Below are 144,179 nucleotides of genomic sequence, written 5' to 3' on the forward strand. Positions count from 1 at the left end.
CAGTTATTCATCCCTTACTTAAGAAGCCAGGCTCAGATATTTCAGATATGTCAAACTTTAGACCTGTCTCTAAACTTCCTTTTCTGAGTAAGATCTTGGAAAAGGTTGTTCACACTCAGCTGATGGATTATCTAAACAACTCTCAAATGTTTGAAGTTTTTCAGTCTGACTTTAGGCCGTGTCATAGCGCAGAGACAGCTCTCATAAAGGTTATGAACGATATCCTGGTAGCGACAGACTGTGGTGAACACGTAGTGCTTATACTACTAGATATGACTGCTGCATTTGACACAGTGGATCACGACCTGCTGATCTCTGGATTACAGCTCTGTGTGGGCATTTCTGGCTCGGCTCTCCTGTGGATAAAATCATATCTGTCAAACAGGAGCTTCTGTGTTAAGTTGGGCTCGTCCTCTGTGGCCCCTCTGTCGTGGGGTGTACCACAGGGATCTGTTCTTGGGCCATTACTGTTTTCATCTCCTGCCACTGGGTGCGATCTTTCGTAAACACAACGTCTCATTTCATCTATATGCTGATGACTGCAGCTTTATTTTCCTTTCAGTCGTTCTGATAGCTCCCCACAGACTCCTGCTTGATTGCCTCAGTGATGTTAAGTCATGGATGGCTCAAAACTTCTTAAATGTTAATGAACGTAAAACAGAAGCAATTCTGTTCGGCCCGAATCGTTCCTCTGATATTCCTGATGTTGACCTTGCTGCTCTGACCCTCACCTGAAGAGCTCGATTACCAATCTTGGGTTAAAAATCGACTCTGCACTTACTCTTGATGGCCACGTGAATGCGGTGAAATCATCATTTTATCACCTCAGGCGTCTGTCGAAGGTCAAACCTTTTCTTTCAAGGCGTGACTTGGAGACTGTTATCCACGCTTTTATAACCTCACGCCTGGATTATTGCAGCTCCCTTTTAATAGGGTTGGACCGGGACTCTGACACGCCTGCAACTAGTCCAGAAATGCTGCAGTTTTTATCTGGTAGAAGGACATTTGAGCACATTACTCCGGTCCTGGCCTCCCTGCACTGGCTTCCAATTGAATTTAGGATTCATTTTAAAGTGCTTTTATTGGTTTTTAAATCTTTAAATGGTCTGGCACCTGCGTATCTGTCTGATTTGCTGAAGCGCTGTGTTCCCACTCGTCAGCTGAGCAGCTGTTGCTCTCAGTCCCCAAACCACGGCTGAAACTGAGGAGACCGAGCGTTCTCGATCGTGGCTCCTTTGGAATAATCTTCTCTTCACATTAGGCGATCGCCATCAGTGCTGGTTTTTAAATCCAGATTTAAATCCAGCATTTTTATTCGCTGGCATTTGACTCACTGGTTAACTGACTTGTATTTAGTTATATTTTATTGTTATTACTATGTTTATTATCGTATTTATTATTCCTATTGTATCTCTTATTTTTCCGTTGTTCAGCCTTGTGTGTTTTTAAAGTGCTATATAAAAAAACGATGATGATGATGAGGACTCCCCACACCTGCTACATGGAGAAACATTTGGTGTTCACAGACACACACCATCTTCCTTGGCTGCTCTAAGCATTGTTGTGGGTTTGTGTGCTGCTCAGAAACATTCAGTGTTTATTATTTACTCTCACTTATGCTTATCTAGGTTGTTGCTGTGGTTTCCCAACAGCATTGTTCTCTTTTTGCCTGTTTTCTTCTTCTTTTCCAACAGGTGATCCAGCAGCTTTTTTCACTGTCCCTCTTCCCCTCTGTCTTTCTTTCCTTCTCCTTTTCTTGAACTTCTCTTGTTAGATTAGATTAGATTAGATTAGATTAGATTAGATTAGATTTTAAGTCAGTTGGTCATGGACTTTGGGAGAAGCAACCTGGCACTGAACAGACTCCTCTGGTTATTTATGACCATGTGCAGAGGATGTCCAACAGTTTCTTTAATGTCCTCTTCTCTGCCACTGTTACAGTCAAGCCAACCACAGAGCCAGCCTTCCTGATTAGTTTTTCCAGCCTTCCTGATTAGTCCTTCTTCACTGTGCTGCTCCCCCAGCACACCACAGCACAGAGCAGTACTCCTGCATCCACCGACTTGTGTCTTTCCCTTTCCTATTCCCCGGTGATGTCCGTTCTGATGGCTTGTTAAACGTAAACTTATTTATTTTAAACTTAAAATAAATAAATAGATAAATAAATAAATAAATAAATTCAAAATATAAATAAATAAATAATAAAGATCAATGAAGTGGACCAGTATGGCAAAGCCGTAATGATGTGAAAATAAATCTGTTGGGCATTTTTCTTGGCCTTCAGACAATAATTCTGATTGCTACAGTGCTGAATGGGGGAGGCAAAAAATAAATAAATAAATGAAAAGAAACCGAAGAAGTAAAGGAACAAGGACAGGCCCCTGCACAGCATGTACCCCTGGCATATATCCAGAAATCCTACCAGAGGCTGGACAAAGCTGGACTGAAAGGCAGCACAGAGGCACTGATCACAGGAACAAGCTCCGAGCACAGAGCCATAGAGGCTGGGGTCTATCACACCAGGCAAGGCCCCAGGTGCAGGCTGTAAGATGCTAGCAGGCAGGGCATACATGGAACGCCATAACCAAGTGGTCGGCATAGTGTACAGGAACATCTGTGCCGAGTGTGGCCTGGAAGTCCTGAGGTCAAACTGGGAGACGCCCCAGGGTGGTGGAGAATGACCGAGCTAAGATCCTGTGGTGATGGATAACCGACCGGTGATAGCAACATCAGGAAGAAGACAAAAACTACGACGGGCTGTGGGCGGAGCTACAGAAGATGGGGAGGGTGAAGGCAACACTGGTCCATGTGGTGATGTAGTTACATGGTTACATGTAAAATCTTTATTAAATGATGCTGATGATATGTTTAATGATGCAAACCTACAGTTTACATATAATATTGGTTTTTCAGCACATTACATTTGTATGGTAGGAATCATAAAGCACTGTTTTTAATATGTTTGTGAAACATACGTTCTGGGAAACTACTGTAATTAAAATATTTTCTGTAAAAACAAATTCCTGTTTATTCACAGGTGCAGGATGTTTATGCTATTTTATATTTGCCATGTTAATTCACAGTCTATGTTTTTGCAAATAAGGTTACAGTTATTAATATTTCAACTCTTTAAAATAACAGGAGCAGACATGTTCAACCATCTCTGATTGATGCTGATGCTAAATGAACTGGTTCTTCTGGGACACTCAAAGCACTTTATGAAAGATGCCCCACACATTCACACTCATTCACACAAGTATTTGTTGTGCTTTCTTTGTAATATTCACACATATTGACGCTCCAATTAATGCATCATGGAGCAGCTTTGGACTCAGTATAATTAAAACTGTAGCAGGTTGATGGACGACCTGTTGCTCCCTCAGGCAGCCACAGCTGCTCTGTGCTGCTCCACCTGAGCGTCTGTAATGTGGTCTGTCGTTGTTACTGACAGTGAAACATCTTCAGCTCTGCTACCTGCACCTCCGGCTGCTGTTCTTTCTTTATTAGTGATATCCTAACCATATATCATAGCAGGTCTTACTAGCATCTTGTAAACGTTCCCTTTCACTCTTGCAGCTATCCTTCTCCGGTCTGGTGCACTGTCTTTGAACAGTTTCCCCAGACTCTTAAACTGAGTCTGCCCCTGCTCCGTTCACTGCTTCACCTGTCGTCCTGCCACTAACACACCAGTTCTAGCTTCTGCTAACGTCATTCATTCATAATAATTGTGCTTCTTACCAAAGAAAGTAGAATGAAACTTTGGCCGTGTCTTCCACCTGCTCCCACAGATCTCACTGACCTCGTCAACTCGTCCATCACCAGTGCAAACAACAAAGGGCTCTGACCCCTGATGTAACCCCACCTCCACCTTCAACCCATCTGTCACACCTCACCACTGTTTCTCTGTCCTCAGCACGTCCTGCTTCACCCCCACATACGTCTCCTGACTTCCTCATCCAGTACCACACTGACTCTCTGGGCACTGCATCACATGCTTTCTCTGGCTCTGCACAGACACAGCCACTCCTTCTCACCTCTACATTTCTCCAGCTTGTCCAGGGGAACACCAAGGCAGACAAATGTAAGCCATACTGCTTCTCGCTGATTCTCACCACTCTGCTTAACCTAACTTTGAGAACTCTTTTGCGTAGCATCGTGGTACAGCTCATCCTGGTACTTGTGTTGCACGAGTTCCCTGGGTGGAGATGACCAGTGTTCTGCCTCTCTGGGCCTTCCCAGTCTCCCAGTCTGTTCGACTCCAGTCCTGTGCCAGTGCCGGTGCTTGTTTGGCTTCTTTGTTTGGATTATGTTAGATTGTCTTTATCTGACATATCTCACATTCTTGCCAGCTCACCCATACACTGATGTAGACCACTGATATGGATTCACATAAACATGATTGCTATTGTTGAGTTAAATAAACCTTCTGTAACTCCAGTTGGTGGCTTCTTTGTAGCAGCCTGAGAGCCGACTGTGACCAACAGGAGCTCGTCCTGTGTTTCTATGCTTTGGTCCTTGTGTCTGTGATTTGTCTTTCCAAACTGGTGCTTTGGATCAATTTGATGTGAAACTGGGATGAACTGCACAGAGCTAGTGTCTGTGCTGGAGACCTGTGAAGGGGAGAGGACCCAAATGCAGGCACCAGAGACTGATCTCCACTTTATTGATGGCTGAACTCAGTGCAAAGGAAAAAGCAAAAGGGAAACAAAGACTAACCTGACCAAACCTAAACTGGGAAAACAACTCAAACCTGAAAGCACGATGAGATGAAAACCCAACACATAAAACATAAAACCCGTACATGGACACTTGGACCAGAAATAACTAAACATGAAACACCTGAACTTGACGTTTTACAAACAGATGAGCTGACGACGAACAAAGGAAACACACACTGTATATACACAGAGGGTAACGAGGGGAAACTGCAAAACTAAATATACTGAAATATACTGAAGACGAGGACTATCAAAATAAAACAGGAAGTATGACAAATAAGTAGACGCAGACAAGATACATGAGCTTAACACTGTGACAGGGGAAGGAAAACAAAGATTCCCTAACACAGGAGTGGACACTGAGTGAGGGAGAATACAACCAGCATGAGCTGAAGGAAAACCAAAGCACAAGCTAAACATGACGATAACTAAGAACCTAAAAGCACCTCACAGAAGAACAAAATGATCAAAAGAGAAATGAAAATACCACAAAACCAAACATGCAAAGGCAATAACTTGACTGAACTATTACCTCAAACACAGAACAGCCAACACCCACTGACTCTGGACCAGAACGTTTCTTAACTCAGTAGTTTCTGAAAATCCTCTCACAGTCACTTTGTCTTCTGTCAGTCTGAGTAATAATCAATCAGCAGTGTTGGGAAGGTTACTTTTCAAATGTATTCCATTACAGATTACAGATTACATGCCCCAAAATGTATTCTGTAACGTATTCCGTTACGTTACTCAATGAGAGTAACGTATTCTGAATACTTTGGATTACTTAATATATTATCATGCTGTTTACAACTACATGAATGTACTATTGCTGTGATTTATTACTGTTACTGAAGGTCCGCGGCTCCGAACCGTAGTAAAGGGACCTTTGGCTAATACGGTGGGTTCTGTGTCGGCTCGTAGCTGAAAACTAGCTTTACTTTGTTGTCTGGGTCAACTTTGCTAGCAGAGACAGAGAGAGGCGTTGAAAGGCTGCTCCAACAGAACTTATTGTTTCAGAGGAAAACACGAACACGGTGTACAGTCGAGTCTTAATAGCTTACTTACAGCTGGGCTCGTCAGGCTCTCTTCTTGGCTGCAGTGGTTATTATTATATTTACATGCTTCCAGCTCCCGTTTCTGCTCGATGACAGCTCGTACTTTTCCTTTTTCTCCCTCCCTCGCTCACAGACACATAACGGGTATGGCAGTCCATTCTCCCTGCAGCACGGACTACACTGCCTATGATGCTACATGCTTTAGGGAGATCCCATATGGAAAAGAAATAGAAAAAACTTATAAAAGACTTGCATAAGATTTGACTTACTTCATACTCGTATCTGTTTTCACTCTTGTTTGCTTTTCATACAAGTTTCATGCAAGACAGATACAAACTTTATAGATTTATATATATCTTTTCCATATGGGATGCCTGTGACACTCTGCCTATTGCCTTCATATTAAATCCTTTTTGTGAATAATTTTTTACCAATATTTCTTCACTTCATTATGCGGCTGCAAGTAGAGGTGACACGGGCCGTGAGACTGAGACACAGACAGAGAGCCTCGCGTGTTTTGTTTGGGTTTCCACCAGCAGGAATTACCAAAAACAGAGAGGGCATAGCCGAACACATGAAACAGGAAAAGACCGCCGTGTAATTTCAACAAAGTAACTGTATTCTAAATACCACCTTTTTAAACGGTAACTGTAACAGAATACAGTTACTCATATTTTGTATTTTAAATACGTAACGGCGGTACATGTACTCCGTTACTCCCCAACACTGTCAATCAGTTATTAAATAATTAATTTCCATAAAGATCGGGGGAGTATGGAAAAATAACAAACACATGAGGACTTCATAAGGTCAAAAATCACAGCAGAAACATCTCACATTATGTTTCTTAACGTGACGATGGGGAAGAGGACGCTTGGACTGTAGTGAGAGAGCAGCGGTCCCACACTGACTCACAGAAGCGTATGAACCACACTTATCTGACACGTTAACACATTCTAAACACAGCTGTGGCCCTTCAGATATGATATTACACATATACACAATACACTGTTTGTCATCTTTCAATGCCATTTGCTGCTGATGCTAGCCCTGGAGGCTTGCAAACCCAACCAGTGGTGCAGGTTGGGTATGAAAAGGACCGACAATCGAAGGCAGGTGTATTTGTCTTTCTTTTACACCTGGTGTGTGAAAAGCCCACGCTGAATGCCAGCACTGATAAACTACTGTGTTCTGCAGCTCAGGTGATACAGAAGGGCAGAGAGTGAAGAGTAAACAAGAGACACTTCTTTGGTTTTAATAAAGACGACTGTTGCAACCAGCTCAAAGAATTCAGACTGTGCAGCTCGCTGAGCATGTAGGTCAGTTTACAGAGACCACATGTCCCACATGAAACCTCCACAAAAACCTCGTTTGGTTCCCAGTTTACAGCTCGAGTTCTGGAAACATTGGAGTGCATTCAGGACTATGGAGATTTTTGTCTGTTGTAAACGTTTCAAGAATATCTTAGGTTTAGCGACAGTTTGTGTTTGATTAATAAAGTATTTCAAGATGTTGTATTTCTACATTTAATGGTTTATTTTTCAGATAAGATCAATATCAGGGGTGTGGTCTCTGGCCTGCTGCAGGGGAGCGGTGGTGCTGAGGGGACAGGTGATTATGATGGGACGAATCACTCTCTCCCCTTTCCTCTGCACTCTTTACAAAGCAGGCGATTTTTTTAGAGGGTAGGAAAATTGTGTTCACGTGGTTTGTGTCTTTCTTATCCATGCGAGTGGGTGGAAGCTAAGCTTTATTGTAATAGCTTAAAACACAATCTGCAGCATCATCCATGAAATTTTTTTATATCTGCAGGTGTTTATGCACAAGACCAGTTTCAAGGGTTTTAGTTTTATCATCAGACAACACCAGATTTCTCAGAAATAAAACTGAAGCAATGATATCAAAATGTAGGGAGTCTTCAGATTATACAAAGTTGTCATGTTTGTCCAGGTTGGATCAACCAGGCCATATCTTTCCCCGTCCACCAAGCCCAGCCCCTCTCACGCCATTGATGCTTCAGCTGCTTCAACTGGAAATGATGGTGTAAGATATCCTGTAAAGAGGAAACAAAGAGCATCTGGAAAAAGTGGAGGCTGGTGGCCGACTGGGGATGCAAACAGGGACAGTAGAGTTGTCGCTGATGTCATGTGGTTGTGCGCATAATTAATCCAGGGCAGGTGAGATCTCCAAGTTGACCGGTTGGATGATGCAACACAGCAAAGAGCGGCATCAGTGCAGGTGGTTAGCATGCTCAGTTCCTCCATTAACTAACTTCAATCAGGTGGAGAAAGATCAGAAAGAAGGACAGGCGAGGAAGAGGAGAGGTTTGTTGCTGACTCAGCTTACATCAAGTGCTCATGGCTTCAAATCAGATACTGGTTCTGCACATGTTGTCAAATGTGCTACAAAACAAACTAAGGTAAACAAACGGTGTCATTTAAAGGTTAAAATAATCTGCAGTTTAGTTCAGGATAAACTGGTTAGCTCGGAGTAATGATGGATTCAAATGAAGATCATGGTGTGATTACAGTAGAGCAGGGATGAATGTGAAATTAGGCTGATGATGAACTCCACCTTCATGCTGCTAAAGTCAGGACAGCTGTTGACAGTTTTCAAAGGCATCAGTCTTGTGTTGACAGAAGCTAGATGTGACACATTCTTCTAACCCGCTGACAGAGAATTCAGGTTCAGGCGACTCCGGAGGCTCAGCAGGTCGAGCAACATCAGCTGTGAGGAGGACATGGTTCAGAAGATTTAATCAGAACTATTAACTCGGTGAATGATCGCACCCTGCTGTCCCGGGCGTCCTGAATAGAGTGGACGCATCAAACTCGGTCCGTTAGCAGGTTTGTTAGCGGGATGGTTCTGTAGGCGCGACTCTACTGAAGATTCACCCGGTTTACGTCCAATAAGAAAGTGCATCCTTAATCCAAACTGTACCCTGCAGAGTTACAGAAAGATCAGTGCTTATTCTTGTGTCTGTCACTCATGACAAACCCAATCATGTCCACGACTTTAAATCAATGTTTTTAGCTTGGATAAAGAAATGTCACAGAGAGAACTGATGTTTCATAAGCCACTGATAACAGCAGCACAGGGATATCGTGAGTGCAACACGAACTCCTGGTCCTTAAATCATTTCTTGAGTCTTGGAAGGTTTGACGGCTAACAGCGGTTCTCTGATAATGAAATATATTTAAATAAGTATTTATGTAAGGACATCAAAAACACACGGTGTGTTATTTCTGCGGGGTGCCGTGTATCTGTCACTGTGGAAACCCATGCTCATATTTGCTTAGAAATGTTGCAATTACAAATCTCCCAAGTCATCAAACAGACGGGAACGAGCGAGCAGAGGATCACACACAAGTACATTTTAGACGCTTTTGAGTGTGGGTGTAAACGGTGGCTTCTGGGTACACACTGAGTGGACCCCCACACCCACCCAGTACAAAGCAAACATGCATACATACAGGATTTGCTCCCTTCCTCAAGTCTTAATTTTTGGGTAGGTTTTCAGATGCTGACAGATATGTAACAGGTACATGTTTCAGATCATACATGTGTTAATAGTTAACATGTGTTTGTTAACAATCAGAAAACTCAACAAACTGTTTAATTTGGTATCTATCGCACTCCTGGCCCTGACTCAGTCTCACTCTAGATCTTGTTCTGACGTATGGCTCAGAGCATTTAACAGTGTGTCCCTCGTTTCTCTGTTTCTTAATAACAATGAAATGTACAGTAATTAACTACATATCAGTGGGGATTATATTAACACATCAACACACTCCAGTTTCTTTGTGTAACTGGGGAGTCTTCTTCACTCTCAGGTTAATTATGTAACACAGTATAATTTACATTATACATTAAAAGTAGAATGGGAGGCAGAGCCTTCAGTTTTCAGTCTTCTGTGGAACCAGCTTCCAGTTTGGATTCAGGAGACAGACACTATCTCTACTTTCAAGATTAGGCTTCAAACTTTCCTTTGTGCTAAAGCATATAGTTAGGGCTGGACCAGGTGACCCTGAATCCTCCCTTAGTTATGCTGCAATAGATGTAGGCTGCCGGGGATTCCCATGATGCATTGAGTTTTTCCTTTCCAGTCACCTTTCTCACTCACTATGTATTAACAGACCTCTCTGCATTGAATCATATTTGTTATTAACCTCTGTCTCTCTTCCACAGCATGTCTTTGTCCTGTCTTCCTTCTCTCACTCCAACCAATCACAGCAGATGGCCCCGCCCCTCCCTGAGCCTGGTTCTGCCGGAGGTTTCTTCCTGTTAAAAGGGAGTTTTTCCTTCCCACTGTCGCCAAACTGCTTGCTCATAGGGGGTCATATGATTGTTGGGTTTTTCTCTGTATCTACTGTGCAATATAAAGCACCTTGAGGCGACTGCTGTTGTGATTTGGTGCTGTATAAATAAAATGGAACTGAATTGAATGATGTTGTCCTACATAATTCACCGTGAGAGAATTATGTTCTTGCACTTTCAATACCTCCCTTAGTGATGCTGCAATAGGCGTAGGCTGCCGGGGATTCCCATGATGTTTCTTCTTTGTCACCTTTGTCTCTCACTATGTCTTCATACACCACTCTTCATTTAGTCATTTAGTTATTATTAATCTCTGTCTCTCTTCCACGGCGTGTCTTTGTCTCGTCTTCCTCCACTCACCCTACTTGTTCATGGCAGATTGCCGCCCCTCCCTGAGCCAGAGGCTTCTTCCTCTTATAAGGGACCTTTTCCTTTCCACTGTCGCCAAAGCGCTTGGTCATAGGCAGTCATCTTGGGTTTCTCTGTATTATTTCCCTCGAGGCATCTCTTGTTGTGACTTGGTGTTATATAAATAAAATTGAATTTTTCATGTTCAATCTTGTCTCTTAGTGTGTGAGACACCAATGATGTGCCCGGGCAGTCAGTGTCTCTTTTCAGATGCTGAATCAGGAGATTACCAGAACAGCCCCTGAGCCACACACAGTGTTGGGGAGTAACGGAATACATGTACCGCCGTTACGTATTTATTTATTTACAGCCCAGCTGTAAGTAAGCTATTAAGACTCGACTGTACACCGTGTTCGTGTTTTCCTCTGAAACAATAAGTTCTGTTGGAGCAGCCTTTCAACGCCTCTCTCTGTCTCTGCTAGCAAAGTTGACCCAGACAACAAAGTAAAGCTAGTTTTCAGCTACGAGCCCGACACAGAACCCACCGTATTAGCCAGAGGTCCCTTTACTACGGTTCGGAGCCGCGGACCTTCAGTAACAGTAATAAATCACAGCAATAGTACATTCATGTAGTTGTAAACAGCATGATAATATATTAAGTAATCCAAAGTATTCAGAATACATTACTCTCATTGAGTAACGTAACGGAATACGTTACAGAATACATTTTGGGGCATGTAATCTGTAATCTGTAGTGGAATACATTTTAAAAGTAACCTTCCCAACACTGGCCACACACACACACACACACACACACACACACACATCAGGAAAGACGCAATACTCAACCGGATACCTGCACAGCTGTGTAATAAGCATTGAACTGTCAACAATTTCTAAAGGTGCTGCTGACATGAAATGTTTTATTAGGTTTCACTGATAACCCAGATCATGCTAAGAAGTCAAACCTTCAGTGTCCATAGATGAGTCATGTGTAATAATGAGAATTATTAAACTCTTGAAAAAGAGAGGTGCAAAAAGGCAGGGAAAGCCATGACAACAGCCGAAATGCATCAGATATTAGAAAACAATCCTTCCACTTAGTACCAAGAGCCACGTCCGAGAGCCGAGGACGATGTGTGGAGAGCTACAGAAGGAACTGGAGTCAGTACAGTTGTTTCAAAGAAAACAATAAGTTATGCACCCAGTCACCATGGAGTGTGTGTCAGTATCACCTTTAAAACAATAGTTAGAAAACTGGTGGCAAAAATGTTTCATAGCAGTTCAAATGAGAGATCTGCAGCAGCAACAGTAACATGCAGCTCGATGCTTCAGTGTTATGACTCACAATAATATGTCAGATCAAACCATGCAATTAGGGTCATGATTTGTTTGACAAAGATAGAATTTGTGTCGTTTTGCGTTGGTACAGCACCACAGAGGATTTTAAATCCGTCAGTGTGTGATTGAATTCCAGACTTTCAGCTTTAATTTAAGCGGTTTTACAAATATTTTACATTAACTGCTTTAGAAATGTAACGAAACGTACGTGTAATGGCCAGAACTCACCAAATGACAGCTAAGCGTCACAGTGGGATTGCTCCTTTCGTGCTTTCGTCATCTGTCCTTCGCAACCTAACTACGCCACTAGTCCCGCCTTTATCGCTATGTAACGCAAGTGGTATTTTTGAGAACCCCTGTTATTTGTAAATAGTTATAAAGTAACACAAGCATTAATATAACAATCAGCCTTATTTCATGATCTGATACGTACTTGTATAATGAAGCCGTATATAACCTTAAAAACTACTTGGTTCAGTAGCACGTCAATCAAAACTGTGCAATCAAGTTCGGTTGAGAGTGTCGAGCTTTTCCACGTCAGTGTGTTTACTAAGAGCAGAGTGACAGCTGGAAGGTGTAGACTTTACTGACCTGTCGAGCATTTTTAAGCGAATGAAGAGGCGGTGTTTGGGAATATTTCGCTATCGCACTGTGGGATGTCCGACCTTTTTGCTTTGTTTCATTGCGGAGACTGAACTGAACTCTGGTCTTTTTCATTCACTCTTGGCCGGCTAGCCTACTAGCTTACCGAGCAAGGCTAGCATTAGCTATAGAAGGACTTCATCTGCGATACAACCGCCATAGACAGGTAATATATTCATTTCAAATGGACAACAGAAGCGTTTCATGTTTTACTCAGCGGAAGTTTATCCTAAGCAAATCAGGGATGTACATAGTGGCTTGGATGATGAAAACACAGCTACCAGTAGCTAAATAACATGCTAGCTAGTTAAGCTAAGTAGGTAGCCTGCAGGTAATTGGTCCCGTAAATTGCTCATTTACATTTGAGTTCGTCAGCACGTCGATTAAACTTAAGTCTGACGCCATGTTTTTCTTTTGCTCAAATGATAAATGCCTTTCAATGAGAGAGAGCCTGTTGAGTTTGTCTTTAAGGAGATACTGCCTAATCTAATTAGCCACATAGCATATTAGATTATCAGAAGCTTGCATGGCTGAGTTTATTTAGTTTTTGTTTCTTTTTACACTGATTGATAAAATTGTCTGCATTCTGACACAGAGGTTGAATCACCGGAAGTTGCTTGTAATCCAGACACAGGCTAAAAATACCACTTTCCCCCAAAACAAGCACAAACCATAAACACTGTTACTTTTTACTCAGCTTGTTTATGGGGTTGGTATTATGTGATTTTTCTTTCTAAGGAAATATTACGATTTCACAGGGTTTGTACAAGTTAACCATAAAAATGTTTTCCTGCACATAAAAAATCCTGGCACCCCATCAAAGATGTTTTGGTTTCCACCAAATAAAAACCAGAACTGTGACAAAGATATTTATTTGTCAGGTTTCATTAGCTGAACCTAAAATACATCTAATTTTTGTTGCTTGTGTCAGCTGTTGTTGGAGATGAGACATGAATATATGAGGCCAATTGATTATGATGACTATAATTACATTAATTTAATTAATTAAATTTAACAATAGTAAAATGTGCTTCATTGGTGAGTTGCTGCTGCTGCTGCGTATTTTGACTGTTGTCGATGCCCGACATTATCATCCATAAGCACGACCCTAGTGACATCACCAGCCACTGAGATGAACATTACAAGGAGCAGGTAGGACAAGGTGTCACTAAATAAAGGCCCCTGCACACAGAGGACACTACTAAAAAAAAACCAAAGATTTCTCAGCTGGAAAAGGGTGGAGTGGCCACTCCGGGTCGGGGATGAGTTCCTGCCTCAAGTGGAGGAGTTTAAGTATCTCGGGGTCTTGTTCGCGAGTGATGGGAGAAGGGAGCCAGAGATCGACAGACGGATTGGTGCTGTGGCTGCAGTGATGTGGACGCTGTACCGGTCCGTCGTGGTGAAGAGAGAGCTGAGCGTAAAAGTGAAGCTCTCAATTTACTGGTCAGTCTACGTCCCTACCCTCACCTATGGTCACGAGCTGTGGGTAGTGACCGAAAGAATCCCCAATCCCCGGGCCACTGACCGGTACCGTCGTTTGGTACCAGGTCCCGAGAGTTGAGGCTCAGGTGTGAAATTTATGGTCTTCAGGGTTTTTATCGTTAACTCGGTTTCCTGGGTCTTTTCCCGTGTTGTAGTTGTGCGTCTTATTTTGAAAGTAATATTTACATGTTACCATAGCGACCAGAGAGCATTAAGGGGCAGAGAGGAGGATGTTACTCTCAATGTTGTTGGCGCATTTCAGAAGGACTAATAAAGTTACACAATTACAAAGTGAATTCGCGTTTATTATTATATTTACAAAATGCCACAGTTTTTGTCTTGGTCGGATCATTTTATTTTTTTGTATTTATCAGCCACACCTTGAAGGCCGGCCAGTGTGGTTTATTGGTCAGCTGACGCTAGTACTTATGACTCTATTATCTCAATGTCCATTCTGTGGATGTTCACTGTAGTTTAGGTAAGTGGAGGATGTTTGTGCTTGTGGAAGTCACCTTGTAACCTTGTATCTGTCCATTACCAGCATTTCACTTCTATAAATCCACTCTCCCAAGTTTGTGTGGTTGTTCCATGTCACCTGATGCCGCTTCCTCTACTGCATTTTTAACATCCTTATGTTTATCACCACACTGTGTTTGTGCTAAAAGAGAAATAATTTCCTTCCTTGTAATAAAAAACAATTCTTAAGTGTGATGTCACTAACTTGGACAGTTTGGGAACTGTGGTGGTTTGTCTCGAAACAACCATTTCGACTTTTTTCTGGAAATACAAACTAGATGTTCAACTTTAGTCTCTAAATTTCGACTCTAATACGCCATCTTTTTTTTAAAATAGGGACCTAATGATTCTGTCCTCTTCTGTATGTAACACTGTAGATGTAGTTGTCTCACCCAGATGTAAGAACTAGAGACCTCTGACTTTCTGCTGTGGGGGAAATTACAGACCCGTTAACAACTGTGGCTCATGAAATGAATGTCTGGTAATTCTTCCAGACTGTCAGCTCCTGAGCATTGGGCTCATTCTCTTACCAATATCTACTTAATATTATTATCCTTTTTTTTCCATCAGCTATACGCCTGTCACTGTATCCAGCTATTACACTTATATCTGGGTGTTATTTTAAATAGGCTGCTTTCTGTATATTCAAAAAATGAAGGGTATGAAAAATTGCCATGAGAGTCATGGCAAAAGGAACAAGGTTAATCCAACTATTCAGACCTGTACTGCTTGTCAAATATAAATCACATGTCATTTTGATTCTGTTTGGTTATCCATATTGGCTTTAGGCATTGGAAAGCCAGACACGGAAGTTTGCTGTTTGCTTCTTATATTCGATGCACATTTAGGGGTCATAGTTCTTAGACTTAAACTTGAAGCTTGAAGACTTTACTTTCATATAGTTTTTGTAGAAATTTGGTATTTGACATTGAATTTTTTTAAGTCTCACACATAAAATGACACAGTATACCTACTCAAATCTCTATTGGAACCTATCTGTTCTGAATAGTATGATCAATAATGTATGTTTCTTTTTTTTAATATCTATGGTTTGACTTGAAAAGCATACTGGTGGTGCATCTGCTAAAAATCGTGGACTAGTTTAAATCCTGGTGACCAAGGGCCGTTTTCTGAAAAATCTATTGACAACAATAAGTTGGGGAAAGATGTCACTGAGGATTTATAAAAAATAACATGGGTGCATCTACTAGGAGGCCGAGGGGTAGCACTGGCGACCAGAGATGGGCAGTAACGCGTCACTGTAATCCGATTACTTTTTTCAAGTAATGAGTAAAGTAAGGGATTACTATTGCAAAATTAGATTACCGTTACTTTCCTGTAGGAACGCTGCGTTACTAAAACCGTGATTTTTTTTTTGCGAGAATGTCTCATGACAGTGACGTAAGCGAGTGCGACGTTCGTGACAACAGCTGTGTGCAGATCAACAATGGATCATATATCGAGTGCAGAGAGAGTATGAGCGTGCAGCGTTTAAAGCGTGGAAGTACTGACCTTACTTTGAGTTTGATTCCATAAAAAGTGACAAAAACATTAGTGTCCGTTGTGCGTGGGAAGAAAACTTCTTTTTACAGCGAAAAAAACCCCTAAACTTCTGAGCAAGCACCGAGTAGCTACGACGTAATGGGAAACTCACAGAGAAACCCGCGGATTCTTCCACTGACCGCTGCACACCTGCACCAGGGTAAACCTCCGCCTACCCTACTCCTGCTTTACAGGTGAAAATAGAGCAAAAGGACCGCTGAGTCTTTGACTTTATTTATTTTCTGCTGTGTTTTACTTGCATCTATTTGAAAGACTGAGTGTAAACACAAAAAAATATTTTATTTTATGTGCTGGAATGTGCAGAAAATAGGTTTAAATGTTAAACTAATTTCTTCCAGTCAGAGAATGTTGCAGATAATTAAATTTTTGCTTGATGCATAAAGTTAAAAGATTAAAACTAATAAAACAAGTTTTTAAAAAGAGACTTTTCCATTTGATTACATTTTGTATGATGGATTATGTAGAAAAAGTAGAATTGGGCTGAAAGATCTATCACTTTATCACCTATTCAGGTTGTAAATTGTGTTGTTAAAAAGTAACTAAGTAATTAATTACTTTTGAAAATAAGTAATCAGTAAAGTAATGGGATTACTTTTTTGGGGAAGTAATCAGTAATTAGTTACGGATTACTTATTTCAAGTAACTTGACCAACACTGCTGGCGACCACCAATATTTTTACTGGATGCCGCCGTCAATACTACCAGATTGACGGCAGCAAAACTGGTATGGCAAAGGGGAGCCAGGGCAACAGGTCAGGGGGTAGATAACATCACCCCCACCCGAGATTGGGTACCAAGCCCCAAGTGTGATGGAAGACGGCTCATTGAGTGTGAGAGAAACTGACCTGAGAGATGGGATCATAGCGAAGCTTGAAACTTGGATCCTCCCTAGCCAGTTACCACGACTACGTAAAGCATCCTCTGAAGATCTACTAGATGATGTGAATGAGCACATGGCTCAAAACATGAGCGGGGCACAGAAAGGGATGGGTAATAATACCAGAGTAGGTAAACACCAACTGCAAGACTAGACTGACCAACCTGTGCCCTGTCTGGATTGATTACAAGAAGGCCTGTGACTCGATCCACACATGGATCCTGGAATACCTAGAACTAAACAAGATGAACAGGACCCTAAGAGCCTTCATCAGGAACTCAATGGGGATGTGGCGGACAACACTAGAGGCCAACTTCAAGCCCATAGCACAAGTCACTATCAAGTGTGGGATCTACCAAGGAGATGCTCTGTCCCCACTGCTGTTCTGCATAGGCCTGAACTGACTACAGATACCGACTACGGGATGGAGCAGTTGTCAATCACCTCCTGTACGTGGATGACATCAAGCTGTATGCCAAGAGTGAACGAGACATCGATTCACTGATCCACACCACCAGGATATACAGTGATGACAAAGGAATGACGTTCGGACTGGAGAAGTGTAGTCGGATGGTAACAAAGAGAGGGAAGGTAGTCAGAACTGAGGGGATTGAACTACCAGAAGGCAACATTGCAGACATAGAGGACAGTTACAAGTACCTGGGGATCCCGCAGGCGAATGGGAACCATGAAGAGGCCGCTAGGAAAGCTGCAACCACCAAGTACCTGCAGAGGGTCAGGCAAGTCCTGAGGAGTCAGCTGAACGGTAAGAACAAGATCCGGGCCATCAACACCTACGCCCTGCCCGTGATCAGGTACCCTGCTGGGACAATAAGCTGGCTAAAGGAGGAGATAGAAGCCACTGACATAAAGACAAGAAAGCTCCTGACCATGCATGGAGGGTTTCACCCCAAGTCCAGCACCCTGAGGCTGTACGCTAAGCTAAAGGAAGGGGGCCGGGGACTGGTGAGTGTCAGCACCACAGTCCAAGAATACATTGGGAAGATGGCCCCAACTGACCAAGTGCTCAGTGAATACCTCAGGCAGCAGAAACCTGAGGAAGAGTGTAGTGCCTGTAAATTACTGCAGCGCCACACTGCTCCCCCTGGTGGATACATTAGACATTACCACTGGTTTTCCTAGCCGTTTAGCGGCGTTACCACTCATGGTTGCATCATCCACGTCACAGGCAGGGGCTATCATTACGGTCACCCATCTGCAGGCAGTCAGTCAGAATTCCTTCATGGTCCTGTCAGGGAGAAGGCAGCAGTACACGTCTTTCAGTGGCTGTACCTGTCCATGGGCCATCCTTTAGCTCCAGTCCCCTCAGCCCTCAGCAGAAAACAGATTCAGCAGGTATCCAATCATTATCACCCAGCGTACTTTTTACACTGGATGCCCTTCCTCTACCTACAATTGAACAAGTAACCTTTCACTTGCTAACGTAAATCAGTGTAGCATGGAGCCACAGATGAAGAGCTGCATCATAAATGCCTTCAGCTTATTTAGCCTGGCTCTAGAAGTGACCGTATGCTATTATGTGTTTTCTGTCAGGAAGCAGCATGGTGGATAAGAACATCTACATCGTCCAGGGTGAAATTAGCACTGTTGTTGGAGCCATAAAGAGGAACTCCAGATGGAATACCCACACTCCACTAGTAAGTTCAACACAGTTAGTTAGATTTACTAACAATATGTGACCAGCGTGCACGTGATGAGCTCCAGCTTGGCTGTATGTCTGTCTACAGTCAGTCTGCTTGGTTCTTGTTCAGAGCCAAACAGTAAACCCATGATACTGATAATACTGTGTGAGTGTTTCCTTACCAATCAGATTCTGTTCTTTACCCAGGACGAAGAACAGGACCCATTACTCAACAGCTTTGGCAATCTCAAGGACATACTGAACACCATAAAAGGTACGTGGCCTTATTTAGGCTGTGTGCTGAAAGATTTAATTTTTGAGTCACAGCTTCACTGGAGAACCTTCAGTCTGTAAAAAGTGTTATGAAACACGAGTCTGCTGCTGTTCATCAAGATTTGCTTTGTTGGTTATCTTAGTTTTCAGGACTTCCACGTACTTACAAGTTTATCAAATGACCTGAAGTAGAAATTAAAGGACAGGTCCACTGTTCTTCTGTAAACCACCGTAGCATAGATCTGTTAGAACGTGCTATATATGGGTTTAGCTCAGAGCAGAGCAAGTGATCTGCTAATTAGAAAGTTGGTGGTTTGATCCCAGGCTGGTGCTAAAGTGTCCTTGAGCAGGATACCGTACACTCAGAGTATAAATGTTAGAAAGCACTGGAGCGTAGTGTTGAGGGAGGCATGTTGTATAAAGTGGAAAGAACGATTTACGTAATGACTCGCTGTGTTTTGGTTCCTGCAAATGTGATGATGACAGTTTTGACCTTGACCACAGTATTTTTTAATTTTTCAATAAATGCCAAATGTACCATGTATACATGTGTATAAATAGAGCTCCTGTGGACTTGCAGAGCAGCTGACGGTCTGCGTGACTCATGTTTTCATGCTTCATGTGTGAACATGTCAGAGATCACAATAGGTCACCTATTGTATTGACTGGCTCTAAATGGGGTCTTTTTATCTAACATTACTCTGAGCCAACAGGAGAAATGAGCAGGAGCGAACCAGTTTGTGTTTTACTGTTTCGTTCTAGTTGCTCGAGGAGTCTGAAGTGTTAACAGTGATCAGTGACGTCTGATTGCTGCACAGATCAGGTCAAGCAGACGTTTGTTGATAGCACATCTGTAAGAGTTACAGTGGTGCTGTTACAGATGTGCAGGGGAGGGTTGGGTGGCTTTATGAAATGATGGTTTCCAGTTTAACTAGCTGAAGCTGCTGGCCACCAAAGGTGCAGAGGGTGTAGCGCACATACCCCAGGGCACACCCACACTTGTGTTTTCAGTAGATTCAGGTTGTGCCATTGGATGTTGTAGTAACATTGTTACTGCGTGGGACCAGTTATTCTCGAGTCCTCGTGTCTGTAAGCACAATGGTGGTGCTGAAGCCCCGCCTCTCCGTCAGCTGGCCTGCTCTTTCTGAGAGGTCCAAGCTGGCTCCGTCCCGCATGTTGTCATGCCTTTGGAGTGAGACTGCTGGCAGCTCCCATGGCCCTGCAGCTCCGGGCAGTGGGAAAGATGAAACACACACAGCACTAAGCCCCCACCGCTGCTGCTGCCTGCCTCCAGGGAATGCCTCTGCCACTGAGATGGACAGGCACTGCTGGCTGAGGAGGAATCCACAACACAGGCTCACCCTCCTCCTTTCTTTTTCTCTTCCATAAGCTTTTCCCTTCAGCCGTCAAATCACCAACCTCACTGCCTGCATTATAGTTCTGTGTTTGACCAGACTGCAGCTTGAATGTAATGCTGGATTATTCTTTTTTCTTTTTCAGACATTTGCATTAAGTAATGACTTGATGTGGAGAATGTTTGAAGGCCTTGTTCCGTCCTTAAGTCCAAATCTCCTGTGCAGCCAGCCTGTCAAATGTTTCATTCATACGTGGGTTAGAGGAATAACCGCAGCAGAGCCAAAGTGCTTGAGAGACTGATCAATTTGTTTTGTTTTTCGCAGCAGCACAACAGCCTAATAAACCTGTGCAGCTTTCACACAGAACCTCAGCGCTGTGCTGGTGGATAAATCTTGTGGGTGGGCTGTGTTTTGCTGCGTGGTAGTAGCCCGGCTGTCTGCCTAATGAAAGCCCGGTAATGCCGCTCGCTCTCGTGTGCGTCTCCGTTCCTCTAACGACAAGAATCAACCAGCAGAGGAAACAGGAATGAGTCCCCACAAGATGTCTTTTCGTTTTCTCTGCAGCTTAGTGTCGTGGTAGCATTGGTTGCTCTGCTGTAACCAGCGTGATTGACAGGACCATGTGCCGTGGTGCAGCTGGAAGTATATCATCTGCAATTTTAGTTGGGTAAATATAGCAGGGAGTCTTGTCAAGCAAAGAGATGAATTGTTCTGGGAAAGGAAGTGTTGTGTCTGTTTTGTGAAAGCGGGAAAAGCTTTCCCCCAACTTCTGGAAAGTATACGGTCCGTTCTCGACTTCAGAACAATGAGAGCACAGTCAAATAGTTGGGCCAGCGATGGACCATGTGTTGTAACGCCCTTATTCAGGCAGGCAGTCCCAGGAAACGGGAGCTATTCCACCGATTTACATGGGACGGTTTGTATCGAGCGCCATACTTAATGCTCCGGCGCTAATCTCATTAGACGGGTGTAACTGAGTGCTTTTCACAGCTTTGTGACCACAAACTGAATCGGTATTTACTTGCTAAAAATTGTAGCAGAAGAGGCAGAGCACTGAAAGCACTGACCCTTCATGTCAGTATGAAACCAGGTGCTAGCCCCGTGAGCCGTCTGCTTCTGCTGGTCATTGTTTGTCTGTTGTCTCAGTGGCTGCTGCTGGCTCATAGAGGTGGGAATCACCATACATCCCTCGATACGATATTATCACAATACTTAACGCACGATACGATATTATTGCAATTTTTAAAAATATTTTGCGATATTCAGATTCTGTACATAAAGGTAAACTTTATCAATATTCATTTTCTCTAATATCAAAGTCTCACACTCAGTCTTTCTCTCATTTCAGTTTGATTGTTGACAAACTGAACGGTTTGTATTACAGTCTAGTCCAACTTAACTGAATCAACCATCTGGTACAATTATAGCTATTCTGAACTATGCAGTTTATGAAAACTATGCAGCCCCTTCAGCAACTGAAGAATTTGAAAGTAAATGAAAACAAAATATAATTTTACATTAAATAAAAAAGTTTTAAACTTAATTAAAATAAAACATGTCTTAAATTAAAATAAGTAAACTGTCATGTTTATTAAACACATTTGGACAGTGAAGGAATGTCAGGATTCTTGCTCAGAAAAAGGATCAACATGCTCTGAAGTCAGAGCACAAAAACCTTTTTGTAACAAAGTATCGATTTCTGCTGTCCCTGTATCCATACATTATTAGCAAACAAAATATCACCATGCTACAAAGTATCCATTTCCCCCCCCCCCCCCCCCCCCCCCCCCCCCCCAGTGGCTTTGGTCGTAGTTGTTAGCACGTTTCACTCGTCACACATAAAAGTCGCCCAAACAGAAGATGGTGATGCATTTATTTCTTCTGCTGCCCCCCCCCCCACTGCTCTGACAACACTGAAACATGCAGACCTAAGTGAGGGGTGTGCATAAATTCTTTTGATCGTTGTGGAAACGTTATCAGGTGCTCGTTGGCGAACGGTTGTAATGACGTGAACAACGATGTTCTTCCTAATCCGGGCGCTGCGCTGGAATTACAAACAAGCCGGCGACGCTGACATATTGTCCTCCCAACCAGATTCCCTGTGACCATGAGCTTTGGTGTCCTAACATGGAGGCGTCGTTCTGACCTGCAGATTGAGTCTTCATCTCTCACTTGACATTGGCGGAGGGTCTCTCCCACACAGGGCCGTTATCACACGCAGAAATCCGTCTCAGTCTCTTGTTGAATAATTCTGTGGATTTCTTTTATTGGCTGACGATCCCTCTGAGACTCCAGGAGAGCGGAGAACAGCCCTTCCTGAAACAGATTGTATTTCCTCTCCTGCTCACCTTCTTTTTTGTTATGCAGAAGTCACTGAGCCTCAGCTACTCAAATCTTCAATTCTTTCTTTTTACTCCCTGCACTCCCACCTCCCCCATCCCTGTGCTGCAGCCAAACAGTCTGCTCCTAAATCCCTTCATTTTTATTCATACAAATACAGGTTTAGAGCCCCTTGCACCCTCCAGATACAGAGCCAGAGTGGCCCTTTGACTGACAGCTTTCCCCTTTACATCCAGACAATAACGAAATCCACAAGCGCACCTCTAATTGACTCGAATCACTAGCACGGCGCGAGGAGTGGATGTCTTGGGGGCATGGCGGTGGACTTGCAGAAGGAACACGGCGGAGGATCACTTGATTGCTCTCTAGATGGGCTTCGTGATAATTATCCGGCTTATGAGGCGTTGCAATCGCAGAATTATTATCATTAAAAATGAGATTTTTAATCATTTCGTTTGAGTTCTCATATTTCTGTTTGATTTCAGTGCTATTTGAGGGCCACAACAACAACAGCCCTCACTAATTCATCCCATTTCACCTTCATGTCAGTCATCAGGAGAGCATGCACACATGCTGTCCCTCGTCGTCTCATTTCAAGGTCGCGTGCATGCAGTTGTAGGCATCGGCATGCCTCTGGGGATTGCAGCCCGAGCACTTATGAACTGGTTGTGGCCTTTTACCCCCACCTTCAGCAGTCTCACCCCTCCCTCCCTCTTCTGCCACCTGATCTTCACACATATATCACTCCCAATTGAAGTGGCAGAAGACAACTGGCAAATGCCGATGAAGAGGCGCCATAATTCATGCTGCTTAGCTGCTTATGCAAATATGTTTACTTATGAAGGCATTCTGAGCACAGAGAATGTGCCTCGTGGCGATGCTTCACATGTCTGCTGCCAGGCCCGGCGTCTGAGACCCTTAAGCATCAGATTATGTTCTCATTCCTTCTGTCAGAGTCGTTTTATGACACAGTAAGAAGACGGTGATCGAGTCAAGCCTTCTATTAATCTGTAATCTGATTTTTCAGGATAAATAGTGTAGATTAACTCCTGAGTGGAGCCATTATTGTATACTGCTCTCCTCTAACACTGGGACGGATGCATCAGGAGGAGCTTCAGATGTACTCTTTAATTAGACGATGCTGTAAAATAACACATAAAATAACACAAACATGCTGTTTTCATTCAACTCTTGTTGCGTTAAATAAATACGACGAGTTGCAGTATGAATAAGATGTAAGTGGAACAGCACTGAAGCTTTTAGATTGAACTCTTTAAGCAGTGCTGCTCACAGTTTCTTCTCAAGAACCAAACAAACCAAAGGCTTCGGAAACAGAATAGAAATGCTAGCTGCCTCGGTGTAGCACGGGCCTGGATGTCTGATGGGAGACAGCATGGACTATACAGGTGTGCCAAGCATTTGGCCTACTGGTTTTAAGAGTCCCATCAAAACAGCTAAAAGAAGTAGCCGCGGGTCGTCAGACAGGCTGCCACCTAGTGCTGGTTCGCCGCTGTAAATCTGGCCAGTTAACCGGGGAATGACAGGCAGGGCTTAGGCCCAGTTTGAAGTGGGGATGCAACTGTTGTTCTGTTTCAGACGCTCTCAACAATGTGCTGAGTGGATCGAGAGTCCCACCAGAGGGCTATTAATCATCCTGTCGGTGGGGGTGGGGGGTCTGGAGTTAGTCACAGAGGCAGCAGAGAGCTACATGGGACAAAGGGTCGAAGGATCTGGATGTTCTGACAGAGCTGAGAAGAAAGCAAACTCTTCCTCATGAACCCCGAGCTGAAGGAAGAGGAGGAGGAGGAGGAAGAGTCCAGCCTTGGCTTGAACATCACCGTTTCTGAAGTTTTAGTTCACTCGTAATAATCCTGAAGTGATTTCAGAGCTTAGTTTCAAGTCGTTGACCTTTCGTGGACATAATGTATTTCTGATGAATCTCTGACCAAAGGTCACAGAAGCACGATTTAAACTGTTATGATTCCTAAATGTAGTCGCTGCCACACATCCTGTGTTGGAGTCTTTCCTTTGGATGCAGTTAGCTTAAGGACAGTCTGCAGCAATGGAGGAATTTCCTTTTGTTGGCACTTATCAGCTTCACCTCCAAATAATATGATTGCTTGTTTTTTGGCTTATTATTATTATTATTATTATTATTATTGTTGTTATTATTGTTATTGTTGTTATTATCAATCTTTAGGGATAAAGGGCTCATCGTTTTTCTGTAGTTTTAGTTTTTTTAGACATAAATGATGGAGCTGATGTACAAACCCAGCATTATAAGATGTATTTGTGTTGTCAGCTTTGACTGGATGCTTAGGATTGTGTTTTAATGTGCTGTTAGCATGTTGTTACTGGGTGGTGGTTTGACTTCACCACAGGAACATCAGCCGGTTTCATGGCCTGTGCTAGCTGCCTCTTCATCACTTCCTGTCAAATCCAATGAATTTTGCCTTTAGTTTCTAATCCTAACTGTAAGTGAAGAAGGTCACAGCTGGACTGAAAGGCCAAAAAAGAACAAACCAACACGTCTTCATCTGGCCTGGTCAAGAACAGTTTGTTGGGTTATGAAAAAGCTCCGACTGAGATGCCTTCATGACTGTAAAGACAGAGGGTTTACCTCCAGTGGTAACACATGGTTACAAAACATATCATGTCATGTGTTTAAGGATGAAATCAAACACGAATGATGGCATGAAGAAAGGATGCTGATGATGCACAGCAAGCCTCAAACATGTTAGTAACATGCACAGTGACTCCTCCGCTTCATAGTTCAGTGGAACGCTTTCTTATGGCCTTAATTCCTGCTAATTTTGGCTCGACGACTCAAACGAACGTAACTTGAAACAAAATGGTGAACATTCGGTGTCTTTTGTGCCATGACGGGAACTCGTTTTTTTAACCCTTCAGCCGTAAAAAGGAGTAACGCAGGAGCTTCCAGCCCATACAGGAGGTGCATCTACCAAAGCTCTCGGACAACTAATGGGCACTGTTGTCAGTCGGTACCAGACATGCTGGCTGTTTATTCTGATGGTTACTTAGTCCGGTAAGCTCTTTGTCTGAGTGTCTACCAGTTGGAGCATAGTTGTTGAAACACTACACATCTGATTTTTACATGTTTTGTTAACCACGAGAACGGGAGGCTCATTCTGGGCTCTCCCTGAGGAACAGGGTGAGGAGGTGGGTCGGGGCTCCTCCACATCGAGGGGAGGCAGCTGAGGCTGGGCATGTCCTGCTGGAGACCCCGATGTTATTAGAGTTATTAGATTTTCAAATGTTATTATCTCATATTTTATGACTACGTGAGCATCTTTTATAGAACATGTTTTCATTCGTAAGTGTTCCTCTGCTGTGTTACGGTGATGATGTTTCACAGCAGATTCGTTACTGCAGAATGTGATGAATGGTTTCAATGATTTGTTTTTTACATTAGACTCAAATTTAACTCAGAAACACTCAGATGTTAAGAGTTAGAGTTGGTTACTCAGATGTTAGTCGACTGAAAAACAAATTGCAGGAGCGTCCCTATTAAAGAAGGAAGTCATCCAGAATTAGAGACTTTGGAGCTTTCAGACACAAACAGGTGCATTTTGTCACTTTTGCTGGTCAGCTGTTGATCAGACGCTCCCGGATGAGAAACATGCAGAATGAGAAAAGTGAAAGCGGATCATTGAGTGAAACAGATGAACCAGAACTGGTTTGTAAAAATGCTGCAGCTTCACTGGTGTGGAACTGGTTTAGCTTTCGTCCCTCAGATACACAACAAAGCACTATTTTTGGTAGCGCATGCTAGCGGGCCGTCGTTATTACCGTGTTGTTTGGAAAATACGGCACACTTAAAATCAATCCTTTGATTTTTCTGAGAGTCGACAGAGCCCCTTATAATCCCGTGTGCCTTATGTATGAACTCTGGTTGTGTTTACTGACCTCGAAACGATTTTATGTGCACGGCGCTCGAAAATCTGTCAAATGTTTCAGTACGACGTTGCTAAGCTACGAAGCCGCACCGCTTGATGGATTGTTGGAGCATTACGGCTATCGTAGGCGGAGCCTCGCGGAGTGATACATACTGTGCTTCAACATAATATTACCGTATTGTGTGTGTATAACCTCTTTTTAAGTGTTGTGGATATTATACATGGTTATGCTGAGGATATGTCGGCCAGTTTCCACTGGAAATGCCTTTTGGTTAAACTGTCAGCGAGGAATTTGCATTTGCACTGTTAAATTTTATATAACTTTAATGCAGATAAAAAACAGCTGCTTGTTTAAGTGAAAATACATTGATGGTTTTTTATTGACACTAATAAAGTTGTGGAGTTGTAAAGTATTTTGTCTCGTGTCAATTATATCGTCAGTTATATCGTTATCACAAATTTTCAAATGTATATCGTGATAAATATTTTTGGTCATATCGCCCTGCTCTACTCCCGGACAGTGTTGTCCACACCCAGGACGCTGGGACGGTTTCTCTTAACTTATCCTTGGGCCATAGACTGGATGCAGTGTGTGGACAAAATGAATGTGTGTGACTGAATGAAGCTTGTAGTAACATGTGCTTAGAGTGGAAAAGTGCTCTGTATGTTGTACATGGCTGTGGAGTGTGAATCACACAGAAGGAAAGTGGTGAAGAGGCTGTTGTTGGGGTTCTCCCTAGAAAGGTAGCAAAGCTGGTCAAATCACAGTACACAGTTCACTACCTGTGTATGCAGCACCCCCACCCTGCCTGTGGAGGTGAGGGTGTGTGTAGGTGGTAGAGAGTTAGAAAATAAGGGCTTACGTTATATTAGTATTTCAGGGAGGAAGCGTCTTGCTGTCTTGCTTGTGTGATGCTTGCATCCTTAAGCCTTCGGTGTCTCAGTGTGAATCCCACACTGGTTTGATGGACTGGGTTAATAAACCTCTCAGCAGCCATCCACACACACACACACACACACACACACACACACACACACACACACACACACACACACACACAGCTGCCTGTTATTTCATGCCCCCATAAGGGAGCTGTGACCACAGACGTTGTAATACACATATCCAATTAGCTAAGGATTGCATCACATGTCTCTGGATTCTCATGGAGTGTCCACGCTCGCCTGTCCTACACACAGCACATCAGTTTTTACGTGTTCCTGTCCTCAGTTAAACATTACATCATTTATAGTACTCTGACCTCTGCAGCCTGATTTCTCTTTGCAGTTTAAACAGTGTGAATGTCTTTATTTACTCCACATAGAAGTTTTTCTGTTCAAAGTTACAACTTTAAACGTGTTTTTTAAAGATTGCTAATGGTAAAATGTTAATGAACTAGTACATACACAGGACCTTTTTCCTCGATTTGAGAACCCACCTCATGTTCTCCTGCGACTCTTATTCACACTTGATGCTACAGGCGTCGGTTTCTCCTCGGAGGACGTCAGTCCACTCAGTTTTTTTCTTTTAGTCTTTTGTTTGAAACATACACGAGTTTTAGTCGTGTGTTGTTCCTGTGACAGTTTAACGCCCTGTGAGTTTTCTGTGGCTGCAGTTCATTTAATGTTGCTATGCAGGGCTGTACGACCCATGTCTCATCTCATAACAAAAAACATTTTTCTGTAAATTCAGTGAATAGTTTGTACAATCACCACATTAAAAGTACTCTTTCTTTTTTCATGTAAGGTCAGTAATCCAAAATGAAATGAATATGGATCTTTCATGGCCTTAACACACCAGCAGTTATCAGTTTCCGGTGTGCTGGTCATTGAAACAGTCTACAAACCTGCACAGTGTCCAGTCTGTGTGCAACATCATACAGCGTTGTGTTGTTTGTCCACGTGTCTGTTGTTGCAGCCGAGGATGCTACGTTGCAGATTTCAGCACTTGCAGTATAAATGAAGTGAATCAACTTGTGTGACGTGTTTTTGGCTGAGCGTTGTGTAGCTGGAGTGTTGAGCAGTGCACAAAAGCATAAATCTACAGTGAGGTCAATAAGTATTTGATCACCCTGTGATTTTGCACGTTCTCTTAGAGATCATGGAGGGGTCTACAGTTTTCAGCATAGCTGCATTTCCACTGTGAGAGACAGAAATGTCTTATACTGGACAGAAACAATTTTTTGGACTGGCACAAATCATCTGTGTTCTTCTTCTTTGATGCAGCACACCTGATTGTTCTGTAAATAGATTTAAATGGTTATATAAAAAATGCCTGAGGCATTGGCTGCATTTTTAGGTAAATAGTACCAAATAACTTTGTTTGCAAAACTTGTGCATAATTTTTAGAAATGTACAATTTCTATTTGCATTTCAAGTTATAAAAATAATTCCTTAAACATGTTTGTGGATTCTGCAGTAAAAAATAACCTTTTTCTACTCAGATTTTACATTTTTTGCCTAAATTTAGATCAACTGTGCTAATATCCATAATGTCAAAATGGAAAAAACTCCAATTTCAAATATTTGAGGTTGTGCTGAAAATAGTGAAAGCAAACAAGGCAAGATGAACAGTTTTTAAAGGTGAAATATAGAAGTAAAAGTGGTCAAAAACGGCCAATTACACCCTGGACCCCAGAGGGTTAAACAGTCGAGCTACACTCTGCTCGTGGTTCTAAGTTAGTAGCACCTGTCTGAGGTCGTTAGCTGTCATAAAGACCCCTGTGCACCCCACAATCAGCCAAAGTCTAAGTAGCAACATGGGCAAAACCAAAGAGCTGTCAAAAGACACGACACATAATTGTAGAGCTGCAAAGTGTGTGTTACTGTGTTTGTGTAACCACAGTAACCCTGTGTCACAGTATCTGACTCTACTCCCTTTAAGTTTGGAGAACGCGTGAGAAGAACAAAGAAAATAACATCAGTATATAGAAAATATAAAACTGTTCTCTGAACATGAAGTGCTGTCCAGGGAGTGAGCTGCTCCCAGGCTGCTGCTCGCTTGTTCCTCATGTTCTGTGTGGAAGAGAATAAGGCCACGTTACGGTACTTTTATTTTGAAAACGTGGTAGCAGCCAGTTAGCCAGTTGTGGCTGTTCTCTAACGTTCTCTCAGTTTAGGACTGCAGCAGCACTCGTCCGTCTGCAGCTGTTGTGAGCTGGCTGATCCACACTGACTCTGCGTTGGGTGGAGAGCTGCTTGCTATATTCACTCTTGCAGCTCCTTGTCCTGCTGCAAATGCAAATCAGCAGCACTGATCAGACCATTGAAGATCAAAGATTCAGGACTTTCTCCTCTGACTCGTGTGAACATTGCCCATCGCTGTATAGATCACAGCTGGACAGATGTTTCTGAAAAGATTTTTTTAAATAACTACTGATCGATTAGAAATGTTTGCTCTTTTTTTGTAACTTCTGAAAAACCTCGTTGATCACGTAAAGGCCGAATCGTGTCCGTCCCAGACCCCTGTACTGGTGTTTACAGAGAGCTTCATCGTTTCCACCCACAGACACAGTGGCCACACCATTTTCTTTAAAGGTGACAAAGGGGATAGCCAATTGTTTTTCTGTTTATCAGAGGTGACATGACCAGTGGCGCAAGGGGGCGAGGAGGCCCTGTGTTGCCATAACTAAATATACATCCCTGACAGCTCCATAATAGGTTCCAGGAAGTTCAGTCAAAAATAAAAACAAAGCAACATTTCTAGCTGATTGGCTTTGAAAGGCCGTTTTTCCTTGCTGAATGGGAAAAATGTGGACTTCAGCATTCCATGGCCGTGATGCCAGTCGGATTGGATAGGCGCAGCCTTGCGTGTGCAGAGCGAGCGCGATGTGAGGGAGACACATTGCACTGCAGAAACCAACTTTATGGGAAAGAATTTGTCTACATGTTTGAAAAAAACAGCAGATACTGGGAATGTTTTCGTACATCTGTCATCTTATCATGCGTTATTTAGAAATGTGCACGTGTTTCTGTGCTTTAAGCGTGCGGTGTGGTTTCCGGGTGTTCTTCTGTTGGGAGGTTTTTGGTTCTGTGGTGTCTTATGGTTCATATCTGTGCAGGCTGAAATCCAGAAATACTTGCAACCATCTAACCCACGATTTAAAAATGATCCGTGTAATTCCTCGAGGAACAAAGTCAAAGCGATGGAGCAGCTTTTTATTCCTCAACGCTGATTTTTGAAGCAGTTTATTTGCAGTCACGTGCACATCGATCATTGTCAGTGCAGATGCTGATAAATGCATAAAGATAATGTGCTCTCTGGAACGCCTCTCATTTGCTCAGCTGCCTGGAATTACGCCACAGTATCTTAGAGGAGGCACTACTTGAGCTTGGTTTAGGATTACTGCGCTCTTGGCACACAGCCTCAGTGTTACTCTTCATCACTCCTTTAGAAAAATGTTTTATCCCCCCCCACCCCGCTTTTACCTCTCAAGTTTGGTTAAATTATGTGCTGAAAGATGTTTTATGACAAACAGCAAGCCCTGGGGAAGTGCACTTTGTACATGGGTGGAAGTGGGCTGCAATGTGAACAGCAGTGAAGTGGCTCGTTTTTCTCCTCTCTAACCACTCAGTCTGTCCTCACGTTGGCACTCACAGCAGGCAAGGAAACGTGGATTTCATGGAAGCAGCAAAAGTCTGCTTTCATTTGAAACGATCAGCACACTTTCTTACTGAAAGTGAACTAACTGTAAAAATGATTGGCTGACATCTCTGCAGTATAACAGTAGACCGCTACTTCTCTGTGATGCCCCCGCACACCTGCGCTCTCTCAGGTGTGTTTCTGCTGTGCAGCTCACGGAGGCCCAAAGGGGCATGGACTGTGACGGGCAGTTCAGTGCCCCACTGTGGATCAACCTGACGGGGTTTAATGTCTCCCCACCATCCACAGTGTTGTTCATGTGTTGCCATGGACAGCTTACACGTTTCATCACTTTTTCAAACTGACGACTTATGGGCGACCTTTGCCCTCGGTATAGAGCACGGTCATGTAGACCTGAAATAGATGGCAGCACTGAGGAATAGATGAGTGGGTCATAAGCTTTAAGCTGAATGTCCAACGTGTTCATGAAGCCGGTGCACCAGTACAAACAGTCCCTGTACAATCCCACCATGGTTTTCTGTTAAAATAGCACAGTTCACACAGTTATACATACACTGGTTTAGTGTTTCCAGCTTTGATTGTATACCTGCCTCTATGACTGATAACTGTGGTGAACAGTAGTTGTAGCTGGCATCTGTTTATTGGCCTCAGTCCTGCTCATTGTGTCACTGCATGTTACCACTGTGCTGCTGGTGTCTTTTGGAGCATTGGCACCTGTTGTTAGCTACCAAAGAACAAGCCTACCACAGCTTATCTCTACAGTCTTTCATGCTGTAGTGTCAGTTTTTGGAGACTTTGCAACCCTTATGCAACCTTTACATCCCAGATTTTAATCAGATGTTGGTAACAGATCATCTAAATCAAGGGTCGGCAACCCTAGGCACGCGTGCCACAGTTGGCACGGGAAGGGTTAACTGATGGCACGACCATAGCTGGACTGGCCATTGCTGGTGATTTTTCGTTTTTATGGGCCGATGATTTTTTTTTTTTTAATAGTGTGTGGCAGCGTGTAGCACTTTGTAACAGCATGTAACAGCATGTAGCACTTTGTAACAGCGTCTAACAGCGTGTAGCACTTTGTAACAGCATGTAACAGCATGTAGCACTTTGTAACAGCATGTAACAGCATGTAGCACTTTGTAACAGCGTCTAACAGCGTGTAGCACTTTGTAACAGCGTGTAGCACTTTGTAACAGCGTGTAGCACTTTGTAACAGCGTGTAGCACTTTGTAACAGCGTGTAGCACTTTGTAACAGCGTGTAGCACTTTGTAACAGCGTGTAGCACTTTGTAACAGCGTGTAACAGCGTGTAGCATTTTGTAACAGCGCGTAGCACTTTGTAACAGCATCTAACAGCGCGTAGCACTTTGTAACAGCATGTAACAGCATGTAGCACTTTGTAACAGCGTCTAACAGCGTGTAGCACTTTGTAACAGCATGTAACAGCATGTAGCACTTTGTAACAGCATGTAACAGCATGTAGCACTTTGTAACAGCGTCTAACAGCGTGTAGCACTTTGTAACAGCGTGTAGCACTTTGTAACAGCGTGTAGCACTTTGTAACAGCGTGTAGCACTTTGTAACAGCGTGTAGCACTTTGTAACAGCGTGTAGCACTTTGTAACAGCGTGTAACAGCGTGTAGCATTTTGTAACAGCGCGTAGCACTTTGTAACAGCATCTAACAGCGCGTAGCACTTTGTGACAGCGTGTAGCACTTTGTAACAGCGTCTAACAGCGTGTAGCACTTTGTAACAGCGTGTAGCACTTTGTAACAGCGTCTAACAGCGTGTAGCACTTTGTAACAGCGCATAGCACTTTGTAACAGCGTGTAACAGCGTGTAGCACTTTGTAACAGCGCGTAGCACTTTGTAACAGCGTCTAACAGCGTGTAGCACTTTGTAACAGCGCGTAGCACTTTGTAACAGCGTCTAACAGCGTGTAGCACTTTGTAACAGCGCGTAGCACTTTGTAACAGCGTCTAACAGCGCGTAGCACTTTGTGACAGCGCGTAGCACTTTGTAACAGCGCGTAGCATTTTGTAACAGCGCGTAGCACTTTGTAACAGCGTCTAACAGCGTGTAGCACTTTGTAACAGTGTGTAACAGCGCGTAGCATTTTGTAACAGCGCGTAGCACTTTGTAACGGCGCGTAGCATTTTGTAACAGCGTGTAACAGCGTGTAGCATTTTGTAACAGCGCGTAGCACTTTGTAACAGCGCGTAGCACTTTGTAACAGCGTGTAGCACTTTGTAACAGCGTGTAACAGCGTGTAGCATTTTGTAACAGCGCGTAGCACTTTGTAACAGCATCTAACAGCGCGTAGCACTTTGTGACAGCGTGTAGCACTTTGTAACAGCGTCTAACAGCGTGTAGCACTTTGTAACAGCGTGTAGCACTTTGTAACAGCGTCTAACAGCGTGTAGCACTTTGTAACAGCGCATAGCACTTTGTAACAGCGTGTAACAGCGTGTAGCACTTTGTAACAGCGCGTAGCACTTTGTAACAGCGTCTAACAGCGTGTAGCACTTTGTAACAGCGCGTAGCACTTTGTAACAGCGTCTAACAGCGTGTAGCACTTTGTAACAGCGCGTAGCACTTTGTAACAGCGTGTAACAGCGCGTAGCACTTTGTGACAGCGCGTAGCACTTTGTAACAGCGCGTAGCACTTTGTAACAGCGTCTAACAGCGTGTAGCACTTTGTAACAGCGCGTAGCACTTTGTAACAGCGTGTAACAGCGTGTAGCACTTTGTAACAGCGTGTAGCACTTTGTAACAGCGTCTAACAGCGTGTAGCACTTTGTAACAGCGCATAGCACTTTGTAACAGCGTGTAACAGCGTGTAGCACTTTGTAACAGCGCGTAGCACTTTGTAACAGCGTCTAACAGCGCGTAGCACTTTGTGACAGCGCGTAGCACTTTGTAACAGCGCGTAGCATTTTGTAACAGCGCGTAGCACTTTGTAACAGCGTCTAACAGCGTGTAGCACTTTGTAACAGCGTGTAGCACTTTGTAACAGCGTGTAGCACTTTGTAACAGCGTGTAGCACTTTGTAACAGCGTGTAGCACTTTGTAACAGTGTGTAACAGCGCGTAGCATTTTGTAACAGCGCGTAGCACTTTGTAACGGCGCGTAGCATTTTGTAACAGCGTGTAGCACTTTGTAACGGCGTGTAACAGTGTGTAGCACTTTGTAACAGTGTGTAATGGCGCGTAGCATTTTGTAACAGCGCGTAGCACTTTGTAACAGCGTGTAACGGCGCGTAGCATTTTGTAACAGCGCGTAGCACTTTGTAACAGCGTCTAACAGCGCGTAGCACTTTGTGACAGCGCGTAGCATTTTGTAACAGCGCGTAGCACTTTGTAACAGCGTGTAGCACTTTGTAACAGCGCGTAGCACTTTGTAACAGCGTGTAACAGCGTGTAACAGCGCGTAGCATTTTGTAACAGCGCGTAGCATTTTGTAACAGCGTGTAGCACTTTGTAACAGCGTGTAGCACTTTGTAACAGTGTGTAATGGCGTGTAACACTGTAATCCCAGGTGTGAAGCGCAGGCGTGAGGAGCTGAATGTAGGAGAGCTTTTTAAGTGTGTGGCTGCTGTATACCCTCACTATCCCCAACGATAATGAGATGGCAGAGATCAGCATGCAGAACTAAGTCAGTGGTGTACTTTTGCTGTGTTTGGAAAGACACACTGGCTGCCAGGGAAACCACACTGCTCCGTTGCCTGCTCAAAGCACTCTCCCCTTTAGCCCAGGGTAAACTGAAACAGCCAAGATTAGTATTCATCCCTCTTAATGCTGTAGCTTATAATATAGTCATTAGGTGACTTGAGACTAAGCCATCCCACCTAACTGCTGTGATTTATTAAACACACAGAGGATTTGCTGTCAATGCAGTGTGGACATAAAGCGAGCGTCACGTCTAAGTACAGTGGTATCAGCTTATTAATGCTGATGAGCTGTGCTGTAAGTGGTTACATTCAAACTGAGGGATGAAATGGGATGACTCTCAACTGAATCCTGCTTTCCTGCATTTAGTCAAGTATCTGAGTTGCATCGCAACCAGCTAGCATGTAGGCTGCTGGTGTTTGACTGTGTGTCAGTTTACCAGCCTGTATTTGTGCTCAGTGTGTAGTTATACTTGCACATCAAGTAAAAGTTATTTTCTTAGTGTAGGACGTGGTAGCTATTTGCATACTGGTGTTCCTTTTTCTTACTTCTTTAACTGGGTGTTGTTTCTAAAGTCAGCACAGCAATCTTCTCAGGCTGCTTTGTGTTGTAAGAGAGAGTCAGACGTTCTTCTCTGGTACTTTTGGAAAAACTGGGCTCAGGAATGGGCAGCATGACTGGTGAGGCAAACGGAGCTGAGTACACACTTTCTGAATAGGCTTTGTGACATGTTCAAGCCGGGACACCCATCTAATTCTGTCAATATATCGATAACTATATTAACCAAATGTCATGTAACGTGTGTGACATGTGTGAGATGGATAATTATTCTTTGGCAGGGAAACGAGACAAACCCATCTCAGGTGTGATGTTTGGATTGTGGATGCATTTCCAGTTTGGAGACTGGTTTTGATTTAGAAGGTTTTCATGAGGAAATCTGAATATGACATGTTAGTATAGACAAGGCAGCAGCAAGGTGGAAACTAAAGGTATTATTATGGGATATTGGATGTTATAACCCCCCAGAGTAATAAGTGTTTTTGGTGTGTTTCATTGGAGCCAAAAACAAGCTAAGAAACAAAGCTAGGCCCTCCTGGCAATAAGAAGGTAATGTGTCTGCTTCACATCATAATGACCTTATGGGCTACTGTTTTAGTGTAGCAGGATTATACCAGATTATAATATTTAAATTAATCCTAATTTAGGCTGTTTCTGTTTAATACTACATGAAAATGTTATTAAAGCAAACTTCAAGAAGTGTGACCATTACCAGGAAACACCTGTGGTACTTTCTGTGTAATTAGCAGGAATAAGGACTGTTTTTATTACTACTGAAAGTATCATTAGCTACCAAACACAAGCACCTTTCTTCACCTTAGTGTTCAAGACATGTGGCCACAGATCTGACGATCAGATCACCAAATCCACCCGTGAAGCTTTCAGTTTACCGCTCAGTTTACGTTCCTACCATCACCTAAGGCCCGGTGCTCTGGGTGGTGAGGTCGGGGCAGCAGACATGAGTTTCCTTTGAAGAGTAGCTGGGCTCACTCCATCTCCTACAGAGAGCCCAGCTTCTCTTGGAGAGTAGAGCTGCTGCTCCTCCACAAACTCCTCCTTTAGGCACAGGTGTCACAGTCGTTGTTGCCCTGCCTTTGTCTTAAGTCTTTAGACGTATGATTCACTTTAATCCTACTAAGTCTTTAAGTCTTTGTAGTGTTTTGTTTTTAATTGGTTCAGGTCAAACTGAATAGATTTAATTGAGTTTAGACATAAACACAGGTGTCTTAATTTTAGAATAGACAGCAGATCTAAAGATGTTTCTCCTAAATCAGTGCTGGGGAAGTCCAGGCCTCGAGGGCTGCTGTCCTGCAGCTTTCAGACGATGATCCAACACAGCTGATTCAAACGGCTAAATGACCTCCTCAACGTGTCGTGAAGTTCTCCAGAGGCTAATGACCTCATCATGTGATTCAGGTGTGTTGACCCAGGGTGAGATGTGAAGCCTGCAGGACAGCGGCCCTCGAGGCCTGGACTTCCCTGCCCCTCGAGGCCTGGACTTCCCTGCCCCTCGAGGCCTGGACTTCCCTGCCCCTCGAGGCCTGGACTTCCCTGCCCCTGTCTTTAATGGTACTTGGTGATTGTGAAGAACTGCCTGTAAGGAGATCTTTACAATTCAATGGTAGTTTTTCAGGCGCTGCATCAGTTGTTAATAGCGGCTGTGCGTTGTCTCCAGTAGAGTGCGCCTGCAGTGTGATCTGTGGGGGAGTGGCGTAGTGTGTGAACACTTAGCTTGCACAGTGTGTGGTTTCTGGAATCTCTCCCATTCTTTGGGAATGCCATTAATGGGGAGGTGAAGGAGAGCAGCAGGTGAAACAAATAAGGATGATAGCCACACACACACACACACACACACACACACACACACTCTCTTTCTGGCTCCTGCAGACTGGATGTTGGCACTGTCACCACATATGAAAATGATCACGATGGTGTTTGACACGAGGTTATTTTGCTATTAAATACACAACAGTCTGATTCCACATCATTTGGATGTGTGTGTCTAAAGTCACATGTAGACTTGAGTATTTCCAGTGCAGCATCTTATTACTCATCAGCTGTTTGTTTTCTTGTCCTCATGCCTGCTGATATGTGGTGGACACGTCGACGTTCCCTGCATTTGCATTTTTCCTCACATCCATCATCCTTTGACTCTTCTTCGTTTCCGTGTCGTGGATCACTGACACAGTCTGAGCCTGAAACCATGTATTAGTTTATCCTGCTGACTGACAGTCCACAGCCTTACTCTATTTCCAACCTCACACACTCCCGGCTCTATGCGCTCTCGCTCCTGCTGCCCACCTAAAGTTTGCCCCCCCCTCTCCCACCTCCCTGTCCTGCATCATAACCAAGACGCACGCTGACATTGGCAAGGATACATGGTTAAAAGATGGGATGGAAATTGCGCGTCTTGCTCTCCACTGTTTGTTTTTCTGGAAATAGAGGTGATAATATGAGCCCATCTTATCTGAAGGGCACCTCACTGTGATACTACAAGCAAACACTTATGCATCCAAATGAAATGGAGCCGTTTGAATCAGGCGGCTGCATTTATGCTTTAAGAGCTGAGAGGATATGTCAGCAGTGACATTTTACACGATGTTCAGTGTGGAGCAGAATCTCTCCCACTTAACATCCCCATTAATACAGAACTGTTCGTATGTGCTCAGGTTTTAATTTGCTGTGATAAAACATCCGTTATCTGTAATCACAGTGACCGTGACCAGTGCTCATCCATCACAGAGGGGACAGCAGACTGTGAAACACATTAAGTGGACGCTGGGGCCCAGCCAGCTCCCTGCTGGAATAATGTAGTCATTGTGCAAAGTATGCACCATTGAAAATACATTTTACGTACAGGATAACAGGTGCAGAGCAGCACAGTGGCTGGCAGGCTGTGGCCTAGGCACGGTTTGGTAATAAAGTCATGCTGGCTGAATAATGCACCTGCTTCCTTTTTTATTAGCTCTGTTTTTCAGGCTGGAAACAGAAATCTGTTGGCAGCAGTAATGACTGGACATCATCTACATTTTTAGGCAAACCACAGTTTAACGGAGGCTTAACGATACGTGCATCTCATATCTGAGGCCTTCTCACCTGATGATAATAATGATGGGATTGGGTCAGTGAATGATGCACTTACTTATGTGTAGATCTAAAACATATTCATTCATTTTTAATTAATATCAAAGACAAGTCTGTGGTGGATGCTTTCACTGAAAACTCATTGTTACATTTGTTTGAAAAGCTGATCCAGCTTTGAGTTCTGCTCAGGCTTCAATGAACTCAAATGTTCATTTACTGAATACATTTATATTTGGATTAGGGCTGGGTGGTAACGTTATATATCACGATATATTCTTTTCTTCTGTATAACGTATTTTCCACACTATAAGGACTTAAAATCCTTTAATGTTCTCAAAAATCGAGAGTGTGCCTTATGTATGAATTCTGGTTGTGCTTACTGACCTCGAACCGATTTGGGCAGAAATCTGTTAAAAATGTTTTAGTACAGCTTTGGTAAGCAGCACTACTTGATGGATCGTCAGAGCATTACGGCTGCCGTAGTGAGGAGCTTCACGGAGGAATCTGGGTCCTAAACTCCGTCTGCTTCAGGTCCCAAAGTCAAACGAACATTGAGAGTTAAAAACGGTCTAAATTCTTTCATCTTTATTAAAATCATCAGTGTTGCTGCTTTACCAGGTGTAACAATTAAGTTTAACATCCATGAAAACAGAAGTTATTAAATTTAACGGAGTTAGAAGTTAACAGGAAGTTAGCTCGCTAGCTTCCACCTAAACATTTCATACCATGTTCTGACTGAGAGATTTTTGAAACTAATTCAAACGTACAGCTCTGATATTACTTCCAACATAAATGAAGACAGAAACTAAACAGCAGTGGCGTTTGCAGGGTTACTGAAGTTGGACTAGCTGGTATATAATGTTGTGCTACGTGTTTGCTAGCGACACAGCGATGTTAGCATAGCATTAGCACAGTGAAGCTGGAGGATGAACGCCAACTTTTTTTCACTCGATAAAAGTTAACGTGAGGGATTCTGGTGGTCAGGGACAAATGCAATCGCATAGCAGGATGCTATACACGGGGCAAACTTCAGTCAGGAGAACAACTGAGATAATTCATCCACAATACGAGGTTAGTTATTAATATACTGCAACAACATGGGAACAGAGCAGCTGCAGAGAATTCAACATTAATGAATCAATGTTACGGAAGTGGAGGAAGCGCAGTTTTTGGCTTTCCCCATATTTCAAAAGTGCTTCATCTCTTTGCTATGACTGTCGCCATAATTTGCAGATGATAATGGTTTTAGCCGCGGCGATGCTTTCGACCAAAACAGGTGCAGCTTGATGACATCATCAACATGCGCTATCGCAACAGAGCGGTATAATCAAAATCTCTATCGTTGGCCAAATTTATATCGTTTCTATCGTATATCGTTTCTATCGCCCACCCCTAATTTGAATTTACATTGCTTAACAAATATTTTGACCACGCCCAAATATAATGGTTAAGCCACCAGAATGCTAACGCTCTGTAAATGTAACGTTAAATTTTACAGTTAAATTTACTGTTTTAACAGAAAAGCATAACAAATATTAGAGCATGTTATTTGTTTTGTTAAAATGTGATGCAGTTTTTAGTGATTTCATGTTTACACTAAATACTAATATTGAGGAAGATTATTAGTAATTTAGCAGATTTGGAGCATTCCAGTGCAATAGCAGTATAATATATTATCTGTGCCACTGCAACAGGATTGGTGTACTGTTTATTATTCATCAGAGTTATTCTGCTTTTGCTTCTTAATGTTGTGATGTAGTAAAATGATGGAGCACTGTTTATTATTCTCCTGTTTTCACCTGAAGTTTTCACTCGTCTCACAGCTTTGAGAAAACAACACAAAGTTATATGAGGACAGTGTTTTAGTCACTATAGCAACTGAGGAAATAGTGGAAAATAAAACCTAACTCTGTGCTCTGCCTTTGCTCTTTGTACATAACAGGGCTGCCACAAACGATTATTTTGATAGTCGACTAGTCACCGATTATTTTTGCGATTAGTCGACTAATCAGATCATCATCCACTGGACGTAAAACTACAGCTTATTGCACCAGCAGCATCTGCTCTTATATAACTATCATTAGCTTACAGCTTTAAGTGTTTCAGGTATGTGCTAACTACAAATAAAGACAAGATGATAGTTTATTAAATTTTAATGACATTTGCAGATTGTTTCGGTGAAGTTTAATAAACTCCTTGCTATCTAAAATATAACAGGACACCGGAGTAAATTCTCGAGCATCTCACACTTCTGATAATCAGCTGTCTGCTTGATGTTTATTCAGCTGTGTAAAAACTATAACTTTAATCTCAGCCAAACCGATTTACTCAGGAACAAATAAAATACTAAAAAAAGCCAAACAATAACATTTTTAAGTTATCTAAGTGACTTATATATCATGTTTAACCTGAGTAGTGAAAGACGGCGGTGGGTTTGAAAACGATTAGCGGGAGTCCGGTGTTCTCACGGCTCTAGTTAGCCTTGCTGTCGCTACCCGAGCCGTACCGGAAACCCGATCGGTACCCCGCATGCGCAAATGTTGCGTCACTTCCTGTCTTTGCCAGCATTGCGACATTCAGTATATTTGAATGACACGGTTAGCGCCCAGTTAGCTCCTAGCATTTCTCAGCAGCGCTGCCTCCTTTTCGACTACCGGGACATTTAAACAATGAATAATCCGTTTACAAACAAATTCATGCTTTTCTCCTCAACAGAGAGCGTTCCCCGATTGAACAACAGCGCCGTAAAATAAGAAGAATGGCGCCTAATTACAGAGTTAATAATACAGACTTTGTATTATGTGACGTGAAGATTCATCAGCCAGATTAAGTGTTTACTGACAACTGACAGTGATAGCGGACATCATCATCACTATTCCAACAATCCTCTCCACAGACGAGTATAAACACACTCGACTATCAAATTTAACACGTTTGTAATGACTCTAATTCAGTTTACAATAGGGTTCATTCCCTTGGTCAGCAGGTGGCGGTATCCTCGAACACTGGGGAGTAAACTGCCATTAAACAAACAGAAGAAGCTGGCATCCTTGTACATGCAGTGCTGCCATCTTCTGTTTCAGTCCGTTATTACACTCTTAAATCCTACTACTTATTCCTGCGTCTTTTGTGGTCTTACAAAGCTTCAAACGACGCGTCGACTATTAAAGCAGTCGACGACGATTTTGATAGTCGACGTAATCGTGACTAGTCGACCAATCGTGGCAGCCCTAGTACATGATCCATCCAAATGTCTCAACCCGTGTTTTTTATCATTGTGATGACATCTGTCCTCTGCTTGCTACCTTCTCCAACCAACCTGTCCACAGCGAGCTCTCAAACTTGGGCTGAAAAATGTGGAAACGTAGTATTTTGTTCTTGTGCGGTTGGTGTCACTCATGGTGAAAGGATTGCTCAAATAAAATGTGTACTTTTAAATTTCAGAGCCACATTTTTGTCTGCCTCCCTTTCCTGTGTCTCTCCCTGATGCAGACAACACTACCACCTTAACATGGAGCTACTTCACTTTTAGTAAAATGTTGCATTTACAAACTCACCAGAAGTCATTTTCAAACAATTACGTGCACATCATCACCAACAGCTGTTCAGCCCATTGCAGGCTCCTTAGAGGGGACTGTTCAGGTCTTTACGCTGCACAGAGGCTCTGGACACATAAGGATGTTGTATTAAGTCTGAACTATACGTTTTAAAATACACACCTTATCCTCTCTGCCCCACAGAGTGGACTCTGTTCATGTGGACGTTTTCAGTTGCAGAAACGTCTCAGTGACCCACACAGCAGCTTTTTACTCACCTCCCCCTCCTCTCAGTGGCTTTATCACTATAGCAACCACGCCCCACAGCTGTGTGGTGATGTCACACTTCCTCTGTCATCGTGGCTGATCCTGTAGGTGTGTATGTAGGAGTATTCCTACACTAGCTTTAAAACAGATTAGCACAGCTGTGTTATAGTCCATACATCCAACAAACAGCATTCAAACATTTGTTGACCGGCCAGGTGTTATGACCTTTACAAAATAATAGGTCATACATACTCAAATTAATAGGGTTAGGGATATATTTGCTTAGCATGAGGCGCCTCAGCACTGCAGTCACAGACTTACTCGTGTCACTGGTGGGTTATCAGTGTGTGGGTCCGGGTAGAGGGTCACCGCTGCTGTTGTAGCACAGATGCTTTGATGCTTTGACCTGGCAGAGCTCCCACAGACACATGTGATCACAGATCACTATCGGTCAGTTTAGTGATGTTTATAACACAGGCTCTTATACACGTCCTTTCCATATATCACATTCTTAACATCTCTGTTCAGTAGAGCAGGGCGACATGACCAAAAATATTGATCACCATATACATTTGAAAATTTGTGATAACGATATAACTGAGGATATAATTGACACGAGACAAAATACTTTACAACTCCACAACTTTATTAGTGTCAATAAAAACCCATCAATGTATTTTCACTTAAACAAGCAGCTGTTTTTTATCTGCATTAAAGTTATATAAAAATTTAACAGTGCAAATGCAAATTCCTCGCTGACAGTTTAACCAAAAGGCATTTCCAGTGGAAACTGGCCGACATATCCTCAGCATAACCATGTATAATATCCACAACACTTAAAAAGAGGTTATACACACACAATACAGTAACATTATGTTGAAGCACAGTACGTATCACTCCGCGAGGCTCCGCCTACGATAGCCGTAACGCTCCGACAATCCATCAAGCGGTGCGGCTTCGTAGCTTAGCAAAGTCGTACTGAAACATTTGACAGATTTTCGTGTACGACATAAAATCGTCTCGAGGTCAGTAAACACAACCAGAGTTCATACATAAGGCACACGGGATTATAAGGGGCTCTGTCGACTTTCAGAAAAATCAAAGGATTGATTTGAAGTGTGCCGTATTTTCCAAACAACACGGTAATAACTAGCATGCGCTACCAAAAATAGTGCTTTGTTGTGTATCTGACGGACGAAAGCTAAACCAGTTCCACACCAGTGAAGCTGCAGCATTTTTACAAACCAGTTCAGGTTCATCGTTTCATTCAACGATTCGCTTTCACCGCCATGCTTTTTCCGACGTGTGAGTATGTAAACAAAGGCACTGCGCATGCGTGTTCTACCCATATTCTATCGTCATATTTCATTTTTCTATCGTTGCCCAACGTTATACCGGTGTTACCGTGAACGGTATGATATGGCCCAGCCCTACTGTTCAGTTTTAATAAATATAAATGACAAACCTCACAGCAGGCCTGTCAAACCTATGGCCCAATTATACAGTTATATCTGCCCCGCGAGATAATTTCACATGTCAATTATTAATGTCCCGTCAGTGTGGGAGCCGCGTGTTCAGCCCTGAATCAGTGCAGGCAGGGGTGGGACTGTATTTCAATGGGCACACCATGTGACCAATCACATGTAACGACAGACTGGGATCATACCATTATGTGAAAGAGTCAAAGGGGCAGACGTTCCAAAGACTGTAGTGGTACAGGCCAGGTACACTGGGACACGTGAAGAGAGCAGCTTCTGACTGATAACAGGATGAGAGCAGAGTTTCTTAGGAAAATGACAAAGATTCAATGTGCAGTTATTGAACGTCCCATAAATAAACTATGTGCAGTGTGTGCATGTTACCACACAAAGTCATGAAGAAATAAACGACTACATGACAGAAAAGTTTCTACTTTACAAAGTTCTGTTTGTTTACAGTATAAAACCCCAAAAACCTTTTCTGCTGTTTTCATGATCATTGAAGCTGTCACAGCAGCTTTTTCTTTATCATGTAGAAGAACATTAAACATGTGTCACAGCGATGTGGTGACCTCTGACCTCGCACTGACTTGGCAAAGGAAAACGAGGAGCATGAAGTCGGCAGTGACAGGATACTGCTGATACCTGAACGGGACAGTAAGTGCTGACTGTGCACTGATGGTCGTGAGCAAAGGGAGGAAAACGCCACACTGTTGTGTTTGTGGCCTCATTTATATCTGTTCTCATAAATAGCAACACATGTCTGAAATCAGCAGACGTCTGTTCTGGTTTATTCCCCACACAGTCCAGTCAGCCCTGTAACTCCCTCTTAAAGGAACATGGAAGTTAGTGGGTCTCCATCATTAGCAGAACTCCGTGTTGTGCTCAGATCCTGCATGTTGGGATTGTAGAGCTCCACCACTGTGTTTGGAAAGCCTCACAAAGACAGCACAATAAACAGTTTGCTCTCTGCTTTTGTCCTTTTTGTCTGAACAGTGTCTTCAGCTCAGATTCATCTGCTGTAGTTGCTCCCTGTGCTCTAAGCTTTTCTGCTCCAGTGCCAATAGATGCGCATGTGTTAAAGACGGCCTGTGTTGTTCAGAGAGTTTGCCTCATCCTGATGTGCTCTCTGGGGGCAGAGCTTCACCCCCGGCTCTCTTCCCTTCCTTTGCGAGGCCCATTTGTGAAGGTAATGCACACATGGCTGGATCCTCTCCTACAGCTCTGAGCAGAGACGAGCTCCAGCAAGTCAAGGTAGATGGGATCAGGCTCATGGTGAATCATAATGGCTTCATTTCACAAACTGGTTTTCTTTGCTCTCCAGTCAAGCTCAGCTCCAGTTGGACTGTATGCAGCAAACACAGCTCATCGAAGGCAGCACGCGCCTCTGACTGAAAACTCATTTATTTATTGTAGTTTGGTCAGTCGAAGCTTGGCTGCAGCATAATTATTTATTTTCCTTCTCAAAGGCCACAGAGAGGCTGTGAGGCCCCGTGTTTACTGATGGCCCATCGCCTCTGATGAAGTCGTCTAACTACATGTGTGTGAATATAAAGTAATAAGCCACTGCCACCCTCCTGTAGAAAGCTGATGGACACCTATCATAGTCTCGTACTAAAAGTGAGCACCGAGGCTTTGTGATGGTGACGTTTGTGAAAGAACGGCTCTCAGGACCAGGGATGGGTTTCCATAACTGCTTCATCCAGGCCTTGCAGTGCAAGCCACCAGACACAGTGGTGTGAAACAAGCCTCCACTGGACTGTGAAGCAGTGGAGACATGTGTGAAGTGATGCTTCTGACGAGCAGCACCTGACTGCACTGTGCTGCATGTGTGCATTCACTGTCACTGCTGCAGCGCACGGAGGCAGCTCCCAGCGTCGTGTCTTTTAGGCTGTCACCTCGGAGCACACAGTGGGTCGTGGTCCTTTGTAAATATGCTCTTAAATCATTATATTGATTCATGTTATTTACTGTTCATCACTTTGATCATTATCTGTTAAGTGTGTGATATAAAAAGCTGGAGTGTTGGCGCTCACAGACTGAAGTCTGATTGTTCTTTGGTCGGGTTTTGCAGATTGACTCTAAAATCACTGGTGGAGGTAAAAATGAAGAAGAATAGATCAATAATGGGGAGGGTGGAGCCTCTTTACCCAAATGCTAACCTATGCTACTGTTAGCACACTTCTCTCCCTGCCTTATCAAAGATCTTCCTCCCCCCTCGTCTCCCCCTCACCGTTAGGTAAAACACAGGTCGAGCCTCCGTCATGTTACTTCCTCATCGATTTCTCGGCGCAGCTGTTTGCACAAACCATCATTTGCAGTCTGGGGAAATGTTTGCTCCAGATCACGACAGTCATAAAGCCTCTGCAGACGACCGTGTGCCTGATTATGTGTGCCTGCATTGTTTTTCAGAGCTGTCAGATGTTGAACCCAATATTTTCCTGAGGCCTTTCCTGGAAGTCGTGCGCTCCGAGGACACCACTGGACCAATCACAGGCCTCGCTCTTACCTCTGTCAACAAGTTCCTGTCTCACGGCCTCATCGGTAAGAAAATGATGTTACCTGTATGTGAAAATGAGCTGGTTTCCAGACAGTAGTGGCTTCACGTGAAGACTAAACATGCTGATGAATGGACTCGATTCTTAAACAAACCCAATGAAAAAGCACCATTTCCCAGTTTAATCACATCTCCTTCAACTGGTAAGACTGGTGTGGGAGTGGTTCTAGCTCTAACATTAATAACAGGAGGGTTCCTGGTAATTAATTAGATAAATAGCAGAAAAACAGTTAAGCGTGAGCCTCGGGGGAGCAGCCTCCTTTTTTCTAGGTTAGATCCAGGACGAATGTGGCGCCTGTGTCTGTGACTCAGCAGATGGAGTACGAATACTCGGCTGAGGTGACTTTCTTTATGAGGAAACCAGCTTCAGGTGAAGTCCAGGAGCGCAGTCGGCCCAGGAACATGTTCCTGTTCTTCACAGCTGATGCAGAATGACCTGAAGGTCGCTGCCATCGTTGGCCTCATCAGGCAAATGTGGCCCAGCGTCTGCCAAGTGTGACGATGCATCACCAGGTGTTGGTGTGAGCAGCGTGACGGTCACACAGCTGTAGGCAGCCTGTCAGAGAGCTGCTGGGAAACTTGGTGCTCGCTCCTTTACATCGAAGCTTTCGTGTGAAGGATGTGAATCAAACTGAGGAGCAGCTTCAGTCGCTGCAGAGTTGCAGGGCAGTCAATAGTTACGATGCATAGATGCTGAGACGCCAACTGAACCAATCCCAGCCGTCTGTGTTTGACTGACTACAGTAATGCTCCACTCACTGTTAGTGCACGTGAAGCTGGTGATCCAGGCCAGCTACGGAAAGACCTGAAACTTGCTGCATGTCATTAAGTTTCTGAGCAAGTAGCAGATGGACAGAACAAACATGACCGTTCCAGTCACATACTGCCACCTGCTGGCCACACAGACGCCACAGCGTAAGCTTTGGTGGATTTCTGTTTCCTCACTGAGCGTCGTGTTGGCCTGTGAGTCTGTGAAGCTGCCTGCAGTCACACACCTGTCAGAGTGCAGAGAGAACAGCGTAGGTGTCACACAAACATGATGCAGAAAGGTCAGCACACTGTCAGGCTACAGTTTAATAGTCTGCAGACATCTAGGTGGAAATGACTGTAAGACATTTTAATTTTAGAGAGCAGTGTCTCCTCTCTGTGGTCTGAGGTCTTCCTGCAGAGTGAGAGCAAACTAAGCTGTTGACAGATATCCAGAAACGGGGTGTATTCGCTCTCATCTTATTGCTCATCTTCCCCCTTCTCTGTTTTCTCAGAGTCTCCTGTAGTCAGCAGTGCCACGCTGTGCTGCTAGCAGCCGCGTGGTCACTGGACCTCACAGGGCTCAGAGCGAGGCTCAGCCGAGGCTCAGGCTGCAGGGACTGCAGAAGAGGCGAGCTTAGAGTGCAGCTGAAGCCTGCCTGAGGCTGGAGAAACTCTTATGTTCTTAATAAACTGCCTGCTGTAATGAAACGACGTGTCACACTCGTGTGCTGGACAGTCAGAGCATTAAAGAAATCCAGTCAAATACAGTCAACTGTGGACACGTGCTCAGTGTTTGCTGATTGTGAGTCAGCTCTGTGAACCACAGCTCATGGTTAGCAGAGCAGCTATTAGGAAGATGAACAGAGAACAACAGAACGAGTATAAATGCAGTAAAGTGTGTTCCTGTGTGTGGTTTGTCATGCAGCTCCAGCTCTTGTTGTGCGTCCTGCCTCTGTGCCCACTCTGTTACGCCACGTTTCAGGATGTGTGTGTTTGTGGAGTTTGATGGACTCGACTTCATGTGGCAGCTGTTTCAGACACACACACACACCCTCTCCTCAGTGTTATTTTAACCCCCCACCACAGCCCACCTTTGCACTTGCCTGCTCTGTGCCAGAGGAAGGATTAGTGTTTTCTATCACTTCTGTCTCTGCTCGATCCCCGCGTGGCTCCAGTTTCTCTGTGTGGGTCTTGATGTTTCCAACACGACCTCCACGCTTGTTGTCGCCCTCGACTCTGGAGGGATGTGGGCATGACTGCATCTCCCTGGACTTCTCTGAAACCAGTTCTCAGCCTTAAACAAACGACGACTCTTGTTCTGCTCACCATCTGTCAAAGAGCAAATTCCCAAGAAGTGTCTTTAACTTTAATTACATATCATGTAGTAAACACGTGTTCAGAGGGAGAGGTCCTGTCAGAGTGTTAATGTTGACAGGCTGCTTTGTTGGGGGGATAGTCCTAATCCCCCCCCCCCCCCCCCCGCTTATTAGTTAATGAATTGCTGCTGGTGAGGATGGTGGGAAAGAAAAACACGATGGCTCAGCCACTCTGGTTTCAAAAACAATGGGCTGTTCGACAGGAGTCGGTGAGCTGTTTGTCCAGCTTACGTCCAATAAAGGGCCACATCTGGTCACGAGATCCATGAAGCACGATGGATGCTGTTTGAACATGTCTTCATAGTTGCTCACTGCCACCACGTGTTGGATATCATGGCTCACAGTGTTTATGTCACCACTGAACATCTGGCAGTCTCTGATTGGAGGAAAATGCTCTGACTGTAGAACTACATTAGCTTGTCCAGTTACCTGTGAGACTGTGAAGTTGCTCTAAATCCTAAATGGTTCATGAAGCAGAAACTCTGCACTTACTTCCTGTCACAATTTATTTATACACTGCTCATATGTGTAGGGTTCCTAATGTAATGTCCTTTTTGAGTCTTAGGAAGCCTCAGAGTTGAGGCCACATCAGTTCAACCACCTGCTTGGTCGAGTCCTGTAAAAATCTGAAAGCTTTTAAAACGATGTCACTGTTTCAGATTTAAACATTGTTTTTAATTAGGAAATCTGGTGAATGCAGCAGCTACATGCCAGAGGCAGCAGTCACTGACCTCACTGCAAACACGTTATGGATTGATTGAATCTTTATTTTGAACATGTTGAAAAAGTACAACAACATAGAATTAAAAGAGACAAACAAAGCAAAACAAAAGGAAAACGATCAAAAACAACTACAAATAACTTTCATGTTCAAAAAGGAAGAAGCATGAGCTGATTTAATCCCACCCCTTTTCCACTATCTAGTAATCAATAGACTACAGAAATACCTCCTTGCAATTACGTTATGTCATGTGTATTTTTTTTTATTATTCATTTTTTATATATATACATATATGTTTCTATCTATCCATACATATGTATATACACATACGCACATATACACATTTTCAATAACCCCATTAACACCTCAAAGGATACACAACCTACAGATATATATATACCCACACCAACATACCCGTGCACCCGCACACACATGAAAATATTAGACAAGAACACCCGATCAGATCTCCACCTCTTCCCTGTACCCTGTAAAACCATCTTAAACTGCTGTTTAAACTGCGCCATGCTCGGCTTCATATCTTTACTTAGTCTGTTGCACAGCTTCACTCCACACACAGAGATGCAAAAACCTTTTAATGTTGTACGGATACGAGGATGTTTTAAATTTAATTCCCCCCTCAGATTGTGTCCCCGTTCCCTTTTAGAAAACATGTTTAGAATATTGTCAGGAAGCAGGTTATTAATTGCTTTATATATAATTTGTGCAGTGAGAAAATGAACCAGATCTGTGAATGTCAGAGTTTTTGATTTGATGGATGTGATGGTGGACAGCGCTATGAGCTCCACAGCAGCAGCATCATTCCTGTTCTGTCAGCACGTACCAGCGTCTCGAGCCTGCGGTGCAGCGTGCACATGTGTGCCGGGGATTACTGCATTATTTTAAACATATATGCGACACTTTACGGTGCTCTGTGCTACATAGTTTATATGCTTGTGTATGCCACATGTTCTGCAGCAGCAAAAACAATAGTTGATTATTAATAAAGGAAATATCAAGACTGGCCTTCATAAGTTTTGAGACGACTGAATCAATCTTCCTTTATTCAGCTGTGCGAAAGCTCACGATGAAGAGGAGCCGATGAAGTCCAGTCGAGCTGGACCTCATCGATGAGCGTCTGAGAGTCAGCTTCTCTTCGGCGCCTCTTCAGTGACGACGGTCTGACTCTTCTGTTTGTTGTCTGTTGCAGATGCTAGCCACGAGGCAGCAGCGGAGGCCATTGAGAACATGGCGGACGCCGTCACGCACGCTAGATTTGTAGGAACAGACCCGGCCAGTGATGAAGTTGTCCTTATGAAAATCCTACAGGTATGCCCCGTTTGTCACTGTCACTGCCAGCCACAGTATGCATGTTAGTACAGCTGCACTGCTGCTTCAGGTGCTGAGGACGTTGCTGCTGACACCAGTGGGAGCCCACCTGACCAACGAGTCTGTCTGTGAGATCATGCAGTCCTGCTTCAGGATCTGCTTTGAGATGCGTCTAAGTGGTGAGTTTATTTGAAGCTCATTCAAGGAAGCATTGCATCCTGATCTGAAACAGTTCAGGTTTTACTGGCACGTTCCAGCAGCTCCTTCACAGCACAGCTCCTGTGACGCAGGGTTCATCATTTAATGCCTGTGAAAGGCCTCAGACAGGCTGAGAGTGAAGGATAATAAATTATTCTGACCCTGAGGACATTAGGTACAGTGTTTGTGTGAGATTAGCCTCACACTGATAACAGAAGACATTTTCACTAGGGGTGCAACGATACTCGTATCGATATTGAACCGTTCGATACAGTGCTTTCGGTTCGGTACGCATATGTATGAATAATACAAAATTTTTAATTTATTTTATCAACTTTCCTTCTGACGGTGCTGTCTGTGTTGAGCGCTCAGTGGATCTGCGCTCGACAGTGCAGCCTAGGCGGAGTAGTCGAACACAGATGAGCGCAGCGCAAGCTAGCTAGACAGAAGTTAAGCTCGTTGCAACATGGCAAATTGAACCTCCCCCACCCTCATTCAGATCTGGCGTTTGGAACTATTTTGGTCTTCATGTGACGTATGACCCTGAAGGTAAGCGCGTCATGGACTAAAGTAAAACAGTATGTTGGATGTGCCAGCAATGCTCAATTACATGGGTGGGAACTAGTGCGTTAGCGCAGTTAGCTCGTTAACGTGTTGGCCGTCCAGCCCCACGCACGGGGCGATCCGCGGTAGCTCGTTAACGGAGATTTGCCGTGTTGTGGCGTTAACGTCATTTCAGATTAACGCTGACAGCACTAGTGGGAACACAACGAATATGACTGCACATTTACTCCGACATCATCCTCGTGCAAAGACAAGTGGAAGCAGACAAAAACAACAAGCACGCATGCTACAAACTTTACCCGAGTCATTTAGACAGCCGTTAGCACATGATTCTCCTTATGGGGACCTGATATGTTTAATATGCTGCTGAGAATATAGCCCAGAAGAAGCGTATAGTAGAGCTTTTATTTTGGAAAGAGACATTTCTCTGTAATAAACTCTCTTTTCCAAAGATGAGTGATTCCTCCACCAGATAGATTTATTTTATTACTTTGTTGTTTCAGCAACATTAAATTTAAAAACTGTACTTTTGAGTTAAAATATATATTTATAATTTTAATAAATGACAAATTAAAAAGGCATGAACATTTTTTCTTGTATCGAAAAAATATCGAACCGAACCGTGAATTTTGTGCATCGTTGCACCCCTAATTTTCACATCTTATTGGACGACCTGTTCTTTGGCTGTACCGCCGTCGTCTGTGAGGTTCAACTAGTCCAGTCCTGTTAGTTACATAAAAATATCAAATGATGTCTTAAACTGTCTCCACTCAGAGGCGTCTCCTCTCACACAGTTTTTGTTCTCATGTCTCTGTCTGTGTGCAGAGCTCCTCAGGAAGACGGCTGAACATACGCTGGTCGACATGGTGCAGCTGTTATTCTCCAGGTAAATGAATGACAGGGTGACTGTCTTTAATATAAACGAGGAAGGTTGTAAGACAAACACTCTCGTTAAAATAAATGTCCACAGTAAGTTTGCAGAGATACAGGTTTCCACTCCATGATATTCAGAAGAGAATGAAAGGTGGAGGCGGAGCTTTGTGAGCTGGGCCCTTTAGCTTTGGGCTCACTGACCGGCTGTGTGTCCACATTAAATACATGATCACACGTCCAGTAAGATCTGTGAGAGAAAACCACAAGCTGTTGTTACCTCAGTCTGTAAGGTCCTATATATGAAGTTTGCCAAGTTTATTCTGATATTTAAAATGTTATTGCACAGCAGCCATAGTCATTGTCTAATCTGGGTTCTCAAATCATGGCCTTTTCTCAGTCTCCACTTTGGCTTCAATAGAAAACTACATGAATATGAAAATTATCCTCCTAATTTTATGAATCCTCAACAACAAAGACGGACACGGTTCATCTTTAGTCTCGTCTGCTACGACCAGTTGTGGTGAGAGGAGGAAGACGTGGAGGAGAGCCAGAGATTAATAACAGATATGATTCAGTGCAGAGAGGTCTGTTAACACAGTGAGTGAAGAAGAAACACCCAGTGCATCATGGGAATCCCCGGCAGCCTACACCTATTGCAGCATAACTAAGGGAGGATGCAGGGTCACCTGGTCCAGCCCTAACTATATGCTTTAGCAAAAAGGAAAGTTTGAATCTTAAAGTAGAGATAGCGTCCAGACTGACAGTAAAACAACAAGCTCGGTGTTCCAGCGTTCGGAAGAAGCAGCTGCTAGCACAACTAGAGATCGATGAGGGGGACCAGGATGTGACGTCAGAGGGAGATATCATCAACCCCACCCAGGATCGGGTACCAAGCCCCACATACAACCCAAAGCCTGATGAGTGCGAGAGGGGGGGGGGCATTGCAAAGCTGGAGACTCGAACCCTCCATGGCCAATCACCAAGACTGTGTGAGGTACCCTGGAGGTCTGCATAATGAACAATCCTTACTGTGACCATCATCAAGACTGAGCAGCTGATCTACAGAGACGAACACCAGGAGCATCCTCGTTGGAGGAGGGGACTCGAGGCCAAGATCGAGGCAAGTTAGCAAAATGTCAGAGGTGCAGAAAGGTCGATAAAGAAGGCGGTGCCTAAGAAGTACAGGTGCGGTCCACACCTGAGGCTGTGGAACCTGCCAGCCAAAGACTCGCAGCCTTGGCCAGTTACAGAGGTGTACCAGAGAGATGGAAGACACAACCCATAACAACAATGCTCCATAGCTAGTGGATCCACGAGCAGACCATACCTGCAGGATCAGGAACCACAGTGGCAAAATAAGCATCTCAGGTATGAAGAGGCCCTGACAGGATTGAAGGAGCTGACTGTGCTGCATATGAACCAGCTGCTAGTGTGACACTAACTGGAGCTGGACTGTCCTGATCCCCGAGCATCTCCAGTAGGGACCTGCACAATCCAACTGCTCGCCAATGACCTGCCATTCATAACGCACAGTTCAGCAGCGTGATCCATTATTGAAGGATGGGATTCATGGCTCCGGTGTTTGGACAGCTTCTGACATTCGGCTTTAAACTGTGGTCAGATTAACTGCAGGTGTGCAGAGAGGGTCAAAGCACAGTGAAAGTGTGTCTTAGTAATGATAACAACCTAAACTATGCTTAATAGTCTGTCGCCATCATTAGGATGAGATTAGAGATGTTTTTATTTATCTTCAAGTAGGGAGATTCTTACAGACACAAAGAAGTCCAACACAGCAGACACGTAACACTCACTGGGAGGTGTAAGGCTGAGGTATGTTGAACAGATGTTATCTAGCCTTGGGCTAATCCAGTGGTTCCCAAACTTTTTTTGCTGGGCCCCCTTGTTTTACAAGAAAAATGTTCGCGCCCCCGCCTTCTCGCGCACAAACACATCCTCCAACCACACACGCCCATTTTTCGCTCCATTGTGGTTTATTTCACACCTCAAACATTTAGTAAACAATTAAGCAAATATAAGTAATCTGCAATAAATTACAGGTAATAAAATAAACTACTAACTCTTTTACGCTGCGTCTGCACCTACACGGGTGTTTTTGAACACGCAGCTGTTTCGTCCACGTAAACGTTTTGAATCACTGAAAACTGAGATTTAAAACTCCTTTATTGCGTTTACGTGTGGACGAGGAATACAGAGTTGGTCACTCAACGTCAAAGGTATGTGCCTTTATCACGCCACGCTGTGTGCACATTATTGTTTACATGAGATGAACTGCAGAATGATCGAGACAAAATACTGTTAATCTGACTGTCTGCAGGTTTTACACACAGTTACTGTCCCTCTGTTTACACAGGCAGAGGCGTCACGCTGTCATTATTTTACATGTAGTTGTTTTTTCCTGTGTAATAATATTCAACATTGCATCAATACATTTTTCAAAAAATGCCTCTCTGTGCAAAATGGGTTTAAAAACATAAACTGTGGGATCCTGTTTGATTTAAACAGCCCAGCGCTGCTCCCCACAGGGAAACCAACCCTGCAGGGAGACCTACCTCAGCACCTGTGCAGGTGAAGCCAAAGGGAAGATGTGCTTCACCATATTTTCTAGTCTTTGGCTCAGAATGAAGCTGGTTTGGAAACATATTCAGCGATGCTTCATCTCCTGCTTTGCGTTTCTGTGGGCGCCCGTGCTAGCAGTGTCCAAGCGTTTCGTTCGCGCGCCCCCCCCCCCCCCCCCCCCCCATTGCAATGGCTCTGCGCCCCCCCCTAGGGGGCGGGCCCCACACTTTGGGAAGGTCTAATCAAACCCCCTCTCACTCACAGCACCATCGTCCACACATGTGTTTAGGAGTGCCAGTCACATGTGGAGACAAAGGGATGAGCTGTATGATCTGCATATAGATAAAGCTGCTCTCTGATTCAGCAGCAATGATCCATAAATATTAAGCACACACACATCACGCACTGAGAGTTAGCATCGCCACATAGAAGCAATCAGCAGCAGCATGTCTGCTGATGTGAGTGACTGCAGCTGGATAACAAACAGCTTCAATGAAAGCTGTGATTTGTTTCACCTCCTGATGCTGTGCGTGCTTAACTAAGACTAATGACATGGGCTTTGTCACAAAGCTCATCCTCCTCTCAGTGAAGTGCAGAATTAGTTTCTGGTTGCTGCTGTTTGCTGCCAGTTCCTCTGAGCAGTCCAGTTGTTGTTTGCTGCCAGGATTCTTGTTATCAAGTCCTTACAAGACCTGACTGTGTTAAATCTCACTAACAGACATCTCAGCACACGGTGCAATGAACCAGTCTGGACTTTCACTCCATTGTTCTCATCCTGCACTCTCGCACACACAGACACACACACGGCTCGCAGCTCATTTCCTGCGTGTTCAGCCCCCCGCTTGTCCACAGACCCCAGATAATAGAGATGTGAGTCTGGGATGCCCTCCACCCTCACCACCTCCACCCTCACCCCCTCCACCAGAGAGTAATGAGCAGCAGCTCGGTCTTAGATTGGCTGCTGAACGTATTAAGCATGTTAATCTGTTGGAGCCACAGATCGTCCAATAATCGTGCTTACAGAACAACACTCTATTAACGCTGAGCTAATGTCAGGCTGCTGGCTCACACACTGTGTGTGTGTGTGTGTGTGTGTGTGTGTGCGCTTGGATGTTGATGAGATCAGAGCTCATCATTATGAAGCTTTAGCTTCACAGAAACCTGGTGACACTAACACTCTGTTACGTTTGCTGCTTCACTAATGTGCCGACACTCTTACAGGGATATTTCCTCTTAAGCATCTGATGACAGGCTCTGTGTTTAGTGCTAAATGTTTTTTCTTTTGGGGTTTTTATTATTTATTATTGTACTTTTGTAGAGTTTTAATCAAAAAGTCGTTGTTAGTGTTTTGTGAGAGTTAAGCTTTTTTGGTTCAGGGCTAAAGGATGCACTAAATAACCTTAAAGCAGTGTCCTTGCAGGAGCCAGTTTCCACCTCTGGGCCAGTATACAACAGTTATTTAAAGCCTCTGCCTAAATAAACAGGGAGGCGTGAACTTCCTGTGTTCGCACGTGTACATCACGCACACACATACACGCTAATAAAGGCACAGAATTACTGCTGTGACGTCAACAAATCAGTGGACACTTTTCAAAGACTACCAGTCAAATTTGATTTAAACTTTAATTAGTTTTTCTTTGGCTCTGTCACGCAGACACATTACATTTGCTGTAATAAGCTGTTAATTAGTCGTCGATGATTTCGATAGTCGACTAATCGTGGCAGCCCTATTCGACAGCCAACATCCAGACTGACGGCGAAACGACTAGTAGGTCAGCATTCCAACATTCGGAAGAAGCAACTGCTATCACAACTAGAGATTAACAATGTACGATGTAAATGCTATGACGAAGAGGAGCCAGGACATCAGGGGGGAGATATCATCATCCTCACCCTCCAAGATGGGTCCAAGATCAAGGCGTCTTAGGATGGCATGGCCTCGGCTTACTGCCTGAACAGGTAGAGAAGGAAGTCATGAGAATAAACCAGCTGTTCTCCACTCAGCCATCCAAGCTGTGCTCTCAGTGGCAGAGTACATGATGCACATGGCTCAGTACATGAATACGTCAGGACAAGAAGGTCTACAAATGCCTCGTAGATCCTGGGATTCCTAGAACAGCACAAGATCAACAGGACGCTGATGGCGAGCAACACTAGAGGCCTACTTCAAGCACACGACGCTATCAAGCGTGGGATGCGTCTGTGCTGTGCGAGCCTGAACCCTCTCAGTGAAACAGCAAAGATACTGGAGACGTGTAATTGGATCAGAGCTCAGGCTATCATGTCTGTGTCCTCGATCAGCCAGGTCACGATCATCGAAAGAGCTCGGAAGGAACAGTGACGTCTTTGAGTTTCTTGACGAGGTTTCATCTGAGAAGCTTCTTCAGTTCTAAGAGGAACTGGCGGAGAGATTGAAGCTGTCCTTTAAGAGACTCATTAACCCTCCATCTGCCTGATCACATGAGCCACGGTGTGAACAGCTGTGGGTCAGTATCAGCCAAGGGTTTGGATGAACCCATTGGGAGACCTAGCCCCACCCTATCATGTGATTTATCAAATGACCCGAGACGTGAGTGGACATCAAGGCGTCTGGGATGGGACCTTAAACCTGGATGAGCTCCGTAGATTACAATAGAAATTGAAAATAAACCCATTAAATGAGGATGTGTGTCCAGTCGTTTGACTGTCGGTGTGTTTGCTTCCATTTCTAATCACTCACATCATCTAAGAAGCGTGGGCGAGGTTGGTGATTCATGTCAGACTGTAGATGGGATGTTGTAACATGTTCATGTCTCTTCACAGACTCCCCCAGTTCAAAGAGGAGGCCAAGAGTTATGTTGGTGCTAACATGAAGAAGGTAACATGGCTGTGAACGTGCTGCTTGCTGTCATCGTGCTTTCTCTTTGTTAATCTGAGTCTGTGTCCTCCCCTGTGCTTGGATCCACTTTATTATTTGTAACTTTTCCTTTAAAGTTTCCTGTACTTGTATGTGTCCCTGTTTCCCCCCCACAGACCCTACCTGTCATACTGGACTCTGAGGGTGTTACTTGTGCAGAGCAGCATAGAAACACGAGTGGGCTAGACAGGGTACTTAGCAGGGTTAGCATGGCTTCTTGGTGGGAGTGCATGAGCGCATGAGTGTTAAACATCGGTGGTTTCAAGGATGTAGTTGAATCAAACATCAGCATCTCAACATTTCTGCAGGATCCACCAGTGAGCAGCACAGTGGTGTGGGCTGTGATTACATGTTGGAGTTGCACTAAGTGACAACAAGAAGAGTCAACAGCAGAACTAGTTACACTCTGGCTTCATCTATCAGATGCTGCTCTTTTATTGCACTGTTAGAGATGACGTTTGTGAGTCTTTTGTGCTGTATATGCAAAATTATTGTCAAAGTTAAAGCCGTGACTGTGGTGCTCTGCACGCCTGCTGCTGACTGTCCTGCAACTTCTAACGGCAGTTTTTATAAAGCTCATTCTTACGTTGCACCGGCTTTATGGGCAAAATCACTTTACAGCTTTAAATGTGTAAAATCTTTTACATATTTAGTGTAATTAGATCTATCACATGACTGAATATGCAGACACTTTGAGCTTAAATTAATCCCTGCACAGCAGATCCATCAGTCAGATGCAGGTTAAAGTAAACGCTTCATGCAGTCAGCTGTGCTTCGGCTGAGCTCTTATGAAAGCCTGTTGTGGTTCAGTCTGGACTTCCTGTGAACGTCCCTGCCTCTGAAGCACTGACTGGTACACCATGTTTGTCCTTTGAGCTGCTGGTTGCGTGTCACATATGTGCGTTCGATGCAGATTGGGGTGTTCCCAGAGTTCCAGCACTCGTTGCTTCTTGCATGGTCTGCCTGTCCACTGACACGTCTGTGCTGGCTGCTCCTGGTTACAGCCTGCAGTGACTGTGCACTCTGATCCGGAGCACTGTTTGCACTCCTCCCGTCGTGCATAGATGTGTATGCTCAGTTGTGTTATGTGTTGGTCCCACTTATGTGCTGATATCCATCACTAATCACGGGCTTGCCTGCTCCCCTTCTCTTCTGAGGCTTACAATATCTTGTGGAAAAACAAACGTGTGCAGGTAAGGAAGATTACTCTCAGTATTTAGGCTCGGCCAGTGTATAGATTCTCTCCCAATAACCTTTGACTTTCCCTCGCTACCTTAACCTCTTTTCCTTTACCTGTGACCTTGGCAAGATGGAGGCATGACATGACACAAAAACAGGAAGCAGGCCTGCTGGTGTGACACACAGCAGTCTATGACTGTGTAATACTCACATTACATCTGGATTATCATACTTTAAATGATTGAATTCATTTGGGCTGCACAGCTGTTGGATTTCATGTGCCAATATGTCCCAGCTGGTAGCAGATAGCTTTATGTGTGTTTTTATTTAAAACAGACTTCCAACTATCCCCAGTGTTAAATAAATAAATAAATAGTTAGAGGATTAAAACCTTAGGGCATATTCTTCCAGCAGAAGTCTCTTCCTGTTCTGTTTTGACTCATAGTGGGCGGGGCTATGCGATAGGACAGGGATCGTTTCATATTCTGCTCAGTGCAATCATTTTTCATTGCTTTAGATCAGGGGTGTCAAACTCAAATACACAGTGGGCCAAAATTCAAAACTAACGTTAATATTTATTGAAATATATTTATTCCTCCAGATATAAGAATGAATCTTTTCTTATGGTAAAACAAAAAAGGTAAAATGGTCTGTATTTGTATAGCGCTTTACTCGTCCCTAAGGACCCCAAAGCACTTTACACTATACACAATCATCCACCCATTCACACACTGGTGATGGCAGCTACATTGTAGCCACAGCCACCCTGGGGCACACTGACAGAGGCGAGGCTGCCGGACACTGGCGCCACCGGGCCCTCTGACCACCACCAGTAGGCAACGGGTGAAGTGTCTTGCCCAAGGACACAACGACCGAGACTGTCCAAGCCGGGGCTCGGACCAGCAACCTTCCAATTACAAGACGAACTCCCAACTCTTGAGCCACGATCGCCCCCTGGACACGTTTTGCTGAAAAACTGAATATGGAACAAGCAAAGCTTAATACTAAACAATATATATATCAGCTGTATAAACCAGTAGGCCAGCTCTGATAGTAATTTAGTATGGCTTCGTGGGCCAAATGTAATTAGGCTGCGGGCCAAATTTGGCCCGCGGGCCAGAGTTTGACACCTATGCTTTAGATGATGGTTTGTAACAGAGCGCCACAGGAGCATTAGCCAGACACGTCAAGGAGCTCGTTTCTAAACTGTAGCATGAAAAGAGCAGAAAACCGTGCTGTGCAAATTATGTGGCACGTAGACGCCAACACAGCAAAGCTGTACGAGCTCAGCAAGAGTAACGTGAGAGGGTATGGAGACAGTTTACCAACGAGACGTCGTCAAGTGCTCAAACCTGAGACGTTAGAATGACCTTCTCCCCGCAGCACGCCATGTAAGAAAGAGTCACTGATACAGTAACGTCCATTACAGCTGGTGTAAACGTCTACCAGCATAAATCTGGTTTGTAAGCACTCCACTCCAGTACACAGCGCCGGCTGAAGCCACACGAGTCCCGGTGCCTCTGGTTATTACGAGTGTGTAAATGATCTGGATATACAGAGAAGTGAAACATTGTCATTGCTCAGCGATGATGCACCAGCTGACTCAGTCACTGTGTTTCCTCCAGCTGAAGATGCGTGCCGGTGGCATGAGCGAGTCATCTAAATGGAAGAAACAGAAACGTTCCCCGCGGCCGCCTCGCCACATGGTCCGTAGCTCCTCCGGTCAGATGGAAGCGAGCCAGCCCAGCACGCTCAACAACAACCTCTCGGGTAGGACGCACGCTGTTGTAATGATGGACTCGCAGCCGCCTGTAAGCAGAGCTCGGCTTTCAGGTGGAGCGCTGTGTGATTGGATCCTGTGTTCTCAGGTGGCGTCCCGTTCATGGAGGAGGGCTTGTCCAATCCCAGCCTGCCCGTGTCAGACAGCTCTGCCTCATCTATCTGTAGCCCGACGGCCACCGACAGCGGCCTGGACACCTGCTCAAAAACCACTTCCAGGGAAGACCTTTCTGACCTGGATCAGTGCAGCTCTGCATCAACCGCTGGTGCAGCCGTTGCACTCGCAGGGACTGAGTCCGGCTCTACAGATGCACAGGTGAACGTGTTTCTAATGGCTCTTATTTACATTTTCAGCTGTGTGAGAGACATTGCATTTCCTCGGTTCTCCCTAATCTCTTGTGCTGCGCCTCTTTCTGTCCAGTTTGAGGGCCAGCAGGCTGAACCAGCCCCGTCAGCCTCGGTGGAGTCCATCCCTGAGGTTCTGGAGGACAAAGACTCCATTACAGAGCAGTCAGACAGTGCCTCTGTGCATGATATGGATTACGTCAACCCCAGAGGCGTCCGCTTCACACAGTCCACGCAGAGAGATGGTAGGATCCAGCTGAATGTAGCAAGAAGAAGCTGATCTGAGAGCTCCACATTTGTGATGCATAAAGCTGTAGAGTGGTTCTCTCTAACCTCTTGCCTCTGCAGGAGCATCCCTCATCCCGTACGGCCTGCCGTGTCTCAGAGAGCTGTTTCGTTTCCTGATTTCACTGACCAACCCTCATGACCGCCACAACACTGATGCCATGATGCACATGGGCCTGCAGCTGCTGACCGTAGCCCTGGAGTCGGCACACATCCCTAACTACCAGTCCTTGTTAGTGCTGGTCAAAGACGAGCTCTGCCGACACCTGTTCCAGGTAAATTAAATGTAGACGATGTCATTGCTGCATGATGACAGCGAGGAGCAGTCCTCGTCAAACCTGCGGTCTTATTTTGGTAACTCTGTGCTGATCTTTTTTAGCGATTATTGGCTTTTTATTGAACGAAAGCATCTGGTGTGCACCATATATTTGTGTTTCACTGCTAATGACAGACATGACCGGAGTGTTTTAGGTTATAAACCTTCTCGACTGAGTTATCTGACCTCAGATGGACTGATGAGTCCTCTGCAGGGCAGTACTCTGGTGTAGTTATGAGGCCTTGCTGATGAAGTCCCTCATCTGTGTTCCAGCTGCTGAGTGTGGACCGTATGAACCTGTACGCTTCATCCATACGGGTTTGCTTCCTGCTCTTTGAGAGCATGAGAGTGCACCTGAAGTTCCAGCTCGAGGTAGCTGTTCTCATTGATCCACACTCAATCATTCAGCTTCCATAGTGTTGGTCCCTGAGGACCTGATGGCCGTGTCTCTGTTTGCTCAGATGTACCTGAAGAAGCTCATAGACATCATCACGTCAGAGAACATTAAGATGCCCTACGAGATGAAGGAGGTGGCGCTGGAGGCACTGGTCCAGCTATGGAGGATCCCCAGTTTTGTCACTGAGCTCTACATTAACTATGACTGTGACTTTTACTGCTCCAACCTCTTTGAAGACCTCACCAAGCTGCTGTCGAAGGTAACGCGCCCTGAAAGGCCCTGAGAGCAGACTGCTGCAGTTGTTCTGTTTGCATGTGTTTGAATAATAGAAACCAGTTTTCTGTTAGAGGTTTAGAGCGTCCATGTCTTCTCCTCCTGAGTGTTTGTTGACACACTGGTCACCACTTTATAAAATATTAGTTTTTAGGTCATAGGAACAACATGCAGGTGATAACAGGAAGCAGATTTGCATTGATCTCCAAACCAGCCGTTTTCACTGCACCACCGTCCCGTTCCCCATCGTCCACTGCACATGTCAGCTGTTTTGGTTGCCGTGCAACAGTGATGTTGAATCAATGTATCAACACAGTCTGGAAAACCTGGGCTGTAAAAAGTAAATAAAAACAACATGAAATAATCACACAAACTCACGTTATTCACATGAGAACCATGTTGTGTGAGTCAGGACCAGAGATGGGCAGTAACGCGTTACTGTAATCCGATTACTTTTTTCAAGTAACGAGTAAAGTAAGGGATTACTATTGCAAAAACAGTAATCAGATTACCGTTACTTTCCCGTAGGAACGCTGCGTTACTGCGTTACTAAAACCGTGATTTTTTTGCGAGAATGTCTCATGACAGTGACGTAAGCGAGTGCGACGTTCGTGACAACAGCTGTGTGCAGATCAACAATGGATCATATATCGAGTGCAGAGAGAGTATGAGCGTGCAGCGTTTAAAGCGTGGAAGTACTGACCTTACTTTGAGTTTGATTCCATAAAAAGTGACAAAAACATTAGTGTCCGTTGTGCGTGGGAAGAAAACTTCTTTTTACAGAGAAAAAAACCCCTAAACTTCCAAACAAGCACCGAGTAGCTACGACGTAATGGGAAACTCACAGAGAAACTCGTGGATTCTTCCACTGACCGCTGCACACCTGCACCAGGGTAACCCTCCGCCTACCCCACTCCTGCTTTACAGGTGAAAATAGAGCAACAGGACCGCTAGTCTTTGACTTTATTTATTTTCTGCTGTGTTTTACTTGCATCTATTTGAAAGACTGAGTGTAAACACACAAAATATTTTATTTTATGTGCTGGAATGTGCAGAAAATAGGTTTAAATGTTAAACTAATTTCTTCCAGTCAGAGAATGTTGCAGATAATTAAATGTTTGCTTGATGCATAAAGTTAAAAGATTAAAACTAATAAAACAAGTTTTAAAAAGAGACTTTTCCATTTGATTACATTTTGTATGATGATTATGCAGAAAAAGTAGAATTGGGCTGAAAGATCTATCACTTTATCACCTATTCAGGTTGTAAATCCTGTTTTTAAAAAGTAACTAAGTAACTAATTACTTTTGAAAATAAGTAATCAGTAAAGTAACAGGATTACTTTTTTGGGGAAGTAATCAGTAATTAGTTACTGATTACTTTTTTTAAGTAACTTGACCAACACAGGTCAGGACTGCAGAGAGCAGGAGGAGTCCTGCAGCCGGGCTCCTCAGTGTGCAGACATGTAAAAGAAGAGAGGAGGCTGCACAGCGGTGCACGTGTGGTCAGATAGTCCATCAGCTTCAAAATGACGTCAGACGAAGCTGCCAGAGATTATCCGAGCAAAGCAGACAAAGATCAGTCAGAACAGAGCCAAACATGTCGTAGGAAGGACACAGTTATAACAGTGTTCACAGGTAGTGTTATGGACCTGGACAGTAGACCGTTTGCAGGTTAATATTCTGTAGATTATGATGTGTTATTATGTGAAAGTCTCCAAAAGTTGATTCTGTTCATCTGGACGTTTTCTGGGAGAAACGTTTCGTCACTCATCCAGGTGACTTCTTCAGTCTCAGCTGACTGCAGGTTTCCCCGTTTTCTGATTGTCCAGATGAACACAATCAACTTTTGGAGATTTATTTTCCTGGATGATTGAGATGCATCAAGACGTTATGTGAAAGTGTTTTCCTTCTGTGGCGGTAGAACGCGTTCCCAGTGTCGGGGCAGCTGTACACCACCCACCTCCTGTCCCTGGAGGCACTGCTCACAGTGATCGACAGCATCGAAGCTCACTGCCAGGCCAGGAGCAGCATAGCTCAGCAAGACCAAGCGGCGACTGCGCTGGCAGACGGAGAGGGAGCAGTCAAAGCTGAAACAGACTCTGCAGCTGGTATAAGCACAGATACCTTCATAGCTCATACAGTGGGGCAAAAAAGTATTTAGTCAGCCACCGATTGTGCAAGTTCCCCCACTTAAAATGATGACAGAGGTCAGTAATTTGCACCAGAGGTACACTTCAACTGTGAGAGACAGAATGTAAAAAAAAAAATCCATGAATTCACATGGTAGGATTTGTAAAGAATTTATTCGTAAATCAGGGTGGAAAATAAGTATTTGGTCACCTCAAACAAGGAAAATCCCTGGCTCTCACAGACCTGTAACGTCTTCTGTAAGAAGCTTTTCTGTCCCCCACTCGTTACCTGTATGAATGGCACCTGTTTGACCTCATCATCTGTATAAAAGACACCTGTCCACAGCCTCAACCAGTCAGACTCCAAACTCCGCCATGGCCAAGACCAAAGAGCTTTCGAAGGACACCAGGAAAAGAATTGTAGACCTGCACCAGACTGGGAAGAGTGAATCTACAATAGGCAAGCAGCTTGGTGTGAAAAAATCAACTGTGGGAGCAATCATCAGAAAATGGAAGACATACAAGACCACTGATAATCTCCCTCGATCTGGGGCTCCACGCAAGATCTCATCCCGTGGGGTCAAAATGATCATGAGAACGGTGAGCAAAGATCCCAGAACCACACGGGGGGACCTGGTGAATGACCTGCAGAGAGCTGGGACCAAAGTAACAAAGGTCACCATCAGTAACACACTACAACGGCAGGGAATCAAATCCCGCAGTGCCAGACGTGTTCCGCTGCTGAAGCCAGTGCATGTCCAGGCCCGTCTGAAGTTTGCCAGAGAGCACATGGATGATACAGCAGAGGATTGGGAGAATGTCATGTGGTCAGATGAAACCAAAGCAGAACTTTTTGGTATAAACTCAACTCGTCGTGTTTGGAGGAAGAAGAATACTGAGTTGCATCCCAAGAACACCATACCTACTGTGAAGCATGGGGGTGGAAACATCATGCTATGGGGCTGTTTTTCTGCCAAGGGGACAGGACGACTGATCCGTGTTAAGGACAGAATGAATGGGGCCAAGTATCGTGAGATTTTGAGCCAAAACCTCCTTCCATCAGTGAGAACTTTGAAGATGAAACGAGGCTGGGTCTTCCAACATGACAATGATCCAAAACACACCGCCCGGGCAACAAAGGAGTGGCTCCGTAAGAAGCATTTGAAAGTCCTGGAGTGGCCTAGCCAGTCTCCAGACCTCAACCCCATAGAAAATCTGTGGCGGGAGTTGAAAGTCCGTGTTGCTCGGCGACAGCCCCAAAACATCACTGCTCTTGAGAAGATCTGCATGGAGGAATGGGCCAAAATACCAGCTACTGTGTGTGCAAACCTGGTAAAGACCTATAGTAAACGTTTGACCTCTGTTATTGCCAACAAAGGTTATGTTACAAAGTATTGAGTTGTATTTTTGTTATTGACCAAATACTTATTTTCCACCCTGATTTACGAATAAATTCTTTACAAATCCTACCATGTGAATTCATGGATTTTTTTTTCACATTCTGTCTCTCACAGTTGAAGTGTACCTCTGGTGCAAATTACTGACCTCTGTCATCATTTTAAGTGGGGGAACTTGCACAATCGGTGGCTGACTAAATACTTTTTTGCCCCACTGTAGATGCTCTGCAGTCTGGTGTCATTTACTGTCTTTGTCACCTTTGTCATGTGATGGACATGGACGGCTTCAGTAAAAACATTTCTGTTTGCAGATGCTAGTAGACTTGGCAGTGCCAATGGTTTGAGTCCCTCGCAGCCTGAAAAAGCACCGGTGTATCCTCCAACCAGTGGACACCTAATGGCCGAGAAGATGAGGCTGGGCCGACAGGATCAGGGCGACGGCGACCTTTGTGAGGCCTCTGTCTGTAAAGTTTGTCTAAGCGCTGCGTGCAAACTGAGACTAACAGAAACTCTTTTCTCCAGCTGAGAAGAGAAGTGTGAAAAAGCCTCAGCGTTTCCTGTCCTGTTTGCCTGACTCACACGAGTTAATGGAAATCAGAACAAAGAAAAAGGTATGTGGAGTTCATTTAATGAGAGCAACGTAAAGAACAACATCTGCAGCGTTTCCTGCTGTGTGTCCAGCTGCTGATCACAGGCACGGAGCAGTTCAACCAGAAGCCCAAGAAAGGCATCCAGTTCCTCCAGGAGAAAGGCCTCCTCAGCAGCCCCATAGACAACAACCAGGTGGCCCAGTGGCTCAGAGAAAACCCCCGACTGGACAAGAAGATGATCGGCGAGTACGTCAGCGACCGGAAGAACCCGGAGCTGCTGGACAGCTTTGTGAAGTAGGCTCAGCACACTTTCATCTTACCGTTTGCTCCACAGCCGTGTGTGTTCAGGAACAATGATGCGCCGTGTGAGCAAACAATAATCTGCTTTCTTTTCCAGCACGTTTACCTTCCAGGGGCTTCGTATTGACGAGGCCCTGCGGCTCTACCTGGAGGCCTTCAGATTACCTGGAGAGGCTCCTGTCATTCAGAGACTCCTGGAAACGTTCACAGACAACTGGCATGTAAGGGACACGTCCTACAATCCATCATTACTGCAGGACGTCAGGCCACACTAGGCTACGCTGAGTCAGAAGTAATTTCAGTCTTAGTTTGAATCCTAAAGCTGAAAGAAGTGTGGACACGGAGCGTGATCAGAGAGGAGACAGAGCTGAGATCAGCTGACTGCTGCAGCAGCACAACAGTCATGATGTGATGATCCCACTGAGCTTCAGACTCCTATCAACCTCACATGAGGGCCAATTCAGGGGTTTGTGGATTGGGTGGTGATCTGAAGGTCAGCGCTTGTGTGGAGGAGGAGCCTGAGCCTGGTGTACTGGTTTCCCCCAGTTTGGCGCCTGTATACTGGGACTTTTCCCAGTGGACGAGGGGGCTGCTTTCCTCCAGGTCAGGGAAGCAGGTGCTGAGCGTCATTTGCACCGATGCACCACTTCAAATAAAAAAGCTTTAACAATGAGGCTGGAGACGTCATGTCACCTGGTGGTCAGCTGGGCCTCACCCCTGGGTGGGCGGGGTTCGCCCTGAGTCTCTCTGGATCTTGTGGGGCTGTGTTAGTTTTGCATGGACGACTGGGACAGTGTCTCTGGTATGACCGGCCCTTTGCTGCAGGCACTAAGAGCTTGGTGTGCATCACCATTGGAGTCATTGCTCCTGGTGAAAGGACTGTGCTGCTCTTTGTCATCGACTCTGTTCACAGCATCGATGGATACCATCTCTCACAGAGTCGTGGAGGCTCTGGCCTTAGGCTGCGTTCACTCTGCAGGTCTTAATGCTCGTTCACACTACAGATAAAATGTGACAGCAAACGCGCTCTAGTGTGAACGCTCAAAGCGGCCGCATGTGCAAAAGAAGACGTCACACACAACGTGCTCTGTTTAGACCCAGAACAACAGTATGTTTGACTGATTGACCTTAATATAAAGACTTCAGACTTCACGTTTCCCAATTTTTGCTTTAAGTTATTTTGTTATTTACATAATAATGTAGATAACCTAATAATGATCCTTATTGCTGTTTTAGAGGAGCGCTGCTTTAAAGGATAGTTACAGATTTCTGTCAGAATCTGCAGATTATACAGAACAAATAAAATGTTCACGTTTCTCCAACGTTGTTCCCAACAGTTTCACTGGATGTCTTCTCCGGCGCTGATAATTGGCGTCTGTCTTGTGTCAGTGACGTAAAACACGGATTTAATGCGACATGACCATCAAACAGCAGCTTTCTAAAACATCAGATATGTATCGGATTCAGCACCACATACGAAAGTGACCCAGATCGGATTTGAAAATATCGGATTTGTGTCGTTCACACTGTCACACCATGATCGGATAGATGGTCAAAAAAGTCAGATTTGATGCTTTCGCCTGCAGTGTGAACGTAGCCTTAGTATCACGTCTCTGCTGTTCACAGGTGATGTGGTTGTCTCGGCCTGATGCGGCAGTAAACTGCAGGTAGTTGCAGTCAGTTTGCTGTCGGGGTTTTATTTGCAAGTGAGATGTAACGATCACAGATTGTTGATCACAGATTGACGCAGCGTCTGCAGTGATGTGGACACTACACTGTTACGGTGAAAAGCCTGAAAGCGAAGCTGTTGATCTGTGGTCAGTGTATGTTCCTGCACATGTGGCTTCAGCCTGTGGAGACTGACTGAAAGATGAGATCACAGTTCAGTTTTATTTATATATATAATCACAACAACAGTCGCCTCAAGGCGCTTCATAGGTATCATCTTCCTCTGTCCTCAGTTGTTCTGAAAGGTCCAGTGTAGAGTCGCTCATCTGACTGGGATGCCCCCAGTTTGAGTGTTTTGGGCTCATCTTGCCTCAGGATGCTCCGCCTGATAGATGGATGCTGTGTAGTTTGCTGTGCCCATCACAGCCTGAACAGTGTGCTTCAGTCACTGGAAGGACGGTGCATGTGTCTTCAGCAGCTATGGGGAGTTCCTTCAACGGTCTTCCAGGAACTGAGCTGTTAAGTGTCAGCACGCTGCTGCAGACAGAGGCAGCCTATGAGCCTCTGCCAGCTGTCACAGGGCAAACGCAGGCATGCAGCCGGACAGCTCGCAGTGGCCTCAGACAGAAGACTGATAATATATATCATATCATATACTCTTTTATTCTATTGTTCTTTGGCCAATAATGTGACCACTGGGAAGACTTGAATCATGTAATTATCTGTGTCCCCTAATAGACCCTGATAGTGCATTTATAGTGTAATACTTCTACTCGCTCCAACACACCTGGAAACAAACACAGTCACATGTTTCACAGCGTGTTCATCAGAGGGTAACGGCCTCAGTGCTGTGGTCGACCCTGCAGAGTGTTTAGATTATAGCAGTGGGATGACACAAGTGTCACATATAGAGTGTGACAGCAGAGGACAAACTCCACAGGGGGAACATGTGACGCCTCGAAATAGCAGGAGGAGCCATGTGACCTGGAAACTATTCCTAGTAATGTCCTTTTTTTTTAGGCCGCACACAGGAGCTTTAAAGAGACGGTGATTCATTCAGGCAGTGACTGTGAATGGGTTTTCCACTGTGGGGTCAGTGTGCTATCAGCTCAGAGGTCAAGTGTGGCACAGCAGCCTCTGTTTGTGATGTTTGTCCGTGCTCTGTGTTGTAGAAAGTCAGCGGCTTTCCTTTCATGAGCAACGACGCCGGCTTCGCCCTGGCCTACGCCGTCATCATGTTGAACACCGACCAGCATAACCACAATGTCCGCAAGCAGAACATCCCCATGACCGTAGAGGTAAGTGCTCACACACCTGTGTGTGGCTGTGAAGCAGGAAGTAGTCGTGCCAGTTTGTGTAAATGGACAGCAGTCATTCCCCACACTGGTCTGACAGGATACGCCTCCGTAGCTCCAAGAACGCAGCTTTGAAATAAGATGTGAGATTTATTATTATGAAGCCCAAACATGGCAAATGTCAGCGGACAACAGGAGCAAAGACCTCAGTGAGAAGCTTGAATCTAACAGGATGTTTGTTTGAGTGTCACAGTAGTTTGATCCTCATCAAACCAGACTTAACTGCCAAAATGTAACCAAGCAACACTGGTAACACTGGGATGACTACCTGTCATATGCTCTACTAATGATAATTATCTCACCCTGATGATTACAGCTGTGCATCTGTTTACATTGTCAAAATCCAGGTGTGCCAATCCCTTCATGGCCACAGGTGCATGAAGTCGAGCCTGTAGCTGCTGGCTCATATTGACAGGACACCACCTGTGCAGCACCTGTGCAGCACCTGTGCAGCACCTGTGCAGCACCTGTGCAGCACCTGTGCAGCACCTGTGCAGCACCTGTGCAGCACCTGTGCAGCACCTGTGCAGCACCTGTGCAGCACCTGTGCAGCACCTGTGCAGCACCTGTGCAGCACCTGTGCAGCACCTGTGCAGCACCTGTGCAGCACCTGTGCAGCACCTGTGCAGCACCTGTGCAGCACCTGTGCAGCACCTGTGCAGCACCTGTGCAGCACCTGTGCAGCACCTGTGCAGCACCTGTGCAGCACCTGTGCAGCACCTGTGCAGCACCTGTGCAGCACCTGTGCAGCACCTGTGCAGCACCTGTGCAGCACCTGCAGGCGGGGAATGTCCTCACTGCTAAATAGTCCACAGTGAGCTGTTAATGCGATTATTATCAGAGAGGTAGAATCACAGCTGAGGCGTGTAGTGTGCAGCTTTCTGCAGATCAGTCACTACACACTGACACACGTCATGTACTGCTGCACTCCAAGTGTCAGTACACCAAGTGTGAGGCACAGCATCAGCTGCAGTGATGTGCACATCAGTCTGCCTCCTCTGGACCCAGGAGCAGTGCACGCTCTCTCTGCAGGAATCATCATCACCGTCTTCTTACCCAGTGGACGAGTCTGCAGCAGCCAGGAGAACAGAGCTGTCTGACCAGGTTTAGTGGCTCAGGGTGGGGCTGATGTTCAGGCTCAGCTCCTCAGGTTCAAACTTCATGTTTCAGCTGACATATTTGGATCATCTCCCAACGGTTTGAGAATAGTTCAGGTGTGGCCCCTTTCACCTCCAACCTGACTGTGCACCATAAAGACTAAACAAGTTTGACTGGTCCTGTACTGGTCCTGTACTGGTCCTGTACTGGTCCTGTACTGGTCCTGTAGCCCAACACCAGTATGCACCTCACATATGTGGGTCCTTCAGAAGAACTGAAGCTCTTACAGCTGCAGACATCAGAGGAAACATTGATGGTTTATTTATTTATTTAAAGGGACAGTGCAGTTTAACATTCAAGTACAGACATGAACCTGATGTACTGCACAGGTTTATAGCTGCTGCTGATCTTCAACAGCTGTCCCGTGTTGGGCTCACAATCGAATAAAGAAGATATTAAAGTCGTTGTTGTGGTTCATTCACCAGCCTGTTGTTGAGTCATAATGGCTGAATGAGGCGTAAAACGCCCGCCCTGTTACTGTTTCCCACAGTAATCGAGTAAATACTCGGTGGTCAGCAGGGAGCTCGTTAACAGAGAAGAGTTATTTCTGTGCAGTGTGTTAAAGCACCAACATGTAGACAGACTGTCCATGGAAACACTGAAGACTGTTAACGGTCCAGTGATGAGAAATGAAAAGTCTAATGCATGATTCTGTTTGTTGTACCTTCATCATCATTTATTTAACAATTATCTACACTATGTGTGATTATTGTAAAGTTTTGCAGCTCTGTTAAATACAGATATACCGAGCTTAATGAAATCGGTGAGCTGTTGTACTTCACGTCTGGTGGTTTCAGTCGGTGTAAGAAAAATCTGTTTCATGTAAAGTTCAGTGTACGAGTTAATAGAGACGTTTAAACTGAAGCTAGTTGCAAAGCTTGTTTGTTACAGCTGCACAAGAGTATCCACCCCGCGATACCACACCAGCACGAAAATAACACAACACTGTCACTGAAACCTGCCATAAATGTTGTAATGATTATAAAACTACTAATGATAATGATGTTGTTGTTGACCTTTGACCCTAGCAGAATGCAGTCAGATGTTGGTGAGAGAGAGTAAAACCACAGCCCTGCTTCTGACACGTGTGAGAAACACAAACGAACCCACTCAGCGTTACAGCAAATTAAAGAGACGCACATCAAATAGTTTAGACCAGCAAGTCCATCTTGCCAGCGCCCTGAAACACCATAGCAACCAGAGAGCATTAAGAGGGGGGGATGTTACTCTCAGTGTTGTTGGTGCATTTTAGGAGGACGCTGCTATTATTATATTTTTACCCTAACCTTCATCATCATTTCTTTAACAATGTCAAAATCCTGATTATCTACACTGTTTGATTATTGTAAAGTTTTCCAGCTCTAGAGAACCAATGGGGTCAGAGCCGACCCCATTGGTTCTCTAGGGAAACCATAGGGTCAAATTTGACCCCATGGTTTCTCCAGGGTTAAATACAGATATACCGAGCTTAATGAAAATGGTCAGCTGTTGTACTTCACGTCAGGTGGTTTCAGTCAGTGTATGAAAAATCTGTTTCATGTAAAGTTCAGTGTACGAGTTGTACCGGTCCACGGCCCGGTACCGGTCCGTGAGTCGTTTGGTACCGGCCCTGAGAGTTCAGGCTCGGGTGTGAAATGTATGGTTCAGGGTTTTTATTGTTAACTCTGTTTCCCGTGTTGTCGTTGTGTGTCTTATTTTGAAAGAAATATTTACGCGATACCATAGCAACAGAGAGCATTAAGAGGGGAGGATGTTACTCTGTGTTGTTGGTGCATTTTAGGAGGACGCTGCTAATATTATATTTACAAAATGCCAGTCATGTCTCAGTCGTGTCATTTTATCTTTGTTATGATGTGGTGGTCTGACATTCCTGTATCAAAGCTGGTGTTTGCACTGAAGCTGCTGGTTCAGAGCCACAGCTGCAGTCAGAGGCTCCACAGTCAGGGAGGGGGGGTGTCGGTGCTCTCTGGTTGTCGAAGCCTGAACTCTGTGTGGCTCACTGACGAACACACCGCACACTTGCTTTCTCTCTTCTGTTCACAGAGTTAATAAAGCTGGTCTGACCTCATCATCTGTTGTGCATTGAAATCATTTCTCTGAGCTTTCAGCTGCAGTTTGGGACAAACTCACGACCTCGGGCTCAGGCGACACAGACACAATAGTTTGGACAGGGCCAATAAAAGTGGCGCCTGGCACTTCGCTTACTTAGGAGCTGGTTGCAGTATGTACCATTCATCACAGCATGTGTTGGCACCAGTTATTTTTGGAATGGGAGAACTATGCTGTGTGCACATCAGATCGTGTTCCCGACAATAACATGACAGGAGGTTCAGCTGAGGCGGTGGGATGGTCGGTACCGTGTCCATGAAACCAGCGTTTGCAGCAGCTGCTCCCAGACCAGCGCTGACACCGACCACTGAGCTTCAGATGGCATGTTCCTGATCCTAGCAGGATCCTGTTTCTGTGGCATCACTGTTTTCCTAATGATGCACTAAAATATATGAACCGACACATGAGCGCCAACCAAGGCCTGATGCTCTGTGAACAAAGCATGCCACAGGGTTGGGTGTCTTAGCTTAGCTCTCCCCGACGTGTGATAATAAAAGTCTGCTGGTCACATGTTTGGATAGTTTGTGGAGTGAAGCTGATCACTGCTAACATGATGTTTCACTTTAAAACAGCAATTCAAGAAAAATCTGAAGGGAGTCAACGGAAACAAAGACTTTGACCAGGACATGTTGGAGGATATCTACAATGCTATCAAGTAAGGCGCCAGCATCCCTGATGTGTTAGCATCTGCTCTCAGAGTGAGCCTCATGTCTGTGCTCATCCTGCTCCAGGATATCTTGTTAAAAATGCCCATCACGCTGCTTCATTCACCCCATTTAGGTTGATTCTGTTCATCTGCTCGTAGCGTTGAATGTTTCTCCTGCTGAAACATCTGGATGAACAGGATCAGGCTTCTGGGCTTTCCTTACCTGCATCCACAGATCTAAAGAAGTCTGTTTGCATATTGATGTGATTAAAGAAGGCAGCTGTCCTAGGCTGATGCTCTTTCCTTTGTAGAAACGAGGAGATCGTGATGCCGGACGAGCAGACGGGTTTAGTGAAGGAGAATTATGTGTGGAGCGTCTTACTGCACCGCGGCGCCTCGTCCGAAGGCGTCTTTCTCCACCTGCCGCCCGGCAGCTACGACAACGACTTGTTCACCATGACGTGGGGTCCCACCATCGCTGCGCTCTCCTACGTCTTTGACAAGAGCCTCGATGACGTCATCATCCAGAAGGCCATCACGGGCTTCAGGTACGCAGCGCTCAGGTGTGCTCGTGCTAAATGCTACGAGACGCTGTGAGGTGTAGCGCAGGATGTCCAGATCCACGGCTTAGCCTGCAGAAGCTCGGTCCACCCAGACACAAGTCACTGTTATTAACTGTGGACGAATCGTGTGGTTACTGTGGGAGACAAAATGTTTTAAAACAGGCGTAGTGTTGAGTTGTTAAGCTGAAGTAAAGAATGAAACACTTTGTCAGCTGTTAAATGTGCCGTCGTCTGTGTTTGGCAGGAAATGTGCGATGATTGCAGCTCACTACGGCTTCAACGACGTGTTTGACAATCTGATCATCTCCCTCTGCAAGTTCACCACTCTGAGCAGCGAGGTGGGTCCACAGCCAAACACACTGCCGTACCTTTAACACACAGGAAGTGCACATGTGACGCTGCTTCGTCCAATCACGTGTTTTGGAGGATCAGCTGATTAAAGAACACAGTTCCTGACGGTGTCACTGTCACTGGTTCACACAATCATCGTTTGGTGGTTGAAGAAAAACTGACCTCACATTAAATGTGTACAGAATGTAGCGTCTGCTAATATCTAAACACTGCTAACACATAAACACTGCTAACACATAAACACTGCTAACACATAAATAGTGTAGTGCTGTGAACTGAACTGTGATTGTGAGAAAATGTGCACAGCAAACACTGAGCCGTGCCACACACAGCTGTAGTGAGGATGAGTGTGAACAGTTTAAACTTGTGCAGACACACGTTTGTCGTCACTAATTAATTCATCCATTCATTCACTGTTACCTGCAGGTAGGGCTGCTCAGTTAATCGAATTTTAATCTCGATTACGATCGGGGCTTTCAAGGATCATTAAAAATGACTGAGCCGATTATTAGCCCCTCCCTCGTGCTTTACTCTCGCGCTGCTCCGTGCGGCAAATCGAGCGCACCTCTCTGCATTTCGAACACGCGTCACAACAATTAAGAGGACCCGAGGGAAGCTCGGAGAGCTAAGCAGAAGTTATTTGGAGAGCAGAGTGATGCCGCTGGTTGAAAAGAGGTAAAACGACTTCAGTGGTTGGAAACATTATGGGTTCATGAGTCAGACGTGGATCAAGTAGACACAGTGTGTAAACGTAGCTGCACCACAGAGCAACACTGCAAATGTATTCAATCATTTGAAGACTCACAAAGTGACGTTTGATGCAATTGTGCATTGTGTGGCTGCACAGCTGGCCTTGATGTTTGGCTATTTGTATGCATAAATATTATGCAGCATTTTTGTTTAAGTTTTTGACAAACTTCAAAGTCATTATTTAACACATGGTTATTGTTAAATAAATATCGTCAAATAATCGAGATTATCATTTTTACCATAATCGAGCAGCCCTACCTGCTGATGCTCTGAGGATGTTTACTCCTCCACCTGCTGCCATGATGTCAACAGAGAGTCCCCGCTGTCAGCACCTTAAAATGACCTTTGACCTTTCACAGTTCTCAGCTTCTTAAACATCTGCAGAAAGTTTGTGAATAATCTGTGTTGTCCTGCATGTTGTTCAGATGTGTAAATAGTGTTTGTGTGTCCACACAGTCTGTGGAGAATCTTCCCACCGTGTTCGGCAGCAACAGTAAGGCCCAGACAGCCGCCAAGACGGTGTTCGACCTCGCTCATCGGCATGGCAACATCCTGAGGGAGGGCTGGAAGAACATCGTGGACTCCCTGCTGCAGCTGTTCAGAGCTGAACTGCTGCCCAAAGCCATGGTGGAGGTCGTTATCCTGCCCTCGCTCTGCTCTCTGATAGTAGATGATCTGTGGCTCTGTTTGTCTTTTGTAAAGAGACACAACGTTGTGCTAACACCTGCCTGTGTCCTCAGGTGGAAGACTTCGTAGAGCCCAACGGGAAGATTTCTCTTCAGAGAGAGGAAACGCCTTCAAATCGGTACACACCAATCTCACCCTCCATCTTTAGACCAATAAGTAACACTGGTGAACTTTGTTTACCTGCTAGAACTGCTGTCAGCTGCTCCCGTGCTCAGCGGTTAGCTCTGCACGAGTGGACCAGCTTTATTCCCCGTAGAACAGACCGCATCTTTGAAACCAGTAGGCATGTGCTAGCTAAGAGGCCGTGGAGTAACAGCACGTTTTCTCCTCATGTGTTACCTTCAGTGGCGAGTCAGCAGTGCTGAGTGTTTTCAACTGGCTGACGCTCAGTGGAGCCGAGCAGTCGGGACTCAGAGGGCCGTCCACAGAAAACCAGGAAGCCAAACAGGCTGCGATCCACTGCATCAAGGTACTGGACTCACCGCGAACACAGTCGAGACACCGGCTGCCATCCTCAGCTTTATCGTAGCAACAATGACACAGAGCAGATGCTGCGAGTAATCAGACTACCTGTAGTTACAGTAACTGGTGCCTGATTAAAACTATGTTACAGTGTCGGACGTTTATCCAGTTAAATGACGACAGCACCAGTGATCGTTTTGGTTTGTTGTAATATGAACGTTACAGTCGTGATCTTCAACAAACTGGAGTTAAACTGGGATCATCTGTGGGAATGGGAACAACGTTAGCCTGCTAATAGTTTAACACATTCGACCTTACTGAGCTGCACGTTGACCAACACTGTATCAGATCACCATCAGCAGGTCTGCTGTTTGTCTTCCAGCAATGTGACCCAGAGAAGCTGATCACTGAGAGCAAGTTCCTGAAGCTGGAGTCTCTACAGGAGCTCATGAAGGTTATTGTTGTTCAGCTCATACTTTTAACAGTGTTAGCTCAGTGTTTCACCTCATGGTTCAACATGACACTAAATGACCTGGATTCTCCTGTCAGGCTCTGATATCAGTCACCCCGGATGAAGAGACCTATGATGAAGAGGATGCTGCCTTCTGCCTGGAGATGCTGCTGCGCATTGTTCTTGAGAACCGGTGGGAACGACTCTTGTGACTTCGTGTGTGTTGTCAGTGAGCACACTAACGAGCTGTTTCTCTGCGTTTCAGAGACCGTGTGTCCTGTGTGTGGCAGACGGTGCGCGACCACCTCTGCCAGCTCTGCGTTCACGCTACTGAGAGCTGCTTCCTGGTGGAGCGAGCTGTGGTGGGACTCCTTCGGCTCGCTATCCGCCTGCTACGACGAGAAGACATCAGCTCACAGGTATACAAAGATGCTTCCTGACCCCGACACAGATGTGGTCTCGCAGACTCGGATCACCATCAAGTCAGCAGACAGTTTTAGGGCAGCTTAAACCAGGTAGCCGGATGCTGTTGGTCCAAAGCCACCTGTGCTGGTGGTGTCTTTGACCAGCACGATGACTCTCTGATGCGTCCGTCAGAGTATGAACATGAGTGTCAGAAGGACTGAGAAGCATAGAAGAACCTGCTGGTGTGAATGTGACATGTTGGACATGGATACAAAGTTATCATTTTAAAACACCTGTTGTTCTGTTTTGAATATGGTTGTTCTTTAAAAAGACAAAGTATTTATCCACCACAATACAATCTCTCGAGTATTTGTTACTCGATGCGTTGAGTCAAACAGCAGATTGGTGAGGATCTCAGAAACAGTTCATAACTTCAACTCATCCATGTCACCTAAAAGGTAAACCTGTTTCTCCATCACAGCTCTGATGATTCAGTAAGGACATCTCCTGGTTTCATCTTCATGTTTCCCTCTCACCACATATCCAAACCATCATGACCAGCAGCTTTACAGCTGTGGCTCCAGCAAACATCAGCTGATACTAGAAATTAATATTAAATAAATGCTAACAACAGCTGATCAAGCTTAAACGTGCTGCTGTTCTTACCTGAAGTTCAGTTCACCTGACACTCGGACCGGCGGCCGCCTCGGGTCTCTGCTCCTCCTGCCTCCCTGTACGGTTTTTACACCTTTAATTTAGTAAACGCCCACCGTGTGTTATAACTGATGAAACTGTGTCGTGCTCAGGCTCGGACGTCTGATTGCTGCCTTTATTGCACAAGCATAAGCTAACAGTAACCGTGCCTTTACAGAAGCCAGGCAATCAACTGACAGACACAAAATAAAACAACATTAACAAAGCAGCCCTATTAGTGACAGTTTGGTAATAGTCATATTTGTAGCTTTAACACATTATTTAGTCAACAGCTCACCAGCATCATATCAATGAAAAGAAGATCGGGCAGGTACCATCACGTACCATCCCAGACTTACATAAATCTGTCATTTAAAGCAAATATGGGTCTGACTGATAATAAATCACAACAAAATAAGTTGACATGTTAGAAATATGGAAAAACTCCGCTTCCCTCATCCACCTGCTGGCCTCTGTTGGAGCTCCGCCACCACCAAACAACCAAGTTATTTTTCCACATCGGCAGCATCGGGACAATCCACCACCTCTCATTGTTTATACCGTTACAAATAAATAAATAAATAAATCATCGGCCCATTAAAAATGGATGAAAAATGGCCGACGGCCAGTCCAGCTACGGTCGTGCCATCAGCTAACCGTTCGTGCCCGGGGTTGCCGACCCCTGGCTTAAACAGTGCTCTCTCGCTGTGCGCCCACAGGTTCTTCTCTCCCTCCGCCTCCTGCTGATGATGAAGCCCCATGTCCTCTCCCGGGTCAGCAGGGAGGTGGCTTATGGCCTTCACGAGCTGCTGAAGACGAACGCAGCCAACATCCACTGTACAGACGACTGGTACACGCTCTTCTCCCTGCTGGAGTGCATCGGAGCTGGAGTGAAGCCTCCTGTCGCCTTCCAGCTGACCTCGGCCACAGCTGACAATGACACAGGTGCAGCTGCAAGCGTCTGAGAGCAGATAGACATAAAAACATGTTAGGAGTTTACATGAACATCTTTGTTGGCACTGACTGCAGGTGCCCAGTCAGACAGTGAGCTGTCGTCTCATCATCCCAGTGAAGTGAGTTTGGACCGAGGCTACACGTCGGACTCTGAGGTCTACACCGAGCACAGCAAGACCAGGATCCCACGCTCGGCCACGGACGTGGATGTAGCCAGCAGTGGATGGCTCGTGGTTAGCACACACACTCACACCTGCTTCATGAGTAACAGCATGTTGTTACTGAAACTGTAACAGTGTCATATATAAATGTTTCTTCTCCTGGTTTTATTTGAAAGCTTAATGTATGGAAAGAGCATGGATGCTTGTTTTATTCCAGATGTTTCTTTACCCCCCACAGGTTGGCAAAGATGACTTTGAGATAAGTAAGACCCCCACAGTCGGGTCGAAGGCTCAGCTGAATCACCCACTGGTCAACCAGTACAGTCTGACACTGGGTCAGGACCTCGGCCAGCACGACACGAAGTCTCTGATCAAGTGTGTGGAGACGCTTTCTTTCATCGTTCGAGATGCCGCCCACGTCACGCCCGACAACTTCGAGCTGTGTGTCAGAGCGATACGAGTGTTTGTGGAGGCCAGCCTCAACGGAGGTGAGACGCTAACGTCTGCTCGGTCTTATCAGAAGAACTATTAGACTGTGTTTACTTACTAAACACACTGAGGTAAATATAGCAGGTCAGTGATGTAGAAAGAGGACACATCACCAGTTTATTTCTAAAGCTGCGAGGGCTCTTCTAGCTGCCTGTGGCTTTAACTGTCCCATTGTTATAGCATGTTTTAAACCCTTTAAGCAGGAAGGGCAAATATTTCAGACGCACATGCTTCTGGTAGGTTTCAGAGGAGATTAGATCTGTTTCCTCCTCCAGGTTACCGCAACCACGACAAGAAGAAGAGCCACAAATATGACACCTCCAAGTCTCGGATGAGGAAGAAGGCAGGCGGCAGGGAGAAGGACAGCGGAGGCAGCGTGAGGCGGAGCAGCAGCAGGACCTTCAGCCAGCGCCCATCGCGTTCCTACAGTGATGATGAGGAGGATGAGGGTGTCCCAGCCAGTTACCACACGGTGTCATTACAGGTTAGTCAGGACGTAAGTACAACAGCCCTCTTTACCCTTCCTTACCCCTCTAATGACGAGAACCCAGCTGTCCCCAAAGCATCTCGCGTTACCCACACGTCTCTGATTCAGCTGAAGCTCCTCCCACTGACTGCAGTGTCATGTTAGACGCCTGGTTTGGGTCACAGGTGGAGTTTTAGGTGCAGCTTGTAAAGTGTTGCATCAGGACTCAGCTGTAAATCCATGTCATGTAAAGGTAGCGTCACACTCTTCCTGACAGAATTTGTTCTGTCTCTGATGTGGTGATGAGTCACAACACTGGGTTGAAGGATGTTACCTGTTTATGCTCATGGTTACTGTTCACCAGTTTCCAGCTAACTTCAAAGACCATTTCACTCACGCAGTGTGTCGGTTTCTTTCTCAGTGTCAGTGTTCTCGCCACAGTCACAGACTTATTGTAAGTAGGTGGAACATGCTGTGTTTAGAGTGTTTACACGTTAAACACAGAGTTGAGCTGTTTCAGTGCCTGATCTCGTCCTTCTGTGCAGATCAGGGCGGAGCTTTTAAGGCTACGTCCACACGTACACGGGTATTTTTGAAAACGGAGATTTTCCGTTTTCGTTTTAAAAAATAATCCCGTCCACACGTAAAGGCAGAAATGAAGGAAACTGCTAGGAACATGCCAAAGCAGCAGGTGGCGCTATATTCCTAACCGTGCAGAAATGTTGGCCAATCAGAAGTCTAGAAGCCTCGGCGGGAAAAAGTAAACAAAGCTGGGGCATCGAAGCAGAACCGAGTCGTCTGTGTGGAGGGACAGTAACTGTGTGTGTATATGTGAGCATTTAAACACTGCAGAGACAATTAACAATAACAGTATTGTAGAAATTCATTTCACCAAAACAATAACGTGGCGCACAGTGTGACGTCAAAAAAGGCGCACACCTTTGACGCTGCGTTTTCTGCGTTTTCTGCGTTTTTCTCGTCCACACGTAAACGGAGTTTTCAAAAATATCCACCCTGGCCGGAGTTTTTAAAATCTCCGTTTTCAGTGACCGACAACGCCGTTTACGTGTGGACGAAAGGTGCAAACGCAGAGAAAAATCTGCGTTTTCAAAAATACCCGGATACATGTGGACGTAGCCTGAGTCAGCATGTTCAGAGTTGGATGGACGTTTGAACATTTTTGTGTTGTTGGTCTGGATTTAACATCAAATTAATGTACACACACACACAGGAAGTAAACATGTGTCGTGGATATAGATGTCAGTGCTTTGACCCGTCTCCTTCTTTTCCTACACAAAACCATCTTCACTGCTTCACCTGCTGCTACGGCTGTTAAACTAACACGGCTTAAAATTCCTCTCTTATTTTAAAGAGCCTTGTTTTGTACCCAGTGGTAACTACAATACTTACGTTCAAATTTGACTTTATTTTGTTTTATTCAACACTCCACCTCCTCTCGGACAAACATGGTGTTTTCCTTGATCACATTTGCTGATGTCATTACCAACTAACGGCACATGAAGAGCAGCTTGTGAAGAACTTAGTAAATGTAACTGTTTAGACAAACATTTAAACCACTTTGTTGTGTTCACCAGTAGTTTTGAAATATTTTCCTGTGAATTCATGGAAAAAATAGTCAGCATATTAGTTCATGATGAAATTAATTATTAGCTAAAGTTCTGTATAAACTGGTTTAAAATGCATTGACCAAATAAACTATTAACAAGAAGAGCAGTGCTTTTATATTAAAGCATAACTATGAATAATCTCCCTATTATTCAAGTGGAATTGCAGAACTTCATAATATAATGTTTGTATAACATATATAGTCTCTTATGTGATTGATCAAACTGTTTACTGTCACAGACACTATTAACTCACTGCATCCTTGCTGCTAGCAGAAACTGAGTAAACATCTAAATAGTCTGTACGTGGGTTTATTCGTCACGTTTGAACTGCAGACACAAAGCTGCACATCTCCTTATTATTAATGCTGGTTTTTGTGTGTGTGGGGGGGGTGCAGCTCTTAGATCTGATGCACACCTTGCACACCCGGGCTGCCAGCATCTACAACTCCTGGGCAGAGGAGCAGTGCCATCTGGAGGCCTCCAGCAGGAAGATCGAGGCTGATTCTCAGACTTTGTGGACCAGCTGCTGGTGCCCCCTGCTGCAAGGTAGGAAACTCTTCTGTGCTCTCTGACTGTCGTGCACACATTCAGAGTGTGTGTGTAAATATGGCTTGTAGTAAGTCTTCTTGGCAGTTAAGTTAACAAAGGGGTTTTGGTAATAAAGATCAGCATTTAGGAAATTCAGAAGTCTTATTTAACGTTTTAAAAATTAGAAATTTATCAATTGCGCAAAATGTCTTAACTCAAAACTTGAAAATGTATTTATTTAAATGTGTCTTGTGAAGAATTGTGACCAGACTTTGTTTTCCCTCATTATGGAAAACGAGTCCCTGTTCAGATACTCAGGGAATTCTTAGCAGGATCAGTGACGTGCTCCATCCTGGAGCTGAGATAGTCCTCAGTAATCTGACTTCAGCTGACGTTCAGTCTAATAGGCTGGTGGATATTCCTGATCCTAGGTTTTGTGTATACTACAACATGTCTGAAGTACTTGATGTATTTTTTGTCATAGAATAAACTTTTTTTGTTTCTGTTCTTAATGTAGACCAAATGCACAGTCTTGTATATTGTCTTACAACATGCTTTCTATAAGAATTTGAATTTCTGGTAGATCTGTGTTGTTATGATCTCAGACCACGCTTGCTCTTTCAGTGTACGTGTTACTGTTTCTAGTCTTTTTATAGGTGCCATTTTCTTTTTTCCACACGTTTAGTTTTCTCTCAGATTTCTGCTTCAGCTCTGTCATGCAGTTTATGTTCATATCAGTGTCTTCGTCACAGCTCCACTCAATGTCACTCCCACAGGGATTGCTTGGTTGTGCTGTGATGCCAGGCGACCGGTTCGCATGCAGGCCCTCACCTACCTCCAGAGGGCGCTGCTTGTTCATGATCTGCAGACACTTGATGCAATTGAATGGGAGTCCTGTTTCAACAAGGTAAATGCTGAATGTCTGCGTTATTTCAGGACTGTGAAGACACCTTTGTTCACTTTTCATTCGTGTTTCTTTGTTGGCTGTCAGGTGCTTTTCCCCCTGCTGACTAAGCTGCTTGACAACATCAGCCCAGCAGATGTTGGTGGGATGGAGGAGACCAGAATGAGAGCCTGCACGCTGTTGTCAAAGGTTGAAAGCATCACGTATTGCACTGCACACAACCACAGTTACACAAGTTAAACCAACATTCCAACCTGCGTCAGATCTATGTCGTAACTGGAACCCCATTTTAACCCTATGCTGACGTGAGCCTGAGAAATATAACTACACGTCGGGTAAACTACATGCATACCACAACAATTTGAATGGCATGGAAGGTTGCAGTGTTAGGATACTACATTTCCTGCAGAAGATTAAATCAAGCTTAATATTGTTTAAGTTCCCAAAGTACCACCAAAACAGCCCTGACCTAGATATATATGGCAGAGATGGATATAGTGCCTAGAATGTTTCCTGTGGTATCTGACACTGAAACATAAGCAATTGATCAGTCGAGTTCTGTGGGCATGCAGGGCACGAGGGGACATGCAGGGCACGAGGGGACATGCAGGGCACGAGGGGACATGCAGGGCACGAGGGGACATGCAGGGCACGAGGGGACATGCAGGGCACGCGGGACATGCAGGGCACGCGGGACATGCAGGGCACACGGGGACATGCAGGGCACGCGGGACATGCAGGGCACGAGGGGACATGCAGGGCACACGGGGACATGCAGGGCACGAGGGGACATGCAGGGCACGAGGGGACATGCAGGGCACACGGGGACATGCAGGGCACGCGGGACATGCAGGGCACACGGGGACATGCAGGGCACGAGGGGACATGCAGGGCACGAGGGGACATGCAGGGCACGAGGGGACATGCAGGGCACGAGGGGACATGCAGGGCACGAGGGGACATGCAGGGCACACGGGGACATACAGGGCACACGGGGACATGCAGGGCACGAGGGGACATGCAGGGCACACGGGGACATGCAGGGCACGCGGGACATGCAGGGCACGAGGGGACATGCAGGGCACGAGGGGACATGCAGGGCACACGGGGACATGCAGGGCACGAGGGGACATGCAGGGCACGAGGGGACATGCAGGGCACGAGGGGACATGCAGGGCACGAGGGGACATGCAGGGCACACGGGGACATGCAGGGCACGCGGGACATGCAGGGCACACGGGGACATGCAGGGCACGAGGGGACATGCAGGGCACGAGGGGACATGCAGGGCACGAGGGGACATGCAGGGCACGAGGGGACATGCAGGGCACACGGGGACATACAGGGCACACGGGGACATGCAGGGCACGAGGGGACATGCAGGGCACGAGGGGACATGCAGGGCACACGGGGACATGCAGGGCACGCGGGACATGCAGGGCACACGGGGACATGCAGGGCACGCGGGACATGCAGGGCACACGGGGACATGCAGGGCACGAGGGGACATGCAGGGCACGAGGGGACATGCAGGGCACGAGGGGACATGCAGGGCACGAGGGGACATGCAGGGCACACGGGGACATGCAGGGCACACGGGGACATGCAGGGCACGAGGGGACATGCAGGGCACGAGGGGACATGCAGGGCACGAGGGGACATGCAGGGCACGAGGGGACATGCAGGGCACGAGGGGACATGCAGGGCACACGGGGACATACAGGGCACACGGGGACATGCAGGGCACGAGGGGACATGCAGGGCACACGGGGACATGCAGGGCACATGGAATATGCAGGGCATACAGGGCAGCTCCCCTGATTTGGCCTGTTCTTGTGAAGAATGGCAGATTCACATAAACACTGCCTGTAGCAGTTTTCAGGTGGTGCCACGTGTCAAAGTTACGGCCCACCACATGGGTTGCTCAGAAGAACATTACATTCCAACAAGATCCTGAATTGTATTCCCTTCACCTGTCAGTGCCTTTAATGTTGTGGCTAATCAATGTTAATAAAAGTCGCTCTGTCATTGGTTCATTTTGTCTACATCTCTTTGCTGTAGTTAGGTGGTGAAATAGAACATTTTCTTCTGACGTGTGATTGTCTTCCAGGTTTTCCTACAGCACCTCTCTCCTCTGCTGTCCCTGCCCACCTTTGCTGCCCTCTGGCTCACCATTTTGGACTTCATGGATAAGTACATGCATGCTGGATCAAGTGACTTGTTGGTAAGGAGAATATAATTCTTATGTCCACATTAACAAAATACCATGGTAGTTATGACTGTCACTATGAGAGAAAGGTGTGTGTAGACTGTGTTGCCTGTGTGTTCGTGTAGTTGGAAGCCATCCCCGAGTCTTTGAAGAACATGCTGCTGGTTATGGACACAGCAGGCATCTTCCACAGTGCTGACTCTAGGACAGGATACTCTGACCTGTGGGAAATAACTTGGGAAAGAATCGTCTGTTTCCTGCCTTTATTGAGGGAGGAGCTCTTCAAACAGACTATCATACCAGGTGTGACGCACTGACATGACAACCTGTAAATTTGAGCTTGTACCGTCACCAGTTTTACCTGGTGTATCATCTTTCATTTTAGATGCAGTGCCCAATCCTCAAGCAGAGTCGGTGCAGCTGACAACCCCAGCAGGCCGGCCCCCATCGCCTCAGGTGTCTCCACCTCCCATGCAAACACCCGCCCAAGCCCCAGTAAACTCCACAGTGGCTCAAAGCTCCAGCAGGCCGGCCTCACCACTGGAGCCTCCACCAGCCAGTGCCAACGGTAAAACGTCTGAAACGTTCCTCTATTATAGCACAGTTTGATCTCCGTCAGGGGACAAATACATGTAGGATATTCATTTGTTTAACGGCAGGTGGATAAAATGGCTAAACTTTTAAATGGTCTAAATGACCGTCTGTGTGTAAGTGGAAACCTGATGTTAGAAAACCCACGGGGCCGAATGGCTCAGCCACTGTTCAGCTGAGGTCATGAGTGGCCTACCACTAACTGTGGAATATTTAGCAGTGAGACTGGATGACTGGACTCGTTGCACGAATAGCATCCTACCACAGTAGGAATTCACCCATTCTTACACACATGGTTGTAAAAGCAGTCTGGATGGAAACAACGTGGCGTGTTACTGTCAGTGTTAATAGTAGTGTGTGAAACCTGAGGGGAATCCTTGCTGCTTCTGCAGGCGGGTAATTAGCAGCCAGGTGTATCCAAGTAGTCAGAAATGTTGCAGTCTGCAGGATTCATGCTTGTGGTAACCCAATGCCAAGTATATATGAGTCTTAAAGAAGTAGTTGTTACGGCCCATCACAGATTCATGGCCATATTAAGTCATTTCCATCAGAAACATTCAGGACTGTCAGTTTTTGTAGCCGTGGATCAGCACATTCAAGGTCAGAGCATGCATGCTCCAAAGACTGCAAGGAAAACAAACTGCTCCAAGTGAGACTGTAGGCCTCATGTTGCAGGCTGATAACTGATGTAGGACAGAGACTGAATCACTGTTCTCTCGTTTTGTGTTCCAGGATCAGGCCGATCATCTCCGGTCCCCCCCTCCATTCCTCCCATGCCAGTGCCATTAACAGCCTCTCCTGTCCAGGGTCCTTCACCTTTAGGCCAGTCCCCCCTCATTCTGCAGCCCCTTGCTTCTCCTCTGCAGGTGGGAGTCCCACCCATGTCCCTGCCAATCATTCTTAATCCCGCCCTCATAGAGGCCACATCCCCTGTACCGCTGCTTCCTGCTCCCAGATCGACAACTCCCTCCGACGAGGTCCAGTAAAGTCCAGCCGCCCCCCAGCAATGCTGCTCTCTCCTTAACAACTGGAGGAGCTGCAGCTTAAGATGGGGCATGGAGTAGGACCACATTTAAAGGAGAAATCCTCCAGAATGCAAACCTGGTGATAAAAACTCAGCACTGATGTTATTGTAGGAAAAACCCAACAGGTGAAGGTTTGGTTTAGAAACCACGCGCAGTCTTTGAGAGGTTAGTGCGACCCACTGAGAGCGATTTTCAGCAGCGTTCACCATGCATTTATTTTAAGTCAGGCAGTAATTTTAAACCCACAGATCGAACTTATTGATATATATTTGTGTTTTTGACTGTTGTAAGTCTGTAAACGGATGAACAACACAGCGTGTTAGTTGTTCTCTTTGAACTCGGTGGTGATGGGTTCAGAAAGCTGACGTTGATTACTATTTATTGTTTTTAAAATAAATAGTACAGATGTGTTAAGGTTTCTAAGAGGTTTGTAGTGCCAATGATGATGGTCTGCTTGAGTCGTGACACACACAGTGTCAGGGGTCAGCCTGTGCCTCGCTGCTTTGTTTTACATAAGAATGGAGCCGTACAGACGAACCACGCTGCACATCCTGTATATTTGACACACACGCTGCTCATTCAGTGCCAGACTGTCGTTTGGCTCTGGATATCAGCAAACACAGCCCCGTCGTGTAAATAGCTTCTGAGTGAAGTGTTTTCATTGCCCCACCTCGTCGTCAGGATTCATGTTGGGAGGAAGGAAAACATTTCATCTAGACTGAGTTATGTTTTACACCAGAAACACCTGCAGGAGTCTCTCTTTGCCCCGAGCTGAACTCATAGCTTTGCTCATATATGTCTGTGCTTCACAACAACCTAAAGATAAGAAGGACGGTGAGTTGTGAGGATTATATGATCTGCATGTTTTAGATTCCCAGAGCCTTGGCTACAGTCTGATGTTGCAGAAGGCATGACAGCATCAGCAAGTTCGATTCCTCGTTTTGCCCCAAGCTTGCACCTTCTAACCTTCAACGAGCAGCCAGATGAGGCGTAAACATTCCAGTGTCGGTCTGTAGCGAGCGCGCTCTGCACTGCTCTGGTACATGATGCATGAGGAAGAGTCTGAGAGGAGCTCGCCACGCTGTCACGCCACCTTCTCCTGACTTGCATCTTTGATTTGACAGACGGAACATCTGAAGTTTGCAGCCTCGTACCAGAGGAATCACACATGTAGGCCGCTGGTTTTCTTGTTCTCCTTTATTTATCCAGGTAAAAGGCTCACTGAGATTACAGTCTCTTCTCTAGAGAGAGGTTGCCAACAGAAGTTAAAACATTTCCACAACACGTCCTCAGTTTGAGTCAGCTGCTCCTCTTTGCTTCCATACATGTGCTGACTCACTGGTTCAATGACCATCTGATGTCAAACTGACTGGAAACCATTCGCAGCAGTCCTTCTCTCACTGGTGTTTTGTGTTATTTATTGAAATGGACCGAGCTGCAGTACGATGGCATAGATGCAGTGTACGTGTGTCAGGTAACACTACGGCCTTATAGAGCCCCCAACATGTAAGCTGTTTATTTGTTGGATGGCATCGTAGATTTATCAGAAGCTGATTGTGACTTGAACAGGAAATTCCGTGAATATAATGTCTAATGTATATAAATGAAAGGTAATGTACTTTTTACTATGTAATAAATATGTTGTAAGAAAGTGCTCCTCCTGCTGTCTGCTTATGTTTTCATTCTGAATGTAGACTTTTCTCAACTGATGTCATGTTAAGAACACGGAGAAATACTCTTAATGAAGGGATTAAGCAAAAACAACACATTCGGTATCGATCACTACGGCCGTCTTCTCTGTTTGTCTGCCACCACTATATGCGGTTGGTTAGCCATCACCATTTTGTCCGTCTGTATCTGGAAGTCCCACAGGATCTTAGCTCGGTCATTCTCCACCACCCTGGTGGCGTCTCCCAGTTTGACCTCAGTACTTCCAGGCCACACTCGGCACAGATGTTCCTGTACACTATGCCGGCCACTTGGTTATGGCGTTCCATGTATGTCCTGCCTGCTAGCATCTTGCAGCCTGCTGTTATGTGCTGGATTGTCTCAGGGGCATCTTTACACAGCCTGGGGTCTTACCTGGTGTGGTGTGTCTCACATTTTTAATATTTTGCAATACAACTGGGATAACTAACATATAACATTATTGTGTGTGTATTAGGGCTGCCACAAACGATTATTTTGATAGTCGACTAGTCACCGGTTATTTTTGTGATTAGTCAACCAATCAGATCATCATCCATTGGACGTAAAACGTACAGCTTATTGCACCAGCAGCATCTGCTCTTATATAACTATCATTAGCTTACAGCTTTAAGTGTTTAAGGTATGTGCTAACTAAAAATAAAGACAAGATGATAGTTTATTAAATTTTAATGACATTTGCAGATTGTTTCGGTGAAGTTTAATAAACTCCTTGCTATCTAAAATATAACAGGACACCGGAGTAAATTCTCGAGCATCTCACACTTCTGATAATCAGCTGTCTGCTTGACGTTTATTCAGCTGTGTAAAAACTATAACTTTAATCTCAGCCAAACCGATTTACTCAGGAACAAATAAAATACTAAAAAAGCCAAACAATAACATTTTTAAGTTATCTAAGTGACTTATATATCATGTTTAACCTGAGTAGCGAAAGACTGCGGTGGGTTTGAAAACGATTAGCCGGGAGTCCGGTGTTCTCACGGCTCTAGTGAGCCTAGCCCCCGGCTAGCTATCGAGCTAGTGGGTAACAGACGTCTCCGAAAACGTCGGAGCGCTTTTGAAAATATGTGGTGTCTTGATAAACTGAGCAGATATTTGAGGTTTACACAGCTACATTCTCGCCTGAAAATATGTTAAACGTTTATTTTGTGACCCAGAAAGAATAATAAGAGTAATATTAAAACTAACTAGCTGCCGCCATTGTTGTAAACTGAGCTGGGCTGCGCTATGAATTCTGGGACACAGCTTCTTCTTCTTCGGGGTTTAACGGCAGCTGGCATCCTTGTACATGCAGTGCTGCCATCTTCTGTTTCAGTCCGTTATTACACTCTTAAATCCTACTACTTATTCCTGCGTCTTTTGTGATCTTACAAAGCTTCAAACGACACGTCGACTATTAAATCAGTCGTCGACGATTTTAATAGTCGACGTAATCATGATTAGTCGACTAATCGTGGCAGCCCTAGTGTGTATATACGTATATGTATGTGCAAAATAACTTTTTTGTCCCTTTTCCCAAACGGTAAAAAAATACATTTTTCCTGGCCAAAATATATTTCAAATATATGGTAAATATATTTTGTATTTGGGATGCTCCAAAAAATATATTTTTGAAATTGAAAATATATTTCTTTCAAACCAAAATACATTTCAAAACATATTTTAGGGTGAAGAAAATACAATTCCAACCTTACAGTAGAATGTATATCAAAGTATTCTTTATTTAAAATGTATTTAGTGCAATAATGATGATAATGATAATAATACTAAAAGTAACATGTTTTATGCACATCTGCAAAAAACAGTTGGATTCAAACAAAAGAGAGTCAAACGTCTATCACGAATCAGGTTGTTTATTAATTTGCTTACAGTATTTTACATTACACAATATCTCACTATAATGTAGCGTTCATTGACTTTGAAATTATCTGTCAGTGATACAGTAAACAAGATACAACAACTGCTATGTACACTTTAGTTTTTGACAATATATACAATATCGTACTTACAGGAACACACTCCACTTTTTTGGAAATAGGCTCATTCTCCATCTCCCTCAGAGTTAAAAATGCAGCGTCTTCTTTCTAGATCCATATGTTAATAGGACTCTGGAGCGTGATCTTACGGGATGGGGCGTAGCCAGGATTTTTGGTCGAGGCGCCATATTAGCAGGCCAAACAAATGCTTGCTGTGTGGCCGGTTGTAATGTTAGATTGCACTACCGGCAAAGGAATAAGCTTGAAAACAGGCTCTCTTTTCATTGTTTCCTCACCTGGAAGCATCATGAGGGAGCTTATGTGTTGGATGTTACCAAAAGAAGGCGTCTAGCCTGGATAGCAGCTGTGAGACGAGCTGATATTCAGTTCTCTACCATCCCCAGATCTGTTGGTTTGCTCCAGTGTTTTCATTCAGGTAAGTTCTAAATAAGTTCATATTATTCTTTATAGCCTGTTAGTTTTATTTTCAATGCGCTCTGAGATCATAGCACAAACTTAGAACAAACATGCAGAACCACCTTCTATTTATAGAGTTGCTAATTATTTGGCATTATTGCAGCAAACCAGCCTATGAAATGAATGAAATAAATCCTGACTGGGTTCCAACACTACAAAATCCCTGCTTCAAACTACATGCTACATACCACCATGCCAATCACATTACTTCTTCCATGTGTGGGTAAAAAGGTGACCCTCCTGGATAAGATGGCAAAGGTTTGCTGCGTTTTGGTGAACATGTGCCCCAGTGTGTTAGTAAAACCAGGGGAAAATACTCTTGTTAAATACTCTTAAGTCTTGTGCTGTTTATGTAGTGATAAGTTTTCAAAAGAGACAGTAAATTACAGAATGCTAGCAGTGGGTGATATTATTTAAATGCTGTCATGATTTTATGTGAACATTTTGTCATTTGTAAACGATACATAACATTGATTCTACATTGTAACTGATTTGATGTTCTACAAAGTGCTTTTAATTAAAAATAGGCAAACATTTCTTTGTTTCTTTATTCAACTTTTGAACAGTGGTACTTAGTAAGTACATATTCAGTAAATGCAAAGTATTTACATGGCCCCCTAAACTAAAACATTATGGGTTATTCAGAACAGAACTATGCTTGGAAAAATATTGTCCCATCAGTTGATCCAACTCCTCCACAGTAGCAGGTGGAACTTTTCTTTTTTGCCTTTTGCCTTTCAATACGGATGGTCTGTTTATGTTTTGATCAAGAACCTTTTTTAAGGGCAGCTGAAGAGGAGAAGTCTGTCTTATGGCCAACCTCTGGCTGTATCTTGGTCATATTACCAGGCAAAACCCAGTATGCAGGTTCATCTGTAACAGTCCTTGTGCCACAGATTCTCACTGTTGCTTCTACATTAAACAGAAGAGCAGTGACATGGCTGCAGGCCTCCACGACTCCGGCCATACAGCTGCAGTGGGCGGCTTCAACCTTCCCTGTGATGCTCACAGTGACCCATGGCTGCAATGCTGCAATTCAGTCTTTAAGAGTGCAGTACCTGAAACACACACAGACAAAGTTCATTTAAAGACAAGAACTTTAATGAGCCAAGGCCGACATAAATGTGTTTTATTTACTTTCAAATCCATTTATCATAAATGTAACAAATAAAGTGTTTTTATGTATCCATCTATAGAACCCTGCATGTTATATTTAAAATCTGCATGTTTCTTTTTAGAAACCTATCAGCAAAAAATGAACCTAAAGTATGCAATGCAAGGATGTAATCACTTTCAAGATGGAGAAAGCATAATGTTCGACTTTAAGTGACAATTATGGACACCTAATATGATAAGGAGATTCTGCAGGTCATTAATCAATGTATAAAACTAAAACAGAATGTATTTTTAGTGACACAGCACACAAACAAGGAAGCAAGATGTGTAATTAGGATTATTTATAATAAATATGAATTAATTAGTGCAATTTCTTTAACCATAAAGAATAACTAAATCCTTCAGGACAATGTCACATCAATGCACTGAACTCACTATGTTATCCCTCTAACAGAGCCTCCACGTGTTCTCACTGTAGTTTCCCACTCATGAATGAATTTATGCTGCACTAATTTGAATGTTCGGAGGGAATCAAACGCATTTTACTGGCAGTACTCAAGCTGACTTACCTTTGCTTGAATGACGGCGTACTCACAACGTGGAGGCTTAAAAATAGCCAAATCTTGTACCCAATCCTTGGTGAATTGGATGTGCGCCTCCAGAGATTTATAATTGCGAAATTGGTGCGCCGTGTATGCTCTGACTCCACAGACAAGTGCCTCTTTTTTTTTTTTTTTTTTACAAATACCTGTACTATTACTAACACATTTACTGTTTTACTTTTAGCCTGTGGATACAAATACAGATTTCCTTAATGTAAGTTGTGCATTTTAATTACATCATGTTATTTTTATTATTTATTTATTTTATTTTACATTCAAATATTTCAAGCTTCTTGGTTAAAGAAGCTTTATTGCTAGTAGGTAAAGAATAGTTCACCTATAATTGATATTCCCAATTAATTTCTCACCTCTGATTGAATGCCTTTGTTTGTTGGCCTTTTTTGACTATAACAAAACATTTTTGCAGGATATATATGGTGAATTTATATGCATAGATACAGTCGTAGTGCTTGACACATGCACACAGCAGTAGATGTACTAAAAAGGAAATAATTACAATCATGATGTTGATTGCTGATGTCAGTATATATATTTTAGAGGAATGTTTTGTTTTTCACCCAAAATGAACTATATTGCTTCAGAAGAGATTTATTACCCGACCTGACTCTTATATATTGTTCTGTTTTTTGTTTGTTTTTGTTATTTTCAGGTTCAGTGGTGCGTGTTCTTCTAATGGCCGTCTTCCCACTGGAGGTTTTGATCCACAGCAATTTAAAAGGTAAACAGCTTTGAAAGTCAGTTCAAATGGTTAGCTAATAGTACTCTAAAAAGCCTACAACTCTGTCACCAGTTTCTTTACCAAAAAGTACCCATAAAAGTATCTCTCAATAGCATATCATTGTAGTTCAAATGTTTAGTTGTACAAATATCAGATTTTTGGAAATCTAAAACTAGTCAAACACTCAAATGTTCATGCTTTTTATAGGAGGACAGAGCAAAACGGACATCAGCGCAGAGTGAAGAACTGCCCTTGATAAGGACACTATGACAGCCATATATAGTAAGTGAAGACTTTCTGTGTATCTAAAATTGCATACAGCACAAGCAACTTACTTTGCAACAATTAAAATAGGTTGTAAAGTAAGTTACCAATACAAATAGGTGATGATGCATTGTAGTGGTTGGTCTCAGACAAAGAAGGTCAACAGATTTATGAATGCTGGAGGGTAAGGAGAGACGACCAAAAGGGGTGTTAGCATTACTGTAATGTGAACTGGATAGACTTTCCATCTAGGAAAAAAAAAGAGGTAAAATTATGCGTAAAATCTATCTGTATTAATATCTGTATCTATATAAACAGAAATATCTGTTTGCTAAATGAAGCCAGCTAACATAAATCATATTTTTATTTTAACTCTGATAAAAGTAATAGAACTGTGACTTTTGTTTGTTACAGTGGCGGTGAGGAAGAGGTTTCCCAATGTGTCCAGAGGGGCTTTGAGGATTGCAGTGAAAGCTGGTGGAACTGAGACTGCTGGAAAAGGAAAAGAAATTACATTTTAAGTATGTTGACTTATGTTCATACAATCACACACACATATACACACACACACATATATGTGTGTGTGTGTATATGTGTGTTTCTTTTAGAATGTTTAAGTATGTAGTGAGAATAAAATTATGAAATGAATATTCCTTGCCTGATTGATATGCTATATGTATGTTTTAAACATCAAATAAAGATTTCTTTCAGCTGTTACATGTGAATGTGTTTTCTTAGAAATATATGAAGGGTTAAATTTATATATTTTTGAATGATTTTAAATAAGTTTAAATTGTATTTTGAAATATATTTTATAAATATATTTCAAAATATGAAAAAACAGCCAAAAATATATGTTTTAAAACACATTTCAAAATATATTATAAATATATTTTTTAAATATATTTTAAAATATACAAAAAATATATGTGCTAAAATACATTTCAAAATATATTTTAAAATATATTTTTTTACCGTATGGGAACTCCCTGTTAACAGGAAGAGACCTCTAATTGACAAGTGACCTTGAGCTTCAGTACCGCCTCATGTTTATACGATTGCACGCCTAACTTGACCTTTTTATACGTCGCAAAAGCAAACAGAAGATACAGTTCAGTGAGTGTCATTATTTAGCCTGTTGAATATGAAGACAGAAAATAAAAAGAGATGCAAATACAAGTTAAAATTTGGAATTTGTTTTATTGATTTTGAATTTTTAAAAATGTCTAATCAATTGTATTTAAATAGGGCCCAATAACAAAAGCTGATTGGAAGTGCTTTATGTTATAAAGACCCTACAATGCAAGAGAGAAAACCCCAACAATCTGATGATCCCCTATGAGCAAGCACGTGGCGACAGCGGGCAGGAAAAACCCCCTTTCAACGGGAGGAAACCTGCGGCAGAACCAGGCTCAGGGAGGGGCGGCCATCTGCCGAGACCGGTCGGGGGACTCGAATCCACTTCTTATCAAATTTCTCTCTTGCTACGACATTTGTGATGTTATGTATTTAGGTATTGGTCTGAAAGAAAAAGACACGAATACCGAGTTGGTGTTCAAAGCCACCATTTCAAGCTGTGCGTTTAAACGGCTTGGTGATGGCTTTGGCCAGCGCAGTGAAAAACCTGACGATGGCAGACGGCTTTTTCGCTTTGGACAGATGTTCAGTCAAGCTCGTTGCAATGAGTCTCACAGCGATGGATTTCTGTAACTCCAGAGCTACTTGAACATTTTCTACACTCCCAAAGACATCGCGCAGGTCTTTGAGGATGTGCTTCTCAAGGTTTTTAAGGTTTCGGGGAGTTATAATAAGCTCTTTATCCTGCAGTTGGTCCCATACTTCTTCCAGCACCCAACTGTGGATGTTCTCAGAGCCACAAATGCACATGATCTTTAATTTTTTAGCTATACGGCTAAATAATTTGTAAAGGATTATTTTGATATGAGCTTTACGTCGAGAAGCGTCTGGCACAGTTTGGTCAGGTTCTGGCTGGGATGTTGGGACGCTCGTCTGTGGTTCTGACACTGACGCTGCACCACGTAATGCGAGCATCACGCTCTGACTCTGGCTCTCAGCCTGGGTGTGAAACCACCAGCTCATGAGTGCCATGAAAACTCTGACCTTTCTGTTGATGAAACGATCAGGAAAAGTTTCAGGTGCCGCGGGGGAAGCGTGGTGGGCGAGCATTTCTGTGAGCTGCTTGGTGAACTCCGGACTTTTGCCCGTAGAAATGTTTTTAAAGAGTTCGAGCTCACAGGTTTCATCGTCGCTCAGATCTTCTACGGTCTGAAGCGGAAAATCATCAACCAGCTTCTCCACTGACTCGCTGCTTTCGTCCTTCCCCGTGCTCTTAAATGTTGCCCTGATGTTTCTGACCGCGCGAAGAATCGTTGCTTTGGCGAACTGCTTCGCAAAGAACGCTTTAATCTTAGCTGCGGTGTTTTTTAGTGGCTGCTCCAACTTACCTTTAAACGATGCAGGAGTGATAACTTCATCGCTCTCTGAGGAACTCTGAATCTCTGCCTCGACTGAACGAGTGAGCTCTTTTGCAAACTGCTCGCTCTCTTTGATCATTGCTGATTTCAGCTTCTTCGACTCAGGATCTTCAGTTTGATCCACAGCTGGGAAAAGCTCAGCGACAGCCTTTTGGAGGACAAACTCCACAGTTTTCTGAGTTGCCGTATTTAAGCTGTCCTGTGAGCCTATCACGAGTCTCTCCTGTTGGCCATCCAGCTGTTCTTCTGGGACATCTTGGCAGTCTAAAATGTCAGCGTCCACCTCTGAATCAGTGAGGCTAACGATGTCAGCGCTCCTGCCGACAGACTTCATCATGGAGATGAAAGCTCGAATCATTCTCCCACCAAAATGGATCATTTTGTTCAGTCGATTTGGAGGAATGATGTGCTGGCTTTCTAAACTTAAGCCTGTTTGACTGTCAGCAGACTGAGCAGATTGAACACTCAGCAGAACCTCTTTAACAAAGAGCTGCTCGAAGTTTTTGGTGCCATCCTCATGGCCGTGATGGTCTGCTTTCAAAGCTTCCACCAAAGGCTCGGGAAGTATGTTGCCCATGTTTTCCAAAACAGCCTCCTCCGAGACTTCAATGTTGGCATTCTGGGCGAGCGTTTGAAAATGCTTCGACGCTATTTCAATGGTCTCTATAATGGCCTCAGCCAGAAGAGTCTTCGTGGCGATGTCAGGCTTTCCTGCTTTAATGGACCGCCACTGCTCAGCTGTCATATTTGCAAAGAAGGAATCGATGACAGGACGAAGACGAGCAGCTGTCAGTTCCTTAATGTTCTCAGTATTTGTGTTTTCCATTTCTAATGCTTGTATGTTAGAACGGCTTAAATGACTATCTGTTAGGTTTTGAGTTGATCGCGTCTGAAATGGACCTTCCAGGTTGAAAGCGTGTAAAATGCAAGTTGCAAGTTTGTGTTTCAGAGACAGTTCCTGCTCCTATTTATGGCTTTTTTGGCTGATGACGTCAAACAGAAGTTCAAAGGTTCAAAGGCAAGCCGATTACGTCACAGTAAATGACTCTTCCATCGTCCCCGCCCCTAGCGACTGCTTAGCAACCGTTACTATGTACCCTCCGGCAGAGAGTTGTTGTTGATATCGCGATAAAAGTTCCGAGCCACAGAAAAGCCGCTGGATGATTCGAGAGTTTTTCACTTCAGATGCTGAATGAAACTTTACCTGTGGCGCGTTAACAGGTGAGAGCAGCCAGCCAATCAGCGTTCAGTTTGCTGCGGAAAAACTCCTTTTAACGGCGTTAGTACGAAGGCATCGTACGTAGTACGCGCACTACGTGGACTACGTACGGTGCGTACTATTTGCTCCACTATCAAAGGACCCTGGATCTATATCGGACAACCATCCATCTAAAAGTAGCGAAGTAAGGTCTGAAAATCTACTGAAAAGTAAAAGGCCACAGGGAAAGCTAAAGGCTAGGCCTGAAACTCTGATTGTGGGTGACTCTGCCGTAAAGGATGTACAAAGGATGTGCGGTAAGAACACTAAAGTCTGCTTCCCTAAGGATATGGTCAACAACCTGAAGGAGAGAATTCTTCAAATTGCAGATGAATATCCAACTGTGACAAACATTGTTCTGCATACAGGGTCAAACGATGTGTCCAAACAACAGTCGGAGGTTCTGAAGTGGGACTTTACTGGATTATTAAATACTGTAAACTCTCTGAATGCAGCTGTATTCATCAGTGGACCTGTACCGCCCGTCAGAGGAGGAGACGAGAGATTCAGCAGGTTGTTTACACTGAATAAATGGCTCATATCAGCATGTACTGACCACTCAGTGCATTTTATCAACAACTTTAATATTTTTTGGGAACGCAGGCATCTGTTTAAAGCAAATGGATTTAATTTTAACAAGTCAGGGGTGAAACTGTTCACCTCCAACTTGTTTTATTCCATACGTCATCCATCTGTGCTTGGTGCCAAGGCTGAGATAAACGAGGAGTTATCTCATAAAGAGGAACAAACAGTACTCCAAGAACAGACAAAGCCCAGCAGAAACCTTGAGGAGGAGCTCCATCTGCCCCCACCCGGGAAGAGCCTCAGAAAGGAGAGACATCAGAGGCAAGAAGAGGGGTCCCTATTTGCCTCCAACTCTCTTAACAACACCAACGACCAGGACCAGGGACCACAATCTTCCCCAGTCCCCCAAACCCCTGACAGGCCATCACCCTCCTCCCCCTCCCTTTCTCCCTCCTCCCCACACCTGAAATTCACTGAGGAGATGATGGAGCGGGTCAATGCTGGGCTCAGATCTACCCCCTGGCCCAATCCCTTTTTGTCCCCCATAAACCCCCCACCAGAGCAGCCAAAGGTTCGCCATCGAGTCCCACCCTCAACAGAGCAATCGAAGTCACATTGCCCAGCCCCGCCCCCCCTTAGTTCCTCCTTACCACCTTCATGCCCTGTCTCCGCAGTCTGATGTCTGATGTGTGGAGGGTCCGGGCTGCGAGGATTATGGCAGTGGTGACTTTTCCCAGGAGAAGCTGGGACCCTGTTTACTAGAAGGTTTTGAAATTTCTGTACTTTTAGGTGACAGAAGGAGACATGTGGCCTGGTCAAAACACAGAGAGCTGCACTCTAAAAGATCTTTAAATATAGTAAACATACCTCGTGTGCCACAGACTGCTCCCAAACATGAGGGGACAAGTAATACCTCTAAAACACTTAAGTTGGCTTTATTAAACGTTAGATCTTTAGCTGGGAAAACATTTTTAATTAATGATTTAATCACTGAGCACAGCCTTGATTTTATGTTTTTAACTGAAACTTGGTTGGACCAAAGTAACAGCGGAGCTGTTCTCATCGAGACGACCCCTCCTAACTACAGTTTTATCAGTGAGGCCAGGGTGAGCAGGAGAGGAGGAGGGGTTGCTGTCTTATTTAATGAATCATTTCAATGTAAGCAGCTATCTCCTGGAAGTTTTCAGTCTTTTGAATATGTGGCTTTACAGCTGAAGGCCCCATCCAAAGTTGTGTTTCTTAATGTTTACAGGCCTCCCAAATACTGCACAGACTTTTTTAATGATCTCAGTGAACTGCTGTCTGTGATCTGTGTTGATTTCGACTGTGTAATTATTGCTGGGGATTTTAACATCCATGTGGACAACCCTCAGGATAAAGGGACTAAAGACCTGAGTAACACTCTGGGCAACTTTGGGCTGACTCAGCATGTAACAGAGCCCACACATAATAGAGGACACACTCTTGACCTGCTGATCTCCAAGGGCCTGAGCATTTCAAAGGTTACTGTGTCTGATGTGGGCCTGTCTGATCATTACTGTGTTTTCTTTGAAAGTAAAATCTCAGCCCACACAAATATATCAACAGCAGTGATCACAAAACGGTGTATAACTGAACACAGTAGTGAGATATTTAACCAGGTCTTCCCATTAACACCTGACCTGTCCAGAGGTTCAGTCAATGAGCTCGTCAATAGCTTCAATGCTAACATGTTAAATGTAATGGACACTATTGCTCCCATTAAGGTGAAGGTTATCTCTGGAAGGAAGAAGTCTCCATGGAGAAACTCCACACTAGTGAAAAATGAAAAAAGAGAGTGTAGGAAAGCTGAGCGCAGATGGAGAAAAACAAACCTCCAGGTTCATTATGACATCTATAAAGAGAAACTTCACAATTATAATTTACAACTGAGGAGTGCAAGGAGGTCCTACTTCTCTGACATCATCACCAAAAACAGTCATAACGCTCGGGTCTTATTTTCTACAGTTGACAGGCTAACAAACCCTCCTGTGTCAGTGGCAGCTGAACTTCATTCGACCATGGCCTGCAATGACTTCGCCAAATTCTTCACAGAAAAAATCCAAAAGATTAGAAAAGCAATTGGTACATCAACAGCAGATCCAGAATATGTACTGTGTCCACCGAAAAACTGTTTAAACACCATGAAACAGTTTCACCCGATTAACAGCAAAGACCTGGAGGACATCTTAGGTCAACTGAACTCCTCCTCTTGCTGTTTAGATGTCCTGCCAACAAGTTTTTTCAAAAAGGTCTCAAAGACTTTAGAGTCAGACCTGTTACAGATCGTCAATTTTTCTTTATTATCAGGTGTGTTTCCAGAATCACTAAAAACTCCTGTAATAAAACCTACACTAAAAAAGGACAATCTTGACAAGACACAAATGAACAACTACAGGCCGATCTCAAATCTCCCATTTTTAAGTAAGATCATTGAAAAAGCAGTTTCTCAACAGCTCAATTACTTCTTAAAACAGAATAACTGCTATGATGCCTTCCAGTCAGGTTTTAGACAGAACCACAGCACTGAAACTGCTCTGACCAAAGTGTTTAATGACATATGTCTGAATACAGACAGTGGAACAATGTCAGTCTTAGTTTTACTGGATCTCAGTGCAGCATTTGATACAGTTGACCACAACATATTACTCAAACGACTGGAGAACTGGGCAGGTCTTTCAGGAACTGTACTAAACTGGTTCAAAACATACTCAGAAAACAGGAAATACTTTGTATCAACAGGTAACTTCACATCTGAGCAGACAAGTATCACATGTGGAGTTCCCCAAGGTTCCATCTTGGGACCTCTTCTGTTTAACATTTACATGCTCCCACTGGCACAGATTATAAAGAACAACAAAATAAACTACCATAGCTATGCAGATGACACACAAATATATATCACAATGTCACCAGGAGACCGAGGCCCTGTACAGGCTCTTGGTAAATGCATTGAGGAAATTAATGACTGGTTGTGCCACAATTTTCTCCAGCTAAACAAAAACAAAACTGAGGTAATAGTCTTTGGCGCCAAAGAAAAACGATTACAGGTCACCAGAGAACTTCAGTCTATACACCTAAAAACCACAAACCAGGCGAGAAATTTGGGTGTAGTGATGGATGCAGACCTAAACTTAGAAAAACACATTAAGACAATAACAAAATCAGCTTACTATCACCTCAAGAATATTTCAAGGATAAAATATCTGATGTCTCAACAGGACCTGGAAAAACTAGTCCATGCATTCATCTTTAGTAGGCTTGATTACTGTAACAGCATCTTTACAGGTCTACCTAAAAAATCCGTCAGACAACTACAGCTCATTCAGAACTCTGCTGCTCGAGTCCTCACTAAGACAAAAAAAGTGGACCACATCAGTCCAGCTCTGAGGTCTTTACACTGGCTGCCTGTCTGTCAGAGGATCGACTTTAAAGTTCTGATGCTGGTCTATAAAGCTCTGAATGGTTTAGGACCAAAATACATCAGTGACCTCCTGACCCAGTATGAACCTTCCAGATCCCTCAGGTCATCTGGATCCGGTCTTTTATCAGTTCCCAGAGTCAGAACCAGACACGGAGAAGCCGCATTCAGCTTTTATGCTCCTTATATCTGGAACAAACTCCCAGAAAGCCTCCGATCAGCTGAAACACTCAGTTTATTTAAATCCAGGTTGAAGACTCACCTGTTCTCAGCTGCATTTGAATAAAGCACCAAATCCGCACTCAAAACTTACATTTTAACTACTGATTTTATCTACTGTTCTGATTTTATCTGTTTTGATTTTATATACTGTTTTGTTTGTTTGTTTGTTTGTTTGTTTGTTTGTTAATTAGTTTGTTTGTTTGCTTGTTTTAATCAATTTTAAATCATGCTTTTTATTTGTTTTTGTTTCTAATGTCTCTGTAAAGCACTTTGAATCACCTTGTTGTTGAATTGTGCTATACAAATAAACTTGCCTTGCCTTGCCTTGCCTATAAGTACGAGAAGTGCGGAAGTGAGAGGCTTGTGAAATGGGACGGTCTAGCCTTCGTTGCGCTGTTCAGGTTGCCTAGCAACCATGATACTAACCGCGAGAAACGTCTCATACAGCTTTGTTTGACAGAAATGAAGGAGAAAAATGTTTTGTTGGTCATATATTAGAGAGACATGGTAAACGAGAAAAGATGACTAAATATATATGTATCTATAAATGTAAATATATGTACACTAGTGATTAAATAAGAAAATCTTGAAAAGAAATATGACGGAGGGCAGATGGGATATTGCACAGGAATGAGCAGCAGAAAATTACAGTATTGCACTTTTTAAATATAAATATCAATAACATTAAAGTGAAGTGACCAGTTCAGATTAAACACCTGTGAAGCTGCAGCTTCTGAGTGTGTTGTGTGTGTTTAAGTGTTGTGGTTGAGGTGTCGTATGGCTTGATGGTAGAAACTGTTTTTGAGTCTTGTAGTCGAGCAGACAGACTCCTGTAACGTCTGCCAAGAGAAAATAAACATCAGATTTTTGTTTTTCTTTCAGCTGAGTTAACTTTGAACATCTGTCTGTGACGACACAGAGCTGCTGTTTGGCTTTTGTGAGTTTTTGAGGATGGAGGTGATCATTTCTGCCACTAAAGTAAAACTCCATCCATCAGGCAGAGATTTCATACCTGCTGATCTTTAATGTGGAGCCTGCAGTGGCAGGACTACAGCTTCACAGCAGAAGTTAGCGTGACGACTGTAAGAAGCACCTCTGTAGCACAGAAAACCGCGAATGGGTATGTACAGTAGTGCAATTCATCCTGATCGGTGATTGGTCAAAAGTCTAGAGTGAAAGGAGAGGCTTGTGATTGGTGGAAAATGTGCAATGAAGAAGTCTTCTTTTATTCATTCAGTCTGTTTTTCTCTTTATCAGGTGATGTTTCAGCTCCTTTATCCCACCTGACGCCTGGACTGCTGTCTGTGATCTTCAGCATGATCACAATGTGTTATTCATGTATTTTGACTGGTTTACAATGACAGTCAGCATTATCAGTGTATATTCCAATAAAAGCATCTAGTTTTTACTCCAACATCGATGAGGATTTTCTTTTGGCTCTTTTGAACCAACAGGTTGGAAAGTCTCCTGAAATTAAGCGCAATTAAAAATCAATTCCTTTCTTTTCTTCTGTGATTATTATGTGCAAAGACACAAGAGGAGTCTTTGAGGTTCTCCTGATGAGACAATGTAATTGTTTTACTTTTCTACTGGTAAAATCTGAAGGGTTATTCATGCCAGGACACTGTCATTTACAGACAGGCAAGAAATTAAAGGCATGCTCTGAACTCTTGACCCACACAGAGAGACATTGTTGCACTTTGCTGCGTGTTAGGCTTCACTCGTCAAAGGTAAAAGAGTTGTACAATCATTACAAAGTTGCTATGAGAGATCATGTTTGTCCTGTGACAAATAGACTGTTGATTATGAAAATGGCGTGATCATACACTGTGGCTTTCACAGTCACCTGATGTCAACCAAGACTATCTGGGGAAATTTGACTCACATAACAGATAATAGCTCTGTTAATGTTTCCTATTCCAGGAAACACTGAAGTTGTTGTGGAGGCATGTGTTGTACAAATACTTCCAAAACTTGTCTTTGCCTGCTTGTACACATTGCTTCTTTGGTTCAGGTCTGTTGTGTGTTTCCACATAGTTGTGTCTTCTAAACCTTTTGGCAGAGAATAACTTAATAAGAAAAAAACCCAAAAAAACACATGTTTAAGGCAGATTAAAGCCCAACTTAGGCATTCATTAAGTAAATCCACAATCTTCATCCCTGATCGATCGCTGTGGCACCACCACGTTTCATCTCAGCAGCGTCTCACAGTGGTCATTTGCGCTGAGCCGTGTACATTTTCCAGTATTCGTACTGGTGGTGACACCTGTGACCACAGCAGGTTTGACAGTTGGATGGACTACTCTGCACAACAAAATGAAATGATGCTAATTTATTTTGAGTCAAACTGTTCAACTGAGGAAAAATACTACAGAGACAAAGACATATACAACCAATATCTGTTGTAACTGTAACAAACACAGAGTCTTTGCAGTGTGCACTAGTAACAAACTTTAAAGGTCATTCAAGAATGAAGCCAAAGCAACCCAGATCAATTAGACAGAACTTCGGTAGAATCACAGATGAAGTTTTCTATCAAATGGCATTTCTAAAATCCAAAAAAGCCTCTTATATACACAGGGTGTACCGTGCCTCCAGCTGTGCTTCTACTTTAAAACAATATTGTGACAAATGAGAGGAGATGGTAAGAAGAGGTGCTGACGCTGAGCAGACCTCTGGTGTAAAACGCTTTTATTTCATAGCCACAGGTTTGGATTAGTAAACTAAATATATCAGAAAATACCGATGCTGCGAAAGAACTGTTACATTTGTACATGGATATAAAAACAGTGAAACGAGGAGCCAAGAGAGCGAACTCTACCCACTTAAATTATCTACGCTAGAAAGAAGACGACCGTTGAAGGAACAGAAATGTGAACAGCACTCCACACACAGATTTCTTCTTTAATCCACATGGAAAGCCCTACCGTGGGACCACCTACCTATACCAACAGTGACAAACAACAGTTAAAAAATAGCCCCAAACACACGCGCACGCACACACACCGGCCATCCTCATTTGGCCTCCAGCTTGGCCATTTCCTGAAGGTATATTCCGATGCTCTCGCTGTCAAACAGCACAAAGTAAATGTTTTTCAGAGAGGAGCTGGTGCAGGACACAAAGTGGTTGGAGATGGCCTTGAGGATGAGCTGAGCGGCGGTTTGCTTCGGGAATCCGTTCCTGTGGGAAACGGACAAATGAGAGTGAGGAAGACAAACGACAAAGCTGTTTGTGATGAAGAACAAACGGCAGAGCTACGGCTAAAACTGTGTCAGCAAACGTGTTGGGTCTGCAGGCTGACTTTGCTGCACCGATCAGTGGAGCTGGACGTGCACTGGAGCAGCTGCAGACCCACACTGTTAGCTGAGGCCCTGGGTGGGTGTGTCCTCCCACTGATACACAAGCTGAGATCAACGTTACTGTAACGGCGAGGTCGACAGCTACATGCTCATTTACTCATGTCTAACCAAAGGCGTCGCTGTCGGGGACCAATGAGACGCGTCTATGAGGCGACACTGTGTGATGGAGCTCACCGTCCAGCAGGCAGCGAGGGGAAAGCCACAGACTTGAGCTTCTTCTCCTCTGCTGCTGACAGGCAGTTCTTCACAGTCTTCTCCAGCTGGTCCTCGCACTTCTCTGAGCCCCACTGTGGGATGTTACAGTGGATGATGAAGCGGGCCGCCATGCCACTGGCCTGGCTCACTGCCACTGCAGGATGAAAGCATGTTAGGGTGACCACCGTCTGCGCCCAGTCTAACAGCTGATCTCTTTTGCATGTATCATGCTGCCTCAGCTACATCCTACTGTGGACGTGATTCAGTGGCTATGATGGCGCAGCTGCGTACCTGATGCTACCTCCAGAGGCCCTTGTGCTTTCCTCAGCTCCTTGACTCCTTCCAGGAACTCTCGACCTCCAGCTTTCTCCAGGGCGTTGCCTGAAAGACCAGCACAGCAGCCGCTCAGCACGAGGATGCGTGACAGAAACCAGACACGTCACATGACCCGGTGCTGCTTACCCACACCGTCTTTGAGGTCCAGCTCTGCATTGGTCGGGTTGATGATTCCCTCCACCTTGATTGTTCCAATTTTGCTCATTTCACTCTCTGTTAATGAAAGCTGTGGGTTCACAAAGACAAACAGCTGTTAGCAGTAACACAACGCGCTGTGACTCTCAGACTTTAACACGGCTTACTTTCTGCCCGAGGAACAGGCTCTTTGCTGACAGGATGGTGAATCCATCCCCGGGACCGTCTTCCACTGTGGAGTTTGATACAGCCTCTTTGTCATTGTCTGTGCTCTTTGCCACATGGAGAGAGAAACGTTCACTTAAATCAGCATTTAAGTTACCAAATGACTCTGGATCTTTCTCTAGTGCATGAAACCAGCTCTGGTTTGATTGAACAAACACAAATGTGCACAACACACGGCTGTTAACAGAAGAAGGGTTAGAGACTCATCGTCATCCTCAGGGATGGGCACACTGACCTTTGGCTTGCGCCCTCGTTTGCCTTTGACCTTTTTGAAGGTCTTGGTGGGCTTCTTGCTCTTCAAGCGCTCCTCCTGCTTGTCTGTCACAGACGCCTGGCTGTCCACTTTCACTCGGCCTCCCCTCTTCTTGGAGAGCAGCTCTGGGTGGATGCGAGGTAGGACCCCTCCGTTTGATATGGTCACTCCTCGCAGAAGCTGATGGAAGAAGCATTTTGATGAACTCATGATGTGAGGAAACATCTGTGCACGTGAGGGACCATGTGGTGACCTCCGTCTTTGAGGGTGATACAAAAATCGCTCCACAGCCGACAGGTGAATGCTGTTTAACACGCTGTAGTGACGGCTGCACTGTGAGAGAGATGCATGTATGTAGAGGTTTTTAACATGTGTGTGCCCATGGTGACAGAAAGCTTCATCATTTAAATGAATTATCATGAACGTTACCCTGCAAACAGACAGAGAAGAAGAACTGATGTAAAAAGACGTTCACTTGTTAGTAAAATATGAGAAGCTCATATAAGTCAGAGTGCGGCGCGTTGTGCACGCTCGGTCTGAGCAGCCGGAGGCTTCCCAGGCCAATGATGTAATCTCGTGTCCCAGGTCAGCCCTGGGGGAGCGTGCCCCGAACACCTCAGGGCGTGACCCCCTCTGCTGAGGAGCAGGAGCCCCTCTCCAACGAGGCCGGCCGCCTTTTGAAGGAAGCTGCATTCAAACAACTAAAAGGTCGGCCTGGATCAACAACTGCAGCGCCATCTGGTGGCAGATAGCTACATAACATTCAGGACACTGAGCAGCATCATCCTCAGCCTGTGAAGGAGGATGATGCAGCTCCAGACGCTTATTTCACATCTTATTCAGAATAATTAGATTCACTGTCGTCTGTGGGAGCTGCGATTGGTCGGTCTGCCGGGGATGATTTCACTCACTCAGATACAGCAACAGTGAAACATGAGCTGTGTCCCAAAGCGTCGGCTGATTCCTCCTGAGGACGCATTTGAAGGCCGATTATGTCACAGCGACTGTCCCACTTCATAGACAAATGCGTCCTCCATTTCCCCAGATTTGAAGGATGGGTCGGGTGTGTCCTTCGTGGCCCAACCTATCCCAGAATTCATAGCGCGGCCCAGCCAATTCCAGTTTTCAACAATGGCAGCCGCTACTAAGTTTTAAAATTACTCTTATTATTCTTTCTGGGTCACAAAATAAACCTTTAACATATTTTCAGGCGAGAATGTAGCTGTGTAAACTTCCAATAACTTCCACAGTAAACTGTGGGTGGCTGTAGCTCAGGAGGTAGAGCAGGTCATCTACTGATCGGAAGGTTGGTGGTTCGATCCCTGGCTTCCCCAGTCTGCATGCCAAATATCCTTGGGCAAGATACTAACCCCAAATTGCTCTCCGATGCATCCATCGGAGTATGAATGTGTGTGTGAATGTTACTTAGAAAGCACTTAGAAGAATGTGCTTGTGCGAATGGGTGTGAATGGGTTAATGTACAAGTTGTGTACAGCGCTTTGAGTGCTCAGAAAGAGTAGAAAAGCGCTATATAAGAACCAGTCCATTTACCATTTACCATTCAAATATCTGCCCAGTTTATCAAGACAAAGCATATTTGCAAAAGCGCTCCGACATTTTTGGAGACGTCTGTTACCCACCAGCTCGATAGCGAGCCAGCGGGTTCAATGGTCACTCGAGCCGGCGAGAACAGCGGACTCCCGCTTCATCGTTTTCAGACCCCCCGCGGTCTTTCGCTACTCAGGTTAAACATGATATACGTCACTCGGATAACTTAAAAATGTTATTGTTTGGCTTTTTTCAGTGTTTGATTTGTTCCTGAATAAATCGGTTTGGCTGAGATTAAAGTTATTAGATTAAATAAAACTTCATTAATCCATCGAGTGGGTTCCTCTGGGGTTTTCACACAGCTGAACGTCAAACAGAAGAATGATTGGTAAAGTAAATCCGTTGGGCTTTCTTGGCCTTTAGTCAATAACTCTGATGGCAAAAGAACCAAACGGGACATGTGGGACAAAAAAACAAACAAAAACTGATTAAACAGACGGTCGAGAGTTTACTCCAGTGTCCTGTTATATTTCAGATAACAAGGAGCAGACGGCCGAGTTTATTAAACTCCACCGAGACAGCGGTGACGTTAATCTGACCGTCGCACTTCCGGCCTTCTCGGTCTTCGAGGGACCCGGCCCACGTAGACTGCGAAGGCCGTGTCCTCTGAAGGATGCAGCCTAGGTTTGGGGACACATGGTGGCAGTGTGATGGACTGGAGCTGCTTTGCTGCTTCAGGACGAATCGCCACGATTGATAGAAGCATGAATTGTTGTCACGACTAAAATATCCTGAAGGAAAGTGTCCAGCTGTAAGTTTATGGCCTGAAGTTCAAGCATGCGCAGCAGCAAGTAAACCTCTAAATGGCTAAAAAGACAACAAACTAAATGATGTCAAAGGTCAGACTGAAATCAGACTGAGGCTCGACCTTCAACGGCTTCATACTCTGGAACCGTCCAGTGGGGCTGAACCACCACAGCTGCTGTGGCCAAAGGTTCGAATGTTAAGGTTTCCACACAGGCCAGCTGGTGTGGACAGCTCATTATTACAAACTGAAGTTTGTGTTTAGATGGGTCGTCTTCTTCTAATATTAACATTTGTTTTAAACACGTGTAACTCAACCAACCAGGGGTTGGTTACATCAGCAAGTATTTACGCTTCTCCTTGTTTGTCTGATGAGGCAGTCCTGAAAACACGCATTAACTTTTAAACGACCTTTAAGGTCAAACCTTCAATAAACTTTGGTAAAAGGTGTAAAACACGCTGGCCAGTTTGATGTGTTAGCGTCCACGTATGTGTCACGTATGTGTCACGTATGTGTCACGTATGTGTCACATATGTGTCACGTATGTGTCACGTATGCGTCATGTATGCGTCAGGTATGCGTCACGTATGTGTCAGGTATGTGTCACGTATGCGTCAGGTATGCGTCAGGTATGCGTCAGGTATGTGTCAGGTATGCGTCACGCATGTGTCACGCATGTGTCACGTATGTGTCACGTATGTGTCACGTATGTGTCACGTGTGTGTCAGGTATGTGTCAGGTATGTGTCACGCATGTGTCACGTATGTGTCAGGTATGCGTCAGGTATGCGTCAGGTATGCGTCACGTATGTGTCACGTATGTGTCACGCATGTGTCACGTATGTGTCAGGTATGTGTCAGGTATGCGTCACGTATGTGTCACGTATGTGTCACGCATGTGTCACGCATGTGTCACGTATGTGTCAGGTATGCGTCAGGTATGCGTCACGTATGTGTCACGTATGTGTCACGCATGTGTCACGTATGCGTCAGGTATGTGTCAGGTATGCATCACGTATGCGTCACGTATGCGTCACGTATGTGTCACGTGTGTGTCAGGTATGTGTCAGGTATGCGTCAGGTATGTGTCACGTGTGTGTCAGGTATGTTTCACGCATGTGTCACGTATGAAGCACTGTGTTACCTGGTTCAGCTCCTCGTCGTTGGCCACAGCCAGCTTGATGTGCCTCGGAGTTATTCGGCCTTTCTTGTTGTCCCGTGCTGCGTTTCCTGCCAACTCCAAAATCTCAGCTTGCAGGAGGAAACACACGGTGCACACTCATTAGACATATTTCAACACGTTTACTGTATTTTCCTTTAGTCAGCATGTAACAGAGTGTACTGGTGTGAAGCTACACGACTGCAGCAGTGAGTCTGTGTCTAACACTGATCCATTAAACTCATTTTGTTCCTATATGCTAATAACAGCATAATCACAGCTAACAACAGGTCAAATGAGCTGTTAGCAGCATTCGTGGATCTATAACACTTAATAAACTATATATTCTTCATGACAATAACCTCCACAAAGCTCTGATTGTGTATAAAACAGCTGTGGTTAGACGTGCACAGACATGAACACATCTGGTTCTTTTTCCAGCGTGTATATAAAACATCTTTCATTACTTTAGACAACAACAACGTGTTGAGACGTGGTAAAAGAGAAAGATGACTAAATATATATGTATCTATAAATATAAATATATGTACACTAGTGATTAAATAAGAAAAAGGGGGGTCAGATGGGATATTGCACAGGAATGAGCAGCAGAAAATTACAGTATTGCACTTTTAAATATAAATATCAATAACAATAAAGTGAAGTGACCAGTGCAGATTAAACACTTGTGAAGCTGCAGCTTCTGAGTGCTGTGTTGTGTGTGTTTAAGTGTTGTGGTTGAGGTGTCGTATGGTTGGTGGTAGAAACTGTTTTTAAGTCTTGTAGTCGAGCAGACAGACTCCTGTAACGTCTGCCAGATGGTAACAAGGAGAACAGCTGATGTGCTGGGTGGCTGTGGTCCTTGATGATGCTGTGTGCTTTACGGAGGCATCGCTGGAGGTAAATGTCCTGAATGGCAGGAAGCCTCGTGCCAGTGATGTGCTCTGCTGCCTTCACCCTCTGGAGTGATTTACGGCTGCTGGCAGAGCAGCTTCTGTACCAAACTGTGATGCAGCTCGTCAGCAAGCTCTCGATCGCACACCTGTAGAAATGTGAGGTGATGTTGGCGTTCATGCCAAACTTCCTCAGCCTCCTCAGGAAGTCGCTGGCGAGCTTTCCTGATAGCAGTGTCTGTGTGAAGGTCCAGGAGAAGTCCTCGGTGATGAAGCTGCTGACCCTTTCGACCTGGACGCCGTTGATGTGGATGGGCTGGTGCTCGCTGACTGGTCGTTTCTGGTAGTCCACTATCATCTCTCTAGTTTTGCTGATGTTGAGATTTAATCTAACCTTGTGTTTACATTTTATTTTGCTGTTGTTACTGTAATAACATGTAATATTATTATAGTTACACACCCACTGATGTCTAGATAAGTGTCCATCAGCAGGCTGGACCTCGTCAGCTTACTGTTAGCTTGCGTTATCAGTTCCTGCTCCGCAGCGTTCGGGATCCCTGCTGTGTTGGAACTATTATGTCCATGTTCCATCCATCTGGCTGTGATTCGAGGAGAAGTTGAAGAATATGGACGTCCCTCTCCGCCTATCCTTTCCGTGCCTGTAGCACTGACAGCCAAACAGCCCCAGAGCATGATGCTACCACCATGCTTGACCTTTGGTGTTCAGGTTTGCAAAGCCTCGACTCCTGCAGGATGACCTCTCTCACTAAGGCCAAACATTTTTCAGGAGGCACGTGGCTCCTGGTCACGGCAGGCTTGATGTTTCCTGGGTTGTTCCCGAACACCCTAACCTCGTTATCTGAGAGCGACAGTTACCCTGGCAAAGTGGCTGCACATCGGAGTAACTGTCTGAACTGCTTATCTTGGAGCCCGCAGGTGAAATGGCTGCTTCCCAACGAGTCTGCTCGCAGGGCTTCACTGAACTGCATGACAGTCACAACAGTGTGAGGAGTGCCACAGTCACATGAGGTTTCCCACTTCACGGCAGCAGCATGTGCTAAACGGACCGATTCTTACATAGCTTCTCCCAGAGTCCTCAACATGCCACATCCACACCAGCTACCATCCACACCAACCACCATCCACACACATCCACACCAGCTACCATCCACACACATCCACACACATCCACACCAACCACCATCCACACACATCCACACCAGCTACCATCCACACACATCCACACCAACTACCATCCACACCAACCACCATCCACACACATCCACACCAGCTACCATCCACACACATCCACACCAGCTACCATCCACACACATCCACACCAGCTACCATCCACACACATCCACACCAACCACCATCCACACACATCCACACCAACCACCATCCACACACATCCACACCAACCACCATCCACACACATCCACACCAACCACCATCCACACACATCCACACCAACCACCATCCACACACATCCACACCAACTACCATCCACACACATCCACACCAACCACCATCCACACACATCCACACCAGCTACCATCCACACACATCCACACCAACCACCATCCACACACATCCACACCAACCACCATCCACACACATCCACACCAACTACCATCCACACACATCCACACCAGCTACCATCCACACCAGCTACCATCCACACACATCCACACCAGCTACCATCCACACACATCCACACCAACTACCATCCACACCAGCTACCATCCACACACATCCACACCAACTACCATCCACACACATCCACACCAACTACCATCCACACCAGCTACCATCCACACACATCCACACCAACCACCATCCACACACATCCACACCAACTACCATCCACACCAGCTACCATCCACACACATCCACACCAACTACCATCCACACACATCCACACCAGCTACCATCCACACACATCCACACCAACTACCATCCACACTCATCCACACCAGCTACCATCCACACACATCCACACCAACCACCATCCACACACATCCACACCAACCACCATCCACACACATCCACACCAACCACCATCCACACACATCCACACCAACTACCATCCACACACATCCACACCAACTACCATCCACACACATCCACACCAGCTACCATCCACACTCATCCACACCAGCTACCATCCACACACATCCACACCAACCACCATCCACACACATCCACACCAACCACCATCCACACACATCCACACCAACCACCATCCACACACATCCACACCAACTACCATCCACACACATCCACACCAGCTACCATCCACACCAGCTACCATCCACACACATCCACACCAACTACCATCCACACTCATCCACACCAGCTACCATCCACACACATCCACACCAGCTACCATCCACACCAGCTACCATCCACACCAGCTACCATCCACACCAGCTACCATCCACACACATCCACACACATCCACACACACACACTCTGATGACGCATCGCAGAGTAACTCGGGTGAGTATCAAGGATATTTGGCGTGCAGCCTGGGGCAGTCAGGGATTGAACCACCAACCTTCTGATCAGTAGATGACCTGGCTCCTCTACCTCCTGAGCTACAGCCACCCATATGTCATATCCTGTCACATGTCTGTTGGCCACACCCACCAGTCTATCTAACAGTCTTTGGCCTGGTAGACGTTTCTGTCTAAAACACTGAGAACAAAGAAGCTTTCAGCTGATTCCTGTGCAGTATAAATGTGTGTTTGGTGTTTCTCTACATCTCCTTATCTCAAACAGAAACACTGAGATCTTGATGCATTGGAGATGTAAGATGTTAGTCCTGTGTTTTGATCCTTCATTGTCATTTTTGCTTCATATGTTTTTGGTTGTCTGTCTTTTGTTCTCATTTGGACGTATGGAAACAGTCATCCGTTCATCCTCCATGCTTTCAGTCCACCGAGTCGTCTCTGGTACAAACACACTGTTTGGAGCAGCCGTCAACATCCTGTGTTTAAATACTATCAGATGTCATGTGACCACCCCAGCTGTGTGCTATGATGCACCTGTAAACATGACTGTAGCATGTGCTGTATGTCCCTCCAAAGGTTTCATAACATATAAATTACAGTCCAATTATTTTCAGTCATTTTTATTTCAAACCTAAATTTGATTGAAAGAACATTTCAACATGTGTCAGATTAAACGTGTGAAACATTTCCTGTTTTACAGGCTCCTCCCATATTCAGCAGTGAGTCACCACAGCAGGTAGCATCACACATTTGATCTGACAAAGTTTCATCCTCCTCCGGGATTTCCTCCAACAAACACATTTAAAGCTCGCATCATGTTTCAAAGAAGCTGAGACGAAAAGGCTGTAAAGATACAGAATTACATTAGTTGTTTACAGGACACAGAGGGACTGTCTTTGACCTCATCCAGACCCAGTGAGGTTAAAAACGTTTAGCTTTAGTTAACGTTCATTAATGTTGAGTCAGAAATGCATCAGAACTGTGAGCTGTTCTTTGGAGTCAGTCTGCCTCTGTAAGTTTTACAGGTTAAATGTCCATCATACATATATACCCACATAAGGGATTATCAAAGTACTCTGAGTGTTGCAGAAATTATGTACTGATCCCTTAGACATGCCACAGCACACTGGACACACTCACATGCTCTCGTGTATTAAACTTACCTGCCAGGTACTCAATGACAGCTGCCATGTACACAGGAGCCCCCATGCCAATGCGATATTTGTGCGTGCCGATGCGCAGATACCGCATCATGCGCCCCACTGGGAAGATGACGCCTGCCCTGGCTGAACGGGACAGCTTGGTGGCCTTCTTCTTTCCTCCTCTGGCTGACATGTTTGTCTGGACACAGTGCGACAACAGCCAGTGACTCACACAAACATGCTAACAATAATGAAACTTGTTAGCAGGATGCTCGGTTCTTCTAAACTGTACTAAATAAATACGTGTGTCCTCACAATTTCCACAACACTCAGCCGCAGTGCAGCCAGATCAGTGCAGTGGCAGGTAAATAACCCCTTCATCATCCCGATGACACGTTTTAACTGTAAATGAATGCACTGTTTGATAGCCACTGCCAACTTAGCATCACAAATTAATTAGCGTGACTTTGGGGAGAAAGCTGGAGGCCCAGCAGAAACACAGGGAACACAGAGAACATGAAACTCCACCCTGTGCAGGCAGATGGCCCCGCCCCTCCCTGAGCCCGGTTCTTCTTCCTGTTAAAAGGGAGTTCTTCCTTCCCACTGTTGCCAAACCGCTTGCTCACAGGGGGTCATATGATTGTTGGGTTTTCTGTGTTATTGTAGGGTCTACCTTACAACATAAAGCACCTTGTTGTTGTGATTTGATGCTGTACAAATAAAACTAATTGAATTAAACAGAGTTCAATGGAAACTGTACATTAATGTATATTAATGATTCAATCAGAAACAGCGAGTTATTATTTGACAGCTTTTCGAGCATCATGTGTCCACAGCTGTCGCCACATACACGACGCTCAGGTGAGAACATTGTTTGTGACGTCAGCCAGGTGCTGGTGGAGACGCAGTCCCCGCGTGAACACTTTAGCTGCGTGTGCTTTCATTGCACATTCTTTTACACGTGTGGCTGTGTGTGCGTGGTGTCATAATGAAGGGCACAGTGTTTGTTTTCCACGCCACGCTACTCGGAAAGGTTATCGATATGCTGCGGCCTGCATCCGCGCCGCTGGAGTCCACGCACATCGTGCCCACGTATGTACAAACAGCATCACGTCGCTGGTGTTAATAGTGTGGATAGTGTACGTGCGTGTAGTGTACACGGAGAAAGAAGGGACGCGACCTCAGCGTGCAGGCTAACGTTACTGTACCGAGCTAGGTCGGAGCCCGGCAGGCGACACCTTTACGGCGTCGCCACAAAAGCCTCACTTTGACGGCTGGCTCACGGAAAGTGTCGGAGCCGGCTTCGCTCCCACTGAGAAGTGTTTTTATCGCTCCACGGACACGCAGTCAGCGTGAACACGAAGCTACGAGCGGACGTTAGCTAGGTCAGTCGGCACCATGTAGCAGCGTTTAACGGCTCCGCGCACATCCCGAGTTACCGACACAGACATGAACCTGAACGAGCCTTTTCTCCACAGACCCACCCGCCCCTTCGTTTTCCACGGAGGCTCCGACACACGGGAAGTAGCGCGTCCCCGTCGATCCGGATATGCGCCGTGAAACATCAAATAAAGCCCAAGTTTCTACCTGTTTTTCTAACGTCAATCCGCGCGAACTTGTGACGCTCCTGTGCAGCAGCAGACGGGCCGTGTTGTTTCGCCGTCCTTGTGCCTAATAATCCTGGCTCCAGACCTCAGGAAAAAATCCCACAGTGCAAGCAGGAACAGCGTAGTCTGGTCGGAGGCTGGCTCTGTGCTACTGATGCTGCAAAGGGGAAAAATTCAGCAGAGGGAAAATCCTGCAAAACGCCCCCCGACAGCTTTAACGGAGATAAACGAACACAATGCAAAGTAACTGCTGGTAAAATCCACATTAGCCCAAATAAATAGCTCACAGCCTAAAACGGCACCACAACAGGCCTGTGAGTGTGTTTACTGCATATCCCTGCGTTTGTTAGCCAAAGAGTGAAGGCTGTGAGTCCAAAGTGGAATGAAACAGGAAGTGGACATCTGTCCCTAAGCATCCAGACTGGAGGTGTGAGACTCAGGCAGATAATCCTGGAGACATCACAACAGTCAGTCAGATCATTTAGCTGTAGCTCAGGAGGTGGAGCAGGTCACCTACTGACTGGAAGGTTGGAGGTTCGATCCCCGACTCCTGCAGTCTGCAAGTATCCCTGACCAAGATACTAACTCCAAGCTGCTCTCCGATGCGTCCATCGGAGTGTGAATGTCGTTAGAAAAGCACTCAGTTTAGAGTCAGTGTGATTGGGTGTTAATGTGGCCTGTTGTATACAGTGCTTTGAGTCCTCTGGGAGAGTAGAAAAGCGCTGTATAAGAATCCATTTACCATCATTTGAGTCCATCTTTAATTGACACGAGCCAATAGATGCAGGCACAGCTACATCCACCTACTGAAGATCTGCATCCATTATAACGTGTTTGCCCTTGCTTCTTCCTAACATCACTACACTGTGTTGAATTTCACAAACATTATCTTAGGATGTGAGCTTCTGTGCTAAACACTGTGTTAGTGGCACATCCTCCCCCCGTCCCTCGCATGATTGGAAATAGCTGTTTGTCATGTACATTAAACCTGAAGGGTTCAGAAAAACTGTCCCACTCTCTGTCACATTGTTTCACATTACTGTGGTTGTTTGCCAATGCGCAGACTAGTGATGACTTCATGAACTTCTTCACAAATAAAATTTTTATCATTAGAGAAAAAATTACCAATAATCATCCCACAGATGTAATATTATCTACAGCTACTCTTAGTACCATTGATGTTAAGTTAGACTCTTTTTCTCCAATTAATCTTTCTGAGTTAACTTCAATAATTACTTCCTCCAAACCATCAACGTGTCTTTTAGACCCCATTCCTACAAAACTGCTCAAAGAAGTCCTGCCATTGATTAATTCTTCGATCTTATATATGATCAACCTATCTCTAATAATCGGCTATGTACCACAGGCCTTCAAGCTGGCTGCAGTTAAACCTTTACTCAAAAAGCCATCTCTAGACCCAGCAGTCTTAGCTAATTATAGGCCAATCTCCAACCTTCCTTTCATATCAAAAATCCTTGAAAGAGTAGTTGTCAAACAGCTAACAGATCATCTGCAGAGGAATGGTTTATTTGAAGAGTTTCAGTCAGGTTCAGTCGCCAAAGTGCTGCTCATAGGGGGTCGTATGATTGTTGGGCTTTTCTCTGTATCTATGAAGCGCCTTGAGGCGAGATTTGTTGTGATTTGGCGCTATATAAATAAAACTGAATTGAATTGAATTGTTTGCACATTTTTTTTACATTTCAGTTGATGAATTTTTCTTTTTATTTTTACGGTGATCATGTTCAGTGGGATGGGAATAAGGATGATCCCACCACAGCAGAGCCTCCAGTGTGTTTTACAGATAGATAGCTTGTACCTCTGTCCTGATGTGCTCCATACATACATACACATATAACCAAAAAATTCAAATTTGGATACATTAATCCATAAAACCTTTGCATCCACTTTCAGAGATATCCTCAAAATGATTATGGATGAGCAATGAGGTGACAGTTGCATTGTCAGAGGACCAAATGGCAGAGTGGCCTGTTCTGTCCCTGAGAAGGAGCCTCCTCCCCTCTAGTGCAGCCACCAACTGCATTTACCAGGAAGACCCAACTAGCTTGTTTCTCCCTGCTTCATCTCCTCAGATCCCTGGGAGGAGTGCTGTGCTGCCATATATATATATATATATATATATATATACAGTGGGGCAAAAAAGTATTTAGTCAGCCACCGATTGTGCAAGTTCCCCCACTTAAAATGATGACAGAGGTCAGTAATTTGCACCAGAGGTACACTTCAACTGTGAGAGACAGAATGTGAAAAAAAAATCCATGAATTCACATGGTAGGATTTGTAAAGAATTTATTCGTAAATCAGGGTGGAAAATAAGTATTTGGTCACCTCAAACAAGGAAAATCCCTGGCTCTCACAGACCTGTAACGTCTTCTGTAAGAAGCTTTTCTGTCCCCCACTCGTTACCTGTATGAATGGCACCTGTTTGACCTCATCATCTGTATAAAAGACACCTGTCCACAGCCTCAACCAGTCAGGCTCCAAACTCCGCCATGGCCAAGACCAAAGAGCTTTCGAAGGACACCAGGAAAAGAATTGTAGACCTGCACCAGACTGGGAAGAGTGAATCTACAATAGGCAAGCAGCTTGGTGTGAAAAAATCAACTGTGGGAGCAATCATCAGAAAATGGAAGACATACAAGACCACTGATAATCTCCCTCGATCTGGGGCTCCACGCAAGATCTCATCCCGTGGGGTCAAAATGATCATGAGAACGGTGAGCAAAGATCCCAGAACCACACGGGGGGACCTGGTGAATGACCTGCAGAGAGCTGGGACCAAAGTAACAAAGGTCACCATCAGTAACACACTACAACGGCAGGGAATCAAATCCCGCAGTGCCAGACGTGTTCCGCTGCTGAAGCCAGTGCATGTCCAGGCCCGTCTGAAGTTTGCCAGAGAGCACATGGATGATACAGCAGAGGATTGGGAGAATGTCATGCGGTCAGATGAAACCAAAGTAGAACTTTTTGGTATAAACTCAACTCGTCGTGTTTGGAGGAAGAAGAATACTGAGTTGCATCCCAAGAACACCATACCTACTGTGAAGCATGGGGGTGGAAACATCATGCTATGGGGCTGTTTTTCTGCCAAGGGGACAGGACGACTGATCCGTGTTAAGGACAGAATGAATGGGGCCAAGTATCGTGAGATTTTGAGCCAAAACCTCCTTCCATCAGTGAGAACTTTGAAGATGAAACAAGGCTGGGTCTTCCAACATGACAATGATCCAAAACACACCGCCCGGGCAACAAAGGAGTGGCTCCGTAAGAAGCATTTGAAAGTCCTGGAGTGGCCTAGCCAGTCTCCAGACCTCAACCCCATAGAAAATCTGTGGCGGGAGTTGAAAGTCCGTGTTGCTCGGCGACAGCCCCAAAACATCACTGCTCTTGAGAAGATCTGCATGGAGGAATGGGCCAAAATACCAGCTACTGTGTGTGCAAACCTGGTAAAGACCTATAGTAAACGTTTGACCTCTGTTATTGCCAACAAAGGTTATGTTACAAAGTATTGAGTTGTATTTTTGTTATTGACCAAATACTTATTTTCCACCCTGATTTACGAATAAATTCTTTACAAATCCTACCATGTGAATTCATGGATTTTTTTTTCACATTCTGTCTCTCACAGTTGAAGTGTACCTCTGGTGCAAATTACTGACCTCTGTCATCATTTTAAGTGGGGGAACTTGCACAATCGGTGGCTGACTAAATACTTTTTTGCCCCACTGTATGTATATATATATATATATATATATATATATATATATATATATATATATATATATATATATATATATATATATGGCAGCACAAGAACAAGCTCAGAGCACAGATCCATAGAGGCTGGGGTCTATCACACCAGGTAAGACCCCAGGTGCAGGCTGTGTAAAGATGCTCCTGAGACAATCCAGCACATAACAGCAGGGTGCAAGATGCTAGCAGGCAGGGCATACATGGAACGCCATAACCAAGTGGCCGGCATAGTGTACAGGAACATCTGTGCCGAGTATAACCTGGAAGTCCTGAGGTCAAACTGGGAGACGCCCCCAGGGTGGTGGAGAATGTGGTGGTAGAAAAACAGAAGAAGACGGCCGTAGTGATCGATGTAGCGGTTCCGAATGACAGCAACATCAGGAAGAAGGAACACGAGAAGCTGGAGAAATACCAAGGGCTCAGAGAAGAGCTCGAGAGGATGTGGAGGGTGAAGGTGACGGTGGTCGCCGTGGTAATTGGAGCACTCTGTGCGGTGACTCCCAAACTAGGCGAGTGGCTCCAGCAGATCCCAGGAACAACATCGGAGATCTCTGTCCAGAAGAGCGCAGTCCTGGGAACAGTTAAGATGCTGCAGGACCCTCAAGCTCCCAGGCCTCTGGTAGAGGAGCTTGAAGGATAAACCGCCCACAGGGTCATCTGTCTTTGTGTGTGTTGTTTTTACTTAATCCCTTCATTAAGAGCATTTTTCCCCTGCTGTGTTCTCAAGATGACATCAGAGAAGTATAAGCAGGTAGGGAGGAAATGAGCAAAGACTTTGGAGATAATGGAAGTATTCTTACGTGGCTTAGTAGACAGGATAGCTGTGAGGGGAACCAGTAGGTGGCTTTTGGGAGTGATGTGCATCAAAACGGTGAGAGTGGCCCGGTCCACAGCGGACTCCGGGACAAACCGGCAGCATTGTGCTCCAGGCGAGATGTAGCTGTGAGACACCTGAGTTATCCAGACAGGTGACTGGGAGACAAAGGTGTCAGCCGGTGATCAGCTGATCACCAGCTGATCACGGGGCCGGGTTTAAAAGAGAGACGCCACCCACCTGTTCGCCGCTCAGACCTCGTTCTCCTCATGTCAGAAGCTCCAACTCTTTGCCGACGTCAGTGTCCGTCTGATTCAGCAACCGTGAGTGTTTTTCCTCTCGATTCTTTTTCTCATCCCGGCTCCGCTCGCTCTCCGTCTGTAACGCCAGTCCGAAGCCACGCTTCGTGCACTGATCGTTACTAGATTAACTGCGTGTCTGTTCCAACCCATCGCTAGCCTTCCCCGCGTTTGGGTCTAGCCAGCACGCCACACGGGCACGCCGAATTACCGTGTGTAGTCCGCCCGATCGTGACAAAAGGCAAGAGAATAGGTTAGCAAAGTGCACACTGGAAACAGTTTAATTTACTACCGATGGGGATGGGATGATAAGTCTTAGAAGCAGTGCCACAGCTGGTCCTTAAATATACAGTTTAGGTGATGGCAAAGTGCTGCAGGTATGAACATGTGGGAGACTTCCCACAGCGCCACCCAAAAACCCAAACCACCCAGCCCACAGTATAGAGTGGATCATCTGCCAGGTGGAAGGTGTGCAGCTGGGTCTGCAGCTCATGAGGTCTGCTTGTTGAAATGCCCTCGGGGAAGATGCTGAAGTCTGAGTTGGTGAGTTTTAGGATATTTGTGAATAACACACAAAATCCTTGTGCATAGGAAAAAAGCACATCTATGAATGTGGACTGTAAAAGTGAGTGCTATCACTCCCAGTCCATGTTTCAGTGATTTCCTGTTTCTGCAGGAAGTCACCGCTGGACTGCTGTAGATAGTTCAGGTCTGCCACATCTTCGTCCACTTTGCTCAATGTTTAATGTCACATTGTGCACGATTCCAACATACTTCAGGTTTTTCATAGACAAAGAACTGGGAGCAGATGACGTGGGTTTACGACAGGCTGCTAGTGACAATGTAACTAACTGTTACTAAACTGTTTATGTAGACACAACATCCCTGCAGTTAAGTGAACGTTATGCTTGAACTATAGGTAAGTGGCTTAACAAACTCCCTCTGCACATCAATGGTTTTTAAAAATAAAGTTGATTCAAAATGTTAGTGAGATTGTGAGACATTGCTTCCTGAAAGGACAAAGGACAAGCTAGGAACAATAGTTTTAGCTTACAGGGTCCTGAGAACAGCGTAAGGTTGTTTCTGTCACAATAGGCTGTTGCTGAAGCTGTATTTGACTTCTACCACCAGGGGTCAGTGCAGCATCTCTAATGACTCAGACTACAAACGTCTCTCTGGGTTCACCAGGTCACAGATGATGAGGATTGCAGAATACAGAAAATGTATGCTTCCTGTCTTCAACATGGATAAAGTTGGGCGTGCTGCAATAGTCTCATTTATGAAATGGTTCAACGACGTAGGAAGAAGACTGCTTAAAGCTCTGCCCTTCATCTTCGGTTATGGACTCACTGCTGTCTCAAAACAATTTGTGTTGAAAGGCTAGTTTTTACAAAACCCTCTTTAGATGACTTCGCTTATGTAGACAAATTCTTCAGTCAAGTGTTTTTGTTCTTTGCCCAAAGTAAGCGCCCACAGCTGTGCAGCTTCCAGCTGTGGCTCAGGGTGTACAGCTGGGTCAGGATTGTGTTAAGGTACCCTCGGGCCATATGCTGGCATTGAAATTGCCCTGATGCATCCATCAGAGTGTGAGTGAAAGTGTGATGCTTAATAAACATGAAAGGCAAAGGTGGGAGATTCATCTTCCCGAGGGGCCACATGAGTAACTGGACCTGTTACTGGAAGAGCTCAGCTCAGCTCTGCTCTGTGTTAATTGTATCTTGCAAAACCACAAAGAATCAGTGAATCGCAAGTTAGCTCATCACAGCATGTACCCAGAATCAACTGGAGCTCATTTAGTTTCTAAGCGATGCTTTTCCCTCTGCAGCCGGTCTTTGGGTTCTCCACCTATAAAATCCCACTTTAACTCCTGCTAGTAGTAGAAGTAGCATAAAACCAACGTATCTGTTGTTATTACACAGTACACAAATAAATGAACCACAATGACTGTCACAGCACCCAGTGATTTAGCCACTAGTGATATGAAGGGTGTGAAGGGCAGACAGGGCAGATGTAAAATGCCGGGTTTTGAAGAAAAGGCTACTTAAGCATCCTCAGGCTTTGCTTCTCCCTCTTTTGTGTTTGGGAAACATTGTTACTGTTATATCTCATCAACCAAATGTTCACCTGCCGGTGTCTGAACTGCAACTCAACACCAACGGATTGCATGAGCTGGCCCACATCTCTGCAGTGCAGACTGGGCAACTGGAAGCCAGGGATTCATGACTGCACAGTGAGGGTCATTTGCCCAGTCCATGTAAGCCACACGTCTCTGCCTGCCTGGTGGCCAATATTGTATCACTGGTATCTTCAGCACCACTCTCCAGTTGCTCCTGGATTGATGTAAAATGAATCCATGTACACAGAGTTTAACAGTAGAAACACTACTGACACTACTGACAATGAGCTACTAAACGGAGAACAGCATCACAACATTCTAGATCAATTCAATTTTATTTTTTATTTTTAATTTTTTTATTTATACAGCACCAAATCACAACAACAGTCGCCTCAAGGTGCTTTATATTGCACAGTAGATCGTACAACAATCATATGACCCCCTATGAGCAGCACTTTGGCGACAGTGGGAAGGAAGAACTCCCTTTTCACAGGAAGAAACCTCCAGCAGAACCAGGCTCAGGGAGGGGCGGGGCCATCTGCTGCGACCGGTTGTCGTCGGTGTATAAAGTCACAGTGAGTGAAAAAGATGAGTGAAGAAGAAACACCCAGTGCATTATGGGAATCCCCGGCAGCCTACGTCTATTGCAGCATAACTAAGGGAGGATTCAGGGTCACCTGGTCCAGCCCTAACTATATGCTTTAGCTAAAAGGAAAGTTTGAAGCCTGATCTTGAAAGTAGAGATAGAGTCCCTGTAGAGATGAAATTATTCGTTAAATGCTCTTTACATTACTTTTGTGTTAACCCACATCACGGCCCCTGTAAATACAGTAACACTTAACTTTTCATGTTAACACATATCTCCATAAATCCTTATAGGAGGACATAAAAACATAATTTGAAACTAGCCTGTGTGGCTTCCCATGATGCACTGTTTCTTGGTTACTCAGCTCTTTTCCCTCTCTGTGCTTATACACCACATCTCTGACACTCCTCCACTATCTGTCTTTTGCACAACACTTTGTAAAAGACTAAACAAAATTTTAAATTCCAAGCAAAATAGGTTACTTCTGTTTTTATCTTAACCTCCGAGGACCTGCGTCCACATATGTGGACGTCACATTTTGGGTTATTTAGACCAAAATACTCAATTCTGCTCTACAAGGGCCTGATATCCACTGACGAGGACATTATGCTGCTACTGTTCTATCAAAATTTAAACAAATATCCTCATATGTGGCTCTGATTTTTCTTAAAAACAAAAATAAGGTAAAAAAAGGTGGTAATTCTTTGTTTTTCATTCATCGGGCACCAATGTGACCAAATATCAAAGAGAAATTAAAAATGCATGTCGTGGAAGAGTTCGGGTCTGAGGAGGTTAAAGCTGACATTAAGGGGAACTGCCGCCTGTTAGTCTTGTTCAACTCACCCTAAAAGCTTTTGAGAGCCTTGGATGACAAATTGTGTCAATGAAGATTCCCAAATATCGTCGGCTCAACTTCCAACAGCGCTGTTGCAAACCCCCTGCTGGCCAAACCAGTGAGGACCACCACAGCTTGACTCCAGTCTTCTCGCTGCGTATCTCCTCTGCCCATAAATATTTCCTTCATCATGCTTTTAGCCTCCATGTCTGTGTTCTGTGTGATTAAAAACATGCATCTATAATTAGAAGAAGGAATAATTATAAAAGTAGAGACATTTCAACAAACATTTGATGGCAAAGCTCACCTGAACACACACGTAGGCGCCAGACGTCTGCTTCAGATTTTAATTTACGATTAAGTTCATGTTTGTTTTATAATTCATAGATTCGTTACGTAGTTTCCAGGATGAATACATGTGAACATTTATGTTTATGTAAGGTCATGTGACTGTGTGGGATTAGAGTCTAGAAGAGGTGCTCTCACTTTAAGTATGTAAGTGCAACAGCAGCATGAAAGCCTGCGAGGGAACGAGCAGGAGCATGGACGTCAGCAGGCTCATGGTTTCTGAGCGCGTGCACACGGGGTTCTGGTTAAATGGCTTATTTTTGGAACTTTAGTGCTTATTTTGGAAGGAGTTTGTAATGAATAAATAATCCTGAAGTCAAAATGAAGCTGGAGGCATTTCTTTTGGAAACCCAGGAACACACGTCAGCCACAGACTCTTTATGAACCTCGTTTATTGGAAGTTACTCTACGATACATTTCCAAGATTCCCACAAATTACACATTTAACAATATCTTGATTTCTCCCTTAACATAGAGCATATTACATTTAAAAATTGCACTGCCATAAGACCCTTATGAACACACACACTTCATGCTGTATATACAGCATCGTCTTGTGCAGTGCAAGAATAATAATGTGAAGCTTGTCCTCACGCCAAGCACATAAATCTGCTTCTGCTCAGGATGGAAAACTTACTGTGGATTAGAGCAGCGGTGCCCACGGATGAAGGGGACGGCTTTATTCTGGGATGTACCTCTGATGAAGAATATTAAAATAAAACAAAGAACTCTAATTTCAACCTCGATGCACACGTTTAGCAATATTAACCAGTCAGAGGAAGAAAATATGGATGTTGATATGAATGAAAACAATTTAGACACTGAGAAAGATATTAGCTACTGTTTAAGGTCATTAATAATGGTAAAATATCTACAACAAGACGCATCTAAAGTCTTATATAGAGCTCTCTACTCTCCCAGAGTCGTCTTTATACAACATGCCACATGCTTTTAGTGCTTCTAACTACCTTCATACCCCGATGGAGGCATCGCAGAGCAACCTGGGGTTAATAGTCAGTAGGTGACCTGCTGAGCTACAGCCTCCCCATCACCACTGCATTTAATACAAAAACCTTTTCTCGGACTCTTCGTATATTGAAATGTTGGGAAGATGGTTGTGTTGTTGTTTTGACCTTTGCAGGGTAAGGAGCATGCTCAGTAGTTAAAGTCACTGTGCAGCTTCTCACTGGGTGATCTGACAGTGTTGGGAAGGTTACTTTTAAAATGTATTCCATTACAGATTACAGAATACATGCCCCAAAATGTATTCTGTAACGTATTCCGTTACGTTACTCAATGAGAGTAACGTATTCTGAATACTTTGGATTACTTAATATATTATCATGCTGTTTACAACTACATGAATGTACTATTGCTGTGATTTATTACTGTTACTGAAGGTCCGCGGCTCCGAACCGTAGTAAAGGGACCTCTGGCTAATACGGTGGGTTCTGTGTCGGCTCGTAGCTGAAAACTAGCTGTACTTTGTTGTCTGGGTCAACTTTGCTAGCAGAGACAGAGAGAGGCGTTGAAAGGCTGCTCCAACAGAACTTATTGTTTCAGAGGAAAACACGAACACGGTGTACAGTCGAGTCTTAATAGCTTACTTACAGCTGGGCTCGTCAGGCTCTCTTCTTGGCTGCAGTGGTTATTATTATATTTACATGCTTCCAGCTCCCGTTTCTGCTCGATGACAGCTCGTACTTTTCCTTTTTCTCCCTCCCTCGCTCACAGACACATAACGGGTATGGCAGTCCATTCTCCCTGCAGCACGGACTACACTGCCTATGATGCTACATTCTTTAGAGCTATACCTGTAGCATTCTGCCTGTTAGCTTAGCACAACAACAACAACAGGCCTCTCTCACCCAGGAAACACGCAGAGAGAGCGTGTCACCCTGTAACCATGGCAACCGTAACGCTGCCTGGAACAACAGAACGTAGCTGTCAAACAAAACCCAAACAGTCCTGACCCGCCACAATATGAAACAGGGAAGTACCGCCGTGTAATCCATTTATTTCAACAAAGTAACTGTATTCTAAATACCACCTTTTTAAACGGTAACTGTAACGGAATACAGTTACTCATATTTTGTATTTTAAATACGTAACGGCGGTACATGTACTCCGTTACTCCCCAACACTGCATACTGAGCAGACTTTCTTTAATTCATATGAAACCAACAAGAATGAATCATTTAACAAACATAAACATGTTTATATTAACAAAACATTTTTATCAAACCTCCCCAGCCCTCTGCTCAAGACATCAGACAGCAGGATGAAAGGAGGGAAAGGTCAGGGGTTCCTCACTGAGAGCCTTCTTCACCTGCAGAGACGCCCCCTCGCACTGGTCCGTCCACTGGACCATTTCTGCATCCTTTCAGGTGAAGTCGGTCGGTCAGCTCTGAAAGTTTGACATAAACTGGCAGTAACAGCCAACCAGCCCGAGAACCACCTCACTGCTTCTTTGGTCCTGGGATACAAGCAGAATGCGAGGGCTGCTGATTGGTCTGTTTGGGGGCGCACCTGCCCATGACGTACTGAGTGTTTCTTCTTCCCTCACGATGTGTTTATACCCCTCTCTGCATCTGTGTCTCGTCCACAGAGTGTCTTTGTCCCCTCTCATTGGCCAGTCGCAGCAGAGGACTCCTCCTCTCTGAGCTCGGCTCTGTGATCAGACTCAGGTTGATTGTTGGGTCTTTCTCTATTATTGCAGAGTCTTTAGCTTACTATATAAAGCACCGCAAGGCGACTGTTGTGATTTGGTGCCATATGAAGTAAAGTGAAAATTGAACTGACTCTTTCTTCACCACCAGAACTATGACGCTACACCGAGCCTGCAGGAGTCTACCGTCACTCACAACACCAGCACAGCAGCCACTTCCTTCTGTTTGTCTTTTATCTGGATGCTTACTGTTCACGTTCATCTGAATGTTTTCAGTGGGACAAACATTTCTTCTCATGTTGGTCTTTTATGTCTTTTTATGTTCAGGTAATCCTATTTAATCTGTCCCTGCATGTGTAGCTTTGCTCTCAGGTGCAGAACGTATTGGATTTCATTCTTACCTGGGCTCAGACGTTCCTCACAGTTTCTTTAGTCGATTGGGTCACTGCAAACAGCAGAGCCAGTGATCCCAATTACATTCATCCCTGTGAATTAACTTATGAATGATAGACTTTAAAGTTTGCTTCAGCTGCTCCACCTGTCTGCAGCAGATGCTGGTCCCAAAAGTTAGGATGGAACACCAACACCCAGTAGCTGTTTGAAACCCTCTGTTTGTGAGGTGCGCCTGCTGCTGGCGGCGCAGAGAGGAAAGGGCGGGGTGGCGGGGGATTCTCTGACTGGCTGGAGCAGCATCTAATAACCAACTCGCAAAATAAAACTAAATAAAACAAAATAAAAACAACCCAACAAACACGAAAACACCAGACATCATGATACAGACTTATAATTTGCACCGATGTTTTTTCGAAATTCTATAAAGTGAGCGAGAGCCCTCGTTGCGCCTGCTCGCTGCTGAAGTCAAAGTAAACTTTATTGTCATCTCTGCTACATACAGTCCAGTAGAGAGACGAGACGACGAGGCTGCAGTTACAGCAGTGCAAGTAAACAAACAATAAATATAAGAAGAGTAAGAACATAAATATACACTTTAGGACTCGGGGTAAAGGGATCAATAACAATTTAACATTTATAATTTACAGTTTGATGATTTAAAGTCTCACACAACCTGTGGAAAGGGGAGGGAGGCCTGCACATTTAATTCATAATGCTGTAAATCCAAGCCCATCATGTATTCATGATTTGAATCCTGGGTTGTGTGAAATCCCAGAAATAAACCTTAGACAAAGTGAATCTGTGAACTAAGGTGTAGGTGTGTTAGATCATGTTGTGGTGATTCTCGAGTTGCAAAATTAAAACCAAGATGGACAAGAAACTTTCAAAGCCATCAGGAGCTCAGTTTAGAAAATAGAGAAAAGAAGAGGAGAAACGAGCAACAGATGCAGGTAAGCAGACGTGTCATTGGATAATGGCAGGTCATCCTGAACCAATCAGAATCAGAATACTTTATTAATCCCTAAGGAAATGATGTGGGTTACAGCTGCTCCAAGAAGAAATGGTAAAAATAGCAACAGTAACAGACCAAACTCCAAACAATACAATATGTTACAGATTTTACACATTTAAGAAACAGCACTAACATATATAGATCACTCAATTATAAATATGAAGGGTTAACAGAGGTGATTATAAATAAATATCAAGAAAATTGATGAGAATATTACAGAGCGTGTGTTCAGCACAATATTAATTAGTCATTGTCAATTCTTGATTTGTCCTGTTCTCATTGTGTGGCGAATTATGATGGCTGTTTGTAGCCGTTTGCATACAATGCATACTCTCTGTCTTCGTGTGTGTGTGTGTTTCTCTGGTGAAATTCAGTGTGGTTCCAACAAGTTTTATGTTAATGTACAATCCATAATATGTTTTGTGTGTGTGTGTGTGGGGGGGGGGGGGGGGGGGGGGGGGGGGGGCGCCAGAGGGAGTGTTCGCCCAGGGCGCCAAACAGGCTGGGACTGCCACTGCCAACACCCGAAAAGTTGTGTAATGGTTGAAAAAAAAAAAAATTGGTGGAATATCTTGCATCCTATTAGGTCAGTTAGTAACATAATTGGACATAAAAGCAACACATATGAATAAAGTTAGTGTGGCTGTAAATCATCAGGTGGAGAGGTACAAATCAGAATGTTGATCATCTCTGGCATCTCAGGTCTGCATGGCAGATATCTTTGAGTTGCTCTTAGATGCATCCATCAGAGGGTGAACGTGTTTGAAACAAGTGCTTGTGTCAAGTCAAGAAAGCCTTTATTAGTCACACGCAAGTTGACAACAAAGACATCACATGGGGAGACAGGTCGGAGGCCGGTAGTATTATGGAAAAACACTGAAATGTACAATAAAATGGGCAAGTTGAGGAGGGGAGAGAGACCTCATGCTGCGCTCCTATGGGAGGACAGCATGACAACAGAAAACAAAAAAACTCCTCTGCACAAAGAGCACATAAATGTCCACATCACAACATCATGAAGCACGTTACAAGCCACAGCGGTGGGTAAGGGGTGAGAAGTCAGCTGATGCAGACACAGCCATCCTGCCCTGCAGCTATTCATCCAGCGCTGGGCCCAGGCCCGCCGTCCGACTCGGCCTCGGAGATAAGCACACGAGGGCGTTTGGAGCGAAGAGTCTAAACACAGATTGTTATGTTCAGCTCCAGCCTTGAGACCACAGCTGACGCTGATATGGTAGCTGCATGTAATAATGGTGGTGTTCTTGCTTTAGTGTGAACCCCTGCATGTCAATTTTACAGTCGATCTAATGTCCATCACTGCTTCCTCACCATTCCCGTTGGAGAGCCGTGAGCCTCTCCACAATGTTATCCAGCTACACTGAGATGTTATCCAGTTTGCTCGTAGAGCATGAGCATTCACGACAGCTGTGAGCCTCTCCACGATGTTGTCAGATGTTGTCAGAGTCTCAGCACTAACAGCAGCCGCAAGCTTCTCCAAGATGTCCTCCGTGCTGCGTCTGATGAGCCCATTCTGAGAAGCCACGGCTCGCTGCATGGTTCCAATCAGCACAGCGGGCAGCCTTGTGGGGATTTGAACAGCTGTTTCCACTTTCTTAATTCCTCGATAAGCCAGGGCCGAGCCAGCTCCAATCAGCAAGAACCCCGTTATCATGGTTCCAAAAAGATGTCTTCAATGGGTCTCCCAAACCCAGGCTTCTCGTCGAGACGAGGGTGTCAGTTGCATTCAGGGACCAGTTGATCAAATCCATAATTCCTCTTGTAGGTTTTAGACACAGACTGTGAGTGTGGATGGTTGAATGAGCCCTGTGGGCTCAGGTAGAAATGTGCTCTATAAGAACCATAAAAAACAGCCTTTCACTGAGGCTGAGTCTTTCAAAAGTGAAAACTGGACAGGTTGATTACTGTCACCAACGTCCATGGAAAATTTGGGGAAAACATTTTTCATTGGGAGCTGAAACCCAGGAACCAGTGGCCCTTTCTCAGGTGGTGGAGATCACAGCAACTGGAAGTATCTGTTAATGACTGTCGCCTCTACACATGCTGAGTGCACATACTGAAATATAAACTAGAAAAATCTACTATTCAGGAACGTCACTACCATCTCTGCGCATCAGCATAATTCAAAATGAGAAATTCTTTTGGGAAATCATATAAAGAGCAGCGGGACCCTCCAGCTTGGTACAGTTCAGTGCAGGCAGCCATGATGCTTCAGGTACGGAGGCCCAGAGGAATCACATCAAAACAAACCTTTTGTACTTCAGTAATGAATTGTGTAGACAGAGCATACAGAAGAAACATGGAACCAATTTCAGCTTTGGGTTTCATTACATAAACTTTAATAACTAAATTTGATTATCTGTAGCTTTACTACACATTCAACTCCAGGTCCTGAAGACGCAGCGAATGGCTTAATGCTCTGCATTGTAATATAATAATAATATACTCAGCAGATTCAACATACTGTTGTTAGAGAGGATGAGGTGGAAAATGAATGCACTCATGTCAATTCAAAACAAAAAATCAAAACAAATACACTTAAATCAACAGTGTCATATAACAGTAATGCAACAAATGACAGAAGTGACAGCTAGCATTGCAGTAACCCTGCTATCAGCTACTACGTCTGCTAATATGATCGCTAACCTATGAGCTAGCAGGAAGCAGAAATGCAGGAGGAAATAGATTTGACAATCCATCCATTTGCTTCTGCTTATCCTTCTCAGGGTCGTTGGGGGCGGGGGGGGGCTGGAGCCTATCCCAGCTGTCCTAGAGGCAGGACACCCTGGATATTAATCTGACCACTAGGGGGCAGAGCTCCTTCTCTTCTGCCATCCAGTTTGACTTTTTTCCTACGGCCGTTTAGAATCATCAACATGCATTAACATTTAAAATATCAGACAGACGTCTTTGAGTCCGTTTATTTATTTCTGCTTTTGAAACTTTATTTTTTTAAAAAAGGTTTTGAAGATTTGTCTTGTAATTTGTAATTCAAAATGTTTCTGAAATGAAGTTTTTATTGAGGAATCCGTTTTCAATTTAAATGATTTAGTATTGATTAATAATTCATTTTGAATTATTAGCAATTTTATTTTAAACTAATCAAAGAATAAATTACTTTAGTAATGTCTAAATAAATAGAAGAGGCATATTTTATTGCACATTCTTTACTGATTCATTGTGATCAGTGTACTGGTCCTCTATATTGGGACCAGTGACACAGAAAGCCTTCTGTGGAGCATGAGCAGGCAGAAAGCAGGCTGTGCTTGAGCAGTGAAATCTAAAAGTAGCCCTGAGTTCGAACCTGATCCTGGACTGAAAGCAGTTTGTCTCCTTGCATGTCAGATCAGCATTCTGTCAGCCTTTTTGTAATGTGTCACCATCATTTGGTTGCAGTTGGCCGTGTCTCAGCTATGTTGACTACCAGCCTTTCAATCTGACATGGGGCAGCATTTTTTTAGCGATCCTCTCGAACTCGGCCCGTTTGCTCCTAAATGCCTGTGAGGAGTGAGGAGGGTCTCCAACCTTTTTTGCGCCACGGACCGGTTTATGCCCGACAATATTTTCACGGACCGGCCTTTAAGGTGTCGTGGATAAATACAACAAAATAAAACTAGTACCGGTACCAAAAAAAAGAAGATTTATTCATAACACACGTGAAAAGACCCAGGAAAACCGAGTTAACGATAAAAACGATAACAAAATAACGCTGAAAACCAATAAAACCCTGAAAACTATACATTTCACACCTGAGCCTCAACTCTCGCGGCCCGGTACCAAACGACTCACGGACCGGTCCGAGGCCCGGGGGTTGGGGACCGCTGCTGTAGGAAACGTACCCACCAGCACTTGACCGTCATATTTCCCTTTCTTTTGAAGTGTGTTTGGTTTGTTTGCTTCTGGTAAACTTTATTTTAGATCAACTCTCCGTTTAATGACTTTAAGTTAAATTAGCCATTTTCTGCGTGGTGTCTTTATTTTCTCTGCGCTCACAAAACTACAGCAATTTGTTCTTGAGTTCAGAAATATATAAGCAGCTTTTTCCATCTAATTCAAAATGTAATCAGTTCTTTTTATTACCATGTAATCAGGACTCAATTTCAGACTTCCTTTATTTACAGGGAATTTTCAACAACAATATCCAAATAAACAACAGCAGTGCTCCCAGTCTCCTTTCAGGTCCCTCACAGAATCCAAAACATTTCTAATGTTTCACTTGAGAAACAGCAGCTTTTTGCACACAAGAGAAAAACATTGACACTGGCAAAGAGCCATCACACAAACTCTGTTTACAACACAGGGATGAACTTGGCAGGGGTGGCTTGTTGTTTTAACGTGGCAGGACGCAACTTGTGGCGTGGACGCGACTTGTGGCGTGGACCACCTGCAGCACTATAACACTCAGCCCGGTCCTTAAGAAGCAGCTACAACAAGGGTCCCAACAGGTGTGGAGAGACCAGAAAGCAGGGATTTCAGTGGCGTCATGTTAGTGCACCAAAACCAACACACACACAGACACACACACACACACACACACACACACACACACACACACACACACACACACACACATGCACACACACACACACAGTTAGGGAGGAGAGGCAGACGACGGCTGTCTGCAGGGCAAAGACTGAAGGCCTAAAGTCTTGAAGGTCTAAACTGGTTATTAAACAATCTTCCTTTTAAAGATTTAGGATCTTGTTGACTGTGAAACTGGGTCGTCTTTGTGTCTTTGTGTCTTTGTGTTTTGTAAGTGAATTTGTCGTTTGTTTGTTCTTGAATGAGGGCATCTGCAGTAGGACAGCAGCAGCAGTCCTATGAGTCAGTAAAGGAGCATGAAGGCATCGAGGGAGTCACCAAGCCTGCTGTCATTGAGGCACCAGGGTTTCATTTATTGCTGTTCTTGCGTGATTCCTTTACATTTCATGCTGACCCTTGTTTATCTCACCCTGGGAAAATGACCCTATTTGCTGGCCGGGTGGGACTTCCTAGTGTCCTTTTCCCTCGACTATCTCATCACCTACACACATCTGGCACAAGAGGGAAACCCAGCCTTTCCTCCCCTGACTCTTTATAGACAACTACAGATTTAGGGGTCGCTGTTTATTTTAATCCCTTTGTACTTTGCTGTGTGACCTGTGAGAGTAAGCATGTCACGTGGTAGCTCATAGTAGCACAATACTATGAGGCATTGTGATTGGAGGACTTGTATTTATTAACAACAAAGACTTCTTAGCTGTGTTGATGTATGACATCCTCATACTTGTTATTTCCTGCTGTGGCTCAAGCTCATTTGTTTCACTTTCAGCTCTGGGGTTCAACTATTGTCACCGCTGGCTTTTCCTTCTGCTGGAATATTTATCTTGGAGTATTTGTGTCCTCCTAGGTCGTAACAGTTTTAGAGATAAGTGCACCGCACTGCAGCCAGACCCTGACTTACAAACGCTACGATCACCCATTATTAATGAAGTCTTTCCTTTCCAAAGTCCGCCGTGTCCTTGAAAGTGTGTTACGACTTTTTCTCCCGTCCCTCCTTGGTGCCATTGTTTGTTTCAACAGTAATGAGAAGAGATAAGACTGACAGCGACTGAACCCAGGTAAGTTCAGCACACGTGCTAACAAGACAGCTAGCCACCTCTCAGTGAATTGTAGTAAACCCAGTGGTTCAGATTTTTACATTTAGATTTACAATTGCATATTTACATTTTTATATGAACACCTCAGCATTGCCATGGAAACCTGCTAACATGCTAATGTTTGACTCATCAGCAGTAAGGAGTACTCGCTGTACTGCTGCACAACAGACCAGCACAGTAAGTGCTGTCTGCAAACTGTGAACAGGATAGTTTAAGTGCAAACAGTTTTTATTTTAGTCATTACAGTTTGTGTCTTTTACATAATATAATTTAATATGAAAAATATAACATTGTTTTAAAATCTTTTTCTTACACTTTATTTAAAAATGGTCGTTTGCAACTTGATATTATTCTAATCTTTTATTTTCAGTTTGAGTAACAGTAGAATAACTGTTTATTTAATCAGTATAAACAGAATGAAGTGCTTGATCTAGTTCTGCAGCCACAATCATTTTCTGCTGTAACTAAGCAGAACGTGCTGATGGATTACATGTGTGTAACATGTGTCAGTGATTGCACACGTGATGATCAGTAGAAACAAATTCACACTTTTATCCAAATTTGAGCACACAGGCTGTGCTGAGCCCTCTCCTACCCCTCTAACACCATCATTACATTTGCTGTTAACACTACAGTCATAGGCCTCATTAGCAGAAGGGACGCGGCTGTAATTTAATTCAATTCCACAAGTAAGCCTGCAGTGTGAGAGCGAAGTGCTATGATGAGGTGATGTGGTACTACAAGGTCATCAAGATAAGATGAAGATAAGATGAACTAGTTTTTCAGCGTCACTCTGAGACAGGATATTTCTAATTTTAGAGATGTTGCGCAAATGGAAGAACGCAGTCTTACATATTTGTTTAATATGTGCGTTGAAGGACATGTCCTGGTCAAAAATGACTCCAAGGTTCCTCACAGTGTTACTGGAGGCCAAGGTAATGCCATCCAGAGTAAGAATCTGGTTAGATACCATATTTCTAAGATGTTCAGGGCCGCGTACAATAACCTCAGTTTGATCTGAATTAAGAAGCAGAAAGTTAGTGGCCATCCAAGTCTTTATGTCTTTAAGACATTCCTGCAGTTTAACTCATTGGTGTGTTAACCCTTTAAGACCTACCATAGAACCAAGTCCGCCAGAGCTTATATTATATGTTTACATGCTGTAGTGCCAATTTTTGGGAGCATTTCAAGTTTCTATACATCAATACAACCATTATAGCCTAGATTTTAATAATATGTCTGCATTAAGTACACAGTAATTACATAAATTGCAAAAAAGTGCAATAAACTACAAAAAAATTGAAAATCGTTTTTGTTTTTTTAACATATATTTCTAGTTAGAGAAATTTAAGAGGCTTATCCCTCAAAACTGTAAATACAAAAAAGTTGCACAAAATAGTTTCCCACCACAGGAAATTTATTTTGAGTGTCTTCATAGTTTTATTTTTGAAATACACCAATTTTTATATACTGCAGGAAAAACGAAAATAAATATTATAATGCAAATTTGCAAAAAAGCAGCATATGCATCAAAATAAACTATTTCCAGCAGTGCAATATGAGTCCTAAGCATCCCAGAAACCACACAGAAAGTCATAAAGTCAAACATAACTTTTAAAAACACCAGTTTGGCTCATGAGGCCCTGATGGTAAAAAAAACTACATTTCCGCAAAATGACGTCACTTCCGGTTTCGGGCAGGTCATGGCGGACATGCAAAGTTCGCGCTGACGTCTATTCCAACGTAGGAAGTGTTATGAACAGCTGATCGGATCAGCAAAGCGTGTTTCTGGAATATTATGTTTTTGTTGCTGCAAGTGCTTTTTATGCAGTTTTTGCAAAACTATATGTGGAAGGAAACTGTGACCGAGGACAAGCTGATGGCATAAGATGTAAGTACAACTCCTCTGGTTTCATATGCAAAAAAAAATATTGCGCTAGCTCACGTGGTTGCAGAGCTACCGGGATTTAAAAATAGTTACGCAAAACAGAGCGTGCCCGCTTAAAATTACTCTTATTATTCTTTCTGGGTCACAAAATAAACCTTTAACATATTTTCAGGCGAGAATGTAGCTGTGTAAACTTCCAATAACTTCCACAGTAAACTGTGGGTGGCTGTAGCTCAGGAGGTAGAGCAGGTCACCTACTGATCGGAAGGTCGGTGGTTCGATCCCTGGCTCCTCCAGTCTGCATGTCAAGTATCCTTGGGCAAGATACTAACCCCAACTTGCTCTCCGATGCATCCATCGGAGTATGAATGTGTATGAATGTCGTTAGAAAGCACTAAGTATAGATAAAGTGCTTGTGAGAATGGGTGTGATTGGGTGAATGAGGCATGTTGTATAGAGCGCTTTGAGTACTCCGGGAGAGTAGAAAAGCGCTATATAAGAATCAGTCCATTTACCATTTACCATTCCCACCGGTTTTAAAGGGTTAAAATAAGTATTTGAGGCCGTATTTGTAGACCGATTATGTCACAGCGACACAACGAAGGCTGTCCAAATTCGTAGACTCCTCCAAATGCGGTTGACAAATGCATCCTCCTTTTCCCCAGATTTGAAGGATGGGTCGGGTGTATCCTTCGTGGCCCACCATATCCCAGAATTCATAGCGCGGACCAGCCAATTCCAGTTTCCAACAATGGTGGCAGCTACTTAGGTTTTAATATTACTCTTACTACTAGTGCTGTCAGCGTTAATCTCGTTAAAATGACGTTAACGCCATAACCGCATTAATGCCGCAAATCTCTGTTAGCGAGTTAGCTTAGTTAGTTTATTTACAGTGAAACAAAGGTTGACAATAGTTCAATGTGCAAACAGTGGTTAGTCGTGTCATCCTTCCCGTGCTCAGACTGTGCGTGGTAGTGAGTATCCGTTCCTCCTCCAAGTCCTCATGCTCGTGAATCTACTTTGTTCCTGTTCCTAGCCGCACACGAACAGTTAATCACTAGATAGAGCTGACAACACTTTACAACGCCATCGGTTCGTAGATACTACCAGGCTTAGTGCAATACTCCAGTTATACTGAGTGCCGGGCATCAGATCAATCCCATAATCGTACAGCTGACAGTTATAGTTTAAACGTCAAACAGAAAACTGATTAAACGGAAGTGTGAGATGGTCGAGAGTTTACTCCAGTGTCCTGTTGTATTTTAGATAGCAAGGAACAGACAGTTCATTAAACTCCACCGAGACAGCTGGCGATGCAAAACTAAAGGCTCGACCGTCACATTTCATAGCCTCTCGGTCTTCGAAGGACCCGGCCTTCGCGGTCTACATGTGCCGGGTCTTTCGAAGGATGTGGCCTAGGTTTTGGGACACAGCTCGTCGCTCTCCTTCTTGGTCAAATAGCCCTTACACAGGCTGGAGGTGTGTTTGGGGTCATTGTCCAGTCGAAAAATAAATGATGCTGACACTGCAGGATGCTGTGGGGGCCATGCTGGTTCAGTGTGCCTTCAGATTTAAATAAATCACCAGCGAAGCGAATTTATGTGTATTTACACTTTTCTATTTTCTATTGTCTTATACCTGCTGTTTTATTATATTGTTATTATATTCTGTGGACTGAATGATGAATGAATGCTGATCTTCTGAAACAATAGTTCTGCTTCATAGGTCATGAAACATCTCCTGATTTATGTATCATCACAGCAGTCAGTATCATAGCAGCCCAGGTCAGCTGATCACAGCCTGTACATAAGGAAAAATCAACTTTTGTGACTAAGGTTGATGAGTAACTCTTTTCTGCACCACTGCCCCGAATCATATGGTTCCACCATCTGGCAAATCCCACTTGAATCCCTGGGAATAACTCTCAGCAGTGGAGCAAACCGGAAAGCTAGGAAGCTGTTTTTTTCCTTCATGGTCCAGGGAATCAATTTTTATTTACGTGAGTTGTAACTCCATCTTGGATTGGTGTATCCAGCTGTCTTCAGTGCATCCATACTACAGATAGCATTAATGAACTGTGCCACTGTTCATATCTGATGCATTAATTTACAGAAGGAAATGCATTTCATTTAGAAGTAAACATTTACTGATGTTAGAGTAGGTCTGATGCACACGCCACGTTGCAACACTATATTTTGGAAGATATCCACTCCTAAAAATCAAAAGCTTTTCCACTTGGATATGGCTCAGACGTAATGGATTTTTCCATTAGTTTGGATTGGAGCCCACTATCCTCCTGCAAATGTGTTTTTGTGAACAGTGTAACAGTTTATGAACAGACTCCGAAATAAACACGTAAGTCTCCCTTTTCTTTAGACCTTTAATAGTAACATAATCTAATTGTGTGACCAAAGCACTGCAGGGCCATGACACTAACCCTCATTAAGCTATAAGACTTTTGAGATTCCTCACAGGATGCTTCAGTTTGAACACAGAAAAGCAGAAAAGGTGCTGTCTTGGGTAAAATGAATCTGTCTACAGCCTTTCAACCATAGTTTCCATTTTTCAAAACACCATTTAAAAATCCAACTTGCTTTTCCCCTTTAAGTCTTCATATTGTTCGAATGAGCCGAGTCATCTGGAAACTCCACTATTTTGATAGCTGGGTAAACAAACAAGTCACTCCTGCTCCGCTGATGTGGAAACAACCATTCACTGCAGCTGTCTGCTAATGTTTGCAAATGAGTGTGCTAATGATTTATTGATGTAAATCCACCCTTTTACTGAGGTATTCAGTAAAAAGTGATGAGTCAATTTGTTCTTCTCTTTTCCCGTTACGTGACTTCGTGTATTTGCTCATATTAAAATGCGTTTACAGTTCCCAAAGCCAATTCACTGTGTGTTTGGTCTTCCCAACATCCTGTGGTTTTGTGAAGCTCACCATAATTAAAGTCAGATGGAGCCCATTTAATAATCCACCATGTGCTAACCCAGGTCTGTGTGACAGCCCCGTTGGCAGCAACATGTTAGGCAGACTCAGAGCTGTTTCCCAGCCCAGGAGCTCCCGGAAAAGTGATTTTCCAAACCATGCTCAGGTGGCACTCTTAACAGGCAGCTGGAAAAGCTATCTGACTGTTTGGTTGACTGAAGCGATTTGTCTGTTTGGTGCATTTTTCTCATGACTCGCCTTGGGTAATGGTCAAACCTTATTTTGCTTTTGCACATAAAGCATCATCAGTAACATGTGTAGATGATAGAAATGACTAGAAAGAGCCTTCAGTGTCACTAAACTGTGATGCGGCAGAATTCAGTCACAAGAAACCTACGAATGTATTTCAATGAAAAACACCACAAAGAGCTCTTTATTAATGTGAAGAACTGTTCCCAGCTGTTCAGCTTTTTACCAGGTTCATTGTCAGCCAGCTTTATAGCTCATAGGTCTGTTCATACTGTTCGGCCTCACTTTTATGGAGGATTGAAGGAACTACACTATGTGCAAAAGAATAGATGATGATCCAGCTTTGAATTGGACACCAGGCCTTTTAATTCTCAGATGCCTTGCACTAATCACTAGTCTATTTGTGCTGTTGTGTTTTTACTGGTCAACAGCAACAAACAGGCTTTGTAAACTAAAAAAACACAATATTCAATAAAGAAACGAAAACAATTTTTGGCTATAAAAGCCAGTAATTAGACTTTATTCTAAATGTTCTACTGTTGCAATTAGCTGTGCAGAAATATAATTTCCAGCACATTTATTGGTTTTAAATGTGTTTGTACGCATGCGTTTGACTCACAAAGGAGTCTGGTGTCTCCGTGTTTGTGTTTTTTGATTATTAATATTCTTTAATTTAGTTAGTTTCTGGTTTTCTTTAATTATTTTTAGATTCATCGCTCCACAAAACCTTTTTCTGATGAAACCTTGGTGAACAGTTGAATGGACAGAGCTCTCAGGTTCTGTATGGGGGGCTTTTTGTTCTCCGATTTCTAAAGGACATTACGTTTACATACTGTTCATCTGCAGTAAATAGCTTTTGACGTACTTTTTTTGTCTGTGCACTTCCTGGACACATATTTCATGCCAAATTTTCATCTAACAGCTCTTGCCTGTCAAACTGTATTATATATGGCATTTTTATAGAATCACCTAGAGAAATTAGAACATGTTTGTTTTTACGACTGGCTACTAGTAACAAAAAATTAAAATTGGTTCTATGTTATCTGTTATGCATACAGTAGGGATGTTCCTGCCAATTAGACTGACTAGTCTAAAACTAAAAAGCACTCAGATATCAAGTTAAATTTGAGAACCATTTAATGTCAAAAAACATTAAACAAAGGAGTTTGAAACCATTAATCACATTCTTCTTTAATTAATCATGTATTATGAACATTGCATGTTATGCTCCAAACAGACAACAAAAAAGAAAAGAAATTAAAATAAATCAGTGTTAAAAATGATATGAAAACATGTTGCAATGAAATATGATCATGTGTTAAAATATGACAAAAACAGATGTTCCTGTACACTATGCCGGCCACTTGGTTATGGCGTTCCATGTATGTCCTGCCTGCTAGCATCTTACACCCTGCTGTTATGTGCTGGATTGTCTCAGGGGATCTTTATGATTAGTGCCTCTGTGCTGCCTTTCAGTCCAGCTTTGTCCAGCCACTGGTAGGACTGGTAGAGAGCCAGAGAATAATAACAAGTATGATTCAGTGCAGAGAGGTCTATTAACACATAGTGAGTGAAGAAGAAACACACAGTGCATCATGGGAATCCCCCAGCAGCTACACCTATTGCAGCACAATGTAATGTTGGGTTGTGTGTAGTGGTTGAGAGGAGGCAGTAAAAACACCTAGCAGGATAGTCGAAAGAATACACACTCACACTGGCATTGGGAATTTCACAGCGTATCCTTTAATACACCTTCTCTTCCTCAACCATATAAGCCCGGTTGAACGGCTGCAGCTTAACAAACATAGCGCACAGTGTTCGTATAACCAATAACGTTGCAAAAAAAAGGTGTCTGGAGAGGTAAAACATAAAATCCGTCTCTCCTCATGCACTAGCGTGCAAGCACGTGTCCACACAATCACAGAGAGGGCAGTGGCGCATACCGATGACAACATTAACCCTCGACTTGGGTTGTCTTAAAGAGACACTATACCATTGTGACTGTTACAACAACTGAGGGAGGATTCAGGGTCACCTGGTCCAACCCTAACTATATGCTTTAGCAAAAAGGAAAGTTTTAAGCCTGATCTTTTTTTTGATATATACAGGGTGGGTCATTTCTATGGATACAGCGTAATAACATGGGAATGGTTGGTGTGGCACATTAGTATATGTGAGGGGGCAAACTCCTCAAGATGGGTGGTGACCATGGTGGCCATTTAGAAGTCGGCCATCTTGGATACAACTTTTGATTTTTCAATAGGAAGAGGGCCATGTGACACATCAAACTTATTGGTAATGTCACAAGAAAAACAATGGTGTGCTGCAGCATTTTGGATTAGCTGAAGGCTTTTCAGGGAGTTTTTAGGACCAACAGTAATGGTAAATTGTTAAAATTTCTTGATGAATCAAGCAGATATTTGACTTACTTGGGCTGTGACCGATTTGACACGGGGCCACAAGAACACACAAGTATGTATATTGAGAAAGACCCTGGGTCTCCAAGTACTGCATCTGTAATAAAACACACTCAAAAAAAAAAGCAAGTCTTGCAGGTGTGTGCGCTTGTGCGTTTATGAGTGTCTGTGTATCTAAGTTTGTCATGAAACACACTCGATAATGAAGGTGAGAAGTGGCAGAAACACCTCCCCGTGAAGCAAGAAGCAGCTAGAGAAAGGTTCAGCAGATCTGGCCTGTCCTGCAGACCCACAGGAGTGCTGAACACCCGAGGTCGAACATTTTGACGACACTGGATGCCTAAGAAGGACACCCCAGACTGAGTGCCCACAGCAAGGTTAACTGCCCCAGAGAAACAGATGCAACCCTGCCAGTGGCCACCCAAGGACAAGCTCTGGGCCAAGGGTGCACACACACACACACACACACACACACCCTCCTAATTACAGACAAATGGATGTAGTAGTCATGTTATCAATGCAGTAAAATTTGACTTAAATCCACTGATGTCTTAAAGGTCAGCTTAATGATTTATTGTAAAACAAAAACAAACGAATAAATAAAAAAGCCTTATAACCTAAAAACTATGATCCTTAAACGTGACCCTTACAACACTGTGGTGGTGAAGCTGGTGGCCTGGCTGCAGAGGAGGACTGGAGCTGTGGGTTCAGGGCGTGGTGGTGGGGAAGGCAGAGCTTCACAGCTGGGGAGCATCTATTAATCATGCTTTCCCTATTTCAGTAGCGGGCGGGCCGGAGAGGAGCAAGAGCTTTTAAAACTATATTTCTTACTGCCTTTGTTTGTATTGCCAACATTTAGGAAATGATACATTTATATGAGGATTCAAAATATCAGCAGCCAAATATCATGGCACATTTAACCTCTGACCTTACTTTTACATTTTACATCTGCGTTACAGAAAGTCAAGAGAAAAGGAATAAGCTCTCTAGGTAGTTAGAAATATATTGCCGTATCAAGTTCCAATCCAACCCAACTTTATTTATATAGCACTTTAAGATACACAGCACAGGACCAAAGTAAAGTTATCAAAGTTAATTACAAATGAATACCTCTGGGAATTCCCGCCTTACCGTGGTGGAGGGTTTGACTCCACCCGGACTGCCCTTCATACCTTATTCTGTTCATGATTTGTCTGCAGTGCAAGCAGTTCGAACCCGAGTGTGAAGCGGCCCACTCCAGGTCAGGGACAAATCTGAGGGTCTTGGTGATGACTGAGGGGTAAGGGGAGCAGGAGATTGATAGACGGTTGGTTTATTGGCTGCAGTGAAGTGGATGCTGTACTGGTCTGGCATGTTGAACAGAGAGCTGAGCATAAAAGCGAAGCTCTGGATTTACTGGTGGATCTGCGTCCCCAGATTAGGCTGCTGCCCCCATGACCTGGCCCCGGATAAGTGGAAGAAAATTGATGGATGGATGGATATCCATTACCTGCTCCTCTATAATGTTTGTGCAAGTAAACTTCTGTTATGTTAGCCTTTTCTGACTTTTACTGCACTTCTACTTAAAGTATGTTTAAAAAGAAAAAGGAAAACAAGACAAATATAAAATACAGAACTATTCTCTTAAAATACTGCACAGAGAGTGAGCTGGCTTGGCTAAGTGCTATGTATTTTCAGTAGTTTAAATAAATAACAGTCATTCCAAACTTTTACAGAAATGAGATGACACATGACAAACGAGATGACTAATGCCATGGTTCTTATTAGGAGTTACACTTCAGTCACAGGAGCTACCTCAGAGGTATGTGGGAAGAACAGGCTGGTCTTCCGGGCAGGCCAGGGATGAATACTTCTGTGAAATATTTATAGCCACTAGAAAGCTAAGCAGCGATGTCTAGTAAGAACAACAACAACAAAAAGGTTCAGAGCACCCTCCCTAAGGACCCCAGGAATAGTGGCCCCCAAATCACTCTTTCATCTGCTCTTGGAACCTCTGCGAGCATCCCCTGAAGTTTCTTCCTAAACAGACTAGAAGATAAAAGCACAGCTGAACCGAGGAGTCAGCTTCGGGTTTCAGTCTGACAGTCTTCTTCTGTTAAAATAGGTCCTGAATGTGGTGACAAAGGCTGAGCCATCAACCTGTCCCTGCTACTACGTTCTGCATTCCAGCCGGATATTTTTAGCACTGGCATTTAAACTTGGCAAGAGACTGCATACACCACTGTTTCCTGTTACTGTGAAAGGCAGTGTGCACACATCACCACCCATTAAAGCAATACACATGATACTACAAAGTAATCCAGTTATCAAAAAGTGAGTAAAATGTTTATTTGGGATAAGCAACACTGCAAACAGGATCAATTCAAAATGTAATGTTGTCAAATGACACATAAAAGTAATGAGGGCAGAATGCCTAACACAGTGAAGCAGGATGTTGCTATAGTGTGCTCAGTGTAAATGAGCACATTAAAAGTCAAAACATGACAGAATTATTTACAAAATTGTGAAAAAAAATTCTCTTCAAATCTATATTTAATT

At 44.2% G+C, this 144,179-nt stretch overlaps 3 protein-coding genes and 1 pseudogene across 6 annotated transcripts; 2 read left to right on the top strand and 2 right to left on the bottom strand.

Moving 5' to 3' along the window:
* Positions 1–12,307: 12,307 nt before the first annotated feature.
* On the top strand, positions 12,308–87,469 carry gbf1 (golgi brefeldin A resistant guanine nucleotide exchange factor 1). 4 transcript variants are annotated; one of them, XM_087836989.1, is made up of 41 exons: positions 12,308–12,587; positions 18,414–18,517; positions 18,709–18,775; positions 45,990–46,121; positions 50,189–50,307; positions 50,378–50,486; positions 51,895–51,955; positions 57,322–57,376; positions 58,573–58,608; positions 60,220–60,364; positions 60,463–60,689; positions 60,795–60,963; positions 61,067–61,278; positions 61,593–61,691; positions 61,781–61,975; positions 63,913–64,099; positions 65,829–65,966; positions 66,040–66,128; positions 66,199–66,401; positions 66,505–66,628; positions 69,248–69,373; positions 73,270–73,352; positions 73,655–73,891; positions 74,151–74,244; positions 75,464–75,640; positions 75,748–75,812; positions 76,040–76,163; positions 76,539–76,610; positions 76,706–76,800; positions 76,873–77,026; positions 78,425–78,650; positions 78,735–78,892; positions 79,059–79,308; positions 79,585–79,805; positions 81,799–81,949; positions 82,708–82,838; positions 82,923–83,024; positions 84,946–85,059; positions 85,170–85,347; positions 85,430–85,612; positions 86,368–87,469. In XM_087836989.1, exons 2-41 carry the CDS (start codon positions 18,422–18,424, stop codon positions 86,619–86,621), a joined length of 5,658 nt encoding a protein of 1,885 aa, XP_087693115.1. In that variant the 5' UTR covers positions 12,308–12,587; positions 18,414–18,421; the 3' UTR covers positions 86,622–87,469. The 4 variants fall into 4 exon arrangements, with proteins under 4 accessions (XP_087693115.1, XP_087693116.1, XP_087693117.1 ...); XM_087836990.1 differs by having other exon boundaries at positions 79,585–79,793; XM_087836991.1 differs by lacking the exon at positions 58,573–58,608.
* A 7,255-nt stretch (positions 87,470–94,724) lies between these two features.
* On the bottom strand, positions 94,725–97,031 carry LOC148095935 (uncharacterized). The gene has a single exon (XM_087836977.1). It carries the CDS (start codon positions 96,863–96,865, stop codon positions 95,114–95,116), a length of 1,752 nt encoding a protein of 583 aa, XP_087693103.1. The 5' UTR covers positions 96,866–97,031; the 3' UTR covers positions 94,725–95,113.
* A 436-nt stretch (positions 97,032–97,467) lies between these two features.
* On the top strand, positions 97,468–98,858 carry LOC118453639 (uncharacterized; annotated as a pseudogene).
* A 4,942-nt stretch (positions 98,859–103,800) lies between these two features.
* macroh2a2 (macroH2A.2 histone) lies at positions 103,801–116,079 on the bottom strand. The gene is made up of 9 exons (XM_087836968.1): positions 115,637–116,079; positions 114,071–114,248; positions 109,484–109,590; positions 105,970–106,167; positions 105,677–105,781; positions 105,501–105,600; positions 105,330–105,419; positions 105,018–105,192; positions 103,801–104,664 (listed from the first exon to the last, which is right to left on the bottom strand). The coding sequence occupies exons 2-9, from the start codon at positions 114,240–114,242 to the stop codon at positions 104,499–104,501; spliced, it is 1,113 nt and encodes a 370-aa protein (XP_087693094.1). The 5' UTR covers positions 114,243–114,248; positions 115,637–116,079; the 3' UTR covers positions 103,801–104,498.
* Between the last annotated feature and the right edge of the window lie 28,100 nt (positions 116,080–144,179).

This window comes from Neolamprologus brichardi, unplaced genomic scaffold (assembly GCF_056152115.1).
Source record: "Neolamprologus brichardi isolate AB-2024 unplaced genomic scaffold, ASM5615211v1 NODE_ptg000032l+_length_1147064_cov_1, whole genome shotgun sequence".
Taxonomy (NCBI): Eukaryota; Metazoa; Chordata; class Actinopteri; order Cichliformes; family Cichlidae; genus Neolamprologus; species Neolamprologus brichardi.

Bases quoted from the DNA above. Each gene is read 5' to 3' on its own strand.
- gbf1 (XM_087836989.1), top strand. From the start codon at position 18,422: ATGGTGGATAAGAACATCTACATCGTCCAGGGTGAAATTAGCACTGTT. The intron at 65,967-66,039 runs GTGAGGCCTCTG...TCTTTTCTCCAG, and splicing joins TCAGGGCGACGGCGACCTTT to CTGAGAAGAGAAGTGTGAAA. The intron at 74,245-75,463 runs GTGGGTCCACAG...GTGTCCACACAG, and splicing joins TCACCACTCTGAGCAGCGAG to TCTGTGGAGAATCTTCCCAC.
- LOC148095935 (XM_087836977.1), bottom strand. From the start codon at position 96,865: ATGGAAAACACAAATACTGAGAACATTAAGGAACTGACAGCTGCTCGT.
- macroh2a2 (XM_087836968.1), bottom strand. From the start codon at position 114,242: ATGTCAGCCAGAGGAGGAAAGAAGAAGGCCACCAAGCTGTCCCGTTCA. The intron at 109,591-114,070 runs GTAAGTTTAATA...TCCTCCTGCAAG, and splicing joins TGTCATTGAGTACCTGGCAG to CTGAGATTTTGGAGTTGGCA. The intron at 105,420-105,500 runs GTAAGCAGCACC...CTGGTCTTTCAG, and splicing joins GGACCTCAAAGACGGTGTGG to GCAACGCCCTGGAGAAAGCT.